The sequence below is a fragment of the Muntiacus reevesi genome, chromosome 21 (assembly GCF_963930625.1).
Source record: "Muntiacus reevesi chromosome 21, mMunRee1.1, whole genome shotgun sequence".
In the NCBI taxonomy this organism is placed as follows: Eukaryota; Metazoa; Chordata; class Mammalia; order Artiodactyla; family Cervidae; genus Muntiacus; species Muntiacus reevesi.
In genome coordinates, this window is record NC_089269.1 from 31,554,474 (window position 1) to 31,698,652 (window position 144,179).

Genomic DNA, 144,179 nt, shown 5'->3' on the forward strand with positions numbered 1-144,179 from the left:
ATAACCTCACTAAAGGACATGCCTTAATAGAAACAATATAACATGCTTCTATCATTAGGCAAGGTCAAGAAAAAACAAGGATAATTGAGTAACTGCTAGAAGAGTTGAGAGGAAAGAAGATCTTGTCTGGAGGACAATAGAAAAATAAGTATAAAATGATGAGGTCACAAGGTAATAAAATGATACAGAGTCAGGAGGAAAATTCTAGTTCTATGATTTACTTTGTAGTCTAGGACAAAGCATGTCAGTGTTCCCAGTTCTTGCTTTCATTCTTTGCCCATCTCATTTGGTATGCAGCAGCCATAAGGGTCTTCTTAAGATGCAAGTCAAACCATATCACTTTCCTGCCTAAAACTTTCCAATAGATTCCTGGTATAGTTGAAATAAAATCTAACCCATTCCCCATGACCTTCATCACCGTATGTGAACGGAACTCTGCCTACCTCTCTGAACTCATGTCTTTCTACTTTTCCCTCAGCAACTGTTCCTGGATTGTTTTATCTTTCTTACACCCTACAAAAGCTCACAGATGCTGTTTGTATAGAATACCAAGCTCCTAGTCCCACTGCAGTTGGCTGGTTTTTATCATTTAGATGTCAACTCAAATGCTACCTCCTTAGAGGTATCTTATTTGGCTTTCTATAGGAAAATAATTATCCCAGTATCATCCATCTACCTCTATCATACAATGACTTTTCTTTATAAAACTTACTACTCTTAAAAATCATCTTTCATTATGCATGTGCTTTTATATGTGTATCCCATCTATAAAACATTTCCTTGACTATTGTATTCATCATAGAAATTTCTGGGTCACAGTTGATGTTCAGTAAATATTTGTAAATGAAGGAGAATAAGGAAGGAAAAATGAAAGGAAGGAGGCAGAGAAACAAATAAACAATTGACAGCAAAATGAGGCAAAATTGTGGAAAAGAATATTGGAAATAACCACCCAGATATTATTTAGATAACATTCTATGCTTGAATATATTTAAATACCATACACTTGCTATGACTTAAATTCCATATACTATTGTTTTCATTTTCTTGACATTTCAGTGAAACCTAAACAATGCAAACATTTTTATGCATATGTACGGGAGTGGATATGGATATGTATACTAATTTTCATGCTTTATTTGGGTGAATCTAGGGTATACAGATACATAAGAGACACCCTCAGAACACACTCAAGATGTCATCATTCACATATCCATGTGTTACCCCTCTAAATTACACTTCTCCAGCTGGTATGGTTAATTTCGAAGTGGATAAGCTAACAGTGCCATATCACACCCAAGTAGTACAAAACTGTATAAAAACAAGGTAAAACAGTGATAAACAATGGATTATTTCAATGGCATATGGCAGATACACCATCAGACCAGCCTCAAATACAACTCTTGAATTCTGTTTAAAAATCATTGCTTGAATTATAGATTTAGTGTTCAAGGTATTCTTTGTAAGCAGTGAGCAATTATTCTAAAAAGAAGAAAGAGAGGGTCAGATAAAGGAGAAAAGGAAAACACACTGGTCATTGGAGAAGAAACATAAACTAGAATTAGTGGGTAGTACATGCTTGACAATCTATAGGGAGTAAGATAAAATACATGAAGCATTCAACAGGAAGAGATGGCAATAAATAGACTGCAGTGGGTTGTCATGTCCTCTTCCAGGGGATCTTCACAACCCAGGGATCAAACCCAAGTCTTCCGCATTACAGGTTGATTCTTTACCAGCTGAGTTACAAGGGAAGCCCAAGAATACTGGAGTGGGTAGCCTATACCTTCTCTATTGGATCTTTCCAACCCAGGAATCAAACTGGGTGCTCCTGCATTGCAGGTGAATTCTTTACCAAGGAGTCACTTATATGACTATCTAAATTAGTCAAACTCACAGAAACAGAAAGAAGAATGGTGGTTGCCATGGGCTGGTGGCAGGGGAAAATGGGAATTGCTGTTTAATGGATTTAAAGATCCACTATATAATATCATGGGCTTCCTTGATAGCTCAGTTGGTAAGAAATCCGCCCACAATGCAGGAGCACTCAGTCCGATTCCTGGGTTGGAAATATCCAAAACCCACTCCAATAGGATTCCCTTGTGGCTCAGCTGGTAAAGAATCTGCCTGCAATGCTAAAGACCTAGGTTCAATCCCTGGGTTGGGAAGATCCCCTGGAGAAGGGAAAGGCCACTCACTCCAGCATTCTGGCCTGTAGAATTCCATGGACTGTATAGTCCATGGGGTCACAGAGTCAGACACAACTGAGTAATTTTCACTTTCATCAAGCTTATAGTTAAAATCCTGTATTATACACTTAAAAGTCTGTAAAAAGAATAGATCTCAAGTTATGTGTTTTTATCACAATTTAAAAAATAATTTGTAACACTTGCCAGAAAAGAATTTACTTACTTCATTTATAAATATGAAAGGACCTTTTAGTCTATAGCTTATATTTTTATTTGTACACATAATTCAGTGACAAAAAGTAAATATTGTAAACTTAAATTATCTTGGCAAATATGGCTTCTTACAGTAGGAAATATTAACCATCACACGGTTACTGAAAAATAAAGATTCCCTCATCTCAACTCACTGCTCTCTAATAATAAAATTATAAATTAAAACTTTCAACTCCTATCTGAAGCATGAAATTCCAGAGCCATTCTATATCAAGGGGAAAAATAAGTGCTTAAAGCTAAGATTCATATATTATCTCCCTGGAGGAGCTTCTGCCCTTAAAAAGAGTACCCACCACAATATAAATCATAATAAAATGATAATGAAAGGGATTTCCACAGATAATGGCCTTTATTGCTTTACCTCTGAATTGCCCCAGCCTAATGGAGAGTAGCCCCAAAGTTTATGTATACTGCAGATCATTGTATTTAAAAAGTCAAATATGAGGATTCCTTGGTGGTCCAGTGGTCAAGACTCCATGATTCCATTGCAGGCAGTATGGGTTTGATCCCTGGTCCTGCAAACCACACAGCATCGTCCAAAAAAAATAGTCACACATATGATCGTGACAAAATGAGATAACACACAATTAACTGGTGAGCCCAATTCAGTAGGGACCCTTAACAAAATTATGAAGAGGGAGGAGTCTGTGATTCATGGAGAAAATTTGGGATGAGCTCATGGTAAGGCTAAAGAACATATTCATTTATTCAACTCTTTGAAGTCAGGAAAAGTATGCCATCCTGGTCTTCACTATGTCCCCAGTGCTCTAAAAGTGTTCAATAAAAGTTCCTTGGAGAAATGAGGGAAGGTATGTCCAAGGTTATATCTGAAAAAGGATGATTAAGCAAAAGTAGATACCTTGACAGCATATTAAAAACCAAGCAAATAGCTTGTATTGCCATGCGAGTCTTCTTTATGTTCAACATTATGAAATCTACATATTCAGAGTCTTTCAGTCTATAAAATCTACTTAAGTATTCACAGAGGACTTATTCACTTATGTTTTCTTCATAAAAATGCATTATTTAAGACCTGTTAGCTGAATCAAAGAATTAAGGACAGTTTCTTTTTCCATAATGTTACACAAATCATGAAGTACATTTTAAACATACATAGGAGTGCTGTGTGTCAATAAAACTGGAAGGGAAAAAGAGTTCATGGAGAAAGACAGCTGTAATATCTGAAACTTTTTAATATACTTGCATTAATTTTAGAGCAGATAACCAACTTTGCTGTAAATAATATGAGAACATATTCATATGCAGGTTTTAAGTTTAAATCTTAATCTTATTAAAGATTGAATGTATCCAGTGGTCCAGTGGTTTATGTTTTGCAAATTATTCTTTAAGATTCAAATGAATAAATTTATTCATTTATTGTTGTTGTTGTTCAGTCATTAATTCGTGTCTGACTCTTTGTGACCCAAGGATTGCAGCACACCAGTCTCGTCTGTTCTCCACTATCTCCCAGAATTTGCTCAAATTGATGTCCATTGTGTTGGTGATACTATCTAACCATCTCATCTTCTGCTGCCCCCTTCTCCTTTTGCTTTCAGTCTTTCCCAGCATCAGGGTCTTTTCCAGTGAGTTGGCTCTCATTAATCTCAAATGAATGACAATTTGTGCAGTGTTAGAATTGTCCAGTAATCTCGTTTTAAGCAAATAACCATATTTATTTATACAGTAACTGTTACAAACCTTTATCATTCTTCCTGAAATCACTTAGCTGGACTTACCCACTCATTTATAACAAATGGCCTAGCCTCCTACCTTACAGAGAAAATAGCTACCATCAGTCACAAACTCTACCCCCTATATTATCTGCATGTTCTTCATCTTCTCCCTTCTGATTCCATCCCAAAGGATGACTTGCCTAATTTCTACCAAAGAAAACACCGCTATCTGTATCCTTGATTTCATCTTCCCCTCCCTTTCCTTTTCCTTTCATCATGGGTTCCTTCAATAAATGTTTATTGAGTGTCTTCCAGTGCCAGAATATTCAAAGCCTGGGGTTACAGTGTTAACCAAACAGCCGAAGCCCCTCTCCTCTTGGATTTTCCATTCTATTGTGTCCTCCAAGCCCTTTTTAAACATTCACTTCCTTTTTTATCTTCAATATATCCTCTCTCAGTGGCTCTTCTCATTCACAAGCGTGTTTAACTCACCCTCACACCAAAGATGCATCTGCTCATTCTGCTGACCTTGGAGGCATGTGCCTCCTTCCTGTGCTGCTACAATTCTAGAATAAGCTGCAGTGGCTGTTTCTACTTGCCCTACCTTTTATTTCACTCCTCACTGCATAGCATTTTTACTTTGGTTCTCTTAACTCTAGTGAAACATTATTTATCTGCAGCCTTTGACACAATCTTCCTTCCTTTGAATTCTCATGAATTCTAGGACAAAGTGTAGTTGATTCTCTTTTTGCTGCCATGTGTTCCTCTGCCTGCCCCCTAACTGCTAGACTCTGCAAGACTCCTACTTTGGCTCTCTTTTCTCATTCTATCCATTCCCGAATCATCCTACCTCTGGTTTCAGCTTCTACCTATGTGCGAACGTCTCCAAATCCCTGTAGATTCAGACCCTCCTAAATTCCTTATCCACAATTTCATGTACCCAAAAGACATTGTCTCTTAAATGTCCACCAGCATCACATGCTAAAGAGATGGTACTTGCTGTTACAAACGACCATAAAGAAGCCTGAAGTGCTACAGTCCACGGAGTCTCAAAAAGCTGGACATGACTTGGCGACTGGACAATAACAACAAAGCATAAAGAAAGGGGGCTTCCCTGCTGGCTGAGAGGTAAAGAATCCACCTGCAGTGTAGGAGACATGGGTTCAGTCCCTGGGTCAGGAAGATCCCCTGGAGGAGGAAATGGCAACCCACTCCAGTATTCTTACCTGGGAAATCCCATGGACAGAGGAGCCTGGCGGGCTACAGTCCATGAGATCACAAAAGAGTCAAACACAACTTAGTGACTACACAGCAACAATGCCAACAAGCAGAAAGAAAAGTATTACCAGCTATAGTAACAGAAAAGCTACAAAATATCAGTGATTTACTGAAATAAAAGTATTTTTTCTTGCTTATATAAGATTCAGTTGGTAGTGGTGATGGCAGGATAGTGTGGGGGTCAAGTTGGTCCTCGGACCTAAGTTCCTTGAGATTCTTTTTTAGTATGTGACTTACAAGCTCATTTAGTAGGACTTTATCTGGCCAGCAGTTGGGAAAAGAGTTCATTGGATGAGGTAGAAAGTTTTTCTGCACCAGTTCTGGACATGGTATATTTCACCTTTGAGTACGTTCCATGGAACAGAATTCACTAACATGGTCCCATGTAGGTGCAAAGGGCTTGGGAATGAGAGTCGAGAGCCAAGCAGCCACTTCTGAGCTGTCCAAGGGGCATCAGTTTCCAGTAGACAGCCAGCATTCTCTGCCACGGAAGTCACGGGCAACCTTTACAGAGACAGACTTTTGCCTCCAGTCAGTTGAATAAGGACTGAGAAGTTCAAAGTGGAGACGCTCTGGGCACTTTCTTTCTGGAAGCACAGTGGTGATGTCAAGGTGTTAATTTAATGTTTACAGAACTAAGAATTGGTCGTTAAGGTAAGAGCTTGGAAAGCACCTGGTCTCTCTGCCTTTTACCTTTATTCCTTTAATCCAAACTGCACATAATTCCCAAAATACCATAGGCTTCTTTCCTAAGTTTCTCTTGTTTAAATTTATAGAATTAGATTTCTGGCAATAATTTCTGGTAAATAATTAGAAATAGTTAGAAATCTGGCGATAATTTCTGGTAAAAAAATTATAACAGGTTAATGTTTATAAATGCAGTTAATCATCTCACTCTCTGTGTTAAAACATTTAACAATTCTCCCAATGATTCTAAGATAAAGTACAAACACATACTGTGTCATGAAGGCCTTACAACAGGACACCAATCTCACCTATCTCACTAAACTGACTTGTCTCCCATCAACTCAGCAGCATTCTAGTCCCCCTAAGATCAGAAGACACCAAGAACAAAGAGGATGCTGGGAATATCCTTCCCATGATGCTCAATTCTGAATTAGAATCGACCATTAAGAGGCATCACACAAGATTTGGCAGGTAAAGAGAAAAACAGGGTGTTCTTCCTCTTTGCAATATTTTCTTACATTGCAAGCAGATGCTTGAGTGGTTCTGAGATTTGAAGCACCTTCTGAGCAGGCTCCTGAGAATCATTCCATAGAAATTCCACATCATGATAGTCCATCTCCCCAAGGCCTTTCAATGAGTGTAAGCTTCTAATGCCCTGAATTAAACATTTCAACCCTGTAATACAGAAAGTGCTGGTATTTTCCTGAACAAACATTGATAGATATACTCACCCGAGTGGAGCACATATATACACACACACCATACACACCAGCCAAATCAAAATTCTTGCCATTACTAAAATTCAATTTACTGTTTTGATATTTGCTGCCCTTTTTGCACAGTATGAACATTCCCTGACATTTCTTCCTGAAAAATTCCCACTCATCTTTCAAATATACACATCATCTTCTAATGGAAACCTTCTCTGTTTCCCCCAATTATTGACACTTTCTCTGTGGAGAGCCCATAATAGCTTGTTCATACCTCTCATAGGGTAGTTAAAACATTGTTTACATGTCCTCAGCTTGTGGAGAGGAATCATGTTTTGTTATATTGATACTTGGTGGCCTCGGTTGCTAATGCAGACTGTCATAGAGTAGGCATTCAATAGCATGGGTTATAGATGCTATTAAAAAAAGATTCGATTTTGAAATAAGATGTCATTGATATAAATGAGGGCTTCTCAGGTGGCACAGTGGTAAAGAATCTGCCTGCCAATGCAGGAGATGCTGGTTTGATCCCTGGGTCATGAAGATGCCCTGGAATAGGAAAAGGCAACCCACTCCAGTATGCTTGCCTGGAGAATCCCATGGACAGACTGGTGGGCATGGGATGGCAAAGACTCAGACCTGACTGAGAAACTGAGCGTGCATGCACAAGATAAATGAAAATTTTCTGCACAGCACACTCTCAACGCTGAGAGAGTAAACCTGTATGTGAGGAATAAATCTAAGGCTCATGGGAACATCCCAGGAGTGGGTAAATGTGAACAGACAGATAAGCAAGTTAGCCTGCCCGATTACCTGTCTGCTTTCAAATTGTAACTCACAGATGTAGTTACTCCAACTACTGACATCCTAGAAAGCAAGTTTTATCCCAGTTCCTGACTCTGAGATCCTCATACAGTTCACTTCCCCAAGACCTGCGGTGGAGGAAAGGGCTCCTCCGTGCTGTAGCCTGAATGACACTGCGAGGCTGACCCTCCCACTGGAGATGCCCTGGTTGCCCAGACCAGCGGTACCACCTGCTGTCTCAGCGGCAGCCTGGGGGCAGGGGGCCATGTGCCAGCCACCCAAGCCAGGCAGCAGGACAGCCAGGAGAGGAGCCCCAGCTGCGGGGTCGGTTCTCCCTCATTAACACTGGGTCAACGTGACTGCTATTGCAAATGGCTCCTCTTTAATTAAATGGATGCCAGCTTCTGCGTAATGCTCTGTTCTAGGAATTTTCAATGTGCTACCAAAGGCAAAGAAAGAGAGAAAAAAATTAATCTGATGAGCCCTTTTGCTTGGTTTTAACTTCCAAGGGAAACTTTATTCAGACGAAACACTTCAACATTTTAAACATAAGTTAAAACCATGCATTCAATTGATTCAGTAAATATGGAATTTATTGGGCCTTGGCCTGACGAATGTTGTCTTAGCGGCTGGAGGAGACTGGTAAAACAAGATGAGCATGTTCTTGCCCTCTTGGAGTTTATAGTCTGGGGTTTTATTGGGGGGTGGGAGAATAAATAAAAAATAAATGTGCAGTAGAAGAGTAAGTGCTAAGGAGTCCAGCCTGGCACTCTGGGATGACCTAGAGGAAAGAGATGGGGGGACGGGAGGGAAGCTCAAGAGGGAAGGGATATATTAATATGTATAATTAGAGAGTGTTTTGCCTATGTTCTCCTCTAGGAGTTTTATGGTTTCTGGTCTTACATTTAGATCTTTAATCCATTTTGAGTTTATTTTTGTGTATGGTGTTAGAAAGTGTTCTAGTTTCATTCTTTTACAAGTGGTTGACCAGTTTTCCCAGCACCACTTGTTAAAGAGGTTGTCTTTTTTCCATTGTATATCCTTGCCTCCTTTGTCAAAGATAAGGTGTCCATAGGTTCGTGGATTTATCTCTGGGCTTTCTATTCTGTTCCATTGATCTATATTTCTGTCTTTGTGCCAGTACCATACTGTCTTGATCGCAGCACTGTTTATAATAGCCAGGACATGGAAGCAACCTAGATGCCCATCAGCAGATGAATGGATAAGGAAGCTGTGGTACATATACACCATGGGATATTATTCAGCCGTTAAAAAGAATTCATTTGAATCAGTTCTAATGAGATGGATGAAACTGGAGCCCATTACACAGAGTGAGGTGAGCCAGAAAGATAAAGAACATTACAGTATACTAACACATATATACGGAATTTAGAAAGATGGTAACGATGGCCCTATATGCAGGGCAGAAGAAGAGACGCAGAAGTACAGAACAGACTTTTGAACTCTGTGGGAGAAGGGGAGGGTGGGATGTTTCGAAAGAACAGCATGTATATTATCTGTGGTGAAACAGACCACCAGCCCAAGTGGGAGGCATGAGTCAAGTGCTCAGGCCTGTTGGGCTGGGAAGATCCAGAGGAATCGGGTGGAGAGGGAGGTGGGATGGGAGACCGGGATGGGGAATTCATGTAACTCTATGGCTGATTCATATCAATGTATGACAAAACCCACTGAAAAATAAAACAAAAACAAAAACAAAACAAAACAAAAAAATAAATAAATAAAAGGAGATAGGTCCAGACAAAAAATAATAATAATAATATGTATAATTATGGCTGATTTGCATTGTTGTACGGCAGAAACTAGGGCTTCAGTGGTAAAGAAATCTCCTGCTAATGCAGGAAACTTGGGCTTGATCCCTGGGTTGGGAGATCCCCTGGAGAAGGGAATAGCAACCCACTCCAGTATTCTTGCCTGGAGAATTTCATGGACAGAGGAGCCTGGCAGGCTACAGTCCATGGGGTCCCAAAGTGTCGGACACTACTAAGAGACTAAACATAGCACAGCACAGCAGAAATTAACATAACATTCTAAAGCAATTTTCCTGATTAAAAATAAATTTAGACACCAAAAACCTTTCATACTGGGCTTTAGCCAATTAACACTGTTGTGATAGTTCCAAGTGAACAGTGAAGGGACATAGCTTTAAAAATGAAAGATGAATAAAATGCTTAAAAAGAATTAAAACTTGGGGGATTTAGTCTCAAAAAATAAATTTAGAAAAAAAGGACTGTTATGAAGAAAAATATAGCAGAGGAAAGGCATAGAGAGACCATAGGGGTAGATGGAAGACGCTCTTTAAGCCAGCGTGGTTCAACAACTCCACTGCGATGAAAAGCCCTTTGTGTCAAGATCAAATAAAGCAAGGGAATAAGCCAGGAAAGTCTCTGTGAGCATTCCAGGCAATGAGAAGAGAAAGGCCTGGGGAAGCGGAGCCTGGAGTGTTCAAGGAACAGTGAGAGGGCCAATGTGGCTTCATCTGAGACGGAGGAGATGAACTGGAGAGGCGGGCAGGGGCCAGGTCACTTAAAGATTTGCGACTGGAGTCAAGGCTTTAGCGAGGGTCTAAATTACTATGACACTTGTGACAGGGCTTTAATTAGGGCCATGCTCAACATTCCTTCCTTCTCTTGAGGCAAGAAAATAAATTAGCCAATCTAGATGGAATAAAACCAAGAAAGTTATTCCTGGTGCCAATTGTTCTGTTATTTGTTATGCTATCTGTTTTTTAAAAGTAATTACCTTGTTAAAACAACTCATTTATTTACACCCAAAGGACTTTGAAAAAACTGAAGTTAAATGGGTGTGAGTGTTTTTACAAAGCTGGGGGGAAATTACTTAGCCTGTGGTAGAAGAGATTTTGCCAATGCCTTTGTGAAATCCTTTGAGTTTCCAGGGAATGCAGTCATGTTTTTAGATTTTTTTGATTAAACCTTAGAAGATGATCTATTGTTTTACATATGAGAACATTGTGACTTTTGCAAAAGTCATTCAGGTCATGGTGGCTGTTCCAATCAAATTTCAGCAACACTTCAGTATGTGGAGTGGACCTGGGAGCCAGATATACCCAGACTGACAATCGAGTCATATTCCTTCTGCCACTCTGAGTCTCAATTTCCCCAAATTGGTTGATATTAGAATCAAATGTCTAGTGCCTGGCACACTGCAGGCACTTTAAACTAGTATCTGCATTTCTTTAGGACCAATCATTATACCTCATGAAGTTGGGCAAAGAAAACATTGTTGTACTTCTTCTCTGCAGAATATCCCCCAAGGCCACAGCACATTTTGTTTTTTCCATTAATTTTTTGCTTTCTGGCACCATCCCTCTTGGAAGCCAAGTCAGTGTAGGGAAACCTCGCCTTTCTCCCTGAATATAACAACCTTCACACTGGAACAGGCCATTGATGTTATCAGGACCTCTGCCACACCATGTATACAACAAACAAGTGGATCCCAAACCTATTTGGCAAGATTTTAATACGTATTCTGGGTCCTCCTATTCCATCCCACAAGGCAGCATGCTGCTACATTTTGATTTGAAAGATGCTTCTATATATGTAAATTCACTCCTATTGATGGATCAGCCACTTAATCTCAAAATATGTCACATAAGTGCTCTCTGGCTCCAGGGTCCATAGTAGCAATTTACAACTCGAAGAAAGAAAATAGTACCACCTAGCAGATATTTGTCTCTGGCTTTTTATGTGACAAAATCCTCTGGGATCTTTATTGTTGCTTCAAGTTTCTAAGCTCCCAAGGAAGCATCTTTGAACAGCCACAAACTTGCTGATGTAAGGAAGCATTCTTGAGGTTGTTCTTCCAGATTTCACGAATCATTAAAGATCTGAGATAAACCCAACAGACAATTTTATACACTTGCTTCCAATTCATAGTTGCCATTATGTAAAAATGGCCCATCTTGCAAAGGATTCAGAGCTATCTGCCTCTTTGGTCATGAGCTTCTCCAGACAACTAGAGCCTCAGCCCTGAACTGGGCTATAATATTAAATTTTGATATTGCTCCTAGGTCTATTCTTGTCACAACTCATAGACCATTTTTAGTTTATTAAAATTCAAAACACATATATAAAGAATTGAGTATAAAAATTTCACGTAGACACTAGAGATTTCTTAACAATGTCATTGTGTAAAACCCATTTGCTCTGTGGTGATTCAGAAGAATGGGATGGATGGGGTGGGAGGGAGGACCAAGAGGGAGGAGATATATGTCTACATATGTCTGATGCCTGATGGGTCAGTGGTAAAGAATCTCCCTGCCAATGCAGAAGACATGAGTCCGATCCCTGGGTCAGGAAGATCCCTTGGAGAAATTAATGGCCACCCAACCCACCATTCTTGCCTGCAAAATCCCATGAACAAAGGAGCATGGTGGGTTACAATTCATGGGGTCCCAAAAGAGTACAATATGACTTAGTGTTTAAACAACAGCAACAATGACTAATTCACTTTGTTGGACAGCAGAAAACAACACAATATTATAAAGCATCTATGCCTCAATTTTTTAAAAATGTGACAAGTGCAAAAACAAACAAACAAAAAAGATCAGTTGCTATCTCCTATGGACTTTGGTGCTCTATTTCTAAGCAGGGTTGCTCAGAGGGAATTTATTTCAGAATCAAATTTTCTGGACTTCAAAAGACTCCATGTAGAATTTTGGAGGTATTGAGGAATATATTTTCCTGCCTTCCCCAATGGGTTCTAAGAAACTAGCAAACTGGCTACAGCTGTACTGAAGGAAACAGGTCAGAAAAAAGAGTTAGAAATTCACTGTGACATCATTGAGAAATAGGAAAGTAACCCTTTTCATTATCATCTTTTTCCCTCTTCTTTGATTAGAATTCTTTTCATCTCCTCTGAAACTTCCACTTGCTTCTATGCTTTCAAAACTCATGTCTACTGCATCTTACATGTAACTTCACCACATTTCTCACTTTTACTAAATTGAACAGAGAATGTTTTTTTCAATGTCTCCATTTACAGATTCAAGCTTTGACCTTTCTCTTTTATAGCAATATCTGGTATTATATACTAGATATTAATAGTAACCACTGTTATGATTCATCTATAAGAAACAATAGCCTACTTGACTGAAAAATTTCCCACCTTCATGATGAAATATTTTATATTTCTCTTTTCCCATGAAAAGGAGATAGTAAATATGTTTGAATAGACATATGCCTATTTAATGTGGACAGTTATACCACTGACAAAAGTACTTGAATACATTTTGAGATAAAGTTTTAGCAAGTATTTCCTATTTGGTCCAGTAGATGAAGCATGAGATTTAAATCAGGATTTAAAGAAATTTTCCCCAGACGTTTTACTTCCAAAAGAAACATTTGAATATTAACAATTCACTTTCTTCTTTGGCTCTCCATTGTCACCAAACCCTCTTACTGTCTTATGCTTAATATTTATAGGGCTATATCTAGATAAAGCTAGAAAATAAATGAGATTTAAAACAAACATATCATTGCATTGTACACATAAGGAAATGTCCTAAATATCATTAATGACCAGGCTCCTTTCTTCCCATGCCACTTTTTTTCCCATCAGCTTCCTATTCCATGCTCATTATTTGATGGGGTAATTATAAAATACTTATAGTAATATGTATGTTACAACTATCCCAAGAGACATGAAGCAGCAAATCCGTGCTTTTTCATAAATGAAAAAAAAAAGAAATTAAAAAATCTAAAAAAGTGGTTTCCAAAGAATGAACCCTGAACTGGTAGTATTAACATTACTAGAAACTTATCAAAATGCAAATTATCAACCCTCCATTTCATAGAAACTAAACCAGAAACTCAACAGTTGGCCCAGCAATTTACGTTTTAACGAGCTCTCCAGGTGATTCTGATGCAGCTGAAATTTGAGAATCACTGACAAAGCATTGTTTGTTTGTTTTTTCTTTCAATTAGAATTAGGGTATTTTTCCTTACCTTTATTCATACCTGGAAGTCTTTAAAAAGTCCTATTTCATGAGTAAGACCAAAGTAATAGACTTGCTATGCAAGTGGTCCAGAGATAAGTGTGGGAGTCATCTATCAGTATAAAAAATTTCAGCTGAGCCTGGGTTTGTAAGTCAGAGAAGAAAATGAAGATTTCATCATTAAGAAAAATAAAAATAAAAATGCAAAAACAAGTGCATTTGTAGAAGTCAAAATGCCATTATTTAGATACTACTTAAAGGGCCAACTGGGCTTCCCCAGTGGTTCAGCAGTAAAGAATCTACCTGCCATTCAGGAGACATGGGTTCAGTCCCTGGGTCAGGAAGATCCCCTGGAGGAGGAAATGACAACCCACTCCAGTATTCTTGTTGAGAAAATCCCATGGACAGAGAAGCATGGTGGGCTATAATCCAAGGGGTCACAAAGAGTCAGATAGGACTTAGTGACTAAACAATAGCAACAAAGGGCTGATTACTCAGTGGTTAGAGCATGGAGCTGATAAATGCTACTTACATGTTCATAACTATTCCAAAATGAAACAAAAATTTCACTTCGGCAAATAAAGAGAATATCACTTAAATGATGGGTGGTAAGCAGAATTCAGGCTCCTGTAATATTTGTTCATGACTCCAAAGAATAGATTAGGTTAGATAGTAAAAGGAACTTGGAAGAAGTAAGTTTAAAATCACTAACCAGCTGACATGAAAATAGGGAGATATCCAGGTGGATTTAACCTAATCATATGAGCCCTTAAAATTACAGATCTTTCTCCATTTGGTAGCAGAAGAGGAAGTCAGAGAGTCAAAGTAGGAGAAAGATTTGACCTACTACTACTGGCTTAAAAAACCAAGAAGGCTATAGAAATGGGCAGAATTGAGGGCAGAAGGAGAGGAGGGAGTCAGAGGATGAGATGACTGGATGGCATCATTGACACAATGGACATGAACTTGGGCAAACTTTGGGAGATAGGGAGGGACAGAAAGGCCTGGCGTGCTGCAGTCCATGGGGTCACAAAGAGTCGGACATGACTGAGTTACTGAAAAACAATATAGAAATGGGGACCTCAGTCCTACAACAGGGTTCTGAAAACCACTGAGTGAACTTGGAAGCAGATTATTCTCCCTAGGGCCTCCAGGTAAGGGCCCAGGGTGGCTGGCACTTTGATTTCAGCACTCGGAAGATGCTGAGCTGAGAGAACCTGGCTAACCCATGCTGCACCCAGATTCTGACTTTTTGGACTAGAAAACAATGAATGGATGTTGATTTAAGCTGCTAAATTTGTGATAATTTGTTATGGCAGCAACAGCAAACAAATACTGCTGGTTAACTTAAAGTGCTGTCACAAGTCACCCACACTTTGCAATGACCCTTCTTCCTCTTTTGTTGGCAAAAGAACCACTTGGCAATTTAGCATTCAGAACATGAGATCTTCACTAGTGAGCTTTTGTAATATTCAGAATATCTGAACTATCCCTTTGGCTTCCTAAAGGCAGTCACACCTTCAGTACATTTGTCTTGAGGGCACACTCACTCCCCTTGTAGGCTAGACAGCAGCATCTAATATTCATACATCAATCTCTAGAAACTAGAAAGAGGTGCCTCTCTTTTTTCTTTGCTCTCCTCCTTCAGAGGAATCTTTCTATGTAAAGGAAACTTTGTTCATGGGTTCAGAGAAGGGCTGCAGCTAGCCCCATTGCCATTTCTCAGTGGTCTTTAATCTGTGACATGTTGTCAAGCCCTAGCATTTAAAGCAAAATAGAGCCTTTCAAATGTGAGTTCAGTTCAGGGTGACCCATGTAGCGAAGTCCCTAAGCCCTTGAAGAAGTCAGAGTCACAAGGAGAATTGGAACAAAAGTGACAAGTGGTGTTCTGGTTGTTAGGGCTGCTATGTGGGACTTCCCAGGTGGTGCTAGTGGTAAAGAACCTGCCTGCCAATGCAGGAGACATAAGAGATGTAGGTTCAATCCCTGGGTCGGGAAGATCCTCTGGAGGAGGGCACAACAACCCACTCCAGTACTCTGACCTGGAGAATCTGGTTGCAGAGTCGGACATGGCTGAAGCGACTTGGCACACACAGGCTGCTATAACAAAGGGCCACAGACTGCGTGGATTAAACTATAGGAGTTTGTTTCCTCATGGTTCTGGAGGCTAGGAGTCTAAAATCAGTGTGGCAGCAGGGTTAGTATTTTCTGAAGGTCTTGTAGGTGGCCATCTTCCCCTATGTCTTCCCCTAATCTTCTCTTCTCATAAAAACATCAGTCATATAGGATTAGGGCCCTCTCCAAAGATGTCATTTATTCTTCACTATTTTCTTAAATACCTGTCTCAAAATATAGTCACATTCCATGGTATTGGGAGCTAGGACTTCAATTCATGATTTGTGGGTGAGGTGGAGACAGGGACACAATTCATCCCATAACAAGTGGCATTCAGTTATCACTCCAAGAGTGTAGCCTCTTCTGTTCATGGCTACTGGTGATCCTTCCAGACATAGCGCCAGAAACTTTCTCAGTTTTGACAAGGGGCTCCAGAAGAGGTTTGTCTTTTTTGTACAAAAAGGATAATCGCCATATTTGTAAAACTTAGATAATAGGAAGTTATAGACTGTATTAAAGCAAAGTCTACTGATACAAAGTCCAGTGACCTTTCTATTGTGTTGTATCATTAGTACTGTTTACCATGGAAGGCTTCTCAAGAAACCGTTTGCATTCTGTTTATATCATAGTTACTGAGACATTCATTAAATTAGAAAAACATTAGCATTTATCCATTTGACTGTTTCTCTTGTGTTCTCTCTATGCTTCCTGAAGTATCCGTACAATGGAGACGATCCAATTTTATTTCATTTCATGTATTTCACTGAACATAAAAGCTAATAAAATAATCCCTGACATCAACTGCTTTTCTGTGGCAGACATTGTAACTGAGTGGTCTGCGTGAGTTATATCATTTAACTCACAGTAATCCTGTGAGCTAAATGCTATGGTTATCCCAATGTCACCCGTGGGTACTGAGGTTTAGTGATTCTGGATATTGCTAAAAGTCACACACCAGTATGTAACAGAGCAGGTTCAATCAAGATATATCCAACTGCCTTTCTGATGGTTGGTTTCAAAAAGGCAACAGGCAAAACTTGTGTTATCACAGAATGAAGAAACATGGCATCATCATTCCTAAGTTCCAATATATAATGAAAAAATGCATGGGCAAGAGAGAACTCATGAATCGTATTGCTGTATAATATAAACTCTGGTCGTTAACCTGTCCTTACAAAGTTTGAATGTTTCTGCATGTTAAACAGTTTATGAACTTTTAGAGCTCTTTCTATTTCATACCAAATTATAAGATTCCCTATAAATAAGGTATATATAACTTAAATATAACTATATAACTCATATAACTCATATAGCTCACATAACTAAAATGAAATTAAGATTAGAATATAATCTTCAGACAAGTGTCAAACTACTCTAGTACACAGGTCAACATCATTACCATAATGGAATACCTACTTCTTTTTGCTCGAGCATGCTCAGTTCTGTTCAACTCTGCGACCCCATGGACTATAGCCCACCAGACTCCTCTGTCCACAGAATTCTCCAGGCAAGAATACTGGAGTGGGTTGCCATTCCCTCCTCCAGAGGATATTCCTGGCCCAGGGACTGAACCCACATCTCCTGCGTTTCCTGCATTGCTGGTGGATTCTTTACCGCTGAGCCACTGGGGAGGCCCCTACCTACTTCTGAAAAAAACATTAAAAAGGAACGAGCATTTTCAAGAAGAAAAACATAAACAAGCACTACCTTGAAGAAAACAAACAGACATACATTGAAAGCAAACCTAGACCAGTTCTTCCCCAGGAATGAAAGTTAATCAGTAATGCACATTTATAAGTTTCTTGCTAGGAAAAACAAAAAATTCATATTTGAATGACCCTACAAATTTCTGTTGATCTATCCAAGTAAACTATTACCACTTCCTAGTAACATTTTTAGTTTTCTAGCAGACTGTTAAGAGCAGCTCCTCTCTTTCTTGTCAAGCCTTGAATTGAAACAACCTCATCTACAACTTCAGTGCCATGATCAGGACTCCAGCTTCACTTCTGGACGGACTGTGGAGAGACACAGTGCCCTCTGCTGGTTAAAACCCCAAGTCACTGCATAAATAAATAACCTTTGTAAAAAGTGAAATAAAGAATCCGCTATCCCACATGCAGGCCAGCAAAGAGACAGAGGTAAAGAACAGACTTTTGGACTCAGTAGGAGAAGGAGAGGGTGGGATGATTTGAGAGAATAGCATTGAAACATATACATTACTCTATGCAAAATAGATAATGAGTGCGCGTTTGACAGATGATGCAAGGCCCCTAAAGTCTGTATACTGTAACAACCTGGAGGGATAGGGTGGGGAGGGAGGTGAGAAGAGGATTCAGGATGGAGGGGACACATGCATACCTGTAACCCATTTATACTGATACATAGCAAAAACCATCACAATATTGTAAAGTAATTAATCTGCCATTCAAATAAATACATTAATTTTTTTAAAAAAGAATCCAGATAAACATGTGCTTCAAAAATTTTCCACTGGTAGATCTGCACTAAAGGAATGTTAAGGAAAATTTTGGGAGCACAGAAAAATTATACCAGATTGAATCTTGAATCTGTACATAAGAATGAAGAACATCAAAAATGGTAAATGAGAATAAATATAAAAGTGTCCTCATTTTTAACTTGAAGATAGTCTTAAGCATAGACCACAGGCACATGAAAAGATGTTCAGCATCAATAATCATCAGGGAAATGAAATTCAAAGCCACAATGAGATACCGCTTCACACTCATCAGAATGGCTATGATCAAAAGAATACAACGGAAAAATATACACTACAATGTGTAAAACAGGCAGCCAGTGGGAATCTGCCATATGACTAAGGAAACTCAAACCAAGGCCCTGTAACAGCCTAGAAGGGGGGCATGGAGTGGGAGGTGGGAGGGAGTTTCAAGAGGGAGGAGACCTGTATGCCTGTGGCTCACTCACGCTGATGGATGGCAGAAACCAACACAACATTGTAAAGCAATTATCCTTCAATTAAAAAGGAAAAAAAAGAGCACAACAAATTTTGGCAAGGATATGGAGAAAAGGGAATCCTCGTATACTGTTGGTAGGAATGTAAATTGGTGCAGCTACTGTGAAAAACAGTATGAAATTTTCTCAAAAAACTAAAAGTAGTAGAACTACCACAAAACACGGCAATTTGACTCCTGGGTATATATCCAAAACAAAAAACAAAAACACGAATTTGAAAAGATATATGCATCCCAATGCTCATAGCAGCATTATTTACAATTGTCATGGCATGGAAGCAATCTAAATGAACACTGACAGATAAATGGACAAAGATGCAGCATACATACACACACTCACAATGGAATATGACCCAGTCATAAAAAGAATGAAACACAATGTAATAGGAGAAAAAGCACCTGAATAGATGCAGAAACACTACTTGGCAAAATCCAACACACATACATAATAATAATAAACTCTCAGCAAACAAGGAATTTACTCAAGCCCATAACAGGATTCTAAAAAGCTTATAGCAAACATCGTATTAATGGCGAAAACAATGTGCTTTTCCCATGAGACCAGAAGAAGGGAAGGATGATTTTTAAGGAATTTATATTTTGTACCCCCTGACTACTTCAACATTGTACTGTAAGTTCTAATAAGTACAAAAATGTAAGACATATAGCTGTCTATTTACAAAGAACATATTCATCTGTGCAGAAAGTCCTGAGGAATAACCTAAAAAGATAATAAGTAAATTTAACAAGGATTCAGGATAAAAGGACAATATATATAAATATAAATATAAACTGTATTTATGTAGCTGGAAATGAACAACTAGGAAAATAAAAAATTATACCAATACACTATCCAAAAATATGAAATAATTAGGGAAAAATCTTCCACAAGAAATATAAGACCTGCACACTGGAAACTATAAAACATTGCCAGAAAAATTAAAGGACACAGACATGAATTATAATCAGATGTTGATATATGTGGATACATTGACCATTAAAAATAAAAACTTCTATTCAATAAAAGCTGCTAAGAAATGAAAAGAGATGCTACAAAATAAATACAAAGTTCCTAAAAATAGCAACACATACACACACACAAAATTTACAAGGTCCAAAAAGTTTGAAAAACACTTTACAAAAGAAGATAAATGGCCAATAAGCACACCAAAAAGATGTTTAATGTTGACTCACGTTACATAAACTGACTGCTGCAGCTGCTGCTAAGTCACTTCAGTTCTGTCCGACTCTGTGCGATCCCATAGATGGCAGCCCACCAGGCTCCCCCGTCCCTGGGATTCTCCAGGCAAGAACACTGGAGTGGGTTGCCATTTCCTTCTCCAATGCATGAAAGTGAAAAGTGAAAGTGAAGTCGCTCAGTCGTGTCCGACTCTTCCTGACCCCATGGACTGCAGCCCACCAGGCTCCTCCATCCATGGGGTTTTCCAGGCGAGAGTCCTGGAGTGGGGTGCCATTGCCTTCTCCAGACATAAACTGACTAGAATGTCTTAATTAAAAAGACAATGTGTGTTAGTCACTCAGTCGTTTCCAGCTCTTTGTGACTCCATGGAGTGTGGACCATTAGGCTCTTCTGTCCATTGACGTCTCCAAGCAAGAATACAGAAGGGAGCTGCCATTTCCTTCCCCACAGATCTCCCCAGCCCAGGGATCGAACCTGGGTCTCCTGCATCACAGACACATTGTTTACTATCTGAGCCACCACAAAAGCCCAAAAAGACAATACCAAGTGATAAAGAAGGTGCAGAGCAACTGGAATTCTTCTACACTGCTGGTAGGAACATAAAATGATACAGATAGTTTGGAAAACAGTTTGAGAATTTCTTACAAAGGTAAAGATAGGCCTATTATGTGACCCAGAAATCCCACTCTGAGGTTTTTATCTAACAGAGATGAAAATATATGTCTGTAAGGACTTGTTCCTGAATGTTCATAAGCAGCTTTATTTTCAAAGTTTCCAAAAATGATAAACAACCAAGATGTCTGCTGCTGCTGTCTAATCACAGGTAAATATACACACAGATGTTAGTATATCATGCAATAAAATATGTCTATAGCAAAATAAAGAATCAGCTGTGAATGTAGCAAACACATAGAATTATTTCAAAAATATTATGCTGAGCAAAAGATAAGCACAGAAGATTACATATAGTTTCATTTATATGAATTCTAGAAAAGGCAAAGCTACTTTACTGCAAGAAATAAGTCATTGGCTGCCTGGAGCAAGGGATAAGAGAAATTGAATGAAAAGGATACATGGCTACTTTGAGGGCAGTGATGGAAGTATTCTTTGTCTTGATTTCGGTGGTGTATATGCTTTATACATTTGTTCAAACTCATCATACTGTACACTTAAAATGAGTGCATTTTATCATATGTAAATTATATTTCAATAAAACTTGAAGGGGGAAAATAAACAAACCTGGAGGTCTTTCTCCAAACTCTGTGATCATCTCATACATACCCTTTACTCATCTCAATTCCCAGAAAACTCCTACTCTTATCTCATGTGTTCCTGGTATAATATTTGCCCTTAGACCTTCTTCTCCGAGAAGTCACTCCCTGTCTCTAACCTGGCATCTCCTTGTTACCACCACTACACTTGAGCCCAGATCATTCTGGAAAGCAGGATATAGACTGCTCAACTTTGCCCTCTCAAAGTCTGAAATAGACTAAATAATAATTTTCTTATTTCGTTTTGACTAGACTTAACTCCAATTAAATGCTGAGTTCCAAAAAATAGCTGGAAGAGACAACAAGGCCTTCTTCAGTGAACAAGGCTCAATAATAGAAGAACACAACCAAAGGGGGAAGACTAGAGATCTCCTCAGGAAAACTGGAAACATCAAGGGAGCATTTTGCCCAAAGATGGGCACAATAAAGGATAAAAATGGTAGAGGCCTAGTAGAGATCAAGAAGAGATGGAAAGAATACATGGAAGAACTGTGTAAAAAAGATCTTAATGATCCGGATTACTATGAAGGTGTGGTTAGTCACCCAGAGCCAGACATTCTGGAGTGTGAACTCAAGTGGGCCTTAAGAAGCACTGTTGTTAAAAAAGCGAGTGTATATGATGAAATTCCAGCAGAACTATTCAAATCCCTAAAGGAGGATGCCACTGAGGTTTTGCATTCATTATGTCAGCAAATCTGGAAGGCCCAGCAGTGGCCACAGAACTGGAAAGGTCTATCCTCATCCCAATCCCCAAGAACAGAAGGGTAGTACCACAGAAAGTGCTGATCAGAGGACAGTTGAACCCACCTCCCGCACTAGTAAGGTCATGCTTACAATCTTGCACGCTGGGCTTCAACATTATGTGAACCAAGAACTTCCAGATGTCCAATCTGGGCTTATAAAAGGAAGAGGAACTAGAGATCAAATTGCCAACATTTGCTGGATTATAGAGAAAGCAAGGGAATTTCAGAAAAAAAAGCATCTATCTGGGTTTCATCAACTACACTAAAGCCTTTGACTGTGTGGATCATGACAAACCATGGAAAGCTCTTAGAGAGATGGGAATACCAGATCATCTTACCTGTCTTTTGAGAAACCTGTATGTGGGTCAAAAAGCAACAGTTGGAACCTTGTAGGGAACAACTCATTGGTTCAAGACTGAGAAATGAGCTGGACAGGGCTGTCTGCTGTCACCCTGTTTGTTTAACCTACATGCTAAGCACATGGTAAGAAATGCTAGGCTGGATGGGTCACAAGATGGAAACAAGAGAGGCAGGAGAAACATCAAAAACCTCAGACATGTGAATGATACCCCCCTTATCGCAGAGAAGGAAGAGGAACTAAATAGCCTCTTAATGAGGGTGAAGGAGGAGCGTGAAAGAGCCAACTTAAGACTAAATATTAAAAAATCTAAGATCATGGCATCTGGCCCTATTACTGTATGGCAAATAGAAGGGGAAAAGGTAGAAGTCGTGACAGATTTCCTCTTCTTGGGCTCCAAAATCACTGTGGACTTGACTGCAGTTCTGAAATCAGAAGACAATTGCTTCTTGGCAGGAAAGTGATGACAAACCTAGTCAGTGTGTTGAAAAGCAGAATCATTACTCTGCCGACAAAGGTGCATATAGTCAAGGCTGTGGTCTTCCCAGTGGTCATGTGTGGTTGTGAGAGCTATACCACAAAGAAGGCAGAATGCCAAGGAACTGATGCCTTTGAACTGTGGTGCTGGAGAAGACTCCTGAAAGTCCTTTGATAGCAAGATCAAACCAGTCAATCTTAAGGGAGATCAACCCTGAATATTCACTGGAAAGACTGATGCTAAAGCTAATGGTCCAGTATTTTGGTCATCTGATGCAAACAGACAACTCATTGGAAAAGGCTCTGATGCTGGGAAGATTGAGGGCAGAAGGAGGAGAGGGTGTCAGAGGATGAGATGCCTAGATGGATCACTGATGCAATGAACATGGACTTGGGCAAACTCCAGGAGATGATGAGGGACAGGGAGGGCCGGCGTGCTGCAGTCCACAGGGCTGCAAAGAGTTGGACACAGCTGAGCGACTGAACAACAACACATCTACAGGGCAAGAGACGTAATGATAATAACCAAGAATGGAGAAAGTAAGGTAACTATCAAAATTTTCACATACTACTAGAATATCCATTCTAAGGTTTATCTCAAATGATTCAAGTAAGCAGGATACTGAATATCTGCCTTCAGAATCAACCTACAAAACTAACAGTGCTCTAGATGTTAGAACAATTTAGATCAATATCTTGGAGTTTGTGGGATATCTGGTATGTTGCCAACTATGGTAAACTCTTGTTCTCTCCAATATCAGGTAATAGTAAAGACTTTAAATTACTTTAAGGTAAGGCATATCTGAAGTTAATGTCAGTTCTGTCACTTATGTGTATGACCTATAGGCAAGTAGCTTTGGATGTAAAATGACTGGGTTGCCTTCTTAAAAGAGAGCAAGATTATCACTAGCAAGATTATAGCCACTAGAATTCAGATTCTCTCTTACGTTCTTCCTATCACCTCCTATTCTTCTACTCATTGGAGACTTCCATGTCTTCACCCTGGAAGTCCTAACATAAATCTTGAAATCACATTACAGAAAAGCTGGCAACTATGCAATAGATGTTGAATTGATGAACAGGAGGTAAGGAAAGACAGAGTTTCTAAACAGGTGAATGATGAAAGCAAAACTTGATAAGATTTCCTTGCCAGAAATCAGAACTCTCTAAGAAGCACTCAATTTGATAAGGCTTCTAAGTATTTCTTTTCACATTTTGTTATTTAGAAAGGGGGAAGATAGAAAAGAACAATAGATGAGTCAAATTTATTGCTGCTGTATCTATCTATATATATATATATATGAGAAATAACAATAGTCATGGGACTTTCCTGGAGGTCCAGTGGTTAAGAATCTGCCTTCCACTGCAGGGGACACAGGTTTGATCCGTGGTTGGGGAACTAGGATCTTATATGCCACAGGGGAACTGAGCCCAAGCACCGCAACAAGAGAAGCCTATCTGTGCTGCAACTAGAGAAAGGCTACAGTAACTAAGACCTGTGTGAGCATGCTAAGTCCCGTCAGTCACGTCTGACTCTTTGCAACTCTATGGATTGTAGCCTGAAGTCTCCTCTGTCCATAGGATTCTCCAAGCAAGAATACTGGGGTGGGTTGACATGCCCTCCTCCAGGGGATCTTCCCAACCCAGGAATGGAACCCATGTCTCTCATGCCTCCTGCATTGCCAGGTGGTTTTTTTGTTTGTTTGCTTACCATCTGTGGCATTTGGGAAGCCCCAACTAAGACCTAATACAGCCAAAAAATTAAAAGAAATAGCAATAGTCATATAATCCCTTATCTGAAAATCTTTGGGGCTTCCCCAGTTTTTAAAACTCAAAGCCTGAATTCCATTGTCTAACATTCACGTCTTTTCACACTCTCATCTGAGCCTATTTTCCTCGATGTGCCTTGTGCTCCACTAAAGTTAAAATGCTCATTGTGTCTCATAAATATCCCATGGTTTTCCATCTCTGACATCATAATATTCTAAGATGAATCTTATCTTTTCGAATGTGTTTTTCCTCCATCAAACCTTGTAAAGTAAATTCTTCCTTTCTTTCAGGTGCAATTCAAATGTCAGTTCCTCCCTAAGTCTTCCCACCACTTCATAAAACCAAAAGTCTCTACTTTTCCCTTAGGATTTCCACCACTTTTTGCACATTTATTGTTCTAGTCCATGGATTTGTCTCTTCCTTGTGAATATCCTTTCAGTCCTTATGCAAATAATAATTGATGGGTGAACGAATGAATAAAGATCTCATAGTTCTAAATAGTCATTTTGCTGCGAACCTTCTGATGTCAAACCTTTATAACATGTACCCCACTTCTCTTTTTTAACTTAAGCTGCTCACCACCATCCAGCCTATTGATCATCCATTATGTATAGATGGTGGCGGTTTAGTCGCTAAGTCATGTCTGACTCTTTGACCCCATGGACTGTAGCCCACCAGGCTCCTCTGTCCATGAGATTCTCCAGACAAGAATACTGGAGTGGGTAACCATCTCCTTCTCCAGGGGATCTTCCCAACCCAGAAATTGAACCCAGGTCTCCTGCGTTGCAGGCAGATTCTTTCCCAGCTGAGCTCTAAGGGAAGCCCTTATGTAGAGATAGAAGGCACATACACTTACCGATAGTCTTCATGTTTGAAAATTATGTCCCTCATTATTTTCATATGTGTAAAATGATGGATGCCACCCACCCTTTTTTAGAAGGGAGTTTTAGGGGACAGCCTGTCCTATGGTTGGGAGTCATGACATATTTTCTACATGACCATTTCACAGTTTATATAGTGTACTAATCAGCTTGAGTCGAAGAGCTGGCCCACTGGAAAGCACCCTGATTCTGGGAAAGACTGAGGGCAGGAGAAGGGGATGAAAGAGAATGAGACAGTTGGATGGCATCACCAAATCAACAGATATGAGTGTAAGCAGACTCCAGCAGACAGTGAAGAATAGGTACACCTGTCATGCTGCAGTCCATGGGGTCGCGAAGAGTCAGACATAACTTAGTGAGTGAACAACAACAACATCAATCAGCTATCATTATAGGAAGAAAACAATTCTAAATCTAAACAGTTTGCAACAATAAACACACATTCCTCATTCACAGGTCTGAGTTACTACAACTCTGCTCAACTCTCTTCCATGTATCTTATTCTAGGATTCAGGTTTATGAAAAGTTATTTCTGCAAGTGTGCAAAGTCACCTGGTCAAGCTTACCAGTGACGTGGGAAGTATATTCTGCCTAGTAGAAGGCACTGGCAGTCACAAGGCAAAAGGAATGGATGTATACCTTTTCAGGATGGAGCACATGGTTGGAAACAGTAATAAAAACCACCCCATATGATTAATTAAGCTGAAAGAGTGTCCCTACTCTTCAGAGCAAGGCTACACTCTTTCCTGCTACTGTCCTCAAGCCATCCACAGCTTATGGCAGTGGATAAAGAAATCATCGCTCCATTCATATATTTGTATAAACACAAGCTCAACTTCAAAATGCAGGCTAAAAAACATATGGAAAGAGAAAATAAGGCAGTTCCTGGAAAGAGACCTTGGGGTTGTGACTTGCCTGCCATTCATCAGATGCCCAGAATGAACCATACAAAAAAAAAAATAAATAAATCTGGTCAAAACAGGAGTAAGCCTAAATACTCTTTCATTCATCTGTCTGAGTGAAAAATATATGCAATTTAAATGAAACAAAATTCCTCCAGCCAAGGATGACTGTTTAATAAGCCACTAATTGATATGTTAAGCTTTCTATTTTCATCAAGTCTTCAAATCTTATTATACATGTCAGCTGGTCACAGAGATAATCCAGCTGTGACCTTCCTTTAACAGTCTATTGGAAATGATCCCAGTTTTAGCCAATTCCGCTTTTGTTCACAAAAGAGAGGTGAGGAGTCCTAAACTGAAATAATTGTTTTCCATCCAGCCTTGGATGCAGATGAATAGCTATGTAAGCATGAACTCTAGAGGTGAGATGATATAAAATGACTTCTACTACCTTATATAAATTTCCTCCTCATTTCCTTGTATAAATTTCCTCCTCATTTCCTTATATAAATGAGGCCTCCTTTCAACCTGCATTGTAGAGAGATTCAGAACCTGAAAGGGCTGTCTAAGCAGACTAAAGCGCTCTGTGGAGAAAGCCATGGGAAAAAATAAGCAAATGTCTGCTAAGACCAGAACCTTTGCTGTGTTACCAAGTGATCAATAAGGTAAGGACTTATGGAATTTACAGGCTAGTCTCACAGACATCACCATCTAGGGCAGGGGATACAGGTCAAAAGCCTTGGGTAAAACAGGGTAGCAACTCTCTCTGTCACCAAGCAAGGGGGATAACTTTTCCTTGTTCTGCAAAATGGCTCCCCACAGTTCCTGCCTCCTGCTACTCACAATCCTGTAATGAATTGAGTCTCCCCTCACTTCATACCAGAGCTGGTGAAAGTGAAAGTGAAGTCGCTCAGTCGTGTCCGACTCTTTGCGACCCGTGGATCCACCAGGCTCCTCCATCCATGGGATTCTCCAGGCAAGAAAACTGGAGTGGGTTGCCATTTCCTTCTCCAGGGGATCTTCCCGACCCAGGGATCAAACCCAGGTCTCCCGCCTTGCAGGCAGACGCTTTAACCTCTGAGCCACCAGAGTTGGTACGTATAAGCAACCGAATACAGTAAAAGTGATGGTTTGTCCTTGGCAAGACTGAGTTATAAAATCCTGTGGCCCTCTCTCTCTCTTGCATTACTCTCTATAGGGAAAGCCAGATTTTGTGTTGTGAGCTGCCCCTTAGGGAAGCTAATATGACTGGGAACGGAGGAGGCCGCTGGCCAACAGCCAGAGAAGAGGTGGCTGTCTCACTGCAACAGCCTACGAGCAAGTGAGGCCTCTCAGCAGCATGTGAGTGATATCAGAAGCAGACTTCATGCCAGTCAAGCCTTTGGATGAGGCGGCAGCCCCAGCCAACAGCTTGACTGCAAGTACATGAGAGACGGAAGCCAGAACCACCCACTAAGTCACTCCCCAAATCTGTGAAATAATAAATGTGTGTTCTTCTAAGCTACTAAGTTTTGGAGTCATTGTTATGTAGCAGTAGATAATAACGCTTAATATGCCCCAACTTTTGAAGTATGTCTGTTGGGTCTTTAAAAGACAAAGAAAAAAAAATGAACCTGTTATTTTGTTTCTTACTTGTTTCTATTTTTTTCTTACCATTAAATTAATATCAATATATTATGATACATGCCTTCTAATTTCTAAAAGCCCTAGAAATCTTAAATTTTATATATATATATATATATATATATATATATATATATATCTCAAAGTTAGCATCTGTCAGTACAGAATTTCCCTTTGTACAGTGGGAGGTTAGGATTCTTTTTCCAGTTGTAATTCACTTTGCTGGCAATGAGCAATACAACATGAAATGATAAGATTCTGTCCTCATTGTTTCTGTTAGGTTAACACAACAGACACCAAGCTTTTCCAATCTTTTAATAATTGTAATAAAGAAAAATCTAGTGTAATATTTATATAATCACTATATGTTACTTATCAGCATTATTTCAACACTAATTATGCTAACTTTTTAAAGTAAAGAGTTCTCATTAAATACATTTCATTGAGAGATCCTTGTTTTAAAAAAAGACAACAAAACTGAAAGTAAAATGGAAAAGAAACAGAAAATAAAATATTTTTAGTTGTTACTAAGACAACTTAAAATTTCACTTATAGCCTTGGCACAATCCAACCTTAATGTTAACTAAAATTTGAGGATTAAACTTTATGTGTATAGTACAAGATAGTTTGAATATATATTTTCTCTGACTATACTGACCTAACTAGCCACTTGCCAGATTTTTTTTTTTTCATTTATTTTTATTAGTTGGAGGCTAATTACTTTACAATATTGTAGTGGTTTTTGCCATACACTGACATGAATCAGCCATGGACTTACATGTATTCCCCATCCCGATCCCCCCTCCCGTATCCCTTCCCGCCCCATCCCTCTGGGTCTTCCCAGGGCACCAGGCCTGAGCACTTGTCTCATGCATCCAACCTGGGCTGGTGATCTGTTTCACCCTTGATAGTATACTTGTTTCAATGCTATTCTCTCTGAACATCCCGCCCTCACCTTCTCCCACAGAGTCCAAAAGTCTGTTCTGTACATCTGTGTTTCTTTTTCTGTTTTGCATATAGGGTTATCGCTACCATCTTTTTAAATTCCATATATATGTGTTAATATACTGTATTGGTCTTTATCTTTCTGGCTTACTTCACTCTGTATAATGGGCTCCAGTTTCATCCATCTCATTAGAACTGATTCAAATGAATTCTTTTTAATGGCTGAGGAGTATTCCATGGTGTATATGTACCACAGCTTCCTTATCCATTTGTCTGCTGATGGGCATCTAGGTTGTTTCCATGTCCTCACTTGCCAGATTTTATTAAATTGTTTGAGTAATAGTAAAATAAAAGCTAACATACACTGCATATTAATAATATACCAATTTTGTGCACCTGACGTACTTGGGCAAAGGTTTTATCATTATAAACCAAAGAAAGCTGAAGCTTTTAAAATTAAAACTAAATTTTCCATAATTCTTATGTTAGTGAGTGGCAGAAAATTAACACCCAAACTGTTTTTCTCTAGAAACCTAGTTTTACAAGGGTGTAGTGTGGTTTTCTACCACCTGACTGAGAATCTGCTTTCTTTATTCTTCATTATCATTCTTTCATTTAAACTACTATAACACTAAGTACAGTTTTGCCAGATAACAGGGAACCAATGCTGCTGCTGATAGTTTCACATACTGAGTCCTTAATCTGCTCCTTAATATGTTCCTAGTACCTAATATTTGCTCTACAAGTATTTCTTCTGTTAATCCTTACAATGATTATGATAAAATATATAAGGCATGATAGCAATGCCCATTTTACAGAAGGAGAAAATGAGGCACAGCCATCTTTTATTGTTTAATGTCAAAAGGAAAAAAAATCCCTGTAATGAAGCCCCAAATCTGCCCCCCAAATCCTATAATTTTATGAATAGCTAAAGTCACATAATTTCCTTGTTTATAAAGCAGTTAAATGAGAAACTTTAAAAAAATTGTATTAGCCCATACAAATATGTCTTATCTAACTGTAAGAATCTTGAAGTCTAGAGCTATATTTGATTATCCATTTTCTCATTAACTGCAAAAATAGAAGCAGCTCAACAAATGCTATAGAATGCCTATGAGCTCTCAGTTAAAAGGAAATAAAAATGCTTGCCTCCATATCAGAAGCTTGCATCAATCACAAGCCCTCTTTTCTGATGTTCTTGAACATATAGATGTCTCCTATGATATCCTGACTCCTATGAACAATATTAGGAGACTTCCCCAGTGGCTCAGACAGTAAAGCGTCTGCCTACAATGCAGGAGACCTGGGTAGGATCCCTGGGTCGGGAAGATGCCCTGTCAAAGGAAATGGCAACCCATGCCATATTATTACCTGGAAAATCACATGGGCAGAGGAGCCTGATAAGCTACAGTCCATGGGGCTGCAAAGAGTTGGACACGATGGAGCGACCTCACTTTATGAAAAATATTGAGTAAGACAAGGTTGTGATCCATGTGATCTGTTTGATTAGCTTTTGTGATTGAGGTTTTCATTCTGTCTGCCCTCTGGTGGATAAAGATAAGACATTTCTGGAATCTTCCTGATGGGAGAGACTGTGTGGGAGATTCTGGGTCTTGTTCTGATGGGCCAGGCCATGCTCAGTAAATCTTTAATCCAATTTTCTGTTGATGGATGGGGCTGTGTTCCCTCCCTGTTGTTTGGCCTGAGGCCAAACTATGATAGGGGTAATGGTAATACCCCTTCAAAAGGACTTAGGCACACACTGCTGTATTCAGTGCCTTTGACCCCACAGCAGGTCACTGTGGACCCACGCCTCTGCCGGAGACTCCTGTACACACATAGGTAAGTCTGGATCAGTTTCTTGCAGAGATACTGCTCTTTTCTCCTGGCTCCTGGTGCACACAAGGTTTTGTTTGTGCTCTCCAAGAGTCTGTTTCCCCAATCCTATGGAAGTTCTGTAATCAAGACCATCCCTAAGAAAAAGAAATGCAAAAAGGCAAAATGGTTGTCAGAGGAGGCCTCACAACTAGCTGTGAAAAGAAGAGAAGCTAAAGGCAAAGGAGAAAAGGAAAGACATACCCATCTGAATGCAGAGTTCCAGAGAATAGCCAGGAGAGAAAAGAAAGCCTTCCTCGGTGATCAATGCAAAGAAATAGAGGAAAAACATAGAATGGGAAAGACTAGAGATCTCTTCAAGAAAATTAGAGATATCAAGGGGACATTTCCTGCAAGGATGGGCACAATAAATTGTTGGGACAGAAAAGATGGGACAGAAATGATATGGATCTTACAGAAGCAGAAAATATTAAGAAGAGGTGACAAGAGTGTACAGAAGAACTATATAAAAAAGATCGTCATGACCCAGATAACCATGATGGTGTTATCACTCACCTAGGGCCAGACATCCTAGAATGGAAAGTCAAATGGGCCTCAGGAAGGATCACTATAAACAAAGCTAGTGGAGGTGATGAAATTCCAGTTGAGCTTTGATGATGCTGTGAAAATGCTGCATTCACTATGCAAGCAAATATGGAAAACTCAGCAGTGGCCACAGGACTGCAAAATGTCAGTTTTCATTCCAATGCCAAAGAAAGGCAATGCCAAAGAATGTTCAAACTATTGCAAAATTGCACTCATCTCACACGTTAGCAAAGTAATGCTCAAAATTCTCCAAGTGAGGCTTCAACAGTACATGAACTGAGAACTTCCAGAGATCAAATTGCCAACATCTGTTGGATCACCAAAAAAGAAAGAAAGTTAGGGAAAAACATCTACTTCTGCTTTATTGACTACACTAAAACCTTTGACTGTGTCTATCACAACAAATTGTGAAAAATTATTCAAGAGATAGGAATACCAGACCACCTTATCTACCTTCTGAGAAATTTGTATGCAGGTCAAGAAGCAACCAGACATGGAGCAACAGATGGGTTCCATATTGGGAAAGGAGTACGTAAAGGCTATATATTGTCACTCTGCTTATGTAACTTATATGCAGAGTATATCATGTGAAACGCTGGGCTAGAGGAAGCACAAGCTGGAATCAAGATTGCCAGGAGAAATATCAGTAACCTCAGATATGCAATGACACCACCCTTTTGGTAGAAAGCGAAGAGGCGCTAAAGAGCCTCTTGATGAAAGTGAAAGAGGAGAGTGAAAAAGTTGGCTTAAAACTCAGCATTCAAAAAATGAAAATCGTGGTATCCAGTCCCACCACTTCATGGCAAATAGATGGGAAAACAGTGGAAACAGTGAGAGACTTTATTTTGGGGGGCTCCAAAATCACTGCAGATGATGACTGAATCCATGGAATTAAAAGATGCTTGCTCCTTGGAAGAAAAGCTATAACCAATCTAGATAGCATATTAAAAAGGAGAGACATAAATTTGCCGACAAAGGTCCGTCTAGTCAAAGCTATGGTTTTTCCAGTAGTTGTGTATGAATGTGAGAGTTGGACCATAAAGAAAGCTAAGCACTGAAGAATTGATGCTTTTGAACTGTGGTGTTGCAGAAGACTCTTGAGAGTCCCTTGGACTGCAAGGAGATCCAACCAGTCCATCCTAAAGGGATCAGTCCTGGGTGTTTATTGGAAGGACTGATGCTGAAGGTGAAACTTCAATACTTTGGCCACCTGATGGTTATCTGACTTATTGGAAAAGACCCTGGTGCTGAGAAAGATTGAAGGCAGGAGGAGAAGGGGATGACACAGAATGAGATGGTTGGATGGCATCACCGACTAGATGGACACAAGTTTGAGTAAGCTCTGGAAATTGGTAATGGTCAGGGAAGCCTGACCTGCTGCAGTTCATGAGTTCACAGAGTTGGACATGACTGATCAACTGAACTGAACTGATGGGCAATGTTTCTTTCAACATAGTAATGCATCTTCTTACTGCTTTATTGCTGTGTATAATTAAAATCCAAGAAATTTGTGTAATTTTCTATTAAAAGTCAGAATGCCTTTTAAATGGGTTTTTGGCTCCTGGGTGCTAAATATTTTCATTATTATTTATTTAATTTTGTGTCTAAACCTATTTTTTTAACTATCAAAACCAAATTCTGCAGAGCAATCTATTATCTTACAGGTTATTAGGTTAAATGATTAAATGCTTTTCTAAACATTGAATAAACAACATTGTAAAATAAACTGCCAGTGTCAATCTGCCATATAATTTCTTCATAACAGTTAGGGTTAATTAGCAAGAATCCCATTCTTCTAAATCAAAATAGGTTTAACCTAACAAAGAATGGATCAATTACTAGATGTAACACAAGAACATGAATCTAAATGATACATTTTAATATTTGGCAAGATGTCAAAAAATCAAGGTCACCAAACATGACAAAGACCAATTACAAGTTTCAAATGTAAAATATATATAACTGAAGAAGTGAAAAAGTTCTCTTGTATAATTGCTCAGATATTTGATCCAAACCTTTCAGAGCCAGTTCAACGAATATTTCTCTATTATGACATGTATTTCTGAGTAACAACCAGGATTAAAAATGGAATATTAAAATGTCTATCTTTATAGAAGGTCCTCAATAAATGATGACTAATCTCAAAAATATAACAATAAATACTTAATAATTTCAATGACAAAAATAGCAACAGTGTTAAGTATCTGTTAAAAAGATAATGAGATATACATACTTAATATTTTAATGATATATAAGCTTTTGCATCTGTTTAAAAAATGCTCCCAAAATCTGAAAACTAACAATATTTATTATATAACTCATGCAAAATTCCAAGCAATTTAATGCATTATTTCACTAATTTACATGTACAATAACCATGTACAGTACAACTATTCCCATCAAATATATCTGACAACTTGATTTTTACTGATTCTCCAAAATTGTTTATATGCCTTAGCTATGCCTGGAACATCTTTGCCTCCATCAAACCTCATGATGTAAATCCTTCAATATCCAATTCAAATGTCACTCTTTCCATGAGTCTGACTTCCCATCACCTCCTGAAACCAGAAGTCTCTACTCTTTCCTCAGAATTCCCAACATCCTTTGTACATTACCCACTGTAAAATCCAAGAATCTGCCTTGTGTATATTAATATCTTTTTCATTCTCATGGGAAAAGAATTGATGGGTGAATGAATGAGTGAAGATAAATGGTTCTTCTAAATAAGGCACCTGACTATGAATGTCAATGTCTAATGTCAGATCCTTATAATAGATTATCATGTACCACACTTCTCTTCTTGAACTTAAGCTGAGCATATATTAAAATTAAGAAAAAACATACATGAGATTTAGATAATAAAGCATTACAAAAAATCCCACCATAAAAATTTCCCAGTAAAGCTTAAACCCTCAAAATGATCAATCACATGCTCTAGAAAATTAGCTGTCTACTTGAACATAATTTATCATTTTATTAACAAAGATCATAAAATCTAGACACTCAAGAATGTTAGCTCAATAATGTCCACCATCTAATTAAAAATTACTAGATATTGTAAAGAAGATGAATCTGGAGAAGTAAATGGCAATCCACTCCAGAATTCTTACCTAGAGACCCACAGAGAGAGGACTGCAGGCTACACTCCATAGGGTCGCACGAATTCATACATGACTGAAGCAATTTAGCATGCATGCAAAGAAGACAAAAACAAGAAAAATAAGTAAATAGGCCCAGATGCCAAAAAGGGGGGAAAAAAAAGTTGTAATACCAGACGCTGTAAAGCAGTGATTCAAAATATATTGACATATTTAAAGTAAAGCATACACATAATAGGGAAATAGATAATCTCAATAGAGAATAGGAAATATGCTATAGAATCTGTTTAGCAGATTAGATATTGGGAGAGAAAAGATTCGTCAACTTAAAATCAGAACACTAGAAAATATCTAAATAAAAGCAGCAGAATTATTAGGTTGGTGCAATTATTAGGCAACATAATTGCAGTTTTGGACAGTGAATATTAAATCATTATAACTAGATTCAAAAACATCTTTATTAATCAAAATATAAACCATTACAATCAACACATTTTTTCCAATGAGAAGTAAGTTGGTTTACTCTTGTAGCATAAAAATCTATGCTTTGGGATTTGACAAACTCTTGGAAAGCATTTTCTGCTTCCTGCTGGTTGTAGAAACATTTTCCCTGCAAAAAGTTGTTTAGATGCTTCAAGAAGTGGTGGTTGGTGAGAGGTCAGGTGAATAAGGTGAATGAGGCAAAACTTTGTAGCTCAATTCATTCAACTACTGAGGCATTTGTTGTGCCACACAATTGGGTGTTGTCCTGGAGAAGAGTTGCTCTTTCTGTTGACCAGGGCAGGCAGCAGGCAGTTCTCAGTGCATCTCATCAACTTATTGCAGAGCATACTTCTCAGATGTTAGTGGTTTTACTGGGATTCAGAAAGCTATAGTGGATCAGATGGGCAGCAGACCACCAAACAGTGACCATGACATTTTTCTGGTGCAAGTTTGGCTTTGGGAAGTGCTTTAAAGTTTCTTCATGGTCTAACCATTGAGCAGGTCATCTCTGCTTGTTGTAGAAAATCTACTTTTCATTGCATGTCACAATCTTATCAAGAAATGGATCACTGTTGTTGTGTAGGATGAGAAAAGACAACACTTCAAAATGATGACTTTTTTGATCTGTGTTCAGCTCTTGAGGCACCTACTTATTGAACTTTCTAATTTGCTTCAAATGCCGAAGGACTGTAGAATGATCAATGTTGAGTTCTTCAGCAACTTCTTGCATAGTTGTAAGAGGATCAGTTTTGATGTCCTCTCAAGTGTTCATTGTCAACTTCCAATGGCCAGCCTCTACACTCCTCACCTTCAAGGCTCTCACCTCCTTTGCAAAATCTCTTGAATCACCACTACACTGTATGTTCATTAGCAGTTTCCTGGGCCAAATGCATTGATGAGTTGCAAGTTTCTTTCTGCTGCTTTACAACCCATTTTGAACAGGAATAAGAAAATTGCTCAAATTTGCTTTTTGTCTAGCATCATTTCCTTAGTCTAAAATAAATATAAAATAAATAGCAAGTAATAAGTCATTGACTTCCCAGGTTGTGCTAGTGGTAAAGAACCTGTCTGCCAGTGCAGGAGACATAAGAGACACACGTTAGATCCTTGGGTCAAGAAGATCCCCTGGAGGAGGGCATGGCAAACCACTCCAGTATTCTTGCCTGAAAAATCCCCATGGAAGATCCTGCTGGGCTACAGCCCATAGGGTCACAAAAACATTAGAAAAAACATGAGAAATGTACCTTAAAATGAAATATACCATAACCACATTTATTTAAGAATGTACTCCAATATCAAATGGCAAAATTCAACAGTGCAAAATCACAGTTACTTTTGCACCAACTTAATATTAGAATAATTGCACAGGGAATTCTTTTACACCATGATTAATATGTTAGGGGATCTGGTGTAAAAGGCAGAAAACATTAACAAACAGATAGGAATTTCAGCATAAAAATAGAAAATATAAAAGTTTGAAAGAACTCTAAAAATAAAAATCAGTGATACTGGTAAGAAAAAAATGACTTATTAGTAGACTTGACATAGTCAAGAAAAGAATCATTGAGTCTACAGATGAGTGAATAGAAATTATACAAGTTAAAACACAAAGACTTTGTTTAAAAAGAGGGAAAAAGAAAAAAAAAAACAGAATAGAATATCAAAAAGCAGAGATTAAAACATCAAATAATCTACCATAAGCATAACTGGAATTCCAGAAGGAGAATACAGAGAAAAAGGAGCAAGGAAAAATAAATGCCCAAACATAGGCATATCAAATTCAAATGGCTGAACATTAAAGACAAAGAGAAGATATTGAAGACAGCCAGAAAATGAAATACAAATTATATACAAAGAAAAGTAAGAAAGTAGAGCAGAAGATTTAATAGAAACTAGGCAAGCCAGACTAGAGTGACTGAAGGAAAATAACTGTAATGCCAGAAAAAAGATTAATCCAAAGTATTCATCAAATTTATTTTCAGGACAGCAATGGAGAAACAGACACAGAAGACAGACCTAAGGACATGGAGGGAGGGAGGAGCAAGGGAGTGAGATGTATAGAGAGAGTACCATGGAAATTTATAATATCATATGTGAAATAGATAGTCAATGGGAATTTGCTATATGACTCAAGGAACTCAAACACAGGCTCTGTGACAACCTAGAAGGGTGGGATGGGAAGGGAGATGGGAGGGAGGTTCAGGAAGGAGGAGTCATGGGTATACCTATGGCTGATTGTTGATGTATGACAGAAAACCACAAAATCCTGTAAAGCAAATATCCTTCAATTAAAAAAAACAAGTGGCAAAAAAATTCATCAAAAATATTCTTATTTCAAAAATACCCTTATTTCAAAAATATGGATAAGTATCTTCTTCAAATTAAACAGAATTGAGAGAATTCATTACTAACAGACCTGAACTGAACTACAAGAAATGTTAAAAGAAGTTCTTCAGCAAAAAAAAAAAAAAAAAAAAAAATTAAAAACTGACAAAAGAAAAATTAGGGTTCATAGAAAGAAAAAATAAATATTGCTGGATATGGTTGAAATAAAGGTAAATAGAAAATATATTTTAATTTCACTAAAAATATTAACTGATTATCTAAAGCACGAATCATCAAACTTTTTCTTTAAAGCAGCAGATAGTAAATACTTAATATTTTCATCTTTGTGGGTCATAAGGTCTCTCTTGCAATCACTTAGCTATGTCCTTCTAACATAAAACTTCTATAAATTATACAAAAATGAATGAATGTGACTGGGTTTGGCCAAAGGGTTATATTTTTCTAGTGCCTAAAAGATATTTGGGCAATAATAGTAAAGGAAAGTGAGAGAGGTGATTTGGAAGTATACTGTTGTAAGTTTCTGACATTATACATGAAAAGGGTGAGAGTGTTAGGCACTCAGTCAGGTCTGACTCTTTGTGACCCCAGGGACTGTAACCCATCAGGCTCCCCTGTCCATGGAATTCTCCAGGAAAGAATACTGGAGTGGATTGCCATTCCCTTCTCCAGGGGATTTTCCCAATCCAGGGATTGAACCCTGGAGTCCTGCATTGCAGGAAGATTCTTTATCACCTTAAGCTGTGGTTAATCAGAGATGTATTTGTAAATCTTAAGGAAACACTAAAAATAATTTAGTAAGATGTATAAAAATGGTGACTCAGGAGTGAAGAATCCACCTGCCAGTGCAGGAGACGTGGGTTTATCCTCTGGAGAAGGAAATAGCAACCTACTCCAGTATTCTTGCTTGGGAAAACTCAAGGACAGAGGAGCCAGGCTGGCTACAATTCATGGGGTCACAAAGAGTTGGGCACAACTTAGCAACTAAAACAAATAAATAATAAGCCAATAGTGAAGTTAAAATGGAACCATAATGCCAATAATTCAAAACCAGGCAAAAAAAGGAAAAGTAGGAATGAAAAACAAATGGAACACACAGAAAACAACCAGCAAGTTGAGTGGATTTTAATCAAATCACACATACAGTTACATATATAACTATAAATGATCTAAACATATTAATTAAACTGTGGAGATGGTCAAATTGAATAATAAAGTGAGGTATAAATATTTATGGTCTACAAGAAACCCACTTGCATATGAAGACATAGGTTAAAAGGTAAAGGATAAGAAAAACTATGCACATAGAAATCAAAAGAAAAATGTAGTGGCTATATTAATAACAAAGTAAACTTCAGAAGATGTCACATTACCTGGGATAAAAGGGGAAATTTTGTAATGATAAATAGATTCACAAAGAAGAAATAAAAGTCCTAAATATGTATGGATTTAGCAACATAACTTCAAAATACATGAAGCAAAAACTGATAAAATTTAAAGGAAAAATATACAAACCCATAATTGTTGATGGAGATTTCAACACAACTCTCTCAGAAAATGAGGTTCAAATTACTCTCAGAAACTGTTAGTGAAGTAACAATGTCCACAGATTTAAATCAACAGCAGCAGATTAAGCATTCCTTTATCTGTGCCACAGAGCCAACCTCAACCAGCTGAAAATGACTGATACTCACACAGAGTCTTCTCTGATCATAAAGTGGACATCAATACCAGGGAATTATTCATAAAACCACCAAATATTTGGAGATTAAACAACATACTTGTAAAGACCTCATGGGTGACTGAGCAAGTTGAAAGGAAAACTAGAATATATTTTGAATTGGAGGAAAACAAAAGTAGAATGTATCAGGCTAACTGGTAAGGTGCTAAAGAAAAGCATAGAGGGAAATGTACAGTGCAATATGCTCATATTACAAAAAATGGACAGTTTAAATCATCTAAGAACAATACCACTAACACCTGTTCTCTTTTCCTTTCCATCAGACTGGATTATCTTAGGAGGCTATGTGAGTCAACCAGATAGATTTTCCAAACCCATGCATGTGCGTTTTGAAGTCAGGCATTATAATCAATTAAGATGAATTCCTAGAACATCTGGTAACCAGGCAGGCATCCAACTTAGGAAATACCACTTTAAGCGTTAAATGCAACTGCTTTCAATAATGTGTTGCTCCCTTCCTCCATTGAAAGCAAAAATGTCTGTTTCAAAGCAATAGTTTTATAATTTGAATAAAAGGTTATTGCTTAGTGCTTATTATTCTTTAAAGATAAAGATCAAAAGGGGACAAAATATATGATAGGAAAATATAATTAACATGTATATAATAACGTGATAAAGGTATGAATATAAATGATGTGTCTTGAACCTTGGGTGGCCAACCATCACTAATTGCTTGAGTTCAAAGTGATGCTGTGAAAGTGCTGCACTCATTATGCCAAGCAAATTAGAAAACTCAGTAGTGGCCACAGGACTGGAAAAGGTCAATTTTCATTCCAATTCCAAAGAAAGGCAATGCCAAAGAATGTTCAAACTACTGCACAATTGTACTCATTTCACATGCTAGCAAAATTATGGTAACAGTCCTTCAAACTAGGTTTCAGCAGTACATGAACCAAGAACTTCCATATGTACAAGCTGGATTTAGAAAATGCAGAGGAACCAGAGATCATATTGCCAACATTCATTAAATCATGGAAAAAGCAAGGGAATTTCAAAAAACCATCTAATTCTTCTTCACTGACTATATTAAAGCCTTTGTGTGGTCACAGCAAACTGGAAAATTCTTAGAGATGGAAATGCCAGGCTACCTTACCCGCCTTTTGAAAAACCTGTATAAGGTCAAGAAGCAACAGTTACAGCTGGACACAGAAAAACAGACGGGTTCAAAATTGAGAAAGGAATACATCAAGACTTTCTATTGTCATCCTGTTTATTTAACTTACGTCCAGAATCAGTTCAGTTCAGATCAGTTGCTCAGTTGTATCTGACTCTTTACGATCCCATGAACTGCAGCACACCAGGCCTCCCTGTCCATTACCAACTCCCAAAGTTACTCAAACTTATGTCAATTTTGTCAATGATGGCATCCAACCATTTCATCCTCTGTTGTCCCCTTCTCCTCCTGCCTTGAATCTTTCCCAGCATCAGGGTCTTTTTAAATGAGTCAGTTCTTCACATCACGTGGCCAAAATACAGGAGCTTCAGCTTCAGCATCAGTCCTTCCAATGAACACCCAGGACTGATTTCCTTTAGGATGGACTGGTTGGATCTCCTTGCAGTCCAAGGGACTCTCAAGAGTCTTCTCCAACACAGTTCAAAAGCATCAATTCTTCAGCACTCACCTTTCTCTATAGTCCAAATCTAACATCTGTACATGACTACCAGAAAAACCATAGCTTTGACTAGATGGGCTTTGTTGGTAAAGTAGTATCTCTGCTTTTTAATATGCTGTCTAGGTTGGTCATAGCTTTTCTTCCAAAATACATCATGTGCAGAATACATCATGCAAAATGCCATGCTGGATGAAGCACAAGCTGGAATCGAGATTGCTGGCAGAAATATCTACAATCTCAGATATGCAAATATTACCACCCTAATAACAGAAACACCACTATGAGCAAAGCTAGTGGAGGTGATGGAATTCCAGTTGAACTATTTCAAATTCTAAAAGATGATGCTGTGAAAGTGTTGCACTCAATATGTCAGCAAATTTGGAAAACTCAGCAGTGGCCACAGGACTGGAAAAGGTCAGTTTTCATTCCAATCCCAAAGAAAGGCAATCCCAAAGAATGCTCAAACTACCACACAGTTGCACTCATCTCACATTATAGTAAAGTAATGCTCAAAATTCTCCAAGCCAGGCTTCAGCAATACATGAACTGTGGAATTTCAGATGTTCAAGTTGGTTTTAGAAAAGGCAGAGGAACTAGAGATCAAATTGCCAAAATCCACTGGATCATCAAAAAAGCAAGAGAGTCCCAGAAAAACATCTATTTCTACTTTATTGACTATACCAAAGTCTTTAACTTTGGATCACAATAAACGGTGTAAAATTCTGAAAGAGATGGAAATACCAGACCACCTGACCTGCCTCTTGAGAAACCTGTATGCAGGTCAGGAAGCAACAGTTAGAACTGGACATGGAACAACAGACTGGTTCCAAATAGGAAAAGAAGTACATTAGGGCTGTATATTGTCACCCTGCTTATTTAACTTATATGCAGAGTACATCATGAGAAATGCTGGGCTGGAAGAAGCACAAGCTGGAATCAAGATTGCTGGGAGAAATATCAATAACCTCAGATATGCAAATAACACCGCCCTTGTGGGAGAAGAAGAACTAAAGAGCCTCTTCATGAAATGAAAGAGGAGAGTGAAAATGTCGGCTTAAAGCTCAACATTCAGAAAACTAAGATCATGGCATCCAATCCCATCACTTCATGGGAAATAGATGGGGAAACAGTGGAAACAGTGGTTGACTTTATTTTGGGGGGCTCCAAAATCACTTACTCCTTGGGAGGAAAGTTATGACCAACCTAGATAGCATATTAAAAAGCAGAGACATTACTTTGCCAATAAAGGTCTGTTTAGTCAAGACTATGGTTTTTCCAGTGGTCATGTATGGATGTGAGACTTGGACTATAAAGAAAGCTGAGCGCCAAAGAATTGATGCTTTTGAACTGTGGTGTTGGAGAAGACTTTTGAGAGTCCCTTGGACTGCCAGGAGATCAAACCAGTCCATTCTAAAGGAGATCAGTCCTGGGTGTTCATTGGAAGGACTGATGCTGAAGCTGAAACTCCCATACTCTGGCCACCTGATGTGAAGAGCTGACTCATCTGAGAAGACCCTGATTCTGAGAAAGATTGAGGGCATGAGGAGAGGGGGACGACAGAGGATGAGATGGTTGGATGGCATCACTGTCTCAATGGACATGACTTTGGGTAAACTCCGGGAGTTGGTGATGGACAGGGAGGCCTGGCGTGCTGTGGTTCATGGGGTCGCAAAGAGTCTGACAGGACCGAGCGACTGAACTGAATGACAGAAAGCAGAGTGGAACTAAAGAGCCTCTTACAGGTGAAAGAGGAGAGTGATAAAGCTGATTTAAAACTCAACATTCAAAAAAGACTAATATCATGGCATCTGGTCCTATCACTTCATGGCAAATAGATGGGGAAAAAGTGGAAACAGTGACAGACTATTTTCTTGGGCTCCAAAATCACCGTGGACAGTGACTGCAGCAAAGAAATTAAAAGACACTTGCTCCTTGGAATAAAAGCTGTGACAACCCTAGACAGCATATTTAAAAGCAGAGACATCACTTTGCCCACCAAGGTCTGTCTAGTCAAAGCTATGGTTTTTCCAGTAGTCATATATGGATGTGAGTGTTGAACTGTAAAGAAGGCTGAATGCTGAAGAACTGATGCTTCAAACTGTGGTGCTGGAGAAGACTCTTAAGAGTCCCTTGGATTTCAAGGAGATCAAGACCATCAATCCTAAAGGAAAACAAACGTGAATTTTAATTTAAAGAACTGAGCATGGAGCTGAAGTTCCAGTACTTTGGTCCCGAATCAAAGGGCCAACTTATTGGAAAAAATCTTGATGCTGGGAAAGATTGAAGGTGAAAGGAGGCCACAGAGGATGAGATGGTTAGTTAACATCACTGACTCAGTAGATAAGAGTTTGAGCAAACCCTGGGAGATAGTGAAGGACAGGGAAGTCGGGCATGCTGCAGTTCATGGAGTTGCAAATGGTCAAAGACAATTTAGTGACTGAATAATAACCAAGGGTGTCTGAAAATATGGAACTTGAAATGCTATTAATACAACTGGGAAAGTCCTGGGGAAATCAACACAAGTTAGAGATCCTACCTCATCTATACTCAGGACATGCTTATTTTTAAGACATTGAAAAGAATAATTGAATGAGGCATACATCTGTCATGAAACATAGAGGTCTATTTTAACAATCTAAAATACAAACTTATCAAATCTCTAAAAACAAAGTAATTCAATGTCTTAAAGTTATGTGTTAAATTAACTTTTTGCTTATTTTCAGGAAATCTAACTATATATTTGTTGATAAATCCACAGATTATGTCTCATGACCTCAGTCCTGGGCCCGCTGATAATTCCTAGACTGGCTGTCTGTATTTGCCACCTTTTCAGTTTGTTTTCTCTCTCTTTCTCTTTTTCATAGTTACCCCTTTTATTTCTTGGAATTATTATCCAAGATTCTTGGTCAAAATATAGCCAGAATTCCTAGTTTTGCTTGCCTCACTTTCTCAAATGTGTAACAGAATAACCAAAGAGAGGAGAACTACTGACAGTATTTCCTTTTTTCTCCTTTTAGGTGCGTAGTCAGTGCAGTGATCCTCAATCACCTGTGTTGTCGTGGGTAACACTGTTTGAGTGTGAGCTGTGGGGTTAACCACAACCAGCAAAGGACTTCTACAAATGAGCAGACTCCAACCCCAAAAGATTCTACTAATTCCTAGAGAACTGGGCTTGGAAGTAGCAAAGAATAATTTGAAAAAGTATAATTGATTCAGATAGATCTAACTCCTCCAATTCCCCAAGCTCTACCAACATACATACATACACATTGTGAGTGCACACACACATACATACACATACCCATCATTGGAGTCCTGATATAAGCTAATTATCTATTAATATTTCATTCCTGATAGTAGGTTCCCAAAACTTCATTTTCATCCTAACTCCCTCGCACCCATTGTCTACACACACACACACACACACACACACACACACACACACACACACACACACACACCATGAAGGCATTTCTCTTTGAGCAGAAAAACAATAGTGAAATAGTAGGCAACTCACATGATGGTAGGTTGATCTTTGAAGAGTTCTACCATCCAACTGCAGTCTAATAGTTCTGAAGAAAGACTCTGCTATGTAAAATAAAACCTATTATTAACTCACAATAATTCTAAGAGAGAATTACTGTTCTCAGCATCACTTTATAGAAGGGAAAAGTGAGATACAGAGACAGAAAGAAGAATAGTGCTAAGGGGAGGGGAGAGTGGGAAGTTATTGCTTAAAGGGTATAGAGTTTTAGTTTGGGTGGTGGAATAATTCCATAAATGTATAAGTGGTAATGGCTGCATAGAAATGGGAATGTATTAATGCTACTGAACTGTACACTTAAAATGGTATCAAACAATAATAACTGTTGAATATAAATTATTTAAAATCTTAGTTTGGCTATCATATTTTCATAGCAACATGTATATACTTTATACTTTTTTATTCTTATTTCATGTTTTTATTTGGATTCCTTTAATTTTTTTCTATTTAAATTTTTTTTTCCTGGAGTATAGTTGATTTACAATTTTGGGTTAGTTTCAGGTGTTCAGAAAAGTGAGTCAGTTATACGTATACATATATCCAATCTTTTTTTCCTACATAGGCCGTTACAGAATATTGAGTAGAGTCACCTGTGCTATATAGCAGGGTGTTATTAGTTATTTATTTTATATATAGTAGTGTGTATATGTCAGTCCCAATATCCCAATTTATCCTCCGCTTCCTTATCACCTGGTAACCATAAGTTTGCTTTCTATACCCATGACTCTACTTCTGTTTTGTAAATAAGTTTATTTATACCCTTTTTAAAAGATTACACATATAAGCAATATCATATGATATTTGTCTTTCTATATCTGACTTATTCACTCAGTGTATCAATGTTAAGGTCTGCTCATGTTCCTGGGCATGTACCCAGAGAAAACCATAATTCAGAAAATTACATGCACCCCAATGTTCACTGAAGCACTGTTTAAAATAGCCAGGACTTAGAAACAACCTAAATGTCCATCAACAGAGGAAAGGATAAAGATTTGTTACATATTTATGATGAAATATTACTCAGCCATAAAAAGAAACAAAACAATGCCATTTGCAAACAATGCCATATATACTCTTAAAAATATCTACTCATTTTAAAACATGATACACTTCAATTCTACCCACTACAAGCATTTATTCCCAGGTGATCTGAAAAAAGTAGTGTACGTAACTGACTTTGTAGTCAGACTACCCAGATTGACTCTTTCACTGCTTTCCAGCTATGAGGTTGGACAATACTCCTAATTTCTCAGTATCTCACTCTACCCTTCTATAAATAGATGCTGAAAACAGTAATTACTTATTAGGTTTATTGTGAAGTAATACATACAAACACTTTGAGCAGTTCCTGGTGCATAGCAAGCATTCAATAAATCTTGGGCAGTATGTTTTGTAATGGTGTAACAGGAAAGTTAAGCTTTTTTGTTTTACTGTATAAAACATTTATATACTGATATAGGATGAATTTTTAAAATAATATGCAAGAAAAAACTTTAATAACAAGGTGAATATGCTAAAGAATTTTCAAAATATTAAATAAAGCTATTCTAGTTGTACATGTTTAAAGTTTTATAGATGATTTATTTTTCCATTGTATAATGATTCTACAACTCAGGAATAATGTTTATATATGTATGTCCTGTACATAGAAGGCCATGTGCAATAAGAAACAGCCTTCAATACTTTTCACTTGCAGACTATTAATGGGCAACAACTTTAATTGCTATTTATTTATGTTTAAAATTTAATGAAGATGTGAATAAATTTAAATTTTTGCTATATGTACAAAAGGAATATTAGATTTGCAATGCTATCTAGCCATTTATTTCCTAAAAGTATATAAAAAATAATTTATTGCAAAAACATTTAATAAAACATGAATGAACTTGAATATTAGGAGTGGCCATTACATATTAAAGCCATCACTTACCACAAAAAAGGAAATACTAGACTAGAATCCCTATTTCTCTTTTCATAAATCTTATTCAGGGTCCAGGCTTCTGATGAACTGACACTACTTGTTTACTGTCTATCTCAAATTTTTTGGAACTGTTGACAAATCAATCACAAGGGTACACAGCAGGGGATGGGACTATTTCTTCTACTAATAATTTAGACAATTTCTCCTACATATCTTGGCAGGAAGCCTGTGACAGTTTGAGCAGAGTTGTGCACAATATGGGCAGTGCAGCCAAAACTCATTAAGTGCCTTTGTCTCATGCATCTTGTGAAATACAATATTACACCCCTGATGAGCAATGCTTCCAAACGTTATGTTAACATTAAGATCACCAGAAACCATTAATTTACTAGTCCAATTACATCTCTCAGAAGCATTTAGACAATGTTCTAGGGAATGATCTGCCTATTACCAAATATAAATGAAAATGTAATGATTGTCTTCCAGGTGCCTTAGACACAGAATAAGAAAGTGTTCTAGAATATACTTAATGACATTTGCTGTGGCATTAGACTTGATTTTAAACTTTAATTTAAATGAAATGCATTTATATATCTTTTACAGGACTGAACAGAGTCTTCACAGCACTCTGAATTCATTAAAAGACTACTTTTCTACCTTCCTTCAGAGAATTAAGGAAAGCCTTCAAGCTTTAGTTCCATATTCTATTTTTTTTTTAATTTAAGTATAATTGGCTTACAATATATCAGTTTTAGGCATACAATATAGTGATTTGAAATTTTCAAAAATTACAAAATGATCACCACAGTGTCTACTTACAGTCTACCATCATAAAAAATTATTATAATATTATTGTCTATATTTCTATGCTTTACTTAACATTCCCATGGCTTATTTTATAACTTGAAGTATGTATCTCTTTATTCCCTTCCACTGTTTCACCCACCTTACAATAACCTCTCTGCTGGAAACCACTATTTTGTTCTCTGTATCTATACATCTGTTCCTATTTTGTTGTTTGTTCATTTGTTTTGTTTTTTAGATAGCAAATGTAAGTGAAATCAGACAGTATTTGTCTTTCCCTGTCTGACATTTCACTTAGCATCACACTTTCTATGTCCATCCACATTTGTCACAAATAATAAGATTCAATCTTTGCTAGAACTGAGTAATATTACACAATAGCGTATGTCTGTATGTGTGTAAACTACATATTCTTTATTCATTGATCGATCAATAACCATTTCAGTGTCCATCTTGACTATTTACAACATTGCAGTAAATACTGCTGCAATGAACACTGAGGTGTATATATCTTTTCAAACTAATGTTTTCGTTTTGGGGGGTAAATTCCCAAAGTGGACTTATTTTATTGGATTGTATGATAGTTCCATTTTTAACTTTTTAAGGAAACTTCACATTGTTTCCATAGTGGCTGAAAAATTTACATCCCACCAATACTGCACAAGGATTATCTTTTCTCCACATGCTTGCCAATATGTGTTACTCAGTTCAGTTCAGTTCAGTTCAGTCACTCAGTCGTGTCCGACTCTTTTCAACCCCATGGATTGCAGCACACCAGGCCTCCTTGTCCATCACCAACTTCCGGAGTTTACTCAAACTCATGTCCATTGAGTCAGTGATGCCATCCAACCATCTCATCCTCTGTTGTCGCCTTCTCCTGCCTTCAATCTTTCCCAGTATCAGGGTCTTTTCAAATGAGTCAGTTCTTCACATCAGGTGGCCAAAGTATTGAAGTTTCAGCTTCAACATCAGTCCTTCCAATGAATATTCAGGACTGATTTCCTTTAGGATTAACTGGTTGGATCTCCTTGCAGTGCAAGGGACTGGCAAGAGTCTTCTCCAACACCACTGTTCAAAAGCATTTCAGCTCAGCTTTCCTTATGGTTTGACTATTACATCCATACATGACTACTGGAAAAACCAAAGCTTTGACTATACGGACCTTTGTTGGCAAAGTAATGTCTCTGCTTTTTAACATGCTGTCTAGGTTGGTCAAAACTTTTCATCCAAGGAGTAAGCGTCTTTTAATTTCATGGCTGCAATCAACATCTGCAGTGATTTTGGAGCCCAAAACATAAAGTCAGCCACTGTTTCCACTGTTTCCCCATCTATTTCCCATGAAGTAATGGGACTGGATGCCATGATTTTAGTTTTCTGAATGTTGAGCTTTAAGACAACTTTTTCACTCTCCTCTTTCACTTTCATCAAGAGGCTCTTTAGTTCCTCTTCACCTTCTGCCAAAAGGGTAGTGTCATATGCATATCTGAGGTTACTGATATTTCTCCTGGCAATCTTGATTCCAGCTTGTGCTTCATCCAGTCCAGAGTTTCTGGTGATATACTCTGCATATAAGTTAAATAATATATGTTACTATCTATTTGATAATCATCATTCTGACAGATATGAGGTGATATATCCTTGTGTTTTGATTTGTAGTTCCCAGATGATTAGTAATATTGAGCATTTTTGTATGTGCCTGTTGGCTATATTGTATATCTTCCTTGGAAAACCAACTATTCATGTTCTCCGCCCACTTTTAATTGAATTTTTGATGTTGAGTTGTATGAGTATATAGATTTTAGATATGAGCTCCTTATCAAGCATAGCATTTGAAAATATCTTCTCCCAATCAATAGGCTGCTTTTTTGTTCTGTTGATAGTTTCCTTCACTTTGTAAAATATTTTATAAATGGTTTAATATTATCACATTTGTTTATTTTTGTTTTTGTTTTCCCTGCCTAAGAAGATAGATAAAAAATAATTATTAGTGAGATTGATGTCAAAAAGTGGACTACCTTTGTATCCTTCTAAAATTGGTATGGTTTCAGACCTTATATTTCAGACTTTAACATTTTGAGTTTATTTTGTATATGATGTGAAAAAGCAGTTCAGTTTCACCATTTTCCATCTAGCTGTCCAGTTTTCCCAACATCATTTATTGAAAGGACTATCCTTTCCCCAATGTATATTCTTGTCTCCTTTGACATAGATTGATTGACCATAGATGTGTGGAGGCCCTCTATTCAATTCTTCTGTGTGTCTGTTTTTATGCCAATAGCATGCTGTTTTGATCACTATAACTTTGTAGTATAATTTGAAACCAGGGAGCTTGATATCTTCACCTTTGTTGCTCTTTCTCAAAGCTTTTTGGAATATTCATTGTGTTTTGTGGTTCAATTCAAATTTTAGGATTATTTGTTCTAGTTCTGTGGAAAATTCTGTGAGCATTTTGATAGAGATTGCATTGAATCTGTATATTGCTTTGGGTAATTTGGACACTTTAATAGTAATAATTCTTACAGTCCATAGTAGTTTTATCTATCCATTTAGCTGTGCCATTTTCAATTTCTTTTATCAATAGCTTATAATTTTTTAGAATATAGATCTCTCACCTCCTTGGTATATTTATTCCTAGGTATCCTTTTTGATTCAATTAGAAATGAGATTTTCCTCATTTATTTTTCTGATAGTCTAATATGAGAGTATAGAAATGCAACAAATTTCTGCATGTTAATTTCATACCCTATAATTTACTGAATTCATTTATGAGTTCTAATAATTTTTTGGTGGTGTCTCTAGGGTCTTCTATATAAGGATCATGTCATCTTCAAACAGTAATTGTTTTACTACTTTCTTTCCAATTTAGATGCATTTTATTTATTTTTCTTTTTTGTATTGCTGTAGCTAGGACTTCCAAAACTATGTTAAATAAAAGTGGTGAGAGTAAGCATCCTTTTTTTGTTCCTAACTTTACTTGAAAAGCTTTAAACATTTTACTATTGAGTATGATGTTAAAAGGTTAAAAGACAAAAATAGTAAAATCAACTACAGCTACAATTAGTAGTTAAGGAATACAAAAAGCCAAAAGATGTATATATTATATAAAAAACATAAAATATGCTGGAGGACTAAGAATGTAGTGTTGTTAGGATGCATTTGAACAACTATTGGTTTAAAGTAAATTGCTCTCTTTATCAGTAGATATATATGAACCTTCGGCTTCCCTGATGGCTCAGATGGTAAAGAATTCACTTGCAATGGAGAAGACCCAGGTTCAGTCCCTGAGTTGGGAAGATCCCTTGGAGAAGGGAATGGCTACTCACTCCAGTATTCTTGCCTGGAGAATACCATGGACAGAGGAGCATGGAAGGCTACAGTCCATGGGGTTGCAAAGAGTGGGACACAACTGAACAACTAACACTTTCACTTTTGTATAAACCTCATGGTAACCACAAGGCAAAAACTTGTACAGATACACAAAAAATGGGGAAAGGAAACAACAAAACATCACCCTTCCCAAACTTCGAAGGAAGAGACAAAGAAAAGACAAGAATTCAGAGGAACTACAAAAGCAATCAGGAAACAGCTAAATGGCAATAAATGCATATTGACTAAAAACTACTTTAAGTGTAAATGGATGAAATATTCCAATCAAAAGATATATGGTGACTGAATGAATGAAAAAACAAGGCCCATACATATACTTCCTATAAGAGACTCCCTTCAGCTATAAAGACACATTCAGACTGAAAGTGAAGTGAGAGAAAGATTTTTCCATGAAAGCGGACATGAACAGGAAGCTGGTAGCATTACTCATACCAGACAAAATATACCTTAAAACAAAGACTGTAAAAAAAAAAATAAAGACAAAGAGCAATGCATAATGATAAAGGGGTCAATCCAAGAAGAGGATATAATATTCATAAATATTTATTTGCCCAACATAGGATCACCTTAATATGTAAAGCAAATATTAACAGGCATAAAGGAAAAAATTGATAGTAGTAATACAATAATTGTAGGGAACTTTAATAACCCCATTTATATCAAATGAATAGATCATCCATATAAGAATCAGTAAAGAAACACTGGCTTTAGACAATACATTATACCAGATAAACGCAATAGATATATACAGAGCATTCAACACAAAAACTGCAGAATTTACATTTTTTTCAAGTGCACATGGAACATTTTCCAGATGAGAGCACACGTTAGGCCACAAAACAATCTCAATACATTTAGAATGAATGAAATATCAAGCATCTTTTCCAACCAGCACAGTATGAAATTAGAAATAAACTAAAAGAAATAAGTGAAAAAACACAAACATGTGATGGCTAAACAACATGCTACTAAACAGCCAAAGAGAAAATTTAAAAATACATTGAGACAAATGAAAATTAAATCACAAGCTTCCAAAGTCTATGGGATGCAACAAAATCAGTTCTAAAAGAGAAGTTCATAGTGATACAGTCCTGCCTCAAGAAATCTCTCAATACTCAGTCTAACTTTATACCTAAAGGGACAAGAATAAGAAGAACAAACAAGTTTACAGTTATAGAAGGAAGGAAATAATGCCAGACTGGAAAGAAATGAAATAGAGTTCCCCTTCTATTAATTTATGTCTATTGCTGAGTCCACATTTTATTGTGCCTCCTGTGATATTATTTCCATGTGTCTTCCATGTTAAAATCTAGTCCTAGAATATATCTATTATCCCAAATAAAGCCTACTAATAGCTATTTCCCTCTCTTTCCAACTTCTATAAAAACATGCCCCATTGGTGAATTATCTCTTACAAGAAAGAAGGCAAAATGGCCTCTCTAACCCCCTTTATTAAATATTATCAGTTGATTTTTGATACCACAAAATACAGTTATACTTTCTTGTTCCACATAAATAAATATGTTCATTATTTAAACTTACATTTTAAAATTATGCTTATTTTTTGGTCCTACATTCTAAACCTAAAGCTATCATGTTCTTTGCCTGACTTGGCATTGGCATGGAATCTAGATCATCACTGTATACTGAGGCATTTAACAAGTGCAAACCTACAAAATTTTGCTGGGGTCCAGCCTCAGCAGGATCCAGGGGTACCCTCAGGATGAACGGCATCGGCGAGAAAAGAAGAGAGAGAGAGAGAGAGACCAGACTGGGGGCGGAGTGGGGTTGTAGTAGAATCTGGCAGAGTCTGGCAATGCTTTATTTTTTACCATGGCTTTTATACCCTAAATTAGTACATTTCTAAGGGGAAGATAGTTTAACATTACATCAGCTTTTTCTTCACGAAACCAGGGTGTTTTCTGCATACTTCTTTGTTTATGAGGGTCTTGTACATTATCTTCTGGCCTTGGGGCCTATTAATATTTTATGCAAGTCAGGTGAATGTAAACCTATTTTCTGTTTCTCTGGTGACCTTAACTGAAAGGTAGCAGTCTCATAGGGCAACAGTACAGAGTAGAAGTATAACCTTGTTAACACAAAAATTAATCCTTCTGCAAAAGTTGTCAGTTGCATTTATCTAAGAAGTTTACCCCACACTGACTCTGCGACTTTGGTGAGGCAGCTTCTGCCTAGCACTCCTGGCTGACAATTAACAACCATCTCATTGTTACCACACTAGGGCTAAGCTCTTATTTTTCTAGATCTTTAACTATATTAACAATGGTTTCCATAGCACAACCTTAGCACACTAAAAGCAAAAACACAGCAAGCAGACATTAACCCAATAACCACTTTTATAATAATTTTTTCTTATATTTTCTAATAAAACTCCTTCACCCCTCAAAAATGCTCGATGTCTATTAGGGCTTTTATATAATCAGATTCTTTATGCTATTTTATGATTAAAATATTATAAGCAATCATGCGTATTAGTACCAAGGGCATAAATGCATTTGGCTAACAATTTACCAACAAAGGAGTTTAAATTAAAACACTCCTTTTGCCCTAAATAATCTCATAAAATACCACCACCCAAAAAACTTACAGATTAAAGTTCTAAATTGATTCTTATCTGGAAAGAAATCTGGGAAGGCCTTCTGCCTATGTTACAGAAATTAGGGAGTAGTCTAATATAGCAAGCATCAGAAAGACAGAGATCATCTTTAAGGTGAACGCTGGGGCAGCTTTTCGAAATTCCTGAAGTCCTGATCTGCCTTGCTTGTCAGGCCTTCTACTCATGACCTTGTCATGGGTGGGATCTCGTGTGCTGGCTCCCGGCAAAATTTTATAAATATAAGCAGCCAATCTGATTAAACAAAATATTAAAGTATTATGTTCTTCAATATCAATGAGTTCTTTAACTCAACGTTCTAACTTTCTTATTGTTTATCTGAGACATATCCCTGATTGATAGTTGAACAATCCTTTATCTTTCAGTGACAATATCAAGTAAACTACATGACAACCTGAACAATAAGGCAAAAATTGATCTTTAAAACTGCAAAAAAAAAAAAAAAAAAAAAAAAAAAAACCCATATCAACAAGAAATAGATCAATTTACTCATTAACAGTGGACAAGGCCATCACACCTAGGTCAAAAATTCAACTGCATTTGATCTAATGATCAGAGGTCATTGTTTCCTTTTGCTTCTTGCTAAATTCTATCATTCAGCCTTTCTTAACTCAAATTTTTAAAATATTTTAAGAACAAAGTTAACACAACACATTGATTTGGAAGGTAGTTCCAATTTATAAAATAGCTATAACACAAGCACAAGTTGTAGATTTTTTAAAAATAGACAGTGGGCTAAAATTCAAAAGCACATTTTACAAGTATGAAGTCCTAATATTTGCACAATACACAAAGGAAAATTCTGCCTCCTTATTTACTGGTAGGCAATATTAAAAGAGAAGGCAAATAAAATGGTTTGAGCAAGTATAAAGCTCATCATTCAGTAGAATCCATTAAAAAGGTAGATCATGTGCTACGATGGTTATTTCTAGAAAGTTGAACATGGCAATAGTATAAGATGAGCCTTATTCAGATCTTGTGACTGGTGATTCAGAAAAAGTTAGGCCAGAAACAAATGTAGGCTTGATACAACTTTTCAAAAGATAATGTGCTGAGAATTTTGTAGCAACTGCAACTTTTTATTATTTAAAATTTCTTCAAGGCCCCCGTAAAAGTTTGAAAACAATATCAAAGTTGAAATGAATGTTTGCTGTCCAAAAAGCAAAATTAGACAAAACAATTGAATAGAAACTTACCTCGAAGTACAAAGCTAAAACATGACAATTAAAGGTTGATTCTGAAGTCAGACTGCTTGGGATCAAATTAGAGTTCTAGCACCTGCTCTTTGAGTAGTTAGAAAAGTTTCTTAACCGATAGTGCCTGCTTTCTCTCAAGTGAAAAACAGGGATGATAATATTGCTTACTTCAAAGGTTTCTTTCTTTGTTAATACAGGTACTGCTATTTGAACAGAGCTGGGTACCTAGGAAGTGCTACATGTAATGATGATGATAATGATGACAACGATGGTGACCTATACAATTTTCTGTCATTAGCACATTTTCTAAAAGCATCACTAGGCTAGCTTCTGTTTGTTTCTTTCATTGGGTTTCTTTGTGCATAAGCCAAAAGAGATAAGTAGCTGCTTGTTTTCTGACATGCCTTAGAAGATGAGACTTATTCCAGTGAAGCATTTTTTTTTTTTTTTTATTTTTCAGAACAGGTGAAATTCCCCAGCATGAGTCCTCCAGGGGAAAATTATAGTCTTAAAATTTAAGTAGAAAAAGACTTTTCAAGATATTAAAAGTACTAGGATAATGGCTAAACATTAAAATGATTGCAAAAAATAAAGCCATTTCTAATATGGTAATTGTTGTCTGAAATGAGTGCCAGTGAGAGGTCAGAGAAACCTATGTGTGTTCTACTATACATTACTAATTTGGTTACATGAGAATGGGAATATCCGCATCCATATTGTGCAAAGCGAACATACTGCAAATGTATTTCTATAGCTATGCTACCCATTTTACTGCTGCATATCTAATGAACAAAGGAATTCTGCTCCTTATTATTAGCCTGCAGGACTGGCATTTGCTTTACAAAGGAATTTCAGTACAGGCAAGGGGAGATCTCAGAATTTATCCACTCTTCTAATCAGCTCTTCTACTACTGCCACATGGATTTAAAAAATTACCCAACATAAAATCATAAGCCACACGTGTGCCTAGTCACACAGATATGTCTGACTCTTTGGGTCCCCATGAACTGAAGCCCACCAGACTCCTCTGTTCATGGGGTTCTCCAGGCAAGAATATTGGAGTGGGTTGCCATTTCTTTCTACTGAGGATCTCCCCGACCCAGGGGTCAAACCTGCATCTCTTACATCTCCTGAATTGGTGGGCTCTTTACCATCTGAGGCACCAGGGAATACTGCAGGCATGAGATATAAGATGGTTGATTAAGTTTTCTGATAAATGTATTTTGAAGAAGAAAACATTTCAAAACCATTTTGCTGTGTCCTAATGTTTCAAGCTCTTTACCCAAATACTCTCACTGTACAAGTTCTCTCCACTGGGATGCACTGGTTCAGGATATTTCAAAATATCATTTAAGAAGCACAGTCTTGTTTTTCTCTTATCTTACAAGCTTTAATTTCAAAGATCTTTGATAACAGATGCTAATAAAGTAGCTATTATCACAATTGGCTTATATGTTTATATATATTTAACACTAAGTATTAGAGAATATAATGATGATGGAACATACTATCATCATTATTTATTTTCCATTATGTTCTGGAGTGTCTATTGCCTTTAGGAAACATTGCTTGGCAAAAAGCACAATACTTTCTCACACCACTTTTGCTGTAGTTTTCTAGAAATGCCAAGTGCTGCAAGCCTCCTGGGGATGAAAATGGTTTTGCAAACATGGATGAGTGCTTCATTTGGTGGCTTTTCACTTAATAGTCCTCAACAGAGCCACTTCTGCACTGATTATTTCTGATGTTCTTCTATTTTGAAATGATCTCAGTATAAGATTTGTCATGGAAAAATCACAAAGACAAGGAAAATGTCTGTACCCATAATGCATTATTTAATAGCATTTTCTCTGAGGGACATGCCAATTATTTTTCCTTCAGGAATATTCTTCTCATAAAGAACTATTTTAGAAATGTAGATATATTTTTTACAAATAAATTATGATGGGGTTTCTATGCAGATGGTAAGTTACTTATATGAGAATCACTCTTTCAGATTTTGTAGAGATTTGGAAATCCTACTTGGAAGAGAAAATCAAAAGAATAGAACAGTATAGCCAGGATCACTCTAGTTAACTGGAAACTAAAGCAATTATCTTCTATGTGCATGTGTACTCAATTGTTTAGTCATGTCAGACTCTTTGTGATCCTGTGGATTGCAGCCCGCCAGGTTCCTCTGTCTATGGGTTTCTCCAGGCAAGAATACTGGAGTTGGGCTGTCAGTATCACCTCCATGGGATCTTCCAGACCCAGAGATCAGAACCCACATCTCCTGCATCTCCTGCATTACCAGACAGATGCTTTTGCCACTGAACCACCTGGTAAACACAGAGTACCTTATACTCAAAACTCTAGAGAACTTAACTAAAAATGATGTTTCGAGTTTCATTCAATGAGAAAGCCCTCACCTTTCCTTCAGCTCTTTCACTATATAGGCTTGACCTTACATATCACAGAAGAAATACAGACTTCAGGTAAATGAAACAAAATTAACACACGAATCTCTAGTGTGTCCAATTCCAATGATTTCTTGGACAACTAGCTTTTACTTCATTTTACCTCTCTGTAGATAAGAAAAATAATTATCAGTGATATATTAATAAAATAGCTTTAAAATCATGTATCTGACAGTTTAAGGTAAAGTTTATGCTATGTGAGTTCAAATTTTACTGCCTTTTTAATAATTTGTAAATCATGTTGACACCTTTAAGAAAAATGTCCATATTATCTAAGTCTACATTTTATTGCTTTATTATTTCTCTTATGTATTTTGGAAATGGAAATCTTTTGACCTTAAATAACCAAGTAATAAAATAAAGTAGTAAAAGAAATTGAAAAGCCATGCATCTGACTCTTTATTTCAAACCATTAAGATAAAAGTCAGAAAAAAATTGATGACTTAATTCATAACCAACAGAACAATGAAAAAAATCCCTCTTTATACTGAAGTGTATAGCTATATCAGTATGAATAAAAATGAGTATCTTCTGGTTGGTCAAGATAATGGGTAGTTATTGTTGTGATGATATTTTTGATAGCTTAACCCAGATAGCACTACCTTTCTTTGTCTGTTTTATGTGAGAAATTACTTGGTTATTTACTAAACTTATTTCCCCAAAGAATACTTATTATTCTAGGAATGCTACTTTACAAACACTGTATCATAAAGAAATATAGGAAAAAAGTGTCCTCTGTCTTTGAAATCTCAATAACATTTTAATGTTTAAAATGATTCGCTTTTTCTTGTATCAGTAGTAACACAAATACAGGCATACTTCAGAGATATTGTGGGTTTGGGTCCAGATCACTGTAATCAAATGAATATTGCATTAAGCAAGTCACACAAGTTTTGTGGTTTCCTGATACATATAAAAGTCACGTTTAAAAAAAAAGTCATGCTTATATACATTAAGTGTATAATAGTATTATGTATAAAAATATGCATACTTTAAAAATACTTTATTAATAAAAAATGCTAACCATCCTCTGAGCCTTTATAGAGTCTTAATATTTTTGCTGATGGAGGTCTTGCCTTAATGCTGATGGCTGCTGACTGATTAGGGTGGTGATTGTTGAAGGCTGAGATAGTCATGGAAATTTCTTAAAATAACATGACAGTGAAGTTTGCTACATCGACTGACTTCCTTTCATGAATGACTTCTCTGTAGTATGCAATGCTATTTGGTAGCATTTTACCCACAGTAGACCTTCTTTCAAAATTGGAAGCAACCCTCTTATGCCCTACTGCTTTATCAACTAGGTTTATCTAATATCCTATATCTTTTGTTGTCTTTTCAGCTATCTTCACAGCATCATCACCAGCAGTAGATCCATATCAAGAAACAACTATTTTTTTGTTCATGCATAAGAAGCAACCCATCATCCATTAAAGAGTAAACATTAGATTGTAGCAATTCAGTGACATCTTCAGGTTCCACTTCTCATTCCTGTTCTCTTGTTATTTCTACCACAACTGCGGTCACTTCTCCCACTGAAGTCTAGAACCCCTCAAAGTCATCCATGAGAGTTGGAATCAACTTCTTCCAAATTCCTGTTAATGTTGATATTTGACCTCTTCCAATGAATCACAAATGCACTTAATGGTATCTGGAATGGTAAATCCTTTCCAAAAGTTTATTCAATTTACTTTGCTCAGATTCATCAGAAGAATCAATAGTGTGTCTGTGTGTAACTGTTGTGTGTGTGTGTGTGTGTATCTATAGTGTGTGTGTGGTAAGTCGCTTCAGTCATTCCAACTCTTTGCAACCCTATGGACTGTAGCTCTCCAGGGTCCTCTGTCCATGGGATTTCCAGGCAAGAATACTGGAGTGGATTGCCATTTCCTTCCCCAGGGGGTCTTCCCGATCCAGGGATCGAACCCACATCTCTTACGTCTCCTGTGTTGGCAGGAAGGTTTTTTTTTTTTTTTTTTTAAACCAATAGTGCTATAGCCTTATAAAATTTACTTCTTAAATAATAAGACATAAAAGTCAAAATCACTTCTCGGTGCATGGCTGCAGAATGGACTTTGTGTTAGCAGATATGAAAACATTAATCTCATTGTACATTTCCATCTGAACTCTTGATGATCAGGTGCATTGTCAATGGGCTGTCATGTTTTGAAAGGAATCCTTTTATTCTGAGCAGTAGGTTTCGACAGGAAGCATAAAATACTCAACAAGCCATGTTGTAAATAAGTGTGCCACCATCCACAACTTATTATTTCATTAACAGAGGATAAGCAGAATAGATTCAGCATAATTCTTAAAGGCCTTGGGAGTTTCAAAATGGTAAATGAGCTGTGACTTCAACTCAAAGTCTCAAGTTGCATTAGTCCCAAACAAGAGAGTCATTCTGTCTTTTGAAGAGTTGAAGTTAGGCATTGGTCTTCTTCTTTAGCTATGAAAGTCCTAGATGTGGCATCTGATTCCAACAGAAGTTTCTTTCATCTACACGGAAAATCTGTTGCTTAGTATAACCACTTTCATTAATTATCTTAGCTAGATCTTCTGGATAACCTGCTACAGTTTCTCCATCAGCACTTGTTGCTTCACCTTTGACTCTTATGTTATGGACATGGCTTCTTTCAGGGAGACCACTTTCTCCCCTGCAAATTCATCAAAAAATCATTTGAATATTGAGCAACTTCCACAAAACAACTTTTCAACATGGGCAGAGGACACCAGGCACCCAGAAAGGCAGTCCAATCTTTTCAAAAGGAGGTAGGACAAAATATAAAAAACAGAAACAAAGGATTTAGGGATGGAGATCCATCCCAGGGAGGGTGTCGTGAAGGAGGAGACGTTTCCACACCATAGGAAACCCTCCAACAGGCAAGTCTGTGGGGAGCTTTGGAATCTCAGAGAGCAACAGAACTGGGGAAAAGAAAGAAACAACACAGAAAGCACACAACCACAACTACCAGAAGGTAAGCAGCTCAGACACTTGCAACCACCAGCAGCAAGTGGGGGCTGGGCTAGGAGGCGTGGGCTGCATCATTGGTCTTTAAGGTAGGGACTGGGCTTGAATGCCCTGCTGACAAACTGAGGGCGCTAATGTGACATAGCAACCCAAACTGTGGGGTTGCCAGAGAGACAAATAAATAAATAAATAAAAGGACCTCTCCCGCGAAACGCTCTAACGCCAGGCAGTGACCCCTGGCGCGTACACAGAACAAAGTCTTGTGCCCTATCAAGTACCAGAGGAGAAGCAGCTGGCTGCCATTTGGGGCCCTCCCTCCCCAGAGGCAGAGAAGCAGGTGTGCAATAGCCAGAAGTGGAAGGCAAGGGGCTGCTGCAATATCAGACCCAGAGGCTGCATCTTCCACCAAACCGTGAGCAGGCTGCCAGTTGCTAATCACATCTTCCTGGGATCCTAGATGGTTCACATTGGCCAGGAGTGTCACAGCCTGAGATCAGCTCCCCAGAGGAGACACATGGTACACCCAGGAAGCAGAGTGGCTGGGACCAGGAAGGTGAATAAGATGCACAGCTCACCTGGGAGAGTGTGCTCGCCAAGCATCCAGTCACCTGAGCCCTTGGACCTGGGAAGGGCACAAAACGCACAGGCCTCCTGGATCTGTGCTCTTGCGAAGCACCAGAGAACCCGAGCAGCTTAGAACTGGGAAGTGAACTAAACCCTGGGTCCACCTGGGACAGTGCTCTTGTGGAGCACCCTGGAGCCTGAGCAGTATGGACCTGGGAAGTACACGCCACCTTGGACCATGGCAATCCCAGTGTGGTCCATCCACTGCGAGCACTACCCACATATGCCAGGAGCAAGTGAGCCTAAATAAGTGGCCACCTTCACCCCCTCGTGTCAGTGGCAGAAATTCGACACTAAAGAAACTTGCAAACAGAGGAAGTCAAAATAAACAAAGAAGGGGGAACCATCCCAGAAGTGACAGGTGCAACAGATTAAAACCCTGCATTTAATACTGGAGACATTTGGGGGGCAACTATAGACCTTGAGAACAAGTTCAAGCTGGAACAAGGGACTATCTGACACTGATCTGACCCCACACTGCCCACAAAAACTCCAGAGAAATTCCAAGATATATGTTTACTATTATCACTTTTTAATTTTTTTGTATTTAATTCTTTCTTACCCCTTCAACTTTCATTTTTATACCCTACTATTACCTTTCTTTAAAAAAAACTCCTATTTTTAAAAAATGAATTCCATATGTATTTTTAATTTTTGTGATTGATTTTGTTTTACATTTTTATATTGTATTTTTGAAAGTCTAACCTGTATTCTAGGTTTTTAATCTTTGCTTTTTGATATCTGTTATCAATTTTGTACCTTTAAGAATCTCATCTTCAGTATCCACTTTCACTTGTGGGTTTGACTACTGGCTTGATTTCTCTCTCCTCTTTTGACCCTCCCTTTTCTCTTCCTGGTCACCTCTATTTCCCTCTTCCCTCTTCTCTTCTCCATGTAATTCTGTGAATCTCTCTGGGTGTTCCTGGCTGTGTAGAGTTGTTTCACCATTAACCTAGGGGTTTTGTCTTCTGAGCTGTATGGGTGAAGAAGTCTTGAGGCTACTGTAAGATACAACTGAAACCCAGAGGCAGAAGGCTCAATTCCAGAACTTTAGAATGTCAGAGAACTCCTGACTCCAGGGAACATTAATAGACAAGAGCCGATCCAAAAGTCTCCATACCTACACTGAAACCAAGTTCCACCAACTGAAGCTTGAAACCAAGCCCCAAGCCAAAAAGTTCCAGTGCAAGATGCAACAAACTTATTCTCCAGAAGAACAGGAACACAACCCTGAACATTAAAAGATGGGCTGCCAAAAGCCATACCAAACCCATAGACACCTCCAAATTCACTACTTCATTGCACTCCTGAGAGAAGAGATCCAGCTCCACCCACCAGAACACAGACACAAGCTCCCCTAACCTGGAAACCTTGACAAGTCACTGGTCCAACCCCACCCACAGGGAGCAGACTCCACAATTAAGAGAAACTATGACCTTCCAGCCTGCAGAAAGGGCACCCCAAACACAGCAATCTAAACAAAATGAAAAGGTAGAGAAATATTAAGCAGATGAAGAAACATGATAAAAACCTACCAAACCAAACAGAAAAGGAGATAAGGAGTCCACCTAAAAAAGAATTCAGAATAATGACAGAAAAGATTATTCAAAATCTTGAGGGAAAAAAAAAAATGGAGTTGTGTTAGATAAATAGACTAGAGACAAGGATTGAGAAGATGCAAGAAATGTTTAATAAGGACCTAGAGAAAATAAAGAAGAGTCAATCAAAAATGAACAATGCAATAACTGAGATTAAAAACACTCTGGAGGGAACCAAGAGTAGAATAACTGAAGCAGAAGAAAGGATAAGTGAGGTGGAAGATAGAATGGTGGAAATAAATGAAGCAGAGAGGAAAAAAGAAAAAAAAGAACTGAGTACAACCTCAGAGACATCTGGGACAAGGTTAAACGCCCCAATATTCAAATCATAGGTGTCTCAGAAGATGAAGAGAAAAAGAAAGGGCATGAGAAAATACTTGAGGAGATAATAGTCAAAAACTTCCTTAAAATGGAGAAGGAAATAGCCACCAAAGTCTCAGAAACCCAGAGAGTCCCAAGCAGGATAAATCCAAGGTGAAACACCACAAGACACATGTTAATCAAACTAACAAAAATTAAACACAAAGAGCAAATATTAAAAACAGCAAGGGAAAAGCAACAAATAACACACATAAGGATATCCATAAGGATAACAGCTGGTCTTTCAATAGAAACTCATCAGATCAGAAGGGAATGACAGTACAATCTTAAAGTGATTAAAGAGAAAAGCCTACAATCAGGATTACACTACTCAGGAAGATCTCATTCAGATATGAAGGAGAAATCAAAAGCTCTACAGACAAGCAAAAGCTGAGAAAATTCAGTACCACCAAACCAGCTCTTCAAGAAATGCTAAAGGATCTTCTTTAGACAGGAAACATAAAAAAGGTTTATAAAAATGAACCCAAAACAACAAAGTAAATGATAATGGGGTTCATACTTATCAATAATAACCTTAAATGTAAGTGGTTAAATGTTCCAACCAAAACACAAAGACTGGCCAGATAGATACAAAAACAAAACCCATATATATGCTGTCTATGAAACACCCACCTCAAACCTAGGGACACATACGGACTGAAAGTGAAGGGCTGGAAATGGAGACCAGAAGAAAGCAGGAGTGGTAATACTTGTATCAGATAAAATAGACTTTGAAAAAAAGACCATAATAAGAGATAAAGAAGGACCCTACATAATGATCAGGGGATCAATCCAACAAGAAGATACACCAATTACATATATATATATATATATATATATATATATATATATATATATATATATATATATATATATATATATACATATATATATGCACCCAACATAGGAGCACCTCAAAAATACATAACGCAAGGGGAAATTAACAGTAGCACAACAATAGTGGGGGGCTTTAACACCCCACTCACACCTATGGATAGATCAACCAAACAGCAAGAAAACATAAGCTGTAATGATACAATGGGCCAGTTTAGACCTAAGTGATATCTTCAGGGCATTTCATCCCTAAACAATGGATTTCACCTTTTTCTCAAGTGCACACAGGACATTCTCCAGGATAGATTACATCCTGGACCACAAATCTAGCCTTGGTAAATTTTTTAAAAATTGTAATCACTTCAAGCATCTTTTCTGATCACAATGAAGTAAGATTAGAGATCAAATACAGGGAAAAAGCTATGAAAAGCACAAACATGTGGAGGCTAAAAAAAACACACTTCTGAATAGCTGACAGACCACAGAATAACACAAAAAGGAAATCAAAATATGCGTGAAGACAAATGAAAATGAAACAACAACACAATACCTATGGGATTCAGTAAAAGCAGTGCTAAGAGGGAGGTTAATAGCAATACTAGCGTACCTCAAAAAACAAGAGAACCATCACATAAACAACCTAACTTCATGTCTAAAGGAACTAGGAAAAGATCAGAAAACCCCCAAAGTTAGCAGAAGGAACAAAAATCATAAAAATCAGAGCAGAAATAAAAGAAAAAGAAATGAAAGAGACTATGGCAAATAACAAAATGAAAAGTTGGTTCTTTGAGAAGATAAATGAAATAGACAAACTATTAGCCAGGCTCATCAAGAAAAGAAAAGAAAAGAAAAAAAAGGAGGAGAATCAAATCAGTAATATTAGAAATGGAAATGGAGAAATTACAACTAGAACACAGAAATACAAAAGGTCATAAGAGCATATGAGCAACTATATGTCAATAAAATGGACAACTTGAAAGAAATGGACAATTCTTAGAAAAGTATCACCCTCCAAAACTGAACCAGGAAGAAACAGAAAATCTGAACAGACCAATTACAAGCAGAAAAATCAAAACTGTAATAAAGAAATCTTCCAACCAACAAAAGCCCAGGGCCAGATGGTTTCACAGGTGAATTCTACCAAAAATTTAGAGACGAGCTAACACCTATCCTACTCAAACTCTTCACGGAAATTTCAGAGGAAGGTAAATTCCCTATGAGGCCACCATCGTGCTGATACCAAAACCAGACAAAATGCCACCAAAAAAAGAAAGCTACATGCCAATATCACTGATGGACCTAGACACAAAAATGCTCAACAAAATTCTAGCAAGCAGAATCCAACAGCATATTTTTAAGAGATCATACATCATGACCAAGTGGGATTTATTCCAGGGATGCAAGGCTTCTTCAATATTCACAAATCACTTAATGTGATACATCATATTAACAAATTGAAAGATAAAACCATATGAGTATCTCAAGAGATGCAGACAAAGCCTTTGACAAAATTCAATACTTATTTATTATAAAAACTCTCCAAAAAGCAGGCATAGAAGGAACTTACCTCAACATAATAAAAGTCATATATGGCAAAACCACAGCAGACATTATCCTCAATGGCAAAAATTTGAAAGTCTTTCCTCTTAAATTAGGAACAAGATAAGGGTGCCCACTCTTACCACTACTGTTCAGCATAGCTTTGGAAATTCTAGCCACAGCAATCAGAGAAGAATATGAAATAAAAGGAATCTAGATTGGAAAAGAAGAAGAAAAACTCTCACTGTTTGCACATGACATGATGTTCTACATTGAAAATCCTAAAGATACCACCAGAAAATTACTAGAGCTGAACAATGAATATAGTAAAGTTACAAGATATAAAATTAATACACAAAAATCCCTTGCATTCCTATACACCACAAATGAAAAAGCAGAAAGAGAAATTAAGGAAACAATCCTATTCACCATTACAATCAAAATAACAAAATAATTAGGAATGAATTTACCTAAAGAAACAAAGGCCTTATATAAAGAAAACTTTAAAACACTGATGAAAGAAATCAAAGATGACACAAATAGATGGAGAAATATATCATGTTCATGGATTGGAAGAATCAATATAGTGAAAATGAGTATATTATCCAAAGCAATCTATAGATTCAGCACAATCCCTATCACATTACCAATGGTATTTTTCACAGAACTAGAACAAATAATTTCACAATTTGTATAGAAACACAAAAAAACCTTGAATAGCCAAAAGCAATCTTGAGAAAGAAGAATGGAATTGGAGGAATCAACCTTCCTGACTTCAGACTATACCACAAAGCTACAGTCATCAAAACAGTATGGTACTGGCACAAAGACAGAAATATAGATCAATGGAATAAAACAGGAAATACAGAGGCAAATCCATGCACCTATGGACAGCTTATCATTGAGAAAAGAGGCAAAAATATACAGTGGAGAAAAGACAATCTCTTTAACAAGTATTGCTGGGAAAACTGGTCAACCACAAGTAAAAGACTGAAACGAGAACACTTTTTAACACCATACACAAAAATAATCTCAAAATGGATTAAAGATCTAAATGTAAGACCAGAAACTATAAAACTCTTAGGAGAAAACATAGGCAGAACACTCTGACATAAATCACAGCAAAATCCTCTATAACCTACCTCCCAGAGTAATGGAAATAAAAACAAAAATAAGCAAATAAGAGTCAATTAAACTTAAAAGCTTTTACACAACAAAGGAAACTATAAGCAAGGTGAAAAGGCAGGCTTCATAATGGGAGAAGATAATAGCAAATGAAACAATTGACAAGGAATCCATCTCCAAAATATATAAGCAGCTCATGCAGCTCAATACCAGAACAACGAACAACCCAATCAAAATTGGGCCAAAGGACTAAACAGATATTTCTCCAAAAAAGACATATAGATGGCTAATAAAGACATGAAAAGATGCTCAATATCACTCATTATTAGAGAAATGCAAATAAAAAACACAATGAAGTATCATTTCACTCCAGTCAGAATGGCTGTCCTCAAAAAGTATACAAACAATAAATTCTGGAGAGAGTATGGAGAAAAGGGAACCCTCTTACACTGTTGGTGGGAATGGAAACTAGTACAGTCATTATGGAGAACAGTGTGGAGATTCCTTAAAAATGTAGAAATAGAATTGTCATATGACCCAGCAATCCCACTGCTGGGCATACACACCAAGGAAACCAAAACTGAAAGAGGCACACCTACCACAATATTCACTGCAGCACTGTTTACAATAGCTAGGACATGGAAGCAACCTAGATGTCCATTGGCCGATGAATGGATAAGGAAGTTGTGGTACGTGTACACAATGGAATATTACTCAGTTATCAAAAGGAATGCATTTGAGTCAGTTCAAATGAAATGGATGAAACTGAAGCGTATAATATAATACAGAGTGAAGTAAGTCAGCAAGAGAAATACCAATACAATATGCTAACACATATATATGGAATTTAGAAAGATGGTAACAACAATCCTATATGCAGGGCAGCAAAAGAGACACAGATGTAAAGGACAGCAAAAAAGAAAAAAAAACAGACTTTTGGACTATGTGGAATAAGGCAAGGGTTGGAAGCTTTGAGAGAATAACATTGGAACATGTATATTACCATATGTAAAATAGATGAACAGTGCAAGTTCGATACATGAATCAGGGCACTCAAATTCGGTGCTTTGGGACAACCCAGAGGGATGGCGTGGGGAGGGAAAAGGAGGGAGATTCAGGATGGGGGGACAAATGCACACCTATGGCTGGTTCACATAGATGTGTGGCAAAAACCACCACAATATTATAAAGTAATTATCCTCCAATTAAAATAAATAAATTAATTTTTTTAAAAAACCCTCATGAACCAACCTATGCAAGCTTCAAACTTTTCTTCTGCAGCTTTGTCACTTCTCTCAGCCTTCACAAAACTGAAAAAGTTAGGACCTTCCTCTGGATTAGGCTTTGGATTATGGGAATGCTGTAGCTGGTTAGGTTTTCTATTTTTCATCAGCAATAAGCCTGTCTTGCTTTCTTACCATTAGTGTGTTCACTAGAGTAGCACTTTTAATTTTCTTCAAGAACTTTCCTTTGCATTCATTACTTGACTAACAGTTTGGCACAAGGGGTCAAGTTTTCAGCATAACTCAGCTTTCAACATGCCTTCGTCTCAAAGCTTATTCATCACTAGCTTTGGATTTAAATTGAGAGACAGCAACATTTTCTTTCACCGGAGCACTCAGAGGCCATCGTTGGATTATTCATTGGCTTAGATGCGAAGAACAGGCTCATTGGAAAAGACCCTGATGCTGGTAAAGATTGAAGGTGGGAGGAGAAGGGGACAACAGAGGATGAGATGGTTGGATGGCATCACTGATTCAATGGACATGAGTCTGAGTAAACTCTGGGAGTTGGTGATTGACAAGGAGGCCTGGCGTGCTGCAGTCCATGGGGTCGCAAAGTGTAGGACACGACTGAGAGACTGAACTGAACTGAATTGAACTGAACTAATACCAATATTACTGTGTCTCGGGAAATAGGGAGGCCTGAAAAAAAAGGAGAGAGACAGGGAACAGCCAGCTAGTGATGCAGTCAGAACACATATAAATCTTATCAATCGAGTTCTTCTTAAATAGGAGTCATTGGTGATGCCCCTAAACAATTACAATAATAGTATCAAGGATCACTGAAAACAGATCACCATACATATATTATAATAATGAAAAAGTTTGCAATATTGTGAGGATAACCAAAATGCAACACAGAGTTGAAGTGAGCAAATGCTTTTGGAAAAGTGCTGCCAATACTTTCTCAACACAAGGTTGCCACAAACCTTCAATCTGTAAAACTGTGATTATTTGTGATGTGCAATAGAGTGCAATAAAGTGAAGTAAGCCTGTATTGAAAAAATCCTATTTTACAGAAATCCAACAAGAAGCTGAAGTAATATGCAAGAATGTGTCAAAAACACTGTAAGGGAAAAAAATGACAATAAAAAATGCAGGAACCTTTATCCAATAAATTCTTAGAATTTTAACAGAAGGCTTTGTTTTTGGCACTCACACATTATTTCAACAATTACTACTGTCTGCTAATCCTTGCTTACTAAAATTGGTAAGGACAAAAATGATGCCCATTCCTGTGAAAATATAGTTGACCCTTAAACAACATGGGTTTGAACTGCATGAGTTCACTTATACATGGGATTTTTTTTTTCCAATAAATACATACTACAGTACTATACAAGCCAAGGATGGGTGAATCCAAGGGTATAAAACCACAAATATGGAGGTTAGTGCCGTTAACCTCCACATTGTTCAAGAGTCACCTGCCACATCAAATCTTATGAGAAGGAAAAGGCCAGCCTGCCAGGAGTGAAGAAAGTTTTGGGCAAGTATGGCCCTGCTAATGTGGAAGACACCACAGAAAGTGGAGCTACAGATGGTAAAGATGATGATGACATTGATCTCTTTGGATCTGATGAGGAGGAAGAAAGTGAAGAAGCCAAGAGGCTAAGAGAAGAACGCCTTGCCCAGTATGAGTCAAAGAAAGCCAAAAAACCAGCACTTGTCACCAAGTCTTCCATCTTATTAGACGTGAAACCTTGGGATGATGAGACCGATATGGCAAAACTAGAGGAGTGCGTCAGAAGCATTCAAGCAGACGGCTTGGTCTGGGGCTCTTCTAAACTAATTCTGGTTGGGTATGGCATTAAAAAACTTCAAATACAGTGTATAGTTGAAGACGACAAAGTTGGGACAGACATGCTGGAGGAGCAGATCGCTGCTTTCGATGAGTGTGTACAGTCTATGGATGTGGCTGCATTCAACAAGATCTAAAATCCATCATGGATCAGTGCCCTTAAATAAAAGTTTGAAAGGCAAAAAAAAAAAAAAAAGAGTCACCTGTAATCAGTTAAGTTCAAAAGTATGATACCTTTGTAAATATTAATTATTACATATTAAATCAAATGAAAAGTAAAACTAATCCTAAGAAATATCCCCTTAAAATATAAAAATACCTCACCCAAATCTATTTCTGCTCTGTGCTCTTATTCCTCAAACTTGGCTCCCTGTACAAGTCTAATCTATGCTCAAGCTTATTAAAGCATATCAAAGTTTTCTGAGTTTAAAGATGAAACTTATCCTGTTACTCAAGCTTTTCTTACTAACATGCCTGGCTTCAAAAGTAAGCAGACCCCAAAGGAAAACCTTGTCAGAGAAAGATTCTTCAGGCCTACCTACTCCCTTCCAAATTCATTTCATTGGAGTAAACAAGCCACAAAAGAAATGTCCCGTTCTTAAAATATTGCTAGTTTTGGAGTCAGACCATAGGGTATTATTGATATTCAGACAGAGTTGCAGTCAGATTTCACCTGTGTTGGTTTCCACTACTACCTCTATTATATGCTATTCTTCTCAAGCTTGTTAATAGAGGAAAATTTGAACTACTCAACCACTGAGCAGACGAAACTCCTAAGCTCAATATATTTTTATCTTCTATGCATTTATGGTCCAAGATTGGCCTTTAATTTAAAATTAAAAGAATAAAATAGGCAAAGCATCAAAATATGCATTGCAACTCAGTTTAGGGTTTATTCTAGAAAACCAAGGAGATTGTCACTTAAGAGAGAACTTTAGCCTCTCAACAAATCAAAATTAATTTCCTCTGACTAGTTCCTTAACTGAAATGAAAGAAAATCTGGATCATTTCTTGAGCATACCGAAGTAACTAGCAAATTGATTCAATCATCCATGAGATATTGATAAAAACAAGCGTTAATGCAATGGATATTAATCATATCCACTGTAATTATGTAAATATAGCTTGGAATGGCATGTGTCATTTTAGTATGTTACCACTGCTTTTAGAGAACTTATGAATTTCTAAACTCAAAGCGACTAAGAAGGCCTGAAAAGTGTTGACATTGTCATTGCTATGTTCCAGTTGACTTCAGTATTAATATTCTTCACATAAAATGCATTACATCCTGATAAATTCATCAAAATTGAAAATATCCTAAGTCAAAAATGCACTTAATACACCTAACCTACCAAAGAACACTGCTTAGCTTAACCTATCTTAAATGTGTTAAGAACATTTTCATTAGCCCAAGTTAGGCAAAATCACCTAAGCAAATGGTTCTATGAAGACCTACAAGACCTTTTAGAACTAACACCCAAAAAAGATGTCCTTTTCATTATAGGGCACTGGAATGCAAAAGTAGGAAGTCAAGAAACACCTGGACTAACAGGCAAATTTGGCCTTGGAGTACAGAATGAAGCAGGGCAAAGGCTAATAGAGATTTGCCAAGAGAACGCACTGGTCATAGGCAAACACCCTCTTCCAACAACACAAGAGAAGACTCTACACATGGACATCACCAGATGGTCAACACTGAAATCAGATTGATTATATTCTTTGCAGCCAAAGATGGAGAAGGTCTATACAGTCAGCAAAAACAAGACCTGGAGCTGACTGTGGCTCAGATCATGAACTCCTTATTGCCAAATTCAGACTTAAACTGAAGAGAGTAGGGATAACCACCAGGCCATTCAGATATGACCTAAATCAAATCCCTTATGACTATACAGTGGAAGTGAGAAATAGATTTAAGGGACTAGATATGACACACAGAGAGCCTGATGAACTATGGATGGAGGTTTGTGACGTTGTACAGGAGACAGGGATCAAGACCATCCCCAAGAAAAATAAGTGCAAAAAGGCAAAATGGTTGTCTGGGAAGGCCTTACAAATAGCTGTGAAAAGAAGAGAAGTGAAAAGCAAAGGAGAAAAGGAAAGATATTCCCATTTGAATGCAGAGTTTCAAAAAATAGCCAGGAGAGATAAGAAAGCCTTCCTCAGCAATCAATACAAATAAATAGAGGAAAACAAAAGATGGAAAAGACTAGAGATCTCTTCAAGAAAACTAGAGATACCAAGGGAACATTTCACGCAAAGATGGGCTCAATAAAGGACAGAAATGCTATAGACCTAACAGAAGCAGAAGATATTAAGAAGAGGTGGCAAGAATACACAGAACTGTACAAAAAAGGTCTTCATGACCCAGATAATCACGAGAGTGTGATCACTCACCTAGACCCAGACATCCTGGAATGTGAAGTCAGGTGGGCCTTAGAAAGCATCACTATGAACAAAGCTAGTGGAGGTGACTGAATTCCAGTTGAGCTATTTCAAATTCTGAAAGATGATGCTGTGAAAGTGCTTCACTCAATATGCCAGCAAATTTGAAAAACTCAGCAGTGGCCACAGGACTGGAAAAGGTCTGTTTTCATTCCAATCCCTAAGAAAGGCAATCCCAAAGAATGCTCAAACTACTGCACAATTGCACTCATTTTGCATGCTAGTAAGGTAATGCTCAAAATTCTCCAAGCCAGGCTTCAGCAATACGTGAACCATGAACTTCCAGATGTTCAAGCTGGTTTTAGAAAAGGCAGAGGAACCAGAGATCAAATTGCCAATATCCGCTGGATCATCAAAAAAGCAAGAGTTCCAGAAAAACATCTATTTCTGTTTTACTGACTACGCCAAAGCCTTCAACTGTGTGGATCACAATAAACTCTGGAAAATTCTGAAAGAGATGGGAATATCAGACCACCTGACCTGCCTCTTGAGAAACCTGTATGCAGGTCAGGAAGCAACAGTTAGAACTGAACATGGAACAGACTGGTTCCAAACAGGAAAAGGAGTACGTCAAGGCTGTATATTGTCACCCTGCTTATTTAACTTATATGCAGAGGACATCATGAGAACCACTGGGCTGGATGAAGCACAAGCTGGAATCAAGATTGCCGGGAGAAATATCAATAACCTCAGATATGCAGATGACACAACCCTTCTGGCAGAAAGTGAAGAGGAACTAAAAAGCCTCTTGATGAAAGTGAAAGAGGAGAGTGAAAAAAGTTGACTTAAAGCTCAACATTCAGAAAACTAAGATCAAGGCATCTGGTCCCATCACCTCATGGGAAATGGATGGGGAGACAGTGGAAACAGTGTCAGACTTTATTTTGGGGGGCTCCAAAATCACTGTGGATGGTGACTGCAGCCATGAAATTAAAAGACACTTACTCCTTGGAAGGAAAGTTATGACCAACCTAGATAGCATATTAAAAAGCAGAGACATTACTTTGCCAACAAAGATCCATCTGGTCAAGGCTATGGTTTTTCCAGTGGTCATGTACGGATGTGAGATTTGTACTGTGAAGAAAGCTGAGTGCCAAAGAATTGATGCTTTTAAACTGTGGTGTTGGAGAAGACACTTGAGAGTCCCTTGAACTGCAAGGAGATCCAACCAGTCCATCCTGAAGGAGATCAGTCCTGGGTGTTCATTGGATGAACTGATGCTGAAGCTGAAACTCCAATATTTTGGCCACCTGATGTGAAGAGTTGACTCATTGGAAAAGACCCTGATGCTGGGAGGAATTGGGGGCAGGAGGAGAAGGGGACGACAGAGGATGAGGTGGCGGGATGGCATCGCCGACTCGATGGACATGAGTTTGAGTAAACTCCGGGAACTTATGATGGACAGGGAGGCCTGGTGTGCTGTGATTCATGGGGTTGCAAAGAGTCGGACACTACTGAGCAACTGAACTGAACTGAAGAGGCTTCCCGGGTGGCGCTAGTGATAAAGAATCTGTCTGCCAACGTAGGAGATTTAAGAGACACAAGTTTGACCCCTAAAATGACCTAACACAAAGCCTATTTTATAGTAAAGTGTTGAATATATCCTGAGACGTATATAAAGAATGACTATATGGCAGTGAAGAAAGTCAGAAAGGGAAAAACAAATATCATATATTAATGTATATATATATATATATATATATATATATATATATGCAATCTAGAATGTTGGTATGGATGAACCCTTTTGCAGGGAAGCAATGAAGACACATACATAAAGACCAGACTTACGAATAAGGGTGGGGGTAGGGAAGGAGCACATAATATAAGTGGAGAGAGTAGCATAGAAGCATATACACTACCTTATGTAAAATAGATAGCCAATAGAAATTTGCTGTCTTACTCAGGGAACTCAACCTGGAGCTTTTTAATAACCTAGAGGGGTGGTATAGGGTGGGAGAGGAGAGGGAATTTCGAGAGGAAGAGGACATATGTGCACCTATGGCTAATTCATGCTGATGTATGGCAGAAATCAAATCAATATTGCAATGCAATTATCCTTCAATTAAAATAAGTAAATTAAAAAAATAAAAGAATGGCTATATGGGTATGGAATGGCTGAAGTGCAGTGATTGTTTACCTTCCTGATACAGCTGACTGGGAGGTGTGGCTTGCCACCACTGCCCAGGATCATGTGAAAATATCATTGTACATTGTTAGCCTGGGAAAAGACCAAAATTCAAGCTTTGAAGTACAGTTTCTACTGAATATTTTTATCAGTTTCACATTATTATAAAGTAAAAAATCTGTAAACTGAACCACCATAGGCTGGGAACCATCTCAATAGGCTAAAAACTACTATTGCCCCATCTCACAAATAAAACTATGAGCGTGAAGCCCAATTAGATGAACTAGATGAACTTTTGTGCCTTTTATTACATTAACAACTGATGAATTGAGGTTCTTCATTTGGACACAGGGGCGTGAGAGGAAAGGAAGGACTGAATTGCCCTTCAGAATGTGTGGCCCTGAAATCTATTTTTGTAGATGAGCCCTTTGAGATGCCTTCTGAATAAGGACTCAAATAATCAAACCAAATTACTCCTTATCTATGGAAAGGAAAGAGTTTGACTATGTATTTGAGTGAGACAAAATAGAATCCCCTGGGTATTAAAAGAATACTTTAATATTAGGATGGACTTCTCTGGTGGCTCAGAGGGTAAGGAGTCTGCCTGCAATGTGGGAGATCTGGGTTCAGTCACTGGGTTAGGAGGATCCCCTGGAAAAAGAAATGGCAACCCACTCCAGTATTCTTTCCTGGAAAATCCCATGGATGGAGGAGCCTGACAGTTTACAATCCATGGGGTCGCAGAGTCAGATGTGACTGAGTGACTTCACTTTAGTATTAGGATAAAAAAATTTTGTGTCTGTCACATTTTACAAAAATGTAACTACAGGAGTATTCCATCTCAGTTTCAGGTTTTGCAATTTTAAGTTTCAGTCAAAAAACATCACTCAGTCGTATCTTTCTTTCTTGCTATTGCAGAGATATGTCTCATTTGATGTCACAAAATGAAGGCTATTAAGGCAGCTGCTCAAAATAAAAGGTCTCTAAAAAGCAATAGATTCAGCTCTATCAAACCTTCCCTGTGGAACCTATTCAAACACATGAGCCAAACTCATATCATGCATCTTATTTCTCTCATATAAATGAAAAGCAAAACACTGGGGGGATATGGGAAAGACAATACAATAAAATCAACATTAGGCCTATCAAGTCAGCTTAATTATTTCAACACAAATTATTGAGTTTTATGTAATGGATTCACCCCAAATTATGTACTCCTATAAAACAGTCATCTTTGATAACAGAGATTGTTATTTAACTTATGGCTCATTTTCAATTAACAATCTATGGGTATTTAATGTCACATGCTTTAGACAATAAATGAACTCTACAATATGAATACAAAGCTTCAAAAGTGCAACCTGACTGCTCTTGTAATCAGAGACAGCTCTATTGTGAAGACATCTAGGAAGTCATCAAGGACTCCATAGATGAAGTTTCAACTAATACAGTTGATTTTACTCCCACCTCACAGAATTAAGAATAAAGTTTAGTTCTCCCAGTGTCTGATAAAATAAGTATTTTGTTCATTCTGTTAGAATTTTAAATAACAAGATAAACAAGTGTATCACACACTTACAAACAAGAATATTATGAACTCACAACATGGCTATGGTTGAAAGTCTTGCTAACTCTAGGCCTATCTTTATTTCAAGAGAATAATATTTGAGATAAATGATTAGCCTCACATGACTGAGCATGTACCACATACACAAATGACATATATCTGGCCATATTCATCAGAGCTATGCATTTCAGTTAAGAATGGTGTCATTTTATTTTACTCATCAAATTCTTTAGAACTGAATCAATTCACTTATATCATATGTATAAATGGTGATCAATGGCTTAGAAAAACCGAAAAGCTGAAGACACTTGTATTCCTCAACCTAATGGCTCAATTCTTGAAAACGTATCCCATGGAGAAATAACATAAAATTACATTAAAAATAAATAACATAAAAAATAGAAAAGTAAGTACATGCTCAACGCATTGCTATTTCAGGAAGAAAATATTTCTGTATGTTTAATTAAATTATTCTATGTTCACTATATGACATGTTGCATAGTCATTAGAATTATGTAAAGCTGTATATTTTACATGCAAGAAGAAAGAGATAATATGTGAAAATGCTGTTCATATTTTCTTACCTTTACTGTTACCTGGTATCCTCCCTCATCTTTCCTGTGAACTCCTCACACCCTGGTTACCAATCATTTCCTAATTGTTAAATTCTGGGCCACTATCAACCTGTCTGACTGACAAGGAGCAAAAGGAACTCAATGTTTCTCCACCACCACCTTCTGCTCCTCCATTCCCTCCCTACGACGTAGACTTTGCTCCTCTTCCTGTATGCTCTAGTGGAAAATTTGGGCTTCATTCCCTTTTCCCCTGGAATTATCTCTTAAGCATCTCTTAGAATCCTGGGTTCCTCTATCTCGTGTCCCAGGTTGCCCCAGTTCAGGTTCTCATGACCTCTTTCCTAAACGACTGCAATCGGCTCCCTGCTCCTCTCTCTGCGCCCAGTGCTTCCCCTGTCTACTTCATTCTCTAACTCCCTACCAGGTGCTCTTTACAAAAATATATTTTTCACCATGTCACTTTCCCTTTAAACCAATGTTGTCTTCAAATTAAGATAAGCTTGAATAATTTGCAGGGCATGCAAGGACTTGTATCTCTCTCTTTCTCAATGGCCTTATTTCACAGGGCTGGGTGCTGCCACTTTCACTGAACCACTTGCATCTCCCCTCAGTTCTGCACTCACTGGAATCCACATTTGCAATGTCTTTTCTTACCTCACTCCCCCCACTAACTCACTCGTATCTCCTTTGATTATTTCAGGGCACTCTCCACATACCTTTCTTTTTTAATTAATTTTTATTGGAGTAGAGTTACAATGCTGTGTTAGTTTCTACTTTACAAAAAAATGAGCCAGCCATACATTTACACGTATCCTGCCCTTTTGGACCTCTCTACCATTCAGGTCAACACAGTGTATTAAGTAGATTTCTCTGTGCTACAGAGCATGTTCTTATTAGTTATCTATTTTACACATAGTAACAATAGTGGGTATGTATCAATCCCAGTCTTCTAACTCCGACCACACCCCCTTACCCCCTTGATATCCATGCATTTGTTCCCTACTTCTGTGTCTCTATTTCTGCTTTGCAGATAAGATCATATATACTTCCAATTTAACTGTTAACATGTGCATCCCTTCCACTATATCTTGACTTCCTCTGGTTAGGCATTGCACCATATTCATTTTTTATTCCCAACTATGTTATAGCCCCTGGTATTTGGCATAGGCCTAAGAAATATTTATTGAATGGATGAATGAGTGAAATGGGTAAATGAAGGGCCTACAACTACGTAAAATATGCATGCATGTAGCAAAGATTAGAAATAAATGTGGGAAAATAAAATCTTTCATTTCTAATAACTGATTTGGAAGTATTTTTCTAATTTTAGTTATTTTATGAAAATATTACAGTAATAAAGATCTTTAAATCCATAGTAGTTGTCTACTTTAGAAATTTCCATTGATGAGTAAATACAGATTAGCAATATGCTCATTGCTTATAGGACTGGTAACTTCGTATGTACTAGTACAGTATAAGTAGAATTTTTTGACAAAACTTTCAGGCCATAGAATTCCTATATTAAGCAAATGATTGGTCCAAAGTCACAATATTCAAAGTCATTCAAGATATTAGACTCTTGGGAACTTATTCTTATTTAAAATGGACAGGCAATTTCCAAAAGGTTAGCTTAAGGTTTCCATCCTAAGTAGTAACCTTTGCAAGTTCATATATGCAGTTCTGTCCATACGCAGAATATGAAATTGCAAATGGGAATGAAATGCTCATCAATCAAACATCAAATACTAACAGAATTCCAGAAACACTTTGCATTTCCAATTATACTATATCACTTTACATATCCCATGCTCCCTAACAGATAAAACAACTTGTGAGAAAGAATAAAATATCATACTTGCTTAGAACATTTATATATATATGTGCGTGCTTAAGTCACTTCAGTCATGTCTGAATCTTTGTGACCTCACAGACTATAGCCCGTCAAGCTCCTCTGTCCACGGGGATTCTCCAGGCAAGAATACCAGAGTGGGTTGCCATGCCCGCCTCTAGGGGATCTTCTCGACCCAGGGTTGGAAACTGTGGCCCCTGCATTGCAGGTGAACTCTTTACTGCTGTGCCACGAGGGACGACCCACTGAGATACACACACACACACACACACACACATGAAGTAGAGAAGAATAGCAAGAATGTGCAGAGATCATCTCTTTTTAATCTACCGTGATTAGTCATTTATCTCAAGTGATACTGCTTTCTGTAAGAATCATTTGCCCTTTATTATTAGCTGAAGGTACAGTGAAAAAAAAATCCATGACTACTGATACATAAAACTGTATAGAAGCACAATCTTAAATAGTTCCTATATGTTTTACTACTTACTAGAAAAACCACATGATATTAATAAGTTCCCTGTATGCTGGCTGAAATTCTCCCATAGTAACCTAAGGAGTTTAGAACTATAAAAGACTATAGAGATCACCTAGTGCTTCTAACTCTTGCACACCCTACTACATAGAAAAATGATAATATTTAAGCTAAATACTTTGGGAGGGGATTACTATATGGTGGACCCCTACAGAGCACTACTCAAATCTTAGGCATCAAAACTTCAGGAGTTCAACAAAGGAGCCATACAAATCCGGTTATGTAGTTTCAACCGTTGTAAAATTTTGAACGGTTGTAAGAAAACAAAGTAAAACCAAAACAGATGCTCAAATATTTAAAGAAATTCTGCCCCAGAAATTGTATAAAGTTAATAGCAAGTTCCAGCGCCAGAGCATTTTAAACATAACCTTTCATTTCAAAATCTGAAGATCTAAGTAGGTTGCAACCTTGGTCTGGCCTGTGGTTACTGGAATTGGATCAGCTAAAATCTATCTGAGCTTCCCCTCTGTCGTTTTCTGACTCTCTTTCTCTCTGGCCTCTGATCAAGGGCACAATTCAGAACCTGAATTCTCCTTGCTCAGCCCCCTCTCCAGGTCCCTCTGAGCCCTGCAGGACTCTGTCATCTGCAGCAGCCATGCTGGCCTCAGGGTAGTTGGTTGTTAGGGCTCTGTCCTCTGTAGACTCTCTGACTTCACCTTGGTATGTTTATGAGAGCCTGAGCATCCTTCTCTTTTTAAATCTGGCCTCTGGTTGGCAGCGACTATGGCTTCTTCATCTGTCCATACTCATCTTTACCTTCAACAGCAGTATTCACTATGGTCTTCTTTGTTCTCTGTATTTTTTCTGTTCATGCCCTCCTGAGAGTGCCTCATCATCTGAGCTATTGGATCAACTAGATGCGGGTGTCTGAGCCCCACAGCCTTTCTCTCAGAACTTTCTAGTGGCATCACCCACATCCTCTAGGGTCTGAGAGGGATGGTGGCTGGATACACGGTTGACTCAGATAGTCTGTCCCTTTATCTTGATTCCATTAAAATTGTCAAGGACCAAAATTGTATTCCTCTGGTCCTTATAGCAGATTAAGCAGAATATTTTAGATTTCCCTGTCTTTCTACTCCACATGAGACTAATGCTAACAATCTTCCACGCTGGGAGAATTACACAGAGCATGCCTCCTTTGGTCAGCTCATAAGGAAGCCTTCCCAGGAAGATCCAGGAGCCATCTTTGTAATCAGAGTGCCATGATGCCTAGCTTCCACTGCAGTAGGGGTCCCCTATTCTCTCAGCTTGTTAACAACTTGTGCCCTGGGTGACAAGTTCGTCTCTTTGACCTGGGTCACCATACAAGAGCATCCCTGTGCCTGGACAAAGCCCACTTCCAGTGAACACTGGAGAATGCTACTTCTGCTATAGACTTTCAGAGCAGGTGCCCCACCCTGCCGGGCTCTCCGCACAAGCCCTCAGCTGCCATTTAAGTTTCAACTTTTCATGGTACCTCATTCACCATGAAGAAATGTGTTACTGCTCAACTAGTTTGAAACCTCTAATCCAGTCCAGTGTAAAATAGATGATTAGGTTGAAACAATGATATCTGCTCTGAAAAGATGTCTGATCATGGAAGTTGCAATATCTTTCATTTTATTTCCTTATAATAAGTCCTTTTGAGAGCCTACAATAAGCTAGTTTCACTTTGGGTAAATTATTAAAAGTAAATACAAAAAAGCAAATATGTTACAAGAAAGAAACTTAGACTGAGCTTTACTTAGTATATACTCATTGTATTAGGGTTCTCCAAAAAATAGAACCAGTAGCAGATAGGTAGGTAGACAGACAGTTAGATATATGTCTATGTATAAAAAGATTTATTATAAGAAATTAGATTATGTGGTTATAGAAGCTAAGTCCAAAGATCTGCAGATAGCAAGCTGGAGACCCAGAAGAGGTGATAGTGTAGTTGGTATAGTTCCAGTTGTTTTAAAGCTGAAAGTTTCAAGACCCAAGAAAAGATGCTCTCAAAGATGGCAGTTCTCAGGGTGAATGCAATGCGCATTTGTGTTCATAGCCTAAAATGACAATGAATAACCAATACCTAATAACTTCCTGATGCAAAGAGCTGACTCATTTGAAAAGACCCTGATGCTGGGAAAGATTAAGGACAGGAGGAGAAGGGGACGACAGAGGATGAGATGGCTGGATGGCATCACCGACTCAATGGACATGGGTTTGGGTGGACTCTGGGAGTCGGTGATGGACAGGGAGGCCTGGTGTGCTGCTTCATGGGGTCGCAAAGAGTCAGACACGACTGAGCGACTGAACTGAACTGAACTGAATAGCTTCCAAGGTGGCATGCATAGTGGTAAAGAATGCACCTGCTAATGCAGGAGGTGCAGGTGGATCCCTGGGTCAGGAAGATCCCCTAGAGTAGAAAATGGCAACCCACTTCAGTGCTCTTGACTGGAAAAATTCCATGGACAGATGAATCAGGCAGTCTACAGTCCTTGTGGTCACAATGCGTCAGACACAACTGAGCGCACACACAAACACATGGAATGACTCCATCGATCAACTTGTGGCATTCTACTAGGTCTCAGTTTGATTTGATTTCTCAAAATTGGCCACCCAATTTCTTTGACGCTACTGCTACTTCTGTAACCCACATGTTTGTAAGAACTGTGAATTGCCCCAAAGCTATGCTTCACTGGATATTTCAGTCATTTGATAGCAGTCCAGCTTGAAAGTTCCTTGATATAGTCACTTAGGTGTAATGGTCATACTCAACCTCTGTCCAGCCTATTAGATTTGTCCAACCTATTAGATTTGAAACTCAGAAGATAATTGCACACTTGCCTTTGTTATTTCATTTCTATTGTCATTGCCAGTACAGATGAAAGAGCTCAAAAGTGGCATATAATAGAGAATTCGAACAAGCCTTCAAAACCCCTTCAGGCATCTAGCACAGAAAATACACCTCTACAGTTGTTCAATTTGACCCATAATTAAATGTCATCTAAAAGTCAAGATATATATTTTTAGTGAATCAATGGCCTTCTTGATTTATTTTACTTATGAAAGATGGACTAATGACATATGCTTCAGTGAGATGTTATCATGGATATAGCTGATAAAATATAACCCTATGTCTTGGAGAATAGATTTGAAAATACTTAGCTCTGTCCAGGAACTTAAATAATTTAACCCCAAGTGTTTTCTATCAGGAGCATCATGGTTATTCTACACCCTTGAGACCATATGGGAATCAGGAGGTAGAAGTCAACAACTTCAGTATAACAACTTCAGTTATAAATCTGAAAGGTGTTAGATGGAGGAACACACAGGGAAAAATACCCTCTCCGGCACTGATATTACTTGTATTAACAACAACACAAGTTACTTGTGTCTCATTGGAAAAGTGATGAGAAAAGACTTTGAAAAATCTATCTAAACAGGAATGTGTTTAGATACATAGCCCATCTTTGCCTAAAAAGTTCACTTCATGAAAAATAGCCATATTAGGCACAGCAGGCACACTATAGGACAATAGATCTTGAGGCCCATGAAAATGTCTTAATTCTTTAAAATCAGGAGAGAAATTAATTTCATGTCAAAGAAAGGTTTTAATGTATAATAAAGTCTTTAAATCAATGTAATCATAACATAATTTTTAAAAAGATTTTTTATACAAGCATTTAACATTTTGATATTATTTATTTATTTGGGCTTCCCTGGAGGCTCAGTGGTAAAAGAATCTGCCTGAGACTCAGGTTCAATCCCTGGCTCAGGAAGGTCCCATGGAGAAGAAATGGCAACCAGCTCCAACATTCTCACCTGGAAAATTCCCATGGACAGGAATCTGTTGGGCAACAGTCCATGGGTTTTAAGAGTCGGACATGATTTAGTGACTAAACCACCACTACCATTTATTTATTTATCTGCATCGGGTCTTAGCTGCAGCAGGCAGGGTCTTCACCGCATCATGTGGTATCTATAGTTGCAGCGTGGGGGCTCTCTGGTTGCGGCAGGCAGGATCTCCAGGGCACAGGTTCCAGAGTGTGCAGGCTCAGTAGCTGCTGCACAGAGTTTATTTGCTCCACAGCATGTGGGATCTTAGTTCCCCAACCAGGGGTTGAGCCTATGTCCCCTGCTTTGCAAAATGGATTGTTAACCCCTGGACGACCCAGGAAGTCCCAAACATAAATTTTAATAATTTTGCTTAAGGATGATGGGGCCCATGGAGACATACATGCTCAAACCCCTAACAGTGGTAATGTGGTCCTGCTCCCCCAAGCCTTATTTACCTCTGTAGCCCTGCCTCTCTGGCTGTAGTGGATTGAAATAGGGATAGACACCTGATTTACATCATATCTGTCAGATTTATGTCTCCCATGGGATTGGAATTGAGACTCAAAATTAATATTAATAAGTATTTGTTAGTGTATGGGACGTGTACCTTTTGTAGGCTTTCTCAAAGTTGTGTTCAAAAACGTGATTTGTCTGCAGGAAAGAAAAAGGAATGAGAGATGATATGGTCTGTGAGACAGAGAGAAAGAGACGGGAAGATGCGGCCCAAGTTCCTGGTGCTCCCTATTTTCTGTAGGTCAGGTCTTGGACGTCCAAACTTTCCTTGAATCTATGAGGGATCCCAGTCTCCTTCCTTAAATTCTAATTTTTGGCCAAGCTGTTTGAAATTTCTTTCTTTTTTTTTTTTTTTTTTTTGCTCATTTTAATCTGAGAGGACTGTATTAGTTTGCTAGGGCGGCTACAACAAAACATCGCAAACTGGGTAGCTTAAACAGAGTATACAGACGATACAGAAATGTATTGTCTCACAGTTCTGGGGGTGACAAGTCTGAGATAACATATTATCAGCAACGGTGGTTTCTTCTGAGGGCATTGAGGGAAAGCTACGTTCCACAGGCTCTCTTGGGCTTGGAAACGACTACCTTCTCTCTGTATCTCTCCCTATTGTCTTCCAGCAGTATGTGCCTGTGTCCAAATTTCTTGCAACAGTCATATTGGATTAGGGCCCACCTTCATAAGCTCATTGCAACTTGATTATTGTCTGTTGCAGATAGTATCTGCAACAGATAATAATCTGTTATTAGTGATTATCTTGGTTATCTCTGTTAAGTCTCTAAATCTCTCTAATAGGTCACATTCTGATGTACTCAGGGTTAGGATTTCAAAATATGAATTTGTAGGGGACACAATTTAGCCTATAACAAGTATTAAAGTTAGCAGTAACAAAGATCCAGCACAGCCAAAAATAAATATATAAATTAAATTACCAAAAAAACAAAAAAAACCAGATCATTTTGGAATTCTATGTTTGTATAATTGAGGAAGTCTAATACATAAAATTAAAAACATTTCCCATAATGGTGCTAATTACTGTACAGTATCCATAACCTTTAGAGCACTGAGCTTAATTTAAACAAAAATAGCAGATGGTGTTTCAGGAAAACAAGCCTTTATATTGCTGTTTTTCCCTTTTCATATGCAACTGTAGGGAAAGCAGATTTGGAAGTTTATTGAGACCTAATTCTATTTCATTTCCTACTCTGCATTCTGTATATTTCATTCTAATAACAATGAAATTAAATTAACTTTAACTTAAGAAAGAATATTATAATGATTAAATATCGTGTGGAAAACATATTTTATTTACCTTGGCAAAATTGTCACTCATTTGATAAGATAAAAGAATAAGCTTTTCAAATGTATACTGTATTTCAGATCATGATTTATTATTTCATGCTATTTGCTTTTGGAAGTGGCTCATTTGGAAAAATTCAGATTAGAGCAAATGGAAATATTGGCTAGAGCTTGAAACAAGTGACATCTTGCTACATCAATGTGCAGTTGTTTCTCAGTTACTAAAGTCATATCCAACTCTTTGTGACCCCATGGACTGCAGCACACCAGGCTCCTCAGTCTCCCACTATCTCCCGGAGTTTGTTCAGATTCATGTCTACTGAGTCAGCAATGCTGTCTAACCATCTTATCCTCAGCTGCCCCCTTCTCTTTTTGCCTTCAGTTTTTCCCCCAGCATTAGGATCTTTTCCAATGAGTCGGCTCTTCACATCAGATGGCCAAAGGATTGGAGTTTCAGTTTCAGCACCAGTCCTTCCAATGACTATTCAGGGTTGATTTCCTCTAGGATTGACTGGTTTGGTCTCCTTGCAGTCCAAGGGACCCTCAAGAATCTTCTCCAGCACCACAATTCAAAAGCATCAGTTCTTCCGCACTCAACCTTCTTAATGGTCCAACACTCACACTCATACATGACTATTGGAAAAACCATAGATTTGACTATACAGACCTTTGTAGGCAAACTGATGTATCTGCTTTTTAATACACTGTCTAGGTTTGTCACAGCTTTCTTCCAAGAATTGTATTTTAATTTGATGACTGTAGTCACTGTCCAAAGTGGTTTTGGAACCCAAGAAAATAAAATCTGTCACAGTTTCCACTTCACCCTATTTATTTGCCATGAAGTGATGGGACCAGATGCCATGATCTTAGTTGATGTTGCTGTTGTTGTTGTTGTTTTAATTTGAGTGTCAAGCCAACTTTTCAAAGCCTGGGTAAATCTACAAAAACAATTGAAAAATTTATAGGCAGAAACACACAGAGAAGCTCTCTCAATGGGGTGACATCATGATTTATAACGATCTTGTTAAAATATCCTGAGTGTGACAACTTTACCAACTAAGTTTTGAAAAACCTGTTGACTCAACTGTGGATTTTAGTCCCTTCCCTCAGATGATAGAGTAGACAACTTTCAAAAGAAACCATGGAGAGGCTGTTGTCACCTAAAACAGTATGAAGCAGTCCCATTGCTGATCTAAATTTCAGCTCCATGACAATCACCATTATGCAGTTTTGCATGTCTGTCTTTACATCTCTTCTTCGGCTTCCATTTTTATTTCTCTACTTCTATGAATTTTTCACTTATTCCTACCAAAAGAACTGGAAATCAATTTATTAGTGACTGAATTAAACAGCCCAACCCCTAAAACTTCGAAAAAAGATTGAAGTTAATTTTTACTGTATAATATATGGAACCCAATGTAGCATTATTTGTATTAGTTGCTACTGCTAAGCTAACCATCCAGAGATACTCCTCATCCTCCCAATAAAGTAACTGGATTCATTTGAATTATCCATACTCTCAGGCACAAACTGCGTGAACTATGTGAATTATTTGCCCTGATTTTGCTATTATATAGCCAATATTAGAAGAGATGTTCTAATTTGATTCACTTTAACATGATCAATTAAAAAAAATTGATCAGTGTTAGTTGTTTTTTTAAAGTCCAAACCCCAAAACTGATGATATATCTCTGAGCTGACTTAGATTTATTTTGGCTTGACCTGAGTAGATTTCCCCCTTGCCTTGCTATTCTGAGTATCTGCTAGAACCAATTCATACCTCATAGTCTGACCATCAGGAGTGTGTTATGAGTTAGTTGATATCTTTCTCAGTCATTTGGACGGATTCTAAAGCAGTCTTGAATTAAATAGTCTTTATTCTGTTAATGTCATGTTACATAGAAATTCCAGTCTATAGTATAAGACCCAACACAAATACACCAAGATTTCACTTAAACTGTGACCACCCTTATTGACATTATTCTTAGAATCTCACAAATATGCACAGGAATTGGTTCATTCCTCATATCAAAATAAATGAGGCCAGAAGTTAGCTCGTGCTATTAGACTGAAGATGGAATTTTCACTAAATCATGAACTCTATTTGGCAGTGGAAATGACATTTTTTTCAAAATGAATCCCATCATGGAATCCATTGGTCCACTCACTTCCACATCAGCTTAAATCCTTGCTGAGTCTAGAGATTTATGTTTTCAGTTTGGCCTTCCTTTTCATTACTGTAGACCTTTAATTTCTTTCCATTACTTAGGATTCTCTCATTTTCTTTCCTTATTTTCAATGCTCTGCATATATTAACATACCTGTATTTGTCTTTGATAATGGAAAAAAAGACTCATCACTTTCAATGCTCCCTCTACATATCTTCATTATCTTTGGAATACCTTCACCAAAATATATTAAAATGTCACTAGAGAAAAATTAATGCTTATAAAATATATGACTATTGCTGGACTAGATCTGTATCGCTATCTCATTAGTCAGCATGCAGCCTTCTGGCTGAATGCCTACATTTCAAGTCCACCAAAAAGCAAACAACAAATAGATTTAAGAACATCAGGCACAAATAGAAAGAGTCCTTTTACTGTGTAATGTTCTACCAGTAACTTATCAATTTATGTCTTTTCCTTAGTCATTTGTTTTTTGAATCAGAGTCAAGCAAATTCTTTTGTTCCTTTGCTCCACAAATATATATTGTGTACATTCTATGTGTCAGGAGTTGCTATCAGCACTGGGAACAAAGAATAAGCAAAACAAGCAAGGTCCTTGGTTTTACATAAAGTTTACATTTTAGTAGAAGATGAGAGGCTGTAAATGAGTAAATACACACATTGTCAAATAGGTCTTAAGGGCTAAGGGGGAAAAATACAAGACAGGAGGAAAGCTAGAATGTCCCCTGGAGACAGTAAGGATGATATTTTATCTAGGGATATTTGTGCAGAGATTAAAGGAAAATAAAGAAGCAGGTCACATGTGTGTCTGGAAGAAGAGTGGCCCTGGCTGATAATGTAATGTGCAGTAAAATCCTTCATAATATGAACTGCTCCCTACTAGTTTGGAGGTGTCAACTCCCAAGTAATGAAGAGATCAGAAGCATCAATTATTTAAAAATTGTATACTATTTTATTTTCTTAGAAATTTTGCAAAATTCTTGTGAAGATACTGTTCTCATAACCTTTACTCATAGTTTCAAGATTCTTATAAGCTTGTATCATAAAACTGATGCCTCTAAGCTTCATCTCTTTAAGGTTGTTTTATATCCTTGAATCAATGACAGGTGAGATTTTATCATAGTTTTGCTGTTGCTGCTCAGACACTAAGTCGTGTCTGACTCTTTGAGACCCCATGGACTGCAGTATGCCAGGCTTCTCTATCTTTCACTGTCTCTTGGAGTTTGTTCAAATTAACATCCATTGAGTTGGTGATACTATCTAACCATCTCATCCTTTGCTGCCCCCTTCTCCTGTGGCCTTTGATCTTTCCCAGCATCAAGGTCTTTTCCAAAGAGTTGGCTCTTTGCATCAGGTGGCCAAAGTATTGGAGCTTCTGCTTTAGCATCAGTCCCTCCAATGAATATTCAGGATTGATTGCCTTTAGTATTGACTAGTTAGCTATTTGGTTATTTGCTAAGATAATTTTTTTGCAAGTTTCCAGACAGTAGGCATAGGGAGACCACAAGGAGTATAACCAGATGTGCTCCTTCTTATTTAAGAACTTAGATTTCAAGTGACACATAGGGTTCATATAGTAGTACTGTTAGTTGCTCAATTGTCTCCGACTCTTTGCAACACCGTGGACTGTAGCCTACCAGACTCTTCTGCCCATGGGATTCTCCAGGCAAGAATACTGGAGTGGGTTGCCATTCCTTTCTCCAGGGGATCTTCCCGACACAGGGATTGAACCTGGGTCTCCTGCATTGCAGGCAGATTCTTTAATATCTGAGCTACATAGACTGCTGCGTTTCATAGTAGTATGAATGTTTTCTGTAACAAGATTCTGTGATCTTCGAAATTGAATGCAAATCCCTATCCTCACAGTCAGTCTCCAAAGGCAATCTGAAAAATGCATCTAGATGTTTGAATATAAACTGTGAAAGTAAGAGGAAAAGAGTCCTTACCAAACTGAGAATACCAAATGAATGGAGTGCAAGCTATTTTATTCTTGCAGAGGAACAAAATGTCTTCTTTTTGTTACTTGTCTTTAGTGTCTGTGCCTATCAAATGTTTTAATTAATATTTGGCATTTAAACAATAAACATTATCCTCCTTTCTTCTTTGATCATAAGATCAACAGGAAGACAAGCAAACACATCTAGTGGTTCACAAATACCTGAATTCAAACTGATAGTCAGTGCAAATGAGAGAGAATACTTTCCATCCCTGGATTTAAGCTGCTTTTTAACCTGATAAAGTCTCAAATTCAACACTGAATTTTCTCTAAAATAAATAAATTGACTGAAGGAAGAGCAGATGAATTTACATCCTATAGAAATGATTTAGGAGGTTGATTCTCTAAGGTTTATTCTAAGACTAAGAAATGATGACCAAGAACAACAAGAACATTCCCATCCAAAATAATGTGAACAATTTAAAACTTCATTTTTGTATTTTGCCTTTATTCTCAGTACTTCTATAAAGAGCTTAGTAATCCTCTCTATTATTTATCTTCTCAATATTTACATGTATAACAGTGAAGGGAAAATAATCACTTTTAATGACTGAAACAAAGAGAGTTTAGATAAAATTTTAAGAACCTAACTGGATTATTGAAGCAATTATACAGATAATCCCAGCAAAAATTCACAAATGTCATTGAGGTAGACATTGTTTTGTTAGACTTTGTTCCTATATATTTCAAATGATCACCTTGCTTTTCTCTTTACTCTTCATGAAGACACACAGGCTAAGTAATTTGTGTAACATATATTTTCTATATGCTGCTCTCACTACCATCACTGTTTAATCAACATTTATGCTTAGTTGACTTTTCTTAATTAAAAAAGGAAGATTAACTTAGCCATTAATTTACTACCTAAAAGTATAAGCTTCTACTGTGCCAAATAAATAACTAGCACTTGCAAACGAGTGCATGATTCCACTTGACTGATTTTTAGTGACAACATGGCATAGTGACCTTAAGAGAGACAACATGGGACGAAAGCAGTGTAAATACATATCAGATAATGTTAGGTGACGGGCTTCCTTGGTGGCTCAGCTGGTAAAGAACTCACCTGACGGGGACCTGGGTTTGATCCCTGGGTTTGGAAGATCCCCTGGAGAAGGGAAAGGCTACCTACTCCAGTATTCTGGCCTGAAAATTTCCATGGACTGTATAGCCCATGAGGTCGCAAAGAGTCAGACAAGTCTGAGCGACTGTCACTTTCACTTATAATGTTAGGTGAAAAAGTAAAATACACTATTAAATCTCTGCTACATTTAAAGCTGTTAAAAGTAAGACAAGCAATGAATAGAAACAAGGAAAAAGTCCAATGGTTTAGTTCATGACATCATAAAGAGTTAGGTTCAACTAGTTTAGATTCAACTTAAATTTAATGAAGCCCTGCAATTGTTCAGTTGCCACCTCACCTCATGTGTGCTGTCAATTGGGTCTGACTCTTTGAGACCCCATGGACTGCAGCCCACCAGGCTTCCATATACTTCACTATCTTCCAGTATTTGCTCAAACTCATGTCATTGAGTCCATATGCTATCCAACCATCTCCTCTTCTGTCACCCTCTTCTCCTCTTGCCCTCATTCTTTCTCAGCATCAGAGTCCTTTCCAATGAGTCAGCTCTTAGCATCAGGTGGCCAAAATCTTGGAGCTTCATCCCTACCATATACCAAACACTAGGCCAAGTTCTTTCATTCTCCTTTATCTCATTGTCTTTCATCAGTTTTGTAGGAATAGTTTATCACTATCCTCATTTTATGTAAGAAAAAAATAAATTTCAAAGACTAGATTATACAACTTTGTGAGAAACCAGAGTAAGCCAGGGTTTCTGATATTTTTCATGTATTTCTTACAGCACATAATGGTTTAAAAATTATTTTTGTTCGTCACTAAGTCATGTCCGACTCTTTGCAATCCCAAGGACTGCAGCAAACCAGGCTTCCCTGTCCTTCACTATCTCCCAGAGTTTGCTTAAATTCAGGTCCGTTGGTTTAGCAATACATAAACATAAATTGAAAACCTAATCAGTTCAACTATCCAGTGGTTTAAAAAATGCATACTATATATAATATAATTACAAGGTATATGTAATACAGTAGGCCTCACTGTCCCTGTTATTTGTTGTTTAGTCATTAGGTCATGTCCAACCCTTTTGTGATGTGTCCATCCCCCAAGGACTGTAGCATGCCAGGCTCCTCTGTCCATAGGATTTCCCAGGCAAGAATATTGGAGTGTGTTGCCAGTTCCTTCTCCAGGGGATTTTCCCAACCCAGTGATCAAACCCATGTCTCTTGCATCTCCTGCGTTGGTAGATTCTTTACCACTCGCCACCAGGGAAGCCCATTGGCAGCTATGAGACTTGTAGGAATTATGTCTTGCCTTATGGAGTAGGACAGACATGGACGTTCATGTGTATAAAGCTGAAACAGACTGGAAAGAGATCCAGAATATCCCTCTGTGAAGAACAGTTATTCTGAACTTCTCTTATCTGCCTAAAGGCAGATCCTCCCAAAAGAATTAAACTATCATAAATCCCTCCTCCAGGAGATTTTTATGGCAGTGAAGAGGGTGGAAAGAGACTAGTTGCATAAGCATAAACAAACATTATCACAAACTTCCCTATCTCCTGGGTTTTTTCCCTCTAAGAACCCATCTTTATTTTTTTTTTAAAGAAACCCATCCTTTTTTCCCAGAGCCCTTTTCTCACCTCTCCCTTTCTTTAAGTTAGATATATAAGCCCCTAATCTTAGCTGTTTAATGAGCCACTTCATTTGTGTGCTCTCATGCATATCCATACAAATAAGCTTTTTTTTTCTCTTGCTAATTTTTTGCTGTTGTTGTCAGTTACATTTGCAGTGCCCTAGTACCCTAATAGGACTTTCCTGATGGGCTCAGATGGTAAAGAATCTGTCTGCAATACAGAAGACCCAGGTTTGATCCCACGGTCAGGACGATCCCCTGGAGAAGGGAATGGCAACCCACTCTAGTATTCTTGCCTGGAAAATCCCATGGATGGAGGAGCCTGGTGGGCTACAGTCCATGGGGTCGCAAAGAGTCGGACATGACTGAGTGACTTCACTTTCACTTTCACTTTGGGATAATTGTAACTTTGGAGACCTTAAGTCAACAATGGCTGGTATATATAACCTTTGATTTGGAAAAACTCTCATATTTGAAAGAACGCAGAGAGTTCTCATGCTAAACAGATTTCCTGTTTATACCTATGGAAGGATCAAACTGGATGAAGAACAAAAGTACCATAGCTAGCCTAAAACATTACCTTGACAAAAATTAAACAGTAAAAATTGGATTTAGAATAAAAATTTAAATCCCAAATCCACCATTAAACCCTTCCATCCACAGTTAAATCGTGCTTAAGCAACAAGCCAGATGACCTCTGGAAAAAAATCCTCCTTGCTGAGATAACAAATTGTCAGACCCTCTTCCACTTACTCCTATAAATGATCAAAAGTTGGTCTAGTTAATCTGATATTCAGAGCTTGATAGGAGCTATTTTATGTCTTCCCTACCACTATCTAAAGTAGAAGTATGCACTCAGAGGAAGAAATATCTCCTATTTGGGTTTACTAGTCAGGTAGGCTTATACATTATCTATTAGATGTTTAAGACTATAAAACTTATAGATATGTTAATCATGGTTCTGATAACAATAATTGTGTTTTATAATATATACGCTTAGAAGTAGTTTCCAAAAATCTTTTTAGTAAATTGAAACTTTGAGGTTATAGTAAGTTAAGTGATTTATATCAATTGATTATCTAAAGCCTTGTTAATAAAACAAAATACTAAACATTAATTACTAAACATAAAATTAAGTTAATCTATTTTTGGCTTCTTATTTTTATAGAGAGTAAAGTTACTCGAATCTATTAGTAAACATTTTCTTTTTTGCCATATTGAGAATTTTACTATGAAGAGGCATTTGCCTCTAAATTGTGAAATTGTATACCCATAAGGACTTCTCCAGTAGCTCAGTGGTAAAGAATCTGCCTGTAATGCAGGAGGCACAGTTTCAATCCCTGGGTGGGAAAGATCCCCTGGAAGAGAGCATGGCAGCCCACTCCAGTATTCTTGCCTGGAGAATCCCATGGACAGAGGAACCTGGCGGGCCACAGTCCGTAATGTTGCAAAGAGTCGTGACAGCTCTGAAGCAATTGCGCATGCCTGAACGTACAGATCAGTCCTGGGTGTTCATTGGTGTTGATGTTGAAGTTGAAACTCCAACACTTTGGCCACCTGATGCGAAGTGCTGAGTCGTTTGAAAAGACCCTGATGCTGGGAAAGACTGAGGGCAGGAGGAGAAGGGGATGACAGAGGATGAGATGGCATCACCAACTCAATGGACATGAGTTTGGGTAAACTCCGGGAGTTGATGTTGGACAAGGAGGCCTGGTGTGCTGCAGCTCATGGGATCGCAAAGAGTCGGACACGACTGAGCGACTGAACTGAACTGAACATACATTCATAAACTTGGCAATCTACTAACAGATGCTGGTTTATAGCAGACAGTTCACATTACCTACATGCTCTTTTTTTCTGGAAATCGAGGTTACTAAGAGTTAAGAATCATAATCAATATGTGTAGATAAAACTGAGACTAATAAGGTTGAAGGAAAAATCTCTATGCAAAATATCTAAAGAATGTAGATTCCTATTTAAAAAACAGAGAGAGAAATCTTTCCCTAAAGTAATTTTTTAGAGGTTTTCATGAGGTTGATCCAGAACAAGAAGAGGAAAATGAAAGACAAATGCCTCAATGGAAATAGAAAGCTATAAAGAGTTGGGAGAAAAGAAATAAGAAAAATAAGAGAGCAAGAGAGAATAGCTTATTTGGTCGAGCTGACCAAGATTAAATGGATTTATTATAAGGAGCTTTATGATCAATATTAATCCAGTGCAAAACTAGAGTTTAGTTCCCTTTATCTGTTAAAATGGCAAATTTTCTTGGATATTGGTCTGCTCCTAATAAGAGATTGTGAAAAGTTTTTCCTTACTTTTTGAGTCATTCACCTAAGAATAAATATACTGTGTCTTACCAGAATAATTTCCTGTGCTTTATGTTGTCTATATATGTCCTGAATTAAGAGAACCAAATTTTCTAAGTTATCTAAAAGTTAAAAGAGCTAAGTTGTTTGTTTGAATAATCATATCACCTCCTATGTTTTCTTTAAAATCTTTTATTATCACTTTAGTTAGATTGATAACTAAGTATTGTTTCATATTGATCCATGATCCTGTTTAATCAAGTGTTCTAATCTTTTGACACTTTTGATAACTTCCCCAAATCAAATTTTAAATAAAGTTTTACTAATTTTGAATTGACCTTGAGGTTTCCCAGAAAGTCCATGGAAAATTTCAAAGGATTTTTTTTCTTCCTTTGTAAAAACAGAGATGCTAAACTAATGAGGTTTATTTGGAAAACTAAATCAAATGAGAAGCATTGTCAAATAAGTAAAGATACTTAGCTTTCCTAGGTTATATCTGTATGTGTATACATTATTGATGCAAGAATGTCAGAAATTATATAAAAAGTTTTTTAGAAATTTGACAATGTCCTTAAATTTGACAATGTCCTTACTGTCTACAAAATATCTTGGTATAGTTCTATCAGTCATGATTCCAGTTATCATTTTAAATAGATGCATGTGTATGTGTAAGTGAATCACTTTCCTGTACACTGGAAACTTTCACAACGTTGCTAATCAATTATACTCTAGAAGCGAAAGAGGAGAGTGGAAAAGTTGGCTTACAGCTTAACATTCAGAAAACTAATATCATGGCATCTGGTCCCATCACCTCATGGGAAATAGATGGGGACACAGTGGAAACAGTGTCAGACTTTATTTTTGGGGGCTCCGAAATCACTGCAGATGGTGATTGCAGCCACGAAATTAAAAGACACTTGCTACTTGGAAGGAAAGTTATGACCAACCTAGATAGCATATTAAAAAGCAGAGACATTACTTTGCTAACAAAGGTCCGTCTGGTCAAGGCAATGGTTTTTCCAGCGGTCATGTACGGATGTGAGAGTTGGACTGTGAAGAAAGCTGATTGCCGAAAAATTGATGCTTTTGAACTGTGGTGTTGGAGGATACACTTGAGAGTCCCTTGGACTGCAAGAAGATCCAACCAGTCCATCCTAAAGGGATCAGTCCTGGGTGTTCATTGGAAGGACTGATGCTGAAGCTGAAACTCCATTACTTTGGCCACCTGATGAGAAGAGCTGACTCATTGGGAAAGACCCTGATGCTGGGAGGGATTGGGGGCAGGAGGAGAAGGGGACGACAGAGGATGAGATGGCTGGATGGCATCACCGACTCGATGGACATGAGTTTGAGTAAACTCCGGGAGTTGGTGATGGACAAGGAGGCCTGGTGTGCTGCGATTCATGGGGTCACAAAGAGCTGGACACGGCTGAGCTACTGAACTGAACTGAACTGATGGGCAGTCTTTCCTGGTCGCTCAGAGGGTAAAGGGTCTGCCTGCAATGCTGGGAATCTGGGTTCGATCCCCAGGTTGGGAAGATCCCCTGGAGAAGGAAATGGCAACCCACTCCGGTACTCTTGCCTGGAAAATTCCATAGATGAAGGAGCCTGGTAGGAATACAGTCCATGGGATCATAAAGAGTTGCACCAACTTCACTTCATACTCCAATATGAAATAAAAATATTTTTTAAAGTTGTATGTGAAAAATTATCTAAATTTTCTTTTCAATTATGTTATAATAAACTCTGATTAGATCTTTAACCACAGTCATTTTAAGCCTTTCATGACTCACAGCTAGTTATTGTTTTACTCTGATTCTTTTCTGGAAGATCTTATAATCAGCTCCTGGCTGAAGTGCTTCGTCTTCCTGAAAATGGACTGTCTCAGAGACTCAAGAAAAGGACTATGACAGGTACTCTGAGGTACAAGCATCTAATGGTATTGCTTAAATAACTTTAAGATCATACACTGGATTAAGTAAGAATTTCCACAACTAATGGAAAAGCTAATGAGTTCATAAAACCACTAACCCAAGATCAAACAGAATAAGAATTAATTATGTGGAACTGAAAGAATTGATGAAGAAGGATTATGGTTTCTTTTATGACTTTTCTCAGAATATTACTGGTTCTTTAATGTTCTGCTTTCTTGACATAAAGAACCTCTTTCTCTTTTCTCTTAAGCTATATGTAATAATTGAATAGATTATATCTTTGTAAGTAAAAATGAAGCAATTATCTTTTTCTTGTTGCCTGATCCCTCCAGAATGCAGAAACTTTGGCAATACGCCTAAATTCTATAAGAATATTTTCTCTCTGTAGCAGGAAATAATTGAAAGCATTAGTTATTTGCCAAGATTTTGAGGAGAATATCATATTTGAGAACAAAGTGCATAGCATCAGTTATAACAAGAGAGTCTTAAGAAACTAGGTTGACTTTTAAAGTCAGTGCTTGCACTGCCCTCTTTAAAAAAAACAAACAAACAAACTGGTGTTGCATCTGATTCATAGGATTTCAAGCCTTACTAGTGAATTAGGATGGTCACTTATTAACAGACTTTGTAAATGTAGACTACTTGGGGAATCTCATAAAGAGACAAATTCACCCAAATCTGTAGATAATGCCAATGAAGTCTGATGGTGAGTTCTTGGCTGGACTTTCTAGAGTCAGGACCTGATTTTTTAAAAGTTTCAGTAGAGCAAACTTTAAAAGGTCTCTGTAGTCAGTTTCCATTCTTGCCACATTTATGCAAATGACCAAGCCAAATTTAATGAGTGAGTGAGTGAGTACTCAGTTATTGTCTGACTCTTTGCTTCCCCATGGACTATAGCCTGTCAGGCTCCTCTGTCCATGGAATTTTCCAGGCAAGAATACTGGAGTGGGATTACCATTCTCTACTCCAGGGAATCTTCCCAACCCAGAGATCAAACCCCTGTCTCTGACATCTCCCGAATTAGCAAGCAGATTTGGCACCCCACTCCAGTACTCTTGCCTGGAAAATCCCATGGATGGTGGAACCTGGTAGGCTACAGTTCTTGGGGTCTCAAAGAGTCAAACAGGAGTGATTTCACTTTCAGTTTCTTTACCACTAGTGCCATCTGGGAATGAGATTAGTCTTATTTTATAAGCAAAGTGATTTTACTTTGACCAGATTTTTTTTCAAAATTGGGTGACTGTAGAGAAAAAAATGTGTTTTGGTGAAAATCTAGAATGCATTCTTGTGGGTTATTAGATTCCAGTGTCCTATTTATACTCTTTCAGCTGTTTTTGCCTCTTTCTAAAGTGGATCCTTCAGTCTTGCATATTTTGTCAACAATTAATGTTTCTAGTTTGACTCCTACCCTCCTGACTTGGCATCACTGAGGACTAAAACCTCCCTTTTCCCAAAGCAGTGAAAGCTGAAGCCGAATGACTTACTACGAAAGATTCATCATCATAATAGTGAAAATCACTCATAAATTTTACTAGAACACCAGCATCTTCCATACGCTGCTCCAGGAAATAACCATGACTACAAAAACTGTCACTACATCCTCACTATACCATCTAAAGACACTTTGAATAGAAAACAAAAATGAAAGAAATCCTTGGGTTTATAGTTTATTCTAACCATTGATATTTATATTTCTTTTGTTTCCATAGCAATATCTCTCATTAAGTGCTAATGTTTGCACCATTTAAAGGCCTAACTTCAGTGGGTTTCCCACACCTACTTGAATCACTGCCTTTCAAAATGAGATACAACTGTTTAACTGTACTGAGAGTCCTGTGTCCAGGACGGGAAAACTGGTTTAGTAGAATAGGGGCAATCAGACAGCTCAGTTTATTTATGAAACTTAAGGGAAGTTTCAAACAGAGAATTAAGGGGTCCAGACTATAACAATGTGCAGAATCTTTTTCTGAACTTCCCTTCTCTGTCTAAAAAGATTTCTCCCCAAAGAATCCATTTATCATAAATCCCTCCTCTACAGGGGTGAGGGGAGAGTTTTATGACTAGGAAGAAAATAGGAAAAAGACCACTCACACCTGAATAAACAAACATCACAAACTTTCTTATCTCCCATTTGTTTTCCTAAAAACCCATTTATCTTTCCTAAAAACCCATTTATCTTTCCTAAAGAAACCCAGTTGTTCTTCCCATCGGAATCTTTTCCCCTTCATTTCCTTTTCTCTTCACTTTCCCCTTTTAAGTTAACATATAAGTCTCCAAGTCTAGCAATTTATAAAGTGGATTACATACAGTGATTAAACACTTAATTCTGCAAAAATAATGGGCTCAGAAGTTTTAAAGATAGTAAATAAATGAGAATGCTTGCTAAAAGGGGGGAAAGGGACAAAAGAACAGAGGAGAAATATAGAAAAGGCAAAATCGTCAATAGAAAAAAAAAATCTTTCATTGAATTAAAACAAGCCTAAAAAGTAACCATTACACAAATAAATATGGCAGTGTAAGGATCAGGAAGCTAAAATCAATTCTTTATCTTACATAGACCATTGAAAAGTAAACATTGAAATAAGAATATGTTAGCCCAAACACTAATTAGGAAATAGGATTCTCATCTATTAATTAATTTGTATTCAATTCCTTTAAAAAGAGTAGAATGAGAAAGTTCATAAATGTTTCTTGTTGTCCTAACATGAACAAAATGAAATTTCAGGTGCAAACTAGAATTTTCGGATTTCAGGCTCAGACTAAATCTCACATGAAGATGACCATGACCTCTTGAAAAGAATTCAGAAACTTCAATAAGAAACTTTGGTCATCACTTTCATAGAGTTTTCTTAGGCTCTTTGCCATTATGAATGGCTTTCTAGAACCAGCCCAATGAAGCAAACTTGTTAGGCATCCAAACCCTAAGGAAAAGGCATTTACTGTGACCTAAAGGCCACAAAATATGGTCATGCCATACAGTCCTCCCCAACTACCACATCTACACATGCATATACCACTCTAGGTGTGTCATTTCTTAAAGTCTGAAGACCTGCCAACTTATCCAGAGACCAAGAGATACAGCTGGAAGGTGCAATTTGAAAAACTTCTGAGATATTTTCCTCTAAAAGTTTATGCCCACATCTGCATTACAGCCTCACTGTTAAGCCTCTCTTTGGGATCAAAGATCTATCTTTGGGTTAAATAATGGTATAAATGTGAAAACACCTATCCTAGTGCTAGTCATAGCACATCCTCAGTAGATGTTTACTGGGAAAATGACCTCCAAATAAATGCTCTAAACAGTTACAGAGAGAGTCATCATTTTTATGACCACATCATAACCAGTGTTACCTGTACAATTCTCTTTCCTTCTCCTTAGGCTTATGGAGAAGTTCAAGTTCTGTCAGAATTCTTTCTACTTATCCTGCTTCATTGCCTTATAACACTTGCTTCATCAATAATCCTGTATTTATCTTGTATTTTCAATCACTTGTTTTACACAGGCTTTTTCTCTCAGGTCATAATTATGATCAAAAGGCTTCCCTAGCAGCTCAGCAGTAAAGAACCTGCCTGCCAATGCAAGAGATGTGGGTTCCACCTCTGGGTCAGAAAGATCCCCTGGAGAAGGGAATGGCAACCCACTCCAATATTCTTGCCTGGAGAATCCCAAGGACAGAGGAGCCTCACAGGCTGTAGTCCATAGGGTTGCACAGAGTCAGACACAACTGAAGCAGCTCAGCCCACACACACACACACACACTCCCACATACTAAAATGATCCATATTTGGCCCTGTCTGATCTTTTACTGACTACCCTATCTTCATCCCTCAAGTCAAAGCATTCTCTAAAGAGGAGTCTGTATGAGGAATCCTCTTTCTCTGAACGTCTCTATCCAAGCATTTGAATCTGGCTTCTTTCTTATACTACCAAAAATACGGCAGAAAAGACCATCACAAACTTAGTTGCTAATTTCAGGAGCTGCTCTTCACAAATCATATGATTTTCTTTATTTTATTTTGTTTAATGACACCCACTTTCTTGAAACTCAGTTTCAGTTACACAAAATCTTCCCGGTTTTCTTTGCTTTCTGACCTTTCCTTCCCAATCTGCTTCTCTGGCTTTGTTTTCTTCTTTTGCCCCTTAAATGTTGATGTTGCTTATGACCCTTTGCTTGACTACCTTCTCTTCTTAATTTGAGTATTTTCCTTGGTGATCTCAACCATCTTTACAGTTTAAATTTCACCTACATTGCTAAACATTTCTCTCCAATGCTAGCCACTCTCCTGACTTCCTATGAAATACTTACAACTGCTTCTTGACAGGAACTGCATAGACATTTCAAACTCAGCATGTTCAATATGAACCATTTATCAAAAAATTATCATCTGCCAGGAATTTAAATTATGTCCATTGCCAAATAACTCCAGAGGTTTGTCTATTCTAAATCATAAATATGTCTTGAATATGTCTCTTTACCTCAATCTCCACCATTCACCTTTAGCTCTTGTCTTGGGCAATTACGATACCCTGAAATTCATTTTTTGAAGCTCTTCAATTCATTCTCCTTCCTGAGCATGCTTCTCCACTACCCATAGGAAAAAATATAAAATGCTTAGCTTAGCAAACTTGTACTTAGCAAACTTCATACTTCTAGGCTCCTGCCATTGCCTATTCATTTTTCATTCATTTGAGAAATATTTGTTCTAATTACTTAATGTTTATTCTTTTAAATATAATGATGAATAAGGCATGGTCAAATAACTTGTAAAATCTACAACCTAGTGGAGAAGAAAGACAAATAAATTTAACCGTTTTTGGAAAAAGTGGTAGAAACTATGAGGTTGGGGTATATATTGATACAGAAAGAGCATGAGAGAAAGTGTAGGTAGTTTTTCTGAGTGATATATATTAGAAGATCCTTAGGCAAATGATGCTATACATAAATCCTGAAAAAGCAAAATGGTGGAGGAGGGAGAGTTTTGGAAAGACTTGTGCTTTAGAGAAACCAAATTACTTGAAGTTTCCTGCATGTTCCTTGCTCTTTCATATTTGTCACTACACATATTGCTCCTATAATCTTCTTTCTTGGACACCTAATTCACTTTTCCTGAACTTTCTTAAATGTCACCTATCATGTTGACACTTTTATGACACCCCCCCAAAACTAAATCTCTCTCTTATCCCTGATCCAGAGCTTGCTCATACCTCTAAGTGTGGTTATTTGTTTCTCCTTAGTTATTTTTACCTAGGAGTTATGTGGTTTTCATCTTTGCATCTTGATTTCTGGTAGATAACAATCACAGTTTCTATTATTATCTGTTGAATGCTCATAATTTATAAAGTTTTTGGTGCATATCATCTCTAAATTTCACAGAATCTTTAGGTGGTGTTGTTCTTGTTCAGTTGTTAAGTTGTGCCCAAGTCTGTGACCCCATGGGCTGCAGCACACCAGGCTCCTCTGTCCTCCACTATCTCCTGGAATTTGCTCAAATTCATGTCCATTGAGTTGGTGATGCTATCTAACCATCTTATCCTCTGCCACCCCCTTCCCCTACTGCTTTCCCCAGCATCAGAGTTTTTTCAATTGAGTTGGCTCTTTGCACAGGTAGCCAAAGTATTGGAACTTCAGTTTAAGCAACAGTCCTTTCAATGAATATTCAGGGTTGATTTCCTTTAGGATTGGCTGGTTTGATTTCCTTGCAGTCCAAGGGATTTTTATGAGTCTTCTTCAGAACCACAACTTAAAAGCATCAATTCTTTGGCACTCAGCCTTCTTTATGGTCCAACTCTCACATCCATATATGACTACTAGAAAAATCATAGCTTTGACCATATGAACCTTTGCCAGCAAAGTGATATCTCTGCTTTTTAATATGCTCTCTAGATTTGTCATAGTTTTTCTTCCAAGGAGCAAGTGTCTTTTAAATTTCATGGCTGTAGTCACCATCTACAGTGATTTTGGAGTGATTTTGTCCTCAGATGTAGACATTATTATTATACTTATAAGTCACAAAACTAAAGATCAGAGAGGGCATGTTTACCCAACTGGATACAGTTGGTAAGTAGTTAAACTGAGATTAAAACTTAGATATCAATCTGTCACCAAAGCCTATATCTTTATAAATGAACTACATTATCACCCTAGTGGGTCTTGAAGATATGTTAAAATAAATGGATGAATCAATTAATAAATGAATGGTTGAATTTATGATCTACTGGAGTGGAAATAATAAAAAATTAGGGCAGGCCCTACATTCATTAGCTTCCTCTCTTATATGAAATAATAATGTCTGAACCCACAAAATTTCATTTGCAGTCTTTCTATTTGTACCATAATCATCTGACTTGATCTGCTGATATATCTTGAATATAATTGCCTCATAAAAAAATTGTTTTTTTCTTGACTGCTTCCACATCATAGGATTCCACCTGAAAGTAATTACGTAATGGTAGCTAAGCATAAGATATTATTTACAGATTAAAAGGTCTTTTGGGCCACATAAGAAAACAACCCAATAAATAAAATGTAGTTATTGATATAATTAAATATGCTTTAGAAATACATTCTCACTCATTTCAGAAAATTTACATAATATCTGTTATAATTCCTTCAGATGCAGTTATACAGTAAGTAGTGTGTAATATAAAAATACCCAAATAGGAGTAAAGCTTGTTTTGGTATTATTTGGTGTTTACTTTGTCTGGAAAGCCTAGAAACCAAAAACATGAAAATGATACATAATTATCAGTTTTGTATATTTTGTGCATGTCTTTCATAAGCGAGTTCTGTAATTTGTAACCTTATAAAGATAAAGGAAACGTGAGACTATCTGAATCTACTAAACAACCAATTTAAGTATACTCATACCTCTGTAGCTAAAGTGCAATGAAGTTCTGTTATTAGTTTCCAGTGGTTTCTATCAATATATTACTCAGTATACACTATTTAGTTCAGTTCAGTTGTTCAGTCGTGTCCAACTCTTTGTGATCCCATGGACTGCAGCACAACAGACCTGCCTGTCCATCATCAACTCCCGGAGCCTTCTCAAACCCATGTCATCACATTGGTGATGCTATCCAACCATCTCATCCTCTGTCGTCCCCTTCTGCTCCCGCCTTCAATCTTTCCTAGCATCAGGGTCTCTTCCAATGTCGATTCTTTGCATCAGGTGACCAAAGTATTGGAGATCCAGCTTCAGCATCAGTCCTTCCAATGAATATTCAGGACTGATTTCCTTTAAGATGGACTGGTTGGATCTCCTTGCAGTCCAAGGGACTCTCAAGAGTATTCTCCAACACCACAGTTCAAAAGCATCAATTCTTTGGTGTTCAGCTATACACTAAGGCATGCTATAGTAACACACAAACCCCTAAATCCAAGGATATACTAGGAAACATGTCTCCAATGATGTTTATATCCTAATTCCCAGAACCCGTGAATGTTGCCTTACATGCAAAAAAGATTTTGCAGATTAAGTTAAAATTTTTGAGATGCAGAAATTACACAAGATTATCTGGATGGGCCCAATGCATTCACAAGGATCTTTACTATAAATGTTTTAAATAATTACAATAATATTAATATGGCCTATTCTGAATTCTGATGACAGAAAAACATAGCTCTTTAAGTTTTAAGGTAGATCTCTTCATCCCCAAACTATTTACTTTACATATTTTTCCTTTAAATACTTTGAACTTTGTCACAGGCATAAAATAATAACCTAAGCTTGTAGAGAGGAAGACTAGAGAAATAAACATTTTTCAGAACATGAATATAGATTTATTGTTGCCAACTAATGACATTGGCAAAAAAGTAAACTAATGAAAATCAGAGTGAATTAATTCCAGTGAAAAGCTGGTCCTTAAAGCATTAAAAGAAAGAAAAATTCAATTAAAGACTATTAATCAGCTCTTAGGGCTTTCCCAATGGCTCAGTGGGTAAAGAATCTGCCTGCAATGCATTAGACCCAGGAAACGTGGGTTTGATCTCTGGGTTGGAAAGACCCCGGAGGAGGAAAATGGCAACCCACTCCACCATTTTTGCATGAAAAATCCCATGAACAGAGGAACCTAGTGGGCTACAGTCCAAAGGTCACAAAGATTTGGACACGACTGAACAGTTAAGCATGCACGCAATCATCTCTTATGTCGGAAATCAAAAAAAAATTAATTGACATAATTAATAACCTACTAGATAAAGATTTTTAAAAAAGACATGCTTAACAAAAGGAAATCATGTTAAATATCAAGCTTTTAGCTTTTTGAATGTACACTTCTCAATATGAATGCAATGCCATGGATAGGTGTAATTCAGTTAAAAAAAACCCTATATTTTAGATCCAAAAGCCTGACTTACAATTGAAAAGAACTTCCCTGACCCACATGGTGTTACACTTACATATATTCCACAGCAACATTTCTTCCAGTTCCAAAGTCAAAAATTTTATTTTTAATATTTTTTGCAAGGTCAAGAATTAAAACAATGTTGTTGTTATATACAAAAGTCAACAATTTGAATTGCAACTTGAAATCAGTTGGAAACTAGTCCAGTCTCTAGAGGACAGCTGCAAGGCACTTCACAGGCCTGTTCCCTCAAGTATCAAAAGCAGCTACTAATTCAGCACACTAAATGAATCTTTTCCATTGCACAACAGAATGACTTCGTGTGAATGAAAATTTCTGCAAGCTTAGCCAAAACAAACTCTTTAACCTTAAAGATAATACTAATCAAAACAATTCCAAGCAGCATTTTTTATTGTTCTGTTATCTGGAATCATCTAGTAAGATTTAAGTCGTTTGTCAATAATTAGGTGTTTGGGCTTTTACATAAATGATCACTAGAATTCTCAACTCTAAAATCTGGGGCTTCATAAAACTCTAAAATTTAGTAGCTTCATAAAGCTGGGTGAAATGTAAATCCTCAGTCTCAGTTTTCTCATCTCTGAACTGGGAAGTCTGGAACAAATGATCCTATATCAATCTGCTACTGCTGCGCTACAAACCATCCCAAACTTAGTGGCTGAAGACAACAGCCAGTTATTCCTTCCTTTCAATCAAAATGGGTTGGCTGATCTCAGCTAGGCTCACTCATGCTCCGGCTGTCAATGAACTGATCAGTTGTGGTTAGTTCATCCTGATAGTATCCCTGAGAAAACTCTCCTTCATTGGTCCTTCACTGACCTTCTCATATACCTCTCCTGCAAGCTAGTCAGGGCACATTCTCATGGCAGAATCCATAAAAAGAAGCAGAAATGCAGAAACAGAGAACTTACTAATGAGAACTTACTGTATAGCACAGGGAATACTACTCTGCTCTTTGGTGACCTGGATGGGAGGGAGATTTAAAAACAAGAAGGGATATATACACATATATATATCTGTTTCACTTTGCTATACAGCAGAAAATAATACAACATTGTAAAGCAACTATACACCAATAAAATTTTTTTTAAAAAATTAGTGCCCTACAACTGACTGATCCACCTTTCATTCATTTTCCTCTTAATATTTTTTATCAAAACAGTATAATAATCAGGTAAGAAAAATTCAAAGGATAACCCATTCAAGAAATGCATGATTATATACATTAACTTTCATTTCTCATTTTTATTCACAGGAAAAAAATGAAATTTTAAGAAGGGGAAAGAGTATTTTTTAAAAGAAAGAATATTGGGAGTTTTATTTGTGCACATTTCTTTTCATGCTCACCAGAGACTCAAAATTAAAAAAACGTCTTTTCCTTAGGGTAGTTGTATTGATAGATATTGAGAAGTAATTTTGACTAAGTGGCACTGCAATGTTATTCTCAGAAACTGTTTTATAAACCACAACTAGATAAAAGAAGTCTTCCCTAACTGACCTCTTCTTTTAGGACCAGAGAGGAAATCTATTAAATTTCAGGCTCAAATTATGCCCATAGACAGTCTTAAAATCCAAGGTTATAAGTCATAATCTTGGCCACTGGTTAAATCATCCAGTAATAAAAATGCATTTCTTCCCTGTTTTGAAGGATAACCCCGAGAACTAAGGTATGGTAGAGGACAAAGCTATGCCGGTACATATAAATCACAGTTATGTTTCAGTCATAGGCCTGATATCTCTGCTCCCAACCCCTCTCTCTTCTTTCCTCCCAGGTAGATCCCAAGACTTTCAACAAACACACTCATAGTGGTACTTAGACTCTACCCATACAAACGATATAAGGCAATATTCAACTTTATACTTTTACTTTTCTAAGAATTCTTTAATTGCTAAAAGCTGTGACCAATTTTACTGATGTATAAAAGTTTACTGAATCAGCCACTATGCCAAAATGAAAAATTTGCCTCCAGGGAGCAGGGCAGAGTATGATCAATCTCTAGTGGTGCTGAGAAGAAATGGAGTAGCCATGATAGTCAACAAAAGAGTCTAAAATGCAGTACTTTGCAACCTCAAAAAACGACAGAATGATCTCTGTTCATTTCCAAGGCAAACCATTCAGTATCACAGTAATCCAAGTCTATGCCCTGACCAGTAATGTTGAAGAAGCAGAAGTCTAGTGGTTCTATGAGTGAGTGAAAGTCGCTCAGCTGTGTCCAACTCTTTGCAACCCTATGGACTATACAGTCCATGGAATTCTCCAGGCCAGAATACTAGAGTGGGTAGCCTTTTCCTTCTCCAGGGGATCTTCCCAACCCAGGGATTGAACTCAGGTCTCCCACATTGCAGGCGAGTTCTTTACCAGCTGAGCCACAAAGGAAGCCTGAGCAGTTCTATGAAGACCTACAAAACCTTCTAGAACTAACACCCCAAAATGATGTCCTCTTCATTATAGAGGAATAGAACGGAAAAGGAGGAAGTCAAGAACTGCCTGAAGTAGCAGGCAAATTTGGCCTTGAAATAAAAAACAAAGCAGGTCAAAGGCTAACAGAGTTTTGCCAAGAGAATGCACTGGGCATAGCAAACACCCTCTTCCAACAACACAAGACTCTACCCATGGACATCGCCAGGCGGTCAACACCAAAATCAGATTACTTATATTCTTTGCAGCCAAAGAGGGAGAAGCTCTATGCAGTCAGGAAAACAAGACTGGGACCTGACTGTGACTCAGATCACAAACTCCTTACAGTCAGATTCAGACTTAAACTGAAGTAGGGAAAGCCACTAGACCATTCAGGCATAACCTAAATCAAATCCTTTAATATTATACAGTGGAAGTGAGAAATAGATTCAAGGGATTAGATCTGATAGACAGAGTGCCTGAAGAACTATGGACGGAGGTTCATGACACTATACAGGAGGCAGGGATCAAGACCACCCCCAAGAAAAAGAAATGCAAAAAGGCAAAATGATTGTCTGAGGAGGCCTTACAAATAGATGAGTAAAGAAGGGAAGTGAAAGGCAAAGGAGGAAAGGCAATATATACCCATTTGAATGCAGAGTTCCAAAGAATAGCAAGGAGAGTTAAGAAAGCCTTCCTCAGAGATCAATGCAAAGAAATACAAGAAAACAATAGAATGGGAAAGACTAGAGATCTCTTCAAGAAAATTAGAGATACCAAGGGTATATTTCATGCAAAGATAGGCACAATAAAGGGCAGAAATGGTATGAACCTAACAGAAGCAGAGGATATTAAGAAGAGGTGGCAAGAATACACAGAAGAACTATACAAAAAATATCTTCATGACCCAGATAATCACGATAGTGTGATCACTCACCTAGAGCCAGACATCCTGGAATGTGAAGTCAAGTGGGTTTTAGGAAGCATCACTATGAACAGGAGGTGGAGGTGATGGAATTTTAGTTGAGCTATTTCAAATTCTAAAAGATGATGCTGTCAAAGTGCTGCACTCAATATGCCAGCAAATCTTGAAAATTCAGCAGTGGCCACAGGACTGGAAAAGGTCAATTTTCATTCCAATCCCAAAGAAAGGCAATGCCAAAGAAGGTTCAAACTACCTCACAATGGCACTCATCTCACATGCTAGCAAAGTAATGATCAGAATTCTCCAAGCCAGGCTTCAACAGTGCATGAACCGTGAACTTCCAGATGTTCAAGCTGGATTTAGAAAAGGCAAAGGAACCAGAGACCAAATTGCCAACATCTGCTGGATCATCAAAAAAGCAAGAGAGTTCTAGAAAAACATCTACTTTTGCTTTATTGACTAAGCCAAAGCTTTTGACTATGTGGATCACAACAAACTGGAAAATTCTTCAAGAGATAGGAATACTAGACCACCATACCTTCCTCCTGAGAAATCTGTATGCAGGTCAAGAAGCAACAGTTAGAACTGGACATGGAACAACAGACTGGTTCCAAATTGGGAAAAGAGTATGTCAAGGCTGTATACTGTCACACTGCTTATTTAACTTATATACAGAGTACATCATGAGAAACACTGGGCTGGAAGAAGCATAAGCTGGAATCAAGATTGCCGGGAGAAATATCAATAACCTCAGATATGCAGATGACACCACCCTTATGGCAGAAAGTGAAGAAGAACTAAAGAGCCTCTTGATGAAAGTGAGAGAGGAGAGTGAAAAAGTTGGCTTAAAGCTCAACATTCAGAAAACAAAGGTCATGGTGTCTGGTCCAATCACTTTATTTTTTGGGGCTCCAAAAACACTCAGATGGTGACTGCAGCCATGAAATTAAGACACTTGCTCCTTGGAAGAAAAGCTATGACCAACCTAGACAGTATATTATAAAGCAGAGACATTACTTGGCTGACAAAGGACTGCCTAGTCAAAACTATGGTTTTTCTAGAAGTAATGTATGGATGTGAGAGTTGGACTATAAAGAAAGCTGAATGCCAAAGAATTGATGCTTTTGGACTGTGACATTGGAGAAGACTCTTGAGAGTCCTTTGGACTGCAAAGAGATCCAACCAGTTAATCCTAAAGGAAATCAGTACTTAATATTCATTGGAAGGACTGATGCTGAAGCTGAAACTCCAACAATTTTGCCACCCGATGCAAAGAACTGACTAATTTGAAAAGACCCTGATGCTGGAAATATTGAAGATCGGAAGAGAAGGAGACGGCAGAAGATGAGATGGTTGGATGGCATCACCGACATGATGGACATGAGTTTGAGTAAGCTCCGGGAGTTGGCGATGGACAGGAAAGCCTGGCATGCTGCAGTCCATGGGGTGGCAAAGAGTCAGACAGGACTGAGTGACTGAACTAAACTGACTGCAAGTTCAAAATTTCTTGAAGATTCATATTTTATCTTAGACAAATCACTGAAATTTTATATTGCACTATATAACATGGTATTGTTAGGTTAGAACAAAAGTATCTGAAATCTTTTAACAGTTAAATTACTTATCTTTTTTTTTTTCCAAATCCCCTTGTAAATCAGTACAATAGAAAGAAACTGTTAGCTCATCCTGAAGTTTCAGAAACCCAAGTCCCAGTTTGGGAAACATGACACTAAGTCAGTCTGTTCTGTATTATCTGTATTTTCTTGACAATGAAGTTTCATTTTCTCAGAGTTAAACAAAATCCTAACATAATTTTGTACAATGGATATTGAACCTGAAATGATTGCCTTCATAGTCCTTATAGATATCTCACTTGCCTCCTCTGTCAGGACCCAATGCTTATTTGAAAAATTATAGGAGGTCAGTTTCAATTTATCTTGAGATTTCACTTGGATAACACAAAAATGCCACAATTTTGCCTCCAGTTTACTCTCTGGTAAATTGTTATATACTATCAGTAAAGTTATTGAGCCTACATTTATGAAATAGGCCCCCCAAAGAAGGTAAAAATCAAGTAAAAATATGCAAATCAAACAGGATGGGAAGACGGTTTGGAGCTATGTTCCCAAATGGATCAGAATCTGCTTATTAGTTCTGGAGGCCTTTCACACACTCTCAAATGCCTGCAAAAACATAATACTCTTTTTAAATGTCACATCACATGGCCATTCATTAACTTTTATACTATTATTCAAGCCCATCATTTCAGAAAGTCCTTCCCAAATGGTTCAGGGTGAAAGTAGTTTCTCTAACTATCATTTAAATCATCAAACCAGACTATACTCCTTTGCTCTTAATTTAATTTTAATTTATATCTGGTTTGAAGCCTGTCATCCAAATCTCCGCAGCCTGCCAGGAAGTTTTCAAAAATAGAATTTTAATTGGGGGTGGGGGTGGGTGCAGAGCCAGCAGCGGCCAACCTAGACATCAAGGATCACATTTTACAGGTCTTGAGAAAGAATACTGACGAGAAGGGAAGTAGGAAAGGAAAATAAACTAAAAAGAATAAAACCATGTTTTGTTTAGACTTTATTCCCTATGTATAAAACTCAAGACTCAAACATATTTTCAGTTTAGTGCTTAATAAAGGAGAAAACTAAAAGAAGCCCCCTGCTGGCCACTCTAATTTCTACCCTATTGGCTTAAAAAAAAAAAAAGAGAGAGAGAGAGAGGGAGAGGGAGAAAATCTCCTTCTTTACCTGTATTTAAGATATCATTTAATCTTCTATCATTATTTTTTATGTATCATATGTATCTATCTTTAATTTAAATAAATGCATTCATACCAACATATATTCCTAAAGACAACTTGGTATTTTGTCTTTCCTTGATCATAAGGAAAAAAAAATTAGTCTTACAAGCTTTGTTTTAAAATTGCAGTTAAAACTATATCACTAGCAGATTCCTTTTTGTTCTTCATATCCTATCAGGGCATAAAATTTGGGCTAATTATCTCAAACTCACAGAGGTTTTCAAAAATAATATAGTTAATCAGAGTTTTATTCAAAATTACTTATTATAACTGTCTTTTGTCCTGTTCTAGAAAATTAAGGTACTGTGCATGGCAAAAGTCTCCTGGTTGTATGTGTCTCATGCTGTAACCTGAATCTACGATGAAGTCACCCCATAGACTATTCTTTAGAAAATAGAACTTCCTGGGGCAGAATGACCCAAGTTGCCCAGGAAGGTAAATTAAAATGATTGAGTATTCCTCTCTTTTCATTAAACAAATATTTTACTGCATTGTGTACTATAATAACCTTTCTCACATACAACATAGAAATATTAACATCCATCATATATAATTAAATGCTCAAAGCCTATTTGTAAAGCAAAAGTTGCAGCAGAATGACTTCACTTACATTTAGTTATCGTTTCAAAAGAAAGTGTGGTTAATAGAAACAGAAGTATTTTCCTAGAGAGCTGGTGCCCTGTGACAGTGACATTTATATTAGAACAAACTACTTATATAACATTTGTCTTTATTTTGCTCCAGATCAACCTAGCAGAATGTTTGGGCCCATGTGACAACTGTAGAGAAATGGACAGCTTCTTTGCTACTGACTTGGCTTTTGTTGAGGCTTTCTCTCCCTTCACTAACCCTTCTCTCATTTCTACTGTCATTAACTTTGGGGAAGTGCATACATAGCCGGGCCATTTGCCATGCTCTCTGTTAGACCAGGGATCAGCAGACTACTCATAGCCCAGTTCATGACTCAGTTTTAAGAACAATACGATTCTACATCACACCCTTGACCTCGCAGAGTTGGTGATGTGAGCATAAAGGTTGCCGGGACACAGTAAACTTCTCCTGAGACAGAGTCCAGTCAACAACTTTATGACAGTCCTTCTGGACTGTTTGACCTAATACCTACAAGTTGGTCATGAGACAGTCAGGGGGTTGGAAATGTATCACTTGACTGGGTTTTCAGATTGATAAAAAGAGAGTAAGCAACTGTGCCATCCAGAAGGTTCCAAAGTCTCAAGGTCATTTAGGGTCAAGTAGAGCAGCTCCCCTTCCTAAGTCTGGGAGTTCTCCCACCAATCAAAGCCCAGGAGAGGGCAGTTTCCCTAATTTAAACAAGAAAGCCCACAGCCTGCTCTACTAAGACCCAAATGAAAAGGCAAGGTTGCCCAAGAATCATGAGACAGTTGGAAAACCCCTGTGGCTGGCACCCGTTGAAACAGAATCTGCACATTAAACCAGGGAGGATTTATTTGGGCCTCCAGTTTTGATAGAAAATAACAATTTGTCTCCTACCTTTGTTGTTTGTTGGTTTATGAAAATCAAAGATGTTTCTCTGACCTGACTGCACCCCTGTTGTTTATTTATTTATTTGGGTCCTGAAAATAAAGCTCATTTATTCTTAGTTTATAGCAACCATTTCCTTATTTAGAGATGATACTATTAGCTAATATAATCTTTTAAAAATTTTTATTGGAGTAGAGCTGATTTACACTGTTGTGTCAGCTTCTGCTACAGCAAAAGGAATCAGTTGTCCGTGTACACATATCCATTCTGTTTTAGATTCTTTTCCAATATAGATCATTCCAGGATATGGAATAGAGTTCCTGTGCTATGCACAGTAAGTTCCTTTTTTTATATACAAAACAGATAACTCCTGCTCTTTTAAGGGCTGGACAAGTCATTGCAACTTTCCATTACAGAGATGCTCCTGATGGGGGCAATATTGAACCTGGTCAGGGGATGATTTTCCTCTTCCTGGCTGCGGCTTCCCTGTGCAGGACACCATGGTCTTCACAGACAGGACTTCACTGTCCTTAAAAGGAAAAAGGCCAGCACACTTGAGAGTTGGACTGAGTCAGTGAAGTAACCCCTGAGAAGCGCTAGGTTCATCTTTAACGGTTCCTGTTTACTTTCCTGAGGAGAGATTATGCGAAGTAAATAAGATCACCTTTTGAAGTGTTTTCATAATGCAAGTTACCACTGAAACCAAATACTATTTTGAATCAAACAACCTTAAAGTGAAGTACAATTCTAATATATATTTAATTAATGAAAAAGTTTCTTAATAAATAATAAAATATATTCTATTTGTGTTTTAGAGGGTACATATATTGCATATACTCATGAAAATTTAAATACAAGGAGCCTGCTTGGCAGACAAAATTTTAAGCTTTTCAGAAGTCTTCATTATACTGGAAGTATTTGAAGGGAAATAGAATTTTAGCAGCTTTTTACTCAATCATAGAAAAAATAAAATAAAATTATTTTCTAAACTCTGAAGGAAAAACAGATATATTAGGTTATAGACTGCAATTGCCTGTCTCATTTCAGACCTCTTATGATGTCTTATAACAACATTACCTGCCTTAGTAACTGTGGGGTATTAAGAATCTTGGGAAATAGTACAAAGCATGAGAAAAATTTTACATTTTCATGTATACAAATATATGTATGTACGTGAGACTACACAGAGAAAATCTAATAAACATATATCAGTATCCATGTTTTCATATTGATTGGAATAGCTTAGGAGTTGATATTAATAAAAACATATCCTGATTTTCTAAAGCTTTAATAATTATATATATACACATATACATTACTAAGGAGAATGCCATGGGACAATTGAATTTTACAGCTGCAAGCCAGGGAACACCAAAGTTGGCCAGCAAAGCATCAGAGGCTGGAAAGAGACAAGGGTTTCCATACAGGTTGCAGAGGGAGCATGGCCCTGCCAAAAACAAGTGGTGTTACACATTTCTGTTTACTCAAAGCTTCCTTTATGGTTGCTATAATCTGAATGTCCCTATCCCCTAATATTCATGTGTTGAAATCTTCATTCCCAAAGGTGATAGTATTAGTAGGTGTGGCCTTTGGGGCTTAGTTTTAGGTGAGAAGTTGCAACACTGCACAGCTCCAATAAACTTTCAAAAATTATTTTAATATGACAGACTGACTGTTTCAAAATTATACAGGTGAGAATTGCCAAAATAGTTCTGAGTAGTAGAAGAATCCTGAGAACAGGATGTTTTTCATAACAACAGTTATATTAAAAAGATATAGCAATGAAAACAGTATCAAGAATAGACAATTCAGTGGGACAGAAAAACATGCACAGCCAAGGGCTCAAATATTTATAAAACTGTAGTAAAGGATAAAGTTGGAATTATAAATTATTGAGGAAGCATGTTGCTGTTCAATGAACTGTGCTAGGAAAATGGTTTGATATTTCGGGATACAGCAAATAGTAAAATAAATTTCAGCAGAACTAAGTAGATAGATGTAGAAAAATGTCTACATGAGAAAACAGGAGAAAATATAGATAGCTACTGGGCTTCCCCAGTGGCTCAGATGGTAAAGAATCTGCCTACAATGCAGGAGACCCGAGTTCTATTTCTGGGTTGGAAAGATCCTCTGGAGAAGGGAATGGCTACCCACTCCAGTATTCTTGCCTGGAGAATTTCATGGACAGAGAGGCTTGGTGGGCTACAGTCCATGGGTCACAAAAAGTCAGACACAAGTGACCAACATTTTCACACTTTCATTTATATGTCATATTATCATGAGAAGCCTTATCTAAGTATTAATGCAAAGTAAGAAATTTCAAGGCACTATTTTGCAGTGTGATTCATTAATTACTTCATTTAAAGTCAGATGGGTTACTGCTGAAACAGTTGCCAGGGCCATACCAAAAGATTATTGAAAAATACTCCCTGATAGTAGAGCCCAGGAATCCTTGTTTTAGTGAATACACTAAGAGATCGTGATGCACATTAAATTTGAGAATCATTTCCAGGCAGGATAAGATTGATAGATTTACTACAGCTGTGAAAATTTCTATAAAATAAATACACAAAATCAAGAGTCAAAAGAAAACCTGGCAGGGGACTTCCCTGGTGGTCCACTAGGTAAGAATCCACCTTGTAAGGCAGGCAACACAAGTTCAATCCCTGGTCAAGGAACTAAGATCCCACCCACATGCTGCAGGACAATTAAGTCTGCACACAGCAACTAATGAACCCACTCATCACAATTAGTGTCTGTGCATGGCAACAAAATATCTTACATAACTCAACAAAGATTGGCATGCCACATCTAAGACCCGATACAGCCAAATATAAAGAAAACCTGGCAAAAGCAAACTGCAATGTTATATGACAAACAGTTGAATAACAATACATCAACAGAAAAACAAATTACTAAGAAAACTTTGACTCCACGAAAAGAAAAACAGGCAAAAATGTGCATAGACAATTCCAAATGGAGAAAAAGTCTAATAAACACACACATACACACACAGAGTCAATTCTCAGTTGCAAAATGAAACCAGATTCAGACTCCTTTACAAATTGAGAAAGATGTTGTTAAGTATAATGACTAGTGCTAGCAAATGAACTTGTCCCTCTCAAATATCATGTAAGAGCTTCATGTGATACAATATTGCTGGAGAGCTATTCAGCAATATGAATCAAGTATCTAAAAATTATTGACATCTTTGACCTAGTAATTTTCCTCTTTGGTAATTATCCTGAAAAAATAATCACACTTGCACCAAATATTTATGCCCAAAGATGAGTAAATGAAAACAAGGATAAACCCATAGTCTCATGTAAAACAATGAAAAATGAAAACAGCAATAATTCCCCAAATTATTTTTCTGAAAAATTTCATGATAAAATTTTAAGTACAAAAAAATGATGTAATATTTCTCAGATATATGATTCCAAGCTTGAGAAATATGTATAAATATGTGTTATATATATTTAGAAATAAATGTATATATTTTATATATATTTTTAAAAGGTACTGTCAAAATTCCCTGGTGGCATAGAGGGTAAAGAGTCTGCCTGCAATGCAGGAGACCTGAGTTCGATCCCTGAGTCAGGAAGATCTCCTGGAGAAGAAAATGGCAACCCACTCCAGTATTCTTGCCTGGAAAATCCCATGGACAGAGGAGCCTGGCGGGCTACAATAGAGTCAGACAGAACTGAACGATTTCACATTCACTTTCACTTTCTTTCACTCTCAAAATATGCTTCTCAGAGAATTTTAATAATATACTATAGTTTCAATTTTCTTCATTTTTTCTCAATTTTTCAAGTTTCCTGCCAAAAAAAAAATCTTACTTTATTGATTTAAAGCTAAAAAAGAAGTGGTTAGAATATTTTCTCAAACAACACTGGAATATCATAACATATTTTTGCTTTCATTCAGGCTGTTTAAGCCATAAACAAACATATGCATGGAATTGGCCTTGTTTTTTTAATGACTAATGCCTTTTGGAGGGTCAAAAATTCAGATAGTGCTATGGACTAAATTGTATCATTCAAAAATTGACATGTTATAATCATATTCTCCAAACTGGCTATGTTTGGAGATAGTCTTCAGGAGGACATCAGTTCAGTTCAGTTCAGTCGCTCAGTCATGCACACCAGGCTTCCCTATCCATCACCAATTCCCAGAGTTTACTCAAACTCATGTCCATTGAGTTAGTGATGCCATCCTACCACCTCATCCTCTTCAGGAGGAAATTAAGTTCAAGTGATAGATGGGACCCTAATCTAAAAGGATTAGTAGCCTTATAAGAAGAGGAAGAAATCTCTCTCTCTCTCTCTTGATGCCATCCTACCATCTCATCCTCTTCAGGAGGAAATTAAGTTCAAGTGATAGATGGGACCCTAATCTAAAAGGATTAGATTAGTAGCCTTATAAGAAGAGGAAGAAATCTCTCTCTCTTTTTCTCTCCAAGATTACACACGAAAGGAAGGCCACGTGAGTACACAGTCAGGAAGTAGCCCCCTACAACCTAAAGTAGAGGCCTCAGAATGAAACCTACCTTGACGGCACCTTGATCTTGAGCTTTCCAGCTTCCAGATCTGTGGGAAATAAATTTCTGTTGTGTAAACCACTCAATCTATGACATTTTGTTATGGCAGCCTGAGCAGACTAATACAGGCAGTTTTATCAATCTTATCATCCTGTTTGGTTTTAAACAAGTTTGTCACTTTCAAGGTTCAAATCTGCTTACCAAGAAGCATGACATAACACTTCCGTGGATCGTAATAAAACTATGCCTAAAAAAATAAAATCATGAATCATCTTGCAAAGAGAGGGATTAATTAGAAGCAAACAGCATTCCTTTGGGTGTGTAACTGCATGCTTGCTAAGTCACATCCAACTCTTAGTGACCCTATGGAACATAGCCCACCAAGCGCCTCTGTCCATGGGCTTCTCCAGGAAAGAATACTGGAGTGGGTTGCCATGCCTTTCTCCAAGGGATTTTCTCGGCCCAGGGGTCAAAGCCATGTCTCTTATGTCTCCATCTCTTGCATTGGCAGGCAGGTTCTTTACCACTAGCGCCACCTGGGAAGCCCCCTTTTACCAACAATGTATTGAATCTTTGAATATTGAATATTGGATTTAGACTTCATTACAAATGAATTTAGCAATTCTATATTTATGTTTTAGCTTGCATCGGAGCATGAGACGGAAGGAAAAAGATTGCAAACAGGTAAGTTTTAGGTCTAAACTCTCTTGCAAAATCACTATCACCATTGTCTTGGTGTTTAAATTTTCCATTTTTGAAATATGTTTTTGCTTTATTTTACAAAAAGGAAATGGTCTGTTGTTATTTCTGCTTTATTATATACTTCATGTGAGAATAAATAAAATGCTCATCAAGCTTCGATCTACTCCTCCTTAGGAGAAACATGAATAACATTTTAAAAGCTGGTTGACTACCCCTTCATTCTACCTTTCTAAACAATCACTTTTTTCTCAGTGATTTACTGAAAATGAAGACTAGATCCATGGAGAAACATGTGCGCTCAGAGATACACATATGCAAGTTCTTGATATTTATTAATATAAATCCATGTATATTTGTGTATGTATAACATGCTATATGACTTAGCAGCAGCAGCATACATATATATAATTTTTATCTGCTTGGTTTAGGGGCCAAGAGTCTATTCACTTTTCAGAAAACTCTAGGAAGTATTTAATTTTAGAAAGGCATATAGAACAGCACAGCTCAGTTTGAACTAGTCGCTTCCAAGCGCCTAATAGCCACTATGGATGAAGGATACCCTATTTGTATCTTGTCTGGTGGCTTAGTGGTAAAGAACCCGCCTGGCAATGCAGGAGACATTGCAGGAGATGCGGTTCGATCCCCGGGTCAGGAAGATCCCCTGGAGGAGGGCATGGCAACCCACTCTAGTATTCTTGCCTGGAGAATCCCCATGGACAGAGGAGCCCGGCAGGTTACAGTCCATGGGGTTGTAAAAAGAGCTGGAAAGAACTGAGTGACTAAATCTCACCAACATTAAGGGCACACGCATGTACTTGCAATTTTCTGTACATTTTCAATTTTTCAAAATAAAAAGTTGGAGCAAAAAGACGTAGAAATATTCCAATCACGTTCATTTGACTTCAAATAGTTTACTCTTTTTAATCCCTGCAGTGTGTTAGTCACTCAGTCATGTCTGACTCTTTGCGACCCCATGGACTGCAGCCTACCGGGCTCCTCTGCCCATGCAGAGGACATGTTTAATGCACTAGCACTTTTGCTTTTTGAGCAGTGGTATCCCCTCAGGACCATATTATGGTCTTTCTATTCTTTGCATAGTTTCGTGGCTCTTAAAAAATGATGTCACACGTAATAAGCAAACTAACCACTGGTGAAACTGAAATGGCAAAGGGGTCCTTGGCATGGCTCAAAAAGTCCTGTATATAATTTTTAAATCAGAGCTGCAGTTTGTGGTCCAGTGAGCTAGATGGCGTCTTGCTTGATTGCTCTGCCGATAAGAACTCGTCATTCTCGTCATGAACCAGAATCACCGTTTCTGCACTCTGGTTCTGGGAGGCAGAGTCTTCTCTGACCTCGTCTGTGTCCTCTGACAAGGAGACAAATTTCAGCTTGTCCGAGAAAAGATACCCTCTGCTGCTCGTGGCTTGGGAGGGAAAACACGGTCTGCTTCCTAGGAGACAATGAAAAAAGAATTGAGTCCAAAAGAATATATAAAGAGTCTTCAGTTTCAACTGGTCAGCCTTTCATTTTTAGCCTGAATGCAGCCTTGCCCTGAGAGATGGGGGGTGACATGCGGCTGAATTTCCCCTTCTTGCTCAAGCAACCATTTATTCTACAACAGCATCTTTTCAGTAATAAGAAATCAGCTCTAATTTCCCCAGTTTACTTAACAAAACTATGGACTACTTGTCGCTAGGACTGCTACATTTCTTGTGTGCATGTGTGATCTAAAGTGCTAAGTTTGGGGGATGGGGAAAAACACAGAGAAACAACTTTTACTGGGGGAGAAAATATTTGCAGCAGTTAAGCAGTTACCCTAACTTGAATGGAACAAAGCCATCTTGAACTTCTTGTTTTTTTCAAGTATCCTTCCAGCATACCTGAATTCTCACAGTCCTAGAGAATCATTAGAGACAAGAAAACATTGTGATTGTTTTAAAACTTCAAAACTCCTGCCAGGAATGGCTCTAAATATCAGAGAAGTCCTTGTGGCAGAAGACGTACAGATATCTTGTAAAACCGGCTATGAGCTGCATAGCCAGAGCTTTAAGATAAAAGTTAAGGACAAAATTATTTTAGCTCCTCAAATGAAAGAAGGAAGACACTTTGTTCCTGATTTCAAAAAAAAAAAAAAAAAAAAAATGTTATTTAAGTGTAATGAAATCTATGAGTGGATAACACTCTATTAGTGAGCCTTTATACATTTTATCACTATTCTCAATTAAGAATATGTAAGATATTGGTGTTGTTTAGTCATGTCTGACTCTGCAATGCCATGGACTGCAGCTCACCAGGCTCCTCTAGGTCAATGTGAGTGTATTTAGTTCGCAACTTGAAGTTTAAAGATAATCTCTGCATACTCTCTATTTATATCTTTTAAAATTGAATATAATATTTATTCAGGTTATTTTTTTCTGATTCAATCTGCAGTGAGGAAAAATATAATTTTCTTCCTGGGGAATCAGAGATTTCACACTAGCTTTAATAAAATCAATTTCATCACTAGATATAGAATATTTCCCTAAGGGTCACAAAAAGCTGACGTTGATTCATCTTCGTCAAAACAGAGAAGTTGTTAAAGGAAAGAATTGGTATGAGAGTTCTTCCCACTAACTGAATGAGCAGAAAGGAATGAATAAGATGAACTTTACATATAAACATACATAGAGTCCTTTTCTCCTCTGTCTCTTGCTCTCTGCTCTTTCCTCAGAACCGTCGGCAATAGCAGACATACTGAGAAGTCAGCTGAGCTGAGTGATACTGAAACTTGAAGGAAAAAGAAACTCGAAATGTGCAAATATATTATTGTTCAACAGCTTTGCAGATGATTTTATTACCTTAAGACTTCATGGTTTCTCTGTCCCCTCTCTCTGTCATTTCTCTGTCATTGTCTTCCTCACACACACTCACCCAGATGGGAACACATATTGATACCTGGTGGGGAATTTCTTAAAGTTATTTCTTCTCCAAACTGAGAAAAGTCAAAGACCCGGATCCATGAAATGAACGGTCACTTCTTAATATTTAAAATGAACAATCTGGGAGAGCAATTTAAATGCATATGAAGATTCTACCAAAACAATACAGTTGACCCTTGAACAACACAGGTTTGAGCTGTGCTGGTCCACTTATGAGTGGATCTTTTTAAAAAAAATAAATACATACTACAGTGCTATGGTAGCTCAGTTGGTAAAGAATCTGCCTGCAATGCAGGAGACCCAGGTTTGATCCCTGTGTCGGGAAGATCCTTGGAGAAGGAAATGGCAACCCTTTCCAGTATTCTTGTCTAGAGAATCCTTGGTACCTAGACAAGCCTGGTGGGCTACAGTCCATGGGGTTCACAAGAAATCGGACATGACTTAGCAACTAAACTACTACCCCAGTGCTACATGATCCATACTGGTTGAGTCTGTGCGTGTAGAGCCCTGAATATGGAAGGACAGCTGTGAAGTTATATTCAGACTTTTAATGGAGAGGGTTTGGACCCCCTAACTCTATAGTTTAAGGGGACACATAAGAAACTTTCTTTATCACTTCCTCTTCCAAAAACAGAAATGGGAAGCATGGCAGACATGAACGGAATTTTAATGCCATAGTTTCAGTTTCAACTTTGTCCCAATAAATGTCGACATAACAACTTGAATCTAGTTCTTCATTCTGTATACCAAATTCAAACATTCTACCAAAAATCTTAAGGCATTTTCTAACTAAAAACATTTTTTTCTCCCTTAAGGCTAAGCCCTATGGGTAAATAGGAAACTTGTAAAACTGGTTCTACTAGCAAACTATAAAACTTTCATGCCCTATTTACCACATTAGAAAAGAGCAACGTTCTCCTTTTTTCTCATTCTTGTTTTAGCCTGAACACATGGCTTTTTCTGAAGCTCTGCCAGCTTCAGGTCAGGCACTATTAGGGCAGTGATGACTGTGGGTTCCTGCACATACTCCCCCCATGGCTTCACCCGTGAGAGCCCTTTAAAGTCTCTGTCTGGCCCTGTTCATATGTGCATGCATTTGTGTGAGCAATCTCTGGATGATATTAAGTAGTTGTATCAACAATAAGTGTTGGCGATGCTTATCTCTCTATTTCTCTGGATTCTAGCACGCGAGACTTTTGAGATGACCTACTAAGATAAAATCTAAGTGACACGTGTTACAGAGAAAAAGGCACAATTTGACTGGAAAAGACTTAAGAAGCAAATGTGGAGGTTACTTTCTGCAACACTGGCAGTCCAGGGCGACTGCTCTCGTGGTGCTTATTTTAGAACCCTGGCTAAATTCTTGGTGTTTGACTCACTGGAACAAAAGGTGAATCAAGCACAAGGAATTTAGAATTCATTAGCTGGTAACATCCCATGAGTTTAGAATACTCAATGAAGACTATATGTATTTAAGAAAAGGCGGGGGAGTGTTTCTGTTCAATTAAATTTTTTAAATTGAACTATAGCTGATTTATAATGCTTTATTAATTTATGCCATACAGCAAAGTGATTCACATATATATTCTTTTCCATTATGGTTTATCATGGGATTTTGAATATAGTTGTCTATACAGAAGGACCTTGCTTTTTACCCATTCTATAAACTTACATTTGCTCATTCCAATCTCTAGCTCCATACTTCCCCCAACTGCCTCCCTCTTTGGTTCAAATTTTAAATGTTTTTAGTCCACTTATTTCTAAGGAAGTGAAAACATCTCGGTAGTTCAACTCTTGCCCTACACTGCCTCCCTCACCTTTGACCTACCTATCTTTCATCCTTCTCTCCTGTGCTCCTAACCTTTTTCCTCCCCATCAAATATATGATGGAGAGAGGGTGAAAAGTCAGGACTTGATCATTTTCAGTCTCATCATCAGCCCTGACCTAAATGCTCTTGAAGGTTTTCCTAGTCAGATCAAGTAGCTGCCCATATTATTTAAACTACTAAACAAATATCCTGGAAAATGTAGTGATTGAAATAAAATACAAGTGAATTTATCTTTTAACTAACAATCTCAGAGAGAAGGGAGCTAGTGGGAAGACTCTGTTCCCCTCAGTCCTGCAGGAACCCCAGTCAGAATGAGGCTAATCCATCTTCCACACATGTGGTTCCTAAGTTCCATCCTGTCATCACTATTTCAGCCCATGGGAAAGAAAAATAAAAGCCGTAGAAGTGAGCATACGAGTTTTCAAAGCAAGTCTTGAATGGCATCTACCACTTTTGCTCACAATTCACTGGAGAGAGCTTAGTGTTAGGGTCACAGCTAGCTGCAGCGGGAGCAGGAAAACACAGTCGTTGGCTGGAAAGCTTCGTCCCAGTTACGACGTTATCTTACTTCAGAAGCAGTGGGGCACAGATTTGGGTGGACAACTTGTAATCTCTACCACACCTTCCCAGGTGGTACTAGTGATAAAGAACCCACCTGCCAAAGCAGGAGATGTAAGAGACGCAGGTTCGATCCCTGGGTCGGGAAGATCCCTGAAGAGGGAAAGGCACCACTTCAGTAGTCTTGCTTGGAAATCCCATGGACAGAGGAGTCCATGAGGTCACAAAGAGTCAACCACAACTGAGAATGTGTGATGTAGGTTCAAAAATCAATTGTTCCGGGCCCTTTGCAGAGCAAATTATTCCTATATATTATTCATCTGTAATGAGAATGTATTTTCTTGATCTCATAAATTAGTGTATACTCTTATTTCCTAGATGAGTTATGAGAGTAAAATAAGAAAATATATCTGAAAGCTGTTTGAAAAAGATAAAAATATTTATATTTTTAGTGTCTAATACGAACACTACATTTTAGTCTATATTTAGTCTAACACTATATTTTAGTGTTAGAAATTAAATTGAATTATCCTTTCATTGGAATATTACTCAGTTATAAAAAATAACAAACTAACACCATTTGCTGCAACATGGATGGGCCTAGAGATTATCATACTGAGTAAAGTCAGACAAACACCACATGATATCATTTACATGTGGAATCTAAAATATGATACAAATGAACTTATCTTTGAAACATAAACAGATGCACAAACACTTGTGGTTGTCAAATGGGAGGTGGGAGGAAGGGATGGATTTGGAGTTTGGGATTAACAGATATGCACTACTGTATATAAAATAAATAAGCAACAAGGGCCCACTGTACATCATAGGGAACTATTTTCAATATCTTATAATAACCTATAATGGAAAAGGATGTGAAAAAGAATATATATACATATATATACACACAGCCACACACATACACACACACCTATATATATGTACACATAAATGAATCAGTTTGCTGTATACCAAAACACTGTAAATCAACTATACTTCAACATAAAAAATATCATTCCCTCATTGTTCAAATCTAAGAATGAGTTTGAACCTATGAAGCCAGTGTCCAGCATTTCCACATTCAAATAAAATATGACTAACAGGTAGACTGAAAAAAAAAACCCAGTTAAACTTCAGAGTCCAAACAGCAAGTATATAAGTAAGGGTAGAATATATATCACAGTTAAGCTAGAACACTCATTGAAAATGGGTCTGAAATGTAAAGGCAGGTTTATCAATATAGCTAGCAAATTTTATTCGAGTCAGTATCACAGCTCAATGAACATCAAAACTGACTACCTTTCTTGCAGCATCACTGAAGTTTGGAGGATCAATGAAGATTGAAGGCAAAACATAAAATAAAAGCCTACAGAATGTTAAGAAAGACCCCCAGTGAATGGACATTGGATAGAGAGTGTTCAGAAGAAGACTCAAGTTTTGTCCAGGGAGTATAGGCAAAGTAGAAGGATAAATAAGAGACAAGAGCACACTCCTTCAGTGGGTTCACACAAAATGCAAATCATGGCAGGATATAGTATATTAGTTAGACTCTATTTTTTAAGAAGTTTAAAATAAAGATAGAGGATTCCACGCCCAAACTCACATAATAACCCAGATCAATATTCTGATATGTCATGGAAATAGACCAGCTAAGGTTAGGTAATGGAGGTGCCTTGACCCATTGGCCTTAGACAGTCAACATTTTGCCATTAAATGTCAGATCAATTCCCAATGATTTAAACATTACCCCAAAGCCTCTAGTTTCCTGGAATCTTTAATAAAAAACAAATGCAAACTTCAAACACTACCATTTTCAAGAGTCTAAGGAATTACTATTTACTATATTAGTTTAATTCATCTTGCTTGCTCGATTTTTAAAATTCTTGTCTCAATAGCTTTCTAGCATTTATAAAGCAGTGCCTGCATTTTTAAAAAATCTATATTATTATCTTTAATATATGTTTATATCTATCTTTTTATATTCAGGAAATAACTTTTCTTTCTGGGATCTTATAAGCAACTTGCCATAGACTGTCTGTTTTCTAATACCACTGTTACCAGAATTACCCTTATATTGCAATTACATGTGAAAAGGTTTTTCTCCCTTTAGGTCAAGGATGGCCCATGTTCAATTAATCTTTTATCCATATGATGCCTTACATTTGTGGGTGGTGCTAGTGGTAAAGAACCCGCTTGCCAATGCAGGAGGTATAAAAGACACAGGTTCAATCTCTGGGTCAGGAAGATCCCTTGGAGGAGGGCATGGCAACCCACTCCAGTATTCTTGCCTAGAGAATCCCATGGACAGAGGAGCCTGGAGGGCTACAGTCCAGGGGTCACAAAGAGTCGGACACAACTGAAGTGACTTAGCATGCACGCAGTATATAAATTAGCACAACTTTAGCCCAACTCCATTTCCCTCAACTCAAGGCAGTGGGAGGGAGACGAGAAGGTCCATCTGTACGGCTACTATACATTTGTAGGGGAATCTCCTAATTTTCTTCTTGGGAGTATAATGAACCAGTTTCTTTGGTCCTTCACAAGAAATATCAAATCTAGTTTTCAATACTCTATCAAATGTAAATGTCAGAGAACATCTAAGGCATGCCCTCTGCCTGCTGCTGCTAAGTCACTTCAGTCGTGTCCGACCCTGTGCGACCCCAGAGATGGCAGCCCACCAGGCTCCCCCGTCCAAGTCCTTAATAAATAGGCATTTAGCAGTGATAATCCCCAACTTACTCTTTTATATCTCAGGGATCACCCAACGATCCCTGTGTCCAAAGACTGACAGATCTCTGATGGGCATGGTCCATGTTATTTGGATGACCAATTCAGCAAATCAATGAGCCAAGTGCCATCTCTAAATACCAACAAATTTCCAGCTGGAATCTGGCGACCTGAAGGTGTCACTTGCACTACGTGTGACAAGTTGTAATCTAAAATAACACCTAATTTAGATCCTAGTCCACTTTTTTCAGAGCTGCTGGGGGAAGAGGGAGAAGATAACAGCTCTTTGCACTCCCAGCATCCCCCATCCATTGTACCTGATGCACAATTACTGCTGCTGCATTTGCCAAAGTGCCATTAAGGTTTCTGGGCCTCCTGGCACTTGGGTAGATATTCTACCTAATCACCAAAGATGACTTCTGCTCGCCAGCTGGGTGCCTCCAACCAAAGGGAAAATATCAGACAAATATATGCAGATCTATTTTTTTCTAAATGTTTTGAGAAAGAGAACAAGGACGTTTTGCTGGTGGGAGACTTCTTGTGTGCTGTGTGAACTTTACATTTGCTCATTTTTGCTCTTTTTTTTTTAAGAGTAAAAAGTTCAGTAAGAAACTTTTCAAAAAAGATGTTATCATCCATTCAAACAATCATGCCAAAAGAGGTCATATTGCCAGAGACAATAATAGACAGCTATAGAGATGCCGTCAGGCTTCCACTGCCTCTGGAAGCAAGGTCTTCATTTGTCAGCTGAGAGGATTGTTGGGAGAGGCAGCAAAGGTATTTCGTGCCCACTGACCTCCCACTGACCTTGAGTGTGGCTGCAGCAGCTCAGAAATGGGGTGTGGGTCTTGGCGGCACATCACAGCACTCAGACTCTCCTACCTGCTGGGGAGATCTTTGGGCTTGTCTTGAAGTGAGTCCTCACTGCAGATAATTCACATACTGACTCATTTGGCACTGGATCTCTGGGTTGTGCTTGACTCTCTGTTCTTCTTCTGTTGCCTTAAAGTACAGATACTTTCAAAAAAGAAAAATAAGTAAAATTTTAAAAACATGATCCTCATCACCCTGAACTGAGCCATCAGTAATTTGCTTTAGCCCATCACTGAGAATAGTGGCATAAACATTTTTTTTTTTCTTAATTTCACAAGTACAACATTTCTTCTTTGCATTGTGATGTTTTCCACTGTAGGCAGAGGTAGGTGGCAGACAAAACCTAGCCCTTTATTTCTTTCCTTTCTAGATGTTGATCAAAGTGTCAATGAGGCAAGATGACTTGTTTCATGATGACAGTCCCTGCTCTGCTTGGTGACCTGTGACCTCCCTCCTCAGGGGATCTTGAGGTTAACAGGAAGGCACAGAGGGCATCTACATAGGAATGTGGCAAGAGTGAAGTGAATGTACGGGCCTTACTGAGCAGGGAAAACAACTGGGTAATTTTGCCCACCAAAAACCCCAATGCAGAGTTATTTGCAGCCCGCTGGTCTGTGACGTCAATCGCCTGACCAGAGATACTCATATTAGTGCCATCTCTTGCTCAAACAATAATCACCTGCCTTGTCCAGACCTCAGAGGAAGGAGATGAACAGAGGAAGTTGTGAAGCAGAAGTAGGTTAGTGCTAGCAGGAGAGCTGGGGGGTGGTAAACGTCTGTGATGTGATCGGAGTCAATTACAGCTGTTGACACTTTATCTAGGCAGGGACCCCAGGCCTTCTATAACCAGGCTGAACAGAAAGGCCTCTAGCCAGCCAGCCATGGTGCGCTCATTCCCTTCTCCCCACTACGGCTATCTCAGCAGCAGGGCCTGGGGAAGGATCCTACAGTCACATCCCCCTTGCTCCCTGGAATCAGGAAATGAGAAAATCATTGCTCACCCCGCTCCAAACTTGCCTCATCTCAAAGCTCTGTATCAGCTCTGAGCTTTGCAACCACACCAGGAGGATCTCTTCTGTAGAAGCAAAGAAGGACAGAATGTTGGAAGGGAGCTCTTCTTGACAGATGGGAAGGAGAACGGTGTGAGTAACTAACTGGAGGCAATAAAGGTGTTAGCAAATAGCAGGATGGAAGAGCGGCCCCCGGGATGACTGGCTCTGCTACATGCGGTATGTTGTACGGGTGCCAGCAAGAGCTGCCTGTCTCAGCTTTGGTGTGAAGAGCATGTGGCTCCCCCAGATTCGCAACATCCTCGTGGGCTTTCTCGGAAGCACAAGCATTGACTGAGCCCCCATCCAACTGAGGGGGCTTCCAGGTCTTCATTGCCCTCCTTTCTAATGCCTATTCTCCAGGTCTTCCCTCCTTTCTTTGTCCTGGTTCTTTTGTTCTTTTCGCAGGTCCTTGTTTCTCATTACAAGATATTCCCACTTTTCCTTTGAGATTTTTGTCTTTTCTTAAAGCAAGGGGAGCCTCATCATCAGTTCCAAACCCAGCATCATGTAACCAATCACCCAAAAGTCACAACCACGTAGGCCCTACCCTCTGTGTTAAGAAAACCCAGCTGTTGCTGAGACTTGTGTATCTATACAGTGTTTACACATGAACGTAGCAGGAATTCTTAAGGCAAATATACCACTGAACCAAAAAAATGTCATAACACAAAGGAGTCTCATGTACTTATTACCTCCTCCCAACTACATTCCATCTGACAACCAAGCAAATCATGACTTGGGAAAGTTAAATAAGTTTTTCAGCTTACACAAAACAATAGTGAAGAACCCTGGCCTCTGGACTCTCTAACTAGTGTGTGTGTGTGATTTTTTTTTCCACTTTATGATTTTTATCTATCTTTTTTAACTTTTTTATTTTGTATTGGGGTATAGCCAATTAGCTATGTCTTGATAGTTTCAGGTGAATAGCAAACGGACTCAGCCATACATATATATGCATCCATTCTCCCAAACCCCCTCCAATCCAGGCTTCCACATAACAATGAGCACAATTCCCTGTCCTTGTTGGTTATGCATTTTAAATATATCAGTGTGTACATGACCATCCCAAACTCCCTAACGATCCCTTCCCACTATCCTTCCCTCCCTCTGCCCAGGCAACCATACCACTTTATGAATTTTAACATAAAAATAAGAGCCACAGATTCTCTAGACATTTCTCACCCCCAATCATGCTTGAACCCCTCTACAACAGAAGCAAACACAGCTACTGAATCAGGGAAGCTCTTTTGTTCTCCTCTTAAGTGCCTGACCTTAAGGAATTCGCTGGCCTCCCTGGTTCTCTGTTCTCTTCCACAGTTGAGGAGCCTGGATAGACCATCTAGGGTGGCTTCTAGTTCCAAAATTCAATGACCCTTTGAGTTTAACTTCTTTCACCAGGATACCTGTCATTTCTAGGTAAGCGGTGTTCTCACTCTTTTCTGCTAAAGGAGGTTAAGTAAATAAAAAGGAAAGATTGGGTTCTGCCTTTGGCCTAAATTATAACTTCATGACCAGGGATGAAAGAAGTTAATAGCAATAAGCAAGCTTCCAGGGTCTACCATTTACAATTTAAATCCTTTACTTGGGAGGTTAAAAGTTCAAAGTTGAGTCATAGTCTGAGGTGGCTCTGCTCTTTCTTTATAATTATCTGAGGTCAGGAAGTTAATAATACCAGAAATCCCCAGTGGAGACCTCTTGTGCACTGTGTGAACTTTAAACTTGCTCATTTTTTTTAAGGGTAAAAAGTTCAGTAAAAACACAGTGGACTTTTCCTCTTAGCCTCCACCCATTCATCCCCCAAGGTCAAAAGTTGAACTGTAAAACAGAAACCCTTGTTCTCTGATCCACATTTAAACAGATCACTTATTAAAAGGTAAACATTCCAAATGCAAGCCAAGATCCAAAGTGAATCTGTTCAATAAAAATAAAAATATTGCAATAAAATGAGTCTTTGATCTTTATCACTTGTCTTGGAGTTGAACATCAGAATTTATTTTATTTTTTTTGAATCTCAGAGAAAGAGCAGTCACAAAAGCTCTTTCCTGACCTATCTCTGCCCTGAGATTGGCATATCTGGAAAAGATAAACCTAAGACATTTTTAAATAATTCTGTTTACAGTCTTATCTTAAGGCAGTTTCTACAACTAATTCGACACCATTTTTTATTTGTTTGCTTGTTTTGCTCAAACAGGAGTTCAAGTGTGGTTTAAATCAGAAAGATTTAAAGGACTGAGGAATTAAGAGGTGTTTGCTGAAAATGGTGGGGGATGTGGAAAAAATAAAGAAATGGTTGAATCAACCCAATGAGCCTCATGGGAACTAGGGGTAGACTATATTTGAAATCTTCAGAATGTTAAAGCTCAAACATGAAGCCAAAAGGACAGCTGCACAGACTTAAACATGTACAGCCAACCCTCCATATCCATGGGTTCCACAAGATTCAACCAACCGCAGATCAAAAATATTCAGGAAAAAAAATTCCAGAAAGCCTTGCACATGTCAAGGGATGATTAGATTTATTTAATAAGCTTAAAGTAATAGTCGCAAATTTAGGAAGTAAGTCATACAGAGAAAGAGAAATATCATACTATATAACATATGTGCAGAATCCAAAATAAAAAAGTGAATAAAAATGAACTTATTTACAAAGTAAAAACAGACTCACAGACTGAAGTGGGGTGGAGGGATAGCTGGGGAGTTTGGGATTGACATGTAAACACTATCATATTTGAGATGGATTGTTAAAGGTTGTTTTTATTGCTTCAAGTATTATTTTGACAACTATAAATACCAAAGATTTTGAGAACAAAAAAAAGTATGGAAAAGTCAGCTAAATATTAACCCAATCCAATCAGCTAGCTTAGAAAAGCTTCCTGAACCACCATCATATTAGGTTGTTATTGCATGCAAACCCTAAGTGTTCTTCTCTAATAAAGCAAATGATATATGTGTCTTTTTTCTTTTCTTCAGTGCACACCCTTTAAGAATGCTTTGATTAAAGAAAAAAAGAGCCCAATCTGGGAATGAACATCTGTTCCAAGATCTTTTAAGAAAGCACCTTTGTCACAATTTACCAAAATGAAGATAATACCACTTGCTTGTCTACCTTAATAATTTTTGTACCCATCTAACGAGAAAACTACAGAAAATAGTGAGAACCTTGAAATGATAGGCAATGAATACATTCATAGTAAATACTTTTCATGGATGCCAGTTTCAACAAACGTCAGTTAAGTTCTTGGACTTTCTGATTAATTTTAATGTGAATTAAAACTAGAAGATACGGCTCCAAAGAAGTTGCGACCTAGACCATTTACACTGTATGTAATTTTCACAACATCCTCTGGACTCCTGGATGCAGCTGGATGACCCAGACCCAGGAGTGACACGCCAGGAAGGAAGTGGGGAGAGCATGTGGGGCTACTTCCTCTTGGGAGGACTCCCCTCGCAACAGCTGTAAGGAAGGGTGGAAATTCCTTATGAGTCAAAGGCTGACTTCAAAGTAAAGGATGAAATTTGAGAGACGTGATCATATTGATTAGGATGTTGACCAAGAGGAAATCATTGTATTTAGAAAAGTGTCCAGGAAAAAATCAGATATTAAATCAGAAGCTGAAGGGCATGTGGACATTGCTCACTTAGGCAGGTGTTACCCTTGTGAGAATAACTTCTGGTTTCAATTCATCTTGTGAATATATTTCCATGAATATTTACGTTTCTTCTTTTTAAAGTCATGACGCTTTATTTGAACTAGTTGTTTTCAACCTTCTGTCTGACTGAATTCCATATTTTTTTTTTCTTTTCCTACAAACCACTTCATTTTATGAGGCTATTATATGGTAAGGCCATGTTGTGTTCTGGACATACTTATCCTAAATGTTCTCATAGGAGAGAAATAGGACTAGATCCATGTGAAATCAACCCTACACAACACTGTGAGGCATATACTAGAGGTGGTATAAACGAGGTGCCACGAGAACCCTGGGTCTTTGTCACACTTTTACATGCTTTCTTGCCTTGCACTTTCCGATCACTCCTCCTGGAAGACCTCATTTGTCCTTGATTCCTGGGACTCAGCACTCGGCCTCAATACTGCTCTTCCTTCACACCTCACCTCCTTCTAGCTCTCTGAATGAAAGTGTCGCTTCCATAGCAATATGTGCAGGCAGTGACATCAGCGTAACTATCTCACTATATTGTAATGTGCAGTTAATTTTGCTACCTTCAGCAATAAATTACAATCAAACTGAGAGGGAGAATTCCCATGCAATTCCTTGGGAAATTCTTCTTTAAAAATAAAGAATGAAACCTGACAGGAACAGGATTCAGTGTATACCTTAACGGATAGCAAAAGTGAGCCAAGACTCAGCAGGGTCTATGACAGACTGAATTTACAGAATTTACTGAATTTACCTGATAGCTTTGCAAGAAACCACTAGCACAACAGTTTCAACTTTGGCTGTGCTTTGATATCACCTGAGAACTTTAAAATATTCTTGATGTCTGGGTCCCAGGCCTAGATATTTTGAATTAATTGAACTGAGGTAGGGCAGGGTCATTGCGGCATTAAAATGCTCCTGGGGAAATCTGTGACATTAAGAACAGAAGAATAAGGGCCACTGTACGGGAAGATGCTGTTAAATGCAGCCAGAAATTGTCAATGACACTGACATCCAGAAGTCACAAATGGACTGTTAATTTAAGGATAATTTATTTTCATAATTCTCTTGAAGAATAAGTCATTTACCCATCTGAACTGATTTAACAGTTCTCTGTTATCCTCAGGATAAAGTCTTGGCCAGTCAACATATTACATCAGCCTCAACACAAAATGCTCCCATCTTTTCCTTCTTCCTTATTAATAACGTGTATGCTCGAGTCATGCAAAACTGCTTGCTATTCCCTGAGTGTGCCATACAAATCCTTCCCATATCTTCCTATGGGTCTGTTTTTAGGAATACCTTTGCTCTTATTCCTCCAGGTAATTCATATTTGTACTCTAAGACCCAATTCAAGCTAGTCTTTCTGCAAATGCCTTTACTAGTCCCCTTGGTTTTATAAAGTGCATCTGCTTTGTGAGACACACAACTTAATTCACTGCTCAATTGTAGCACTTAGCACATTGGCTTCAACTAGCTCTTTGCCTGCCACTGACTTTGGATTGTCTTAGACTCCCAAGGGCAGAAAATATGTCATTTTTCTGGATCCCCTTTCTCCAGTATCCAGCAGAGTGTTTAATACATAGTAAATGCTATGTGAATGGTTGTTGAATGAATGAATAAAAGGATAGACAGATGGACCAAAAAATATGATCATATAAAGAACTCCAATATTTATTTAACATATAGAAAGACTCTTGTGATATTCATCACTGAAGAGAGAGAATAATAACTTTCTGTTGGGTTTATTTCATATTCATCTTCCAGTGGTTGGAGACCCAGGACCCTGAGCCAATTATAGAAATAAGAGACACCAGGCCAGAGCAAGTGGCCCCAGGAAAAAAGGATTACAATCACCACTTCCTTGGCCATGTTAGGATTTTCTAGTTAAAGAAATGGAAACAAACATTGACTCACCACATTTCAAAATTGTGACCTTTCTAGATGGTTGCTTGGTCCTGAGCCACGTCACTTTCCGTTTGTTCTTTCCTGCCCTCGTGCTGGCCTTGGGGTCCTCTTCACAGAATCATGTTCAATATAAATGTATTTGCTCCTCCCCTCCCAAGTTGGGTTGAAACTAAATTATATGCTCATGGCTTCTTAAAGCTAAAAGAAATTTTAGGGAGACTTCCCTGGCAGTCAAGTGACTAAGACTCCACGTTCCCAATGCAGGGGGCCCGAGTTCAATCTGTGGTCAGGGAACTAGATCCCACATTTGTCTCTAAGAGTTTGTAAACCTCAACTAAACCTCACATATGGCAAGGAGATGGAAGATCTTGCGTGCTGCAACTAAGACCCAGTGCAGCTGAATAAATAAATATTAAAAAGTAAAATCAAATAACTATACTTAAGATTTTTTAAAAATACCCCTTCTCCAGGGCAATCTTCCTGACCCAAGAATCAAACCCAGGTCTCCTGCATTGCAGGCAGATTCTTCACCATCTGAGCCACTAGGGAAGCCCTAATATCTCATGCAGCCCCTCCATTTTGGAGACCTAGAAAGCTTGAGGGAGGTTCAGGGAATGCACCATCTGTGACAATTCCTAGTGTAGCTGGGTGGTTCTGAACTCCATCAGCATATGAGGGCCAATAAGGTCACATCAACTGTAACATTCAAATCACTTAGGAACTTGGGTTCCCTCTTAAGATCTTCTGTAATTATTTCCACAAAGCCCCAGGGAGAGAGTCCATGTATGTTCAAAAACAAGCCCGCTGATAGCCAGATTACCCTGGGCTGCTTCCCTAAAGCTGCTTGCTCTCTGGGTCCCTGCTCTGGGTCTCCGTCTCTCTGTACAAAGCCCTCCCTGTGTATGATCATCTTCTGTAGAAATGTTCCCAGGCTGCCCCATAGGATTCTTGGTGGGGAAGCATGTGTGTGGGGGGAGTGGGGGGTGGTTTGAGGGAGTGAGAGGAAGGGTGGGGCTGAGGGAAAGAAGAATGTTGAAAAACATAAGAAAAAACTCTCCCCCAGCTTTGGAGGTGCCTGTGTTATCTGTGGGCCAGAGCACTAGAATCTGATACTCTAGAATTTGGCTCTAAAATCGTATCTGAATTCCAAACTTGTCCCTGCCACTTGCTATCTCTTTGACCTTCAGCAAGATATGAAATCTTTCTGAACCTGAATTTTTATTATTTCCTTCTTTAATATGGTGGGAATGAGAATTTCTTCTTCATAAGGATTAAATGTGCCCTGGCAGTGAGCACAGTGAGAAGATGGGAAGGACCTGAGGCCCTTGGAAACTTCGTGCTTATCCACCCAGTTACTCTTATGTGTCTGGACTGTTTGAGCCGTGGTATTTAGACATTTCTGCTTTCCTTAGAGCCTGATATATCAAGTAGTGTAGTTTCTAAACATTGTAAGAACATCTACTGGCATGATGTTTAGCCACCAATGCAAACCAAAAAAAAAGTGTTTAATTACAATATTAATACTGGTTATATTTCCATAAAGGGGTTGTGGAAGCAAACATCTTTCCATTCCTAATATAGAAGCTTTCAAAATTGGTATTGCAAAAGACTTCAAGATCTCTGACCCAGCCAAGCATTAAACTCTCATGGTCACCCACTTGTCATTAACTGAAGAAAGAGACATAAATTAAAGCAGGGAAACTATGTGCTTTATAATAAATAACTTGAAAAACAATCATTCAAGTTACCTTTTAATTGCAAATAGATATGGACTAATTCACCCTTCAAGCAAATTAGGGGTCCTTTAGATCAAACAAAGAAGTCTTATGTTGAAATAATTGGAGAGATTGCCCCAAAAGTTATTAGCCTCATATTCCCAATCACAAGGAAAAGATTTCATTAGCTCAGCCTTGGAATAAGACTGGGCAGCCCAGCTTAGCTCAGACATCTAAACCAATTGTGGAATTAACCTAGACTGCACCCAGACTGACACCCTTCATTTATATCTTTTTTATTGTATATTCTTGTACTATGTATACTTGATTATTGGAGAAGGAAATGGCAACCCACTGCAGCATTTTTGCCTGGAATAACCCATGTACAGAGAAACCTGGTGGACTACAGTCCATAGAGTTGCAAAAGAGTCGGACACAGCTGGGTGACTAAGCAACAAATAACAAATGTTTGATTATATATATTTGACTAAATATATATACACATAAATCATTTATGAATCAGAGTCCATGGATTATCCTAATAATGACTGGCCCATCAGAGAACAAGTTGTAGAACTTAAATGAATTCACTTGAGGCAAGTACAGATGCTCAAAGTCCTCATCCCTCACTCTCTCCACATTAGGATGACATCAACCTTCAAGACTACAGACACCAGCTATATCTAATAAGGAGTGACTATCCAAATTGTATAATCCAATACCAAAAACCAAACAATCAGATTTAAAAAGTGGGTAGAGAACTTGGATGTACATTTCTTCAAAGAAGACAAGAGTTGGCATGTGAAAAGACACTCAACTTCACCAATCATCAGGGAACTACAAATAAAGTCAAATACAAATACAAAGTTGAAATACAAATCAAAACCACAGTGAGATACTAACTTACCTCTGTCAGAATGGCTATTATCAAAAAGACCACAAATAGCAAGTGTTGGGGAGGATGTGGAGAAAAGGGTACCCTTGTGCACTGTTGATGGAAGTGTAAATTGGTGCAGCCTCTATGAGTAACAGTATGGAGATTCCGCAAAACATGTAAAATTAGAACTACCATTCAATCCTGCAATTTCACTACCGGATATTTATCCAAAGAAAACAAAACACTAATCAAAAAAGATATATGCACCTCTTTGTTCATTGCAGCAATATTTACAATAACCAAGATATGGAAGCAACCTAAATGCTATCTTTTTGTAGGTAAGTGGATAAAGAGGTCACACACACATACACCCCACACTGGAATATTACTTAGACATAAAAAGAACAAAATTGTGCCATTTTCAACATCCAGGGGGATACTGTGCTAAATGAAACAGGTCAGATAGAGAAAGATAAATAACTGTCATGCTTATATGGGGGATCTAAAAAGCAAAACAACCAGATAAACAAGATAAGACAGAAACAGACTTAGAGGTATGGAAAGAGATTCATTGAGGGGTGAGTGGTTGGATGGTGAAGGAAATTAAGAGATACAAACTTTCAATTAAAAATAAGTAAGTCGCAAGGATGTAATACGTGGCTTCCTTCATGGCTCAGTGGTAAAGAATCCACCTGCCAAGCAGGAGACACAGGTTCGAGGGCTTGATACCTAGGTTGGCAAGATCTCTTGGAGGAGGGCATGGCAACCCATTCCAGTATTCTTGCTGGGGAAATCCCATGGACAGAGAAGCCTGAGGGGCTATAGTTCATGGGGTTGTAAAGAGTCAGATATGGATTAGCTACAAAACAAAAACAACAACAAAGCATGTAACATACAGTATAAGGAACAGAGTCAACAATACTGTAATAATTGTGTATAATGACAGATGGTTACTGTCACTGGATGATTACTAGACCTGACACGGTGATCATTTTATAATGCATTTGAATGTTGAGTCACTATGCTATACACCTGAAACTAACATAATATTGTACCTTAGTTAGTTCAGTTCAGTCACTCAGTCGTGGCCGACTCTTTGCGACCCCATGAATCGCAGCACGCCAGGCCTCCCTGTCCATCATCAACTCCCGGAGTCTACCCAAACCCATGCCCATTGAGTCAGTGATGCCATCTGGCCATCTCATCCTCTGTCGGCCCCTCCTCCTCCTGTCCCCAATCCCTCCCAGCATCAGGGTCTTTTCCAATGAGTCAACTCTTTGCATCAGGTGGCCAAAATATTGGAGTTTCAGCTTCAGCATCAGTCCTTCCAATGAAAACCCAGTACTGATCTCCTTTAGGATGGACTGCTTGGATCTCCTTGCAGTCCAAGGGACTCTCAAGAGTCTTCTCCAACACCACAGTTCAAAAGTATCAATTCTTCGGCCCTCAGCTTTCTTCACAGTACAACTCTCACATCCATACATGACCCCTGGAAAAACCATAGCCTTGACCAGACGGACCTTTGTAGGCAAAGTAATGTCTCTGCTTTTTAATATGCTATCTAGGTTGGTGATAACTTTCCTTCCAAGGAGTAAGCGTCTTTTAATTTCATGGCTGCAGTCACCATCTGCAGTGATTTTGGAGCCCCCCAAAATTAAGTCTGACACTGTTTCCACTGTCTCCCCATCTATTTCCCATGCGGTTATGGGCCCAGATGCCATGATCTTAGTTTTCTGAATGTTAAGCTTTAAGCCAACTTTTTCACTCTCATCTTTCACTTTCATCAAGAGGTTTTTTAGTTCCTCTTCTTTCTGCCATAAGGGTGGTGTCATTTGCATCTCTGAGGTTATTGATATTTCTCCCGGCAATCTTGATTCCAGCTTGTGCTTCATCCAGCCCAGCGTTTCTCATGATGTACTCTGCATATAAGTTAAATAAGCAGTGTGACAATATACAGACTTGATGTACTCCTTTTCCTATTTGGAATCAGTCTGTTGTTCCATATCCAGTTCTAACAGTTGTTTCCTGACCTGCATACAGGTTTCTCAAGAAGCAGGTCAGGTGGTCTGCTATTCCCATGTCCTTCAGAATCTTCCACAGTTTACTGTGATCCACACAGTCGAAGGCTTTGGCATAGTCAATAAAGCAGAAATAGATGTTTTTCTGGAACTCTCCTGATTTTTCGATGATCCAGAGGATGTTGGCAATTTGATCCCTGGTTCCTCTGCCTTTTCTAAAACCAGCTTGAACATCTGGAAGTTCTCGATTCATGTATTGCTGAAGCCTGGTTTGGAGAATTTTGAGCATTACTTTACTAGCATGTGAGATGAGTGCAATTGTGCGGTAGTTTGAGCATTCTTTGGGATTGCCTTTCTTAGGGATTGGAAGGAAAACTGACCTTTCCCAGTCCTGTGGCCACTGCTGAGTTTTCCAAATTTGCTGGCATATTGAGTGCAGCACTTTCACAGCATCATCTTTCAGGATTTGAAATAGCTCAACTGGAATTCCATCACATCCACTAGATTTGTTCATAGTAATGCTTTCTAAGGCCCACTTGACTTCACATTCCAGGATGTCTGGCTTTATGTGAGTGATCACACCACTGTGATTATCTGGGTCGTGAAGATCTTTTTTGTACAGTTCTTCTGTGTATTCTTGCCACCTCTTTTAATATCTTCTGCTTCTGTTAGGTCCATACCATTTCCGTCCTTTATCGAACCCATCTGTACGTGAAATGTTCCCTTGGTATCTCTAATTTTCTTGAAGAGATTTCTAGTCTTTCCCATTCTGTTGTTTTCCTCTATTTCTTTGCATTGATCACTGAGGAAGGCTTTCTTATCTCTCCTGGCTATTCTTTGGAACTCTCCATTCAAATGGGAATATCTTTCCTTTTCGCTTCTCTTCTTTTCATAGTTATTTGTAAGACCTCCTCAGACAACCATTTTGCCTTTTTGCATTTCATTTCCATGGGGATGGTCTTGATCCCTGTCTCCTATACAATGTCACAAACCTCTGTCCATAGTTCATCAGGCTCTCTGTCTATCAGATCTAGTCCCTTAAATCTATTTCTCACTTCCACTGTATAGTCATAAGGGATTTGATTTAGGTCATACCTGAATGGTCTAGTGGTTATCCCTACTTTCTTCAGTTTAAGTCTGAATTTGGCAATAAGGAGTTCATGATCTGAGCCATAGTCAGCTCCTGGTCTTGTTTTTGCTATCTGTATAGAACTTCTCCATCTTTGGCTGCAAAGAATATAATCAATCTGATTTTGGTATTGACCATCTGGTGATGTCCATGTAGAGTCTTGTCTTGTATTGTTGGAAGAGGGTGTTTGCTATGACCAGTGCATTCTCTTGGCAAAACTCTATTAGCCTTTGCCCTGCTTCATTCTATACTCCAAGGCCAAATTTGCCTGTTACTCCAGGTGTTTTTGACTTCCTACTTTTGCATTCCAGTCCCCTATATGAAAAGGACATCTTTTTGGGGTGTTAGTTCTAAAAGGTCTTGTAAGTCTTCATAGAATCATTCAGCTTCTTCAGCATTACTGGTTGGGGCATAGGCTTGGATTACTGTGATGTTGAATGGTTTGCCTTGGAAACGAACAGAGATCATTCTGTCGTTTTTGAGTTTGCATCCAAGTACTGCATTTCGGACTCTTTTGTTGACCATGATGGCTACTCCATTTCTTCTAAGGGATTTCTGCCCACAGTAGTAGATATAATGGTCATCTGAGTTAAATTCACCCATTCTAGTCCATTTTAGTTCGCTGGTTCCTAGAATGTTGGCATTCACTCTTGCCATCTCCTGTTTGACTACTTCCAATTTGCCTTGATTCCTGGACCTAACATTCCAGGTTCCTATGCAATATTGCTCTTTACAACATCAGACGTTGCTTCTATCACCAGTCCCATCCACAACTGGGTATTGTTTTTGCTTTGGCTCCATCCCTTCATTCTTTTTTTTTTTTTTTCATCCCTTCATTCTTTCTGGAGTTATTTCTCCACTGATCTCCAGTAACATAGTGGGCACCTACCGACATGGGGAGCTCCTCTTTCAGTATCCTATCATTTTGCCTTTTCATACTGTTCATGGGGTTCTCAAGGCAAGAATACTGAAGTGGTTTGCCATTCCCTTCTCCAGTGGACCACACTCTGTCAGACCTCTCCACCGTGACCCATCCGTCTTGGGTGACCCCACATGACATGGCTTAGTTTCACTGAGTTAGACAAGGCTGTGGTCCTGTGATCAAGTTGGCTAGTTTCTGTGATTATGGTATTAGTGTGTCTGCCCGCTGATGCCCTCTCGCAACACCTCCCGTCTTACTTGGGTTTCTCTCACCTTGGACGTGGGGTATCTCTGCACGGCTGCTCCAGCAAAGCGCAGCCGCTGCTCCTTACCTTGGAGGAGCGGTGTCTTCTCACAGCGGTCCCTCCTGACCTTGAATGTGGACTAGCTCCTCTCGGCCCTCCTGCGCCCGCACAGCCGATCCTTGGAGGCGGGCTTGCTCCTCTCGGCCGCCGCCCCTGCCCTCGGACGTGGGGAAGCTCCTCTCGGCCACGCTTCTGAGCGGTCCGTAGCAGCCGGCGCGCTTCATATATGCATATAACTGTAATGTGTGATATATTTTTTTTTAAAGATCTCTTGTAGCTTTATGAATGTAGGTTTTCACTCTGTGTAGGAAAAGAGCCTCCCCTTTCTAAAGGCCTATGCCCCTGCGCTGCATTCCAGACTAGCTGCATCCCTGATGAAGCCGTGACTCAGCCCAATGTGCCCCAGGAAGGTTGGTACCTTAACTATACCTCAATTAAAGTAAAAAAAAAAAAAAAAAAAAAAAAATACTGAAGATACTAGGCTCCATGTGACCAGAGATCCCTTGCCAGGAGAGAGTGGTTAGAAATAGACTCAGGTAAATATGACTCAGAGACTAAACAATAGCAACAACAACAAAAATGATGCATGACACCTTTTTGTGAGCTTCCAGGTCTCCAAGGGGCAAAATTCTTTATTTGAGGCCAAAATGTTGTATTTATTTATCTTATCAGAAAGAACTACTAAGTAGGATGATTTGCCCAGGAGAATATATGGTCACCATGGAGCGGAGAAGAAATGTCCTCATCATCCAAATAACTATTTAAGCCTATATCTTTTTACTCAGGATATTAATGATGAGATTATTAGAAAAACTTACTACCAATCAGCACCATAAATAATGACTTTTCCATACATTATTTTTGTCTTCATTTTTTTTTTTACGTTTAAATGTTTCTCCCCAATAGTATTGTGAGATTTATCTGATTTCCTATTCATAGTTATATTAAGTTTTTTTTCTTTCTCATCATGACACTGCACTATCCTTCATCTAGACTTCAGTTCTGTGACAGGTGGTATTTGATATTGTGACTAAACTGACACCCATTGAGTGAAGAATAATAACACAGTCCTAACAGTTGTTACACACTTATAATGTGTCAGGCATCTTCTAGGCATATTATGTCTATTAACTCATAATGTCCAAAGAATATTAATTATCACAACTATTAATTATCATAACTACTTTGAGGGATAGATAATTTTACTATTCCCATCCTACAAATAAGAAAACAAGTTAATTCAGCCAACAATTTGCCACTGAGAAAAAGCAAGGCCAAAATCCAAAAGCAAACGATCTAGCCTTGCAAAACAAAAACCACCAGTGGTGCTACTTGCATTTTAATCAAGATAATTTGGGAAAAAGTAGTAAAGTTGCTCAGTCGTGTCCGACTCTTTGAGACCCCTTGGAGTATAGCCTACCTACCTACCTACCAGGCTCCTCTATCCATTCGATTCTCCAGGTAAGAATACTGGAGTGGATTGCCATTTCCTTCTCCAGGGGATCTTCTCAACCCAGGGATCGAACCCGGGTCTCCCCCATTGCAGGCAGACTCTTTAACCTCTGAGCCACCAGGGAAGTGAAGTGAAGTCACTCAGTCGTGTCTGACTCTTTGCAACCCCATGAACTGTAGCCTACCAATCTCCTCCATCCATGGGATTCTCCAGGCATGAATACTGGAGTGGTTTGCCATTTCCTTCTCCAGGGGGTCTTCCCAACCCAGGGATTGAACCCGGGTTTCCTGCATTGGAGGCAGACGCTTTAACCTCTGAGCCACCAGGGAAGCCCCAGTAAAAGTATGTGAGTGACTTCCCTGGTGTACAGTGGTTAGGAATCCCCTTGCAGTGCAGGGGACCAAAATTCAATCCCAAACTGGGGTTCCAGGATCCCACATGCCACACAGTGGCTGAGCCCACTGCAACTAGAGAGTCCATGCTATGCCATGAAGGATCCCACTTGATGCAGTGAAGATCCCGTGTACGGCAACTAAGACTCTGTGCAGTAGGTTTAATTAATTAATTAATCATTTTTTAAGTATGTGAGTGAAAAAGTTCCAGAATCATGGACTCTGATGGCCAAAGGGAGCTCAATCATTCATTAGTTCTTCTTGCCCAAAACATAAGTCCAAAAATTCAGCTGTCTGTTCATTAAAAACAGACAACCAGCAGAAAAGACCTGAATATATCAAAGAATGCAGCCCCAAAAATGACTGAACAGAACCACTTCCACAAGAAGAAGGTGAAGGCATTGGTGAATAAAAGGCAGACATATGAATGAGAAATTCAGCTTGAACAGATATCAGACTCACTAGTTTATAAACCACTAGATGTGATATTGTAGTTGGTCAGGAAGGAATGATAATGTTAGAGGAACACAAGTTCAAAGAGGGTTTTTGTTTGCTTCTTTGGCAGCATGGAACTCTAGGAAGTGATGGGGAAACTCAGATTTCTGAGAATGCTTTTTCACAAGAGAGACAGAGATTAGAGTTTCCAATGAAGAAGGCATGCTGCAATCGAAGAAAGCAGAGTGCAACAAAGCACTTGGGCCAGATGGCATTTATCTGAGTGTTCTGAAGGAAATAAGGTGTGAAACAGCAGAGATGGATGAGGACACATACTATGTTTGTAAAAATAGCAACTGTTCTTGAAGTTTGTCCAGTTTCTAACACAGCGTCTATATTTTTTAAAAAGGAACCAAAAGAGATTCCAGGAATTCAGTCAAGTGAACTTTGTCTTCATGTTAGGATACTGCTTGTGCTAAAAGAAAAAGAAAAAAAGAAAAATCTGAGGGCAGTACCAAACAAAATCTGGGCACTAAAATCTGACCAGCTCTCATCAACTCGACAAGAATGGGGATTTCCACTGATCCAGCTTTTAAATTGATGATGATTAGTTAGAGCAACATTATGTACTTGCCTTTTGAAAGGTTTGAAAATGAAGAAACAGAGGCTTGCTTACATCTAAAATTAGCTAAAGAAGTTAGAAGCATTTATGGTATATGCTTAGGTCAAAAAAAAAAAAGAGATGGGTGTGTCTGGAATCCAATATTAGGATGAAATGACAATTTCATGTTCTTTTTTTTTTTTTTTTCAAAATAATTAAGAGGTTTGTGTGAGCCACAGGCATTTGACTCTCATGTGATGGACACTGCAGGGCAAGCAGTGTGAAAAGAAATGGCAATCATGTGACTGAATGGTCAAAATCACTGCCATTTACTGAGTACTCACTACCTGGCAGGACTTTCCTGGTGTTTCACTGGTAAAGAATCTACCTGCCAATGCAGGAAACATGGGTTTGACCCCTGGTCCAGGAAGATCCCCTGGAGAAGGAAATGGCAGCCCACTCCAGTATTCTTGCCTGGGAAATCCCATGGACAAAGGAGCCTGACAGGCTAATGTCCAATACTACATGGCAGGCATGTTGCTTGGTGGGTTTTTGCTTTGGTTTGTTTTTAGTTTTTGGCCACACCCAGCGATATGTGGGATCCTGGTTCCTAGACTAAGGATGGAACCTGTGGCCCCTGCATTGGGAATGTGAAGTCTTAACTACAAGGAAATCCCCCTGCTTGGTGTTTTGAGATTCATTATCTCAGTTAGCCTATGAGTGACAACATAACCTACTTCAGAAACATCTGCTATTTCAGAAAGAAAAATGTCTTAAGGGGTCTGACAGAGTATCAGCCACAGTCAGAGTTCAGACAAGTTACAAACAAATTCATCTAAAATGTTCTGAACAAAACCTAGTCTCCATTTAGAGTTGAGTGATGCCAAGAGGGTCATAAAGGAAGCTGAGGATAGAATCTGTTCTCTGGCTCGCAATCCCCAGACCAGGGGGAGTTCTTATCTTCTAAATCTCCAGTTAGTCAGGCTGACATGGGTTTCAGATGCTACCCGAATCACCATGCCCGAGACGGGAAAGTCCTTACTGTTTTTGCATTTCCTGGTCCTTAAACCCACTTCCTTACCTAACATCTGTCCCTTGCTTATTATAGCTGTTCTGTGTTTGTTTCCTGAGTCTCTGGCTCAGTCGCTTCCTGTGGCCTTCATCTCTGTGGCCCACCTGGGATTTCAGCCCCACGTGGGCCGAAAGCCTTGTCTCAGGCTTGTCTGAAACTTTCCCAGGCCTTGGCCTGCAAACTTCTTCCACCCAACCCAGGGCTGACAGACAGCACAATCCGGGTCCCATAAAGATTAGAAATGTGGTATTAGTCAGTGACCCTTCCCCATTAAAATCCCTAGTTCAGGGTTCTTCACACAATGCTTAAAGTACTTTCTGTTCAATAAAAGCTTGTTGACTGAATTTACAGCCTGTGCCGTAACATGAACTGCAGACCGAAGTCCAAATTACAACACATGACCTCTATGGCAAGACGAGTGAAAAAAATAAAGCAACCTTGGACACACGCCAGATGACGGCCGGACCCATGAGAAACTCCAGGGAGAGAAAAACGCACTAGCCAGAAATAGCAGTGCATGCACCATTTCCGTGCTCTCTGATCCTCTGTGAACTGTGATCGCTCCCCTTCACAAAATTATAAGCCTCTCGAGAGCGGGGTGCGATGAAGTGTCAAGCGCCGGGTGCCTACCTTTCCTGTCACTCCGCTCATCAGGGAGCTTGGCAGGAATTGAACTTACATGTCAACCTTCCTCTATGGTCAAGCACTGACAATAGCCTTGAGTACCAAAAAGCCACAACGAGCAAAGTATGAAGCTTTGTCAAATTCACATCGTACTTGGACAGTGATTTGGGAAAGACTCTTCCTGCCTTTTGCATCTTATATATTGTTGTTGTCGTCTTCACTTAGCCACTAACTTGTATCTCACTCACTTACTGGAATCCACCTACCAGGGCAGGAGACTTGGGTTCAGTTCCTCAGTTGGGAGGATCCCACGGAGACGGAAATAGCAACCCACTTCAGTATTCTTGCCTTGGAAATATGGACAGAGGAAGCTGGTGGGCTACAGTCCATGGGGATGCAAAATGTCAGATACCATTTAGCAACCAACCAACGACAAAACCACAAAAGCCAGTTACTGAAATAAATCTCTTTGGAAGTAAAACAGTATATGGATACACAATCTTTCTATATATGTTTCTTCTTCAAAATAAAGCCTTTGGTTTTATTTTATTACTGTTTTAAAAAAATATTTATTTATTTAGTTTGGCCACACTAAGTCTGAGTTGTGGCCCATGGGATCTTTAACTGAGGCATGTGGGATCTAGTTCCCTGAGCAGGGATTGAACCTGGGCCCTCTGCATTGGGAGATCAGAGTCTTAGCCACTGGACCACCAAGGAAGTCCCGTATGTATTATATATATTTCTATGTATACATATATAAGCACTTCCCAGGTTGCACTAGGGTAAAGAATCCACCTCCCAAAGCAGGAGACATAAAACGCAGGTTCAGTCCCCAGGTTGGGAAGATCTCTCAGAGGAGGGCATGGCAACCCACTCCAGCATTCTTACCTGGAGAATCCCATGGACAGAGGAGCCTAGGGGGCTACAGTCCATGGGGTCTCAAATAGTTAGACACAACTGAAGCGACTTAGCACCACACACATACCTATGTTAAGTTCCCTCACTTCCCTCACTTGTAAATGTCGGGGTTCCAGCCATAAAAATAAGTTACCTTCAGTAGTTAAGATGAATAGATGTTAATGAAGGAAACTTGGAATAGAAGTATGAGCAAAAGAGAGGAAATAAGAAAAGGGTACACCCCAGAGGCTAGAGACGAACAGAAGCTGTTACCTGTAGCCCATCTTTCTCCCCTCCCCACTCAGGGCTGAAGGGACAAGGGGAGGAAGGAGCTTGGTCACAGGTGAGCGAAAGCCAGAGGTTTGAGAGGAGCCGCCTCCCTGTCCCCCTGCCTCTGGGAAGGATGCCTCAGGAAGGGAGCTGGGAGGAAATCTCTGACCACTTTCTCTCCTCATGCTCCCTAACCTCCTATCCAGCGAGTCAGTCTGCAGGTGGCAG

At 38.2% G+C, this 144,179-nt stretch overlaps 1 non-coding gene and 1 pseudogene across 1 annotated transcript; one reads left to right on the forward strand and one right to left on the reverse strand.

Moving 5' to 3' along the window:
* Nucleotides 1–21,579: 21,579 nt before the first annotated feature.
* Nucleotides 21,580–68,825, forward strand: LOC136152336 (elongation factor 1-beta pseudogene; annotated as a pseudogene).
* A 71,092-nt stretch (nucleotides 68,826–139,917) lies between these two features.
* TRNAW-CCA (transfer RNA tryptophan (anticodon CCA)) lies at nucleotides 139,918–139,989 on the reverse strand. Its single transcript has one exon. It is a non-coding gene; the product is annotated as a tRNA-Trp (tRNA).
* Between the last annotated feature and the right edge of the window lie 4,190 nt (nucleotides 139,990–144,179).